General features: G+C 41.3%; 1 long non-coding RNA gene across 3 annotated transcripts; it reads right to left on the reverse strand.

Moving 5' to 3' along the window:
• Positions 1-58,433: 58,433 nt before the first annotated feature.
• Positions 58,434-114,262, reverse strand: LOC311584976. Of its 3 annotated transcripts, none has more exons than XR_014775068.1 (3): positions 114,081-114,262; positions 61,175-61,621; positions 58,434-58,771 (listed from the first exon to the last, which is right to left on the reverse strand). It is a non-coding gene; the product is annotated as an uncharacterized lncRNA (long non-coding RNA). The 3 variants fall into 3 exon arrangements; XR_014775069.1 differs by lacking the exon at positions 114,081-114,262 and adding an exon at positions 68,668-69,143; XR_014775070.1 differs by lacking the exon at positions 114,081-114,262 and adding an exon at positions 64,345-64,439.
• Positions 114,263-121,896: the final 7,634 nt, after the last annotated feature.

Consider the following 121,896-nt stretch of genomic DNA (forward strand, 5'->3'; position numbering starts at 1 on the left):
CTTTTACTATTTAAAGAGATGCAAGTAAAAAAGACAAGAGTCTTACAGTCTTATATATTTCTAAGCTGTTGCTTCATTCCTTTGTACATATCTACCATTGCATCTGCTGCTTGTGGGACTTCCTGTTTACTGTTGGGCAAGTCGGCTGGTGAAAAATTTGGTTCAGACTTGACAAGCCTGAAGACGTCACTATCTTGTTTTCATCTTTAAAGGTATTTTCTGAGTATGGAATTCCATGTTGAGTTTTCCCACATTGTTTTGATTGCTCCTGCGCCTTCTCACTTGCATGCTCTCTAATGACAGTTCTGCTGCACTTCTTGTCTTTGTCCCTTTAGGGGTGATGTATCTGGTGTTTGCTGGCTGGATTTCTCTTCATCACTTGTTATTATGTGCAATTTGATCGTGGATTATCTTTGTAGAGTTGCCTTAGTTTCTCAAGCTTGGAGTTCTTTAAGCCTCTCTGATTTATCAGTTTACCGCTTTCCTAAAATTTGACGATGTTTTGACTCTTTCCTCTTTAAATTGTTTCTTGCCACACTCCACGTTTGGTTTTTTTGTTTGTTTGTTCATTTGTTTGTTTTGATGGTTACTAAATTTCTTATTTACATTCTCATTTCTGTGATAAAATATTCTAACAAAGGCGAATTAACAGTGAAAAGGTTTATTTTGACTTACTGTTTCAGAGGGATACAATTGTCAGGATAAAGAAAACCAGATTATCAGAAGGCATGGTGGGCCAGGAGCAGGAGACTGCCTGGCAATCCACTCTCAGGAAGCAGAGAGTAAACAGGAAATGGGGATACACTTTAGAGCCTCAAGGTCTTCCGGTGACCTACTCTGTCCAGTAAGGCTTCCCTTCCTAACGATTGCACAACATTCTGAAACAGTATCAGCAGGTGGAGATGCAGTGCTCAGCCATGTGAACCCAGGGAGGCCATTTCATAATCAAACTACCCCAGCAGACACTGAACAACCTCATGCTGCCTCATGAATCAGTTGTACTCTTCCATTTCTTTTCTTGTTTCATTTTGGATAATTTCTATCTATTTTTGTGTCAGATTCATTGAGGAGGAGGACCATGTGATAGCAGGGACTGTCGTTCAGTGATAAATTCGTCACTTAGTTTCTGCAAGGCCCTTCGTTTGAATCGCATCACTACAAATGATGTGTGTGTCTAAACAAACACAGAAGTACACATCCTCCCCCATTATGTTCACACTCTACTCTGCACACACTCCTTCTTTTAAATGCTCAGAACCTTATTGCCGGTCTCTGCCAGCCTACCCCAGCCTTGCCCATTACCCAACCCCCACCTTGGGGCATCCACACTGTTTTCAGCACCCAATAGTTTGCCTTCTCTGAGCTTCAGTGCCCTGTCCCTGATAGGATCTGGGAGGCCTTTCTAGCTGGAGGGATGCAGACAGACTTGCACAGTCCATCAGCGCCCCTCCCAGCTGCCCTGGCCCAGGTGGACATACAGGTGTCCAGGGTCTGCCCTTTCTTCACCACTGTGTCTGGATGGACCAAACTGAGCAGCAGGCTCAGAGACAGTGCCCGAGCCCCCAGATGACAGTGATGCATTGAGCCAGAGGCAACTCGGTCCTGGCTTAGAGAGACAGGGAAAGCCAGACACCAAGGGCCTGAGGAGGCTAGATACACTGGAACCCTTGAAGGCCTCTTCCCCCTGGGTTCCTCCTATTCAGCTACTTAACATACAGCCTAGCTTGGTGTAGCAAACACTAGTGCAATCACAGCACTCAAAAGCAGACACAAGAGGACTCAGTCTGAGGCTGCCCGGGGTATATGATTTCTGTTTGAAATTTTAAAGAGTCTGTCAGCAGGTACACTAGAATATATGCATATATGATGTGACATAATAGATATTGATTTACATTCAGAATTGTAGATGCACCAAGATAGGAAAGATGTTTTCTTCAAGGCTGTCAAATACAAATAGCAAAAACGCTAAGAATGTAGCATTTATATAATTCCTGATTGTGTCATTGTTCTTCTTGCTACAGGTAGCTTATAGTATATATGTGTAATAATATAAATACATATGTAAAATATAAAAATGTTTACTAAAAAAGACAAAAAATAATTATATCATCTCAAACAACAGCAGTATATATACATATATGTACTATATATTATATTATACATATATACATATATATATATATAATTTTAGGACAAGCATGCTATGACTATAACTGAACACATATACAGATGACAATGTCATATTGCAATATCAAAATGGTTGGCCACCTCTCTAAACCTAGCAGGTTAAGTCTAAGGGTGTCCTAGGAAGGTTGGGTTCAAATCCCAGAAGAGCATCCACTCCTATATTAGCTCTGGAACTTGGGTAGGTGTTTGATTTTCCAATGACTCTATTTCCATATCTATACCATAGAGATGACGAGAGTACCTCATCTGCAAGTTATAGTACATGAATTAATACATGCAAAATGCCTGGTGCCTATCATGTAATAAGAACTACTTATAATGACAGGGTCTCTTGGGCCCTTCATCATCACATCCTCTTTCAAAACAATCTACTAATCAAATATTTCTTATGAATTTTTCTATTTTTCTATTTGTAAAAAAAAACATAAACAATACCCTCTGAGAAAATCTCTAACATATGGCGAGCCATCTACCTAACTTTGCTCTTCTCTGAGCATCCACTGTAAGCAATGATAGACAAAGGATTTAATATCCTTGGTGTTTGCTGACTGGGTAAACAGAACTTTGAGGTGGAGTCTGTTTTGGAAAAGTAAATAGATTAGAATGGCTGTGCCACAGGTTGCACATGGGGAAAGAAGGAAGCAGCACCGGAGACTATACACAGGCTTTAGCATGTCAAATGCCGTTTTCTGTCTTTATCCTCATTGGGTTAGTGCACAAGTGCAACACAGTGTTTCTGAGGTCATCATCGTTCTGCACACTCAATTTTAAATTGGACTGGCCTGTCAGTGGCATTTCAACAATCTTTATTACCACCTTGAGACAAAGATCTGCGGGAAGAACATTCTAGAGCTTAGATGCTCTCTCTCTGATATTTCATAAGTATTTTGAGATCTATACAATCTATAGTCCTTCTATGCAAAGATGCTGCCTGTAACATAGTGCTTTGCTTGATATTTTCTTATGTATATATTCATAACTCACATAGTTCATGACCTAGTTTTCACTGACTATAAATGCCTTGGTGATGGGGAAAGTGTACTGTTCATGTTATTCTTCATTGCAAGTGAGCACACCCAAGTAACGGCATTTATATTACTCTTTACACTGTAGGGAACCCTTAATTAATCATTTCACTCCCACAGAAGTGATGCATGATAAGTATTATGGACATTTCACTCATGAAAATGAGACTCAGAGAAGTAAAGTAACTTGCTCAGCATCACACAGCAATGAGCAAAAGATCTTCACCTGCAATGTCCTTAGGCAGCGCACTGCCCTACTTCTCAGAGTCTCCTTCTACTGGACTAAACTCCTAGATTATAATCCAGTATCCAAGAATCACTGATTTAGTCAAAGTACTTATTGCTCGGGAGAAAAAAAATCAGAGACAAGGGGGCGCGGAGAGTATCGAGTTCAAGGTGACATAGCTTCTTATTGAGTTAACACTGACAGTAAAATAGGGATAAGCATGTTCCTTGTATGAATATTAGAAAAAAAAGAGAACCACACAGAGCTCAGGATAGTAGTCTTCCTCCAGGAACTCTCTCCTTCAAGCAAGCATGCCAGAAAAGGAGAAGTCAAGTGGGGGTTCCAAGGGACAACTGGGGCTAGCAACAGGAGAGACTTACAGAAGGTAAAATGAAAACAGCCAATAGATCTCTGAAAAAGCACTGGTGAGGGGTTGCCACTATGAGCGAGAAAGACTGCCAAGGTGTTTGTTCCAGAGAGAGAGAGAGAGCTCTTCTTCAGTGGAAAAAGAAATTTATATCTCTACAGATAAACATAATTTCTAGATGAGAATGGCATAGAAGGAGTGGGAATGGGATAGCACAGAAAAAAACTGATGACCTTGAATTGAATAGAATTAAAGAATCAAACAACCCCCCCATCCTGAGCTGAGGAAGCAGAAATGAATGTTTACCTAGCCGCACAGTCTCTGTGTGTGTGTGTGTGTGTGTGTGTGTGTGTGTGTGTGTGCGTGCGTGCGCCTGTGTGTGATTTATTCCCATGTCCATCCCAGGCGGTAGGTTTTCAGTCTCAGTGAATTTGTACTTTCTGATTATTTCCTATCAAATGGAAGCATATTAACTGTATTCCTTGCTTTTCTCTTTCACTCACAAGAGGTGTTGCAACATATGCCAAGATTTTGTTGCTTTTTATACTTTTTAATTTATTATAATTTATTCAAATTGCATCCCCTCACTAGCATCTTCCTGTTCCCACCCTTCCTCTTTTACCCTATTCCCCTCCCCTAGACCTCTGACAGAAGGGGACCTCCTCCCCCACCATATGACCACAGTCTATCAGGTCTCATCCAGATAGCCTGCTTTCCCTTCCTCTATGTGCCACAAGGCCTCCCCACCAAGAGGAAGTGATCAAATTGGGGACATCAGAGTTCAGGTCAGAAGCATTCTCCACTCTCCCCACAACCATGAAGAATTAGCTGTCCATTGGCTAGATCTGAACAAGGAGTCTAGGTTTACTGCACACATTGTCCTTAGTTGGTGCAACAGTTTGTGCAGGCCCATGGGTCCAGATCTGCTGGCCTTGATGGTCTCCTTGTGGGGTTCCTGAATCCTCTGGGTCCTTCTATCACCTCACACTTCCATACCTCTCTCAGGGCTCTTCCCAGAGTGCAACAGCAAGTCTCAGCATCCGTCCCAATCGCCCACTGGATGGAGTCTCTCAGAGTATATTCCACGCACGTCCTTCTGGTTCTGGGTTACCTCAATCAGGATGATAATTTCTATTTCCATCCATTTGCCTGCAAGTTTCAAGGCTTCCTTGTTTTTAATAGCTGAGCAGTAGTCCATTGTGCAAATGTATTACAGTTTCTTTATCCATTCTTCAGTTGAGGAACATCTAGGTTGTTTCTAGATTCTGGCTATTATGAATAAGGCTGCTATGAACATAGTTGAGCAAAATTTTTTGTGTGGTGGAGTATCTTTTGGGTATATGCCCAGGAGTGGTATAGCTTGGCCTTTAGGTAGCACTATTTCCAATTTTCTGAGAAAATGCCAAATTGATTTCTAAGATCTTCAGAAAGAATCTCCATTCCTGATCTCAAGCTGTGCTATAGAGAAACAGCAATAAAAATAGCATGCTACTGGCATAAAAATAAGCTGGTTGGCCCATGGAATTGAATTGAAGACCCAGAAATAAACCCACACACGAATGGACACTTGATTTTTGAAAAAGATGTCAAAACCATACAATGGAAAGAAAAACAGCATCTTCAACAAATGGTGCTGATCTAACTGGATGGCTACATGTAGAAAAATGCAAATAGATCCATATTTATCACCATGCACAAAACTGAATCAAAGTGGATTAAAGACCTCAACATAAAACCAGATACACTAAATCTGTTAGAAGAAAAAGTGGAGAAGAGCCTTGAACTCATTGGCACAGGAGACAGAACACCAATAGCTCAGGCTCTAAGGTCAATAATTAATAAATGGGACCTCATGAAACGGAAAAGCTTCTGTAAGGCAAAGGACACTGTCAACAGAACAAAATTACAGCCTACAGACTGGCAAAGGATCTTCACCAAACCTACATCTGACAAAAGGCTAATATCCAAAATATATAAAGAACTCAAGAAATTAAAACCACCAAGCCAAATAATCCAATTGAAAAAATGGGGTACAGAGATAAACAGAAAATTCTCCACAAAGGAATCTTGAATGGCTGGAGAACATATAAGAAATGCTCAGTGTCCTTAGTCATCAGGGTAATGCAAAACAAAATAACTCTGGCATTTCGTCTTACACCAGTCGGAATGGCTAAGATCAAAAACTCAAGTGACAGCACATGTTGGTGAAGATGTGGAGAAAGGGAAACACTCCCCCATTGCTGGTGGGAGTGCAAACCTATACAACCAGTCTCATTTCTTCCCCTTATGGCAATAAGTTTCAGGCAGTTGACAGCCACCTGTGACAAGAAATGGCACATATCATTTGAGACTCTAAAACTGATATCATAACTTACAGCATTTATGGTCATTTAGAAATTTATACTTAATCATATAGAAATTTATAGACATACTTAAATTTTAGGGCCTCTAGAATGCTTAAGATAACATGGAGGGCACACCTATAGCTAAAGAACAAGAAGTTCAAGCCTACTACACACACACACACACACACACACACACACACACACACACATGAATCCGAAGGGACTTAAGCCTTCAATCTGTTACCTCTGACCACCACACTAACATTACCACTGTAGTGTGCTACCAACATTCATACAACATCCTGACTACCTACTGAAAGCATCTGTTTTATATGTACATAAGATATTGCTTAATTAAAAAAATCAGACCAATGAGTATATGGTTAAAAGGGTCCAAGATAAACCCAATATGACCTGTGCAAGCATTTCTAACATACTGACTTCAAACTTCACAGCTTCTTCTTCATTTTCTTCTTCTTCTTCTTCTTCTTCTTCTTCTTCTTCTTCTTCTTCTTCTTCTTCTTCTTCTTCTTCTCCTTTTTATGAGTAAGAGTAATCTTAGGCAGGAAGCACATCTATATCAATACAGAGGGCGGCAGCCTGCCAGAATGCAATATTTGAGTCAATTGGAGAGTGCTTTGCCTCTGCTCCGGATCCTTGTGGCCACTCTGTCAAAATGTTTAAGCTACTTTGTGATTTGGAACATGCTTCTTCCCTCAGGAAAAAGCTGGCAGACATGAGCTTTAACCGCCTTTCTTCAACACACCCACATACCTATACACACACGCATGCGTGGATCCATTCATTTCCCAGTTTGATCTCCCACCTTACTTTGGAGCAGCAAGTTCTAAACAAGTCCTGTTCTGTTACTGTTTTCTCCAATTTGCCTACTTGTTAAACCTCGACATTAAAACATGGAAGGAAAATTCATTTTACATTCTTCCTATTCTGCTTCTTCAGATGGCAAGGGAAAAAATTAGCCCTTCAGATATTGCTGGAGCTACTAATCTTTGGCTTTAGATTGGTGATTCTCTGGGATGTGGTGGGTAATAGATATAAGACTAAGTATCTAGTAACATTTGCATCGTCCATTCATGATAGGTACACTCACTAGTGTTATTAGCGGCATGGCTTGTAGTCTTAGCTCCTATCTACAGATGAAAAACTGTTCTCATGTGAAGCTGATAACAGTGACCTTTGTGGAATTGAATGTGTATTAGATGAGGTACTTCCTTAGAGATATAGGAACCATTGAGAACAGCAGTTTTCAAGCTCTGATTAGCAACCCCTTTGGAGGTTGAACAAACCTTTCATAGGAGTCTCCTCTCAGAGATTCGCGTATCAGATATTTATACTAAATTCATAATAGAAGGAAAAATACAGTTATGAAGTAGCAAAAAAAATAATGTGGGGGTCACCACAACATGAGGAACTATATTAAAGGGTCGCAGCATTAGGAAGGTTGAGAACCAGCGATTTAGAGATAGTTTTTAGATCTAGATAGTCACAGATAAACCATTTACAAAACTAATGGTTCCCATTACAATGAAACTCAGGAAGCCTCTAATCTCCATGTTCATAAAGCTCTGAGCATCTCCAGTCCAGGGGTTTTTCTCCTCCTCATATCTTCCAACATGCCCCCAAGATTTTGGTATTTCTTCTCAGACATTTGAATGTAATCCATGGAGAAGTAGCATTATCTTGAAATAAATTGAAGTCTTGTCAACAAAAATCATGTCAAGAAAGTGTAAACATCCAAATAATACTGAAGGCAATGGGGAAATAGGAGCCTTTCAACACCTCTGCCAGATATCACCAGCCCAGTGTCTGCTTCGCACACACACTAGCATCTCCAGATGTCATGAAGAGTGTGCTTTGCTTCTTTTGCTTTCCACTGGCCCCATCTCTAACTGGAATCTCTAGCTCCTGTGACTCTAGGCCAGAGCCCTGGGATTCTATCCACTTTGGCAAAGCCTATAGAGGTAACTGGCACACACCAAAAAGACAGTAGTGGTTTTCAGCTGTAGCTGACTCATGGACCGACTCTTTATTACTAAATACAATTATACCTAGCCAACAGTAAAGAAAACAACAATAAAGCCAAATGAAGCACCTGGATACCTGCTCTTTAACAATCTTTCCATTAGATGCGAATCTTTTGTAATGGGTACCCATGAGAGATGAACACTTAGACACCCAACCCCACCCCAGTGACATATCCACGTGGTTTTTGAAGTAAGAAACCCTGTCTTGGCCTCTTACTCCACAGCTTCAGAGTGGCAGGGGCTTTGCAGAAATGATCACTTTAACAGAAACTCAGAAAATTGGTTAGCTGTAGGGGGTTTAGCACAAAGAGGCTAAAATGAGTTAGCTACGACATCCTGATCTTGAGTTCCTAGAATGGAGTTTGGTAATTTTCCATGGGATATTCCATCATAGAGATCAAATTCTAGTTAAAGCTGAAATGGCCTCAGCAAGAACACACAGTGGAGGAGACTTTGCATGCCCTGCCACACTCTGTCCTCTCATTTTAAATCTGTTTGTGATATACCTCTAATCCCAACAGACTGTGGGAGTCCAGAAGCTATTAGATTTCCGAGGTTCAGTTTACAAGAAGACACAGCTCCTCTTTTCCCCCCTGGAAACTCACTTTGGAATCTCTGAGGTACCAGGTACGCTGGATAGTTTTATGTTAACTTGACACAAACTAAAGTCATCTGAGAGAAAGGAACTTTAATTGAGAAAACGGCTCCATAAGGTTGGGCTATGAGCAAGCCTGTAGGGCTTAATTGATGATTGATGGAGGATTACCCATCCCGTTGTAGGCAGTGTCATCCCTGGGCTGGTGGTTCTGAGTTCTACAGGAAAGCAGTCCGAGCAAGCTATGAGGCAAGTCAGTTAAGCTTCACGCCTCCGTGATCTCTGCATCAACTCCTGTCTCCAGGTCCCAGCCGTTTCGGAGTTCCTATCCTGACTTCTTTTGATGATGACCAGCAATGTAGAAATATAAACTTAATAAACCCTTTCCTCCCTAACTTGATTTTGGTCATGGTGTTTCATCACAGCAATAGAAACACTAACTAAGACACCAGATAAGAAGCCTACTTCCCCTAAGGCCACCATGTTGTTGAAAAGACCATGACTCACAGAGAGACCACATGTAGGTATTCTGGTGAAAAGCACTAGGCAAAGTCCAAGGTGACAACAGACATACAGGTGGAGGTATCTTCCCACCCTCACTAGCAGGCGCTGAGGCAGGACCACCTCACTGTGTCTGGAATTCGGACCCACGGAGTCCATTGTGATTGCAGAACACTTGTTTTGAGTTTCTAGCTTTGGCACACTTTCCCAAGGAGCAGCCATGACTAGAACCAATGGTGAAAAGCACTACTTAAAGTCAAACAGGCCTACAATTAAATTTCAGCTCTACCCCTTGCACAGAGATAGCTAGCTACTTAACCTCTCTCGGTATGCTCAACTAGAGGCAATCAGATTTATAATGGCACATTCGTGAGAAGCCATATGGAAGCAAATTCCTCCCCTAAGTGTTCCCTTCCTCCCCTGCCACTCTTCCTTATCCTCAGTTCCACCGAACCAATTACTGTCAAAATGGTGCTAATGAAACAAATCTATTATCATTCATCTGAAACTGAATTCATTCATACAAATAGAGGCTGAAGGGAATTCTGTGCCCAAAGCAGACTAATGCAGAAACCAAAGCCTTGAGGATATCCTCATCCTGGTCAACTGACAAAGTCAAACACGGATATGTGTTGAGATCTAGAGTGTGGGTCTAAATGCCCCTACTAGATTGCAGTCCTAGCCAAATCAGCATAGGTGTAAGTCAGTTAAGATGCAATTTTTTTTTAATCTAGTAGATCCTGACAAAAGCTTGATCTCCTTCATTTAAGCTCGCAGATGATGTCTGTACTGTTGATCCACCAACAGTCGGTTGAGCAGCCAGCCCGAAAAGACTCTATAAAAGACTTGTGCTAATTACTCAATGAATAATTCAGCTTCAGTTTCCCCAATTTGCAGAACATGACTAATTCTTTCCACATTACTGCCTTCCTCACTTGGCTTCAGGCTGAATACAGTCATCTCCATCTGTAGCCTTTCTCTGTTAGGGTCCTCCAATTACCTAGCTTGTACTTATCTATTGTTTTCAATACAAAGTCCGCAGCAAGATATAATCTATGATCGGTGATCAGTTTGCTCTTTCATAGCAGGGGAAGTGAAAGAGGATTCTAAGAACGCAGATCTTCTAATTTCAAGCTATAGCCATTAACTTACTGACTCTGAGAGGACAATTGTTGGTGTCACCATGACACAGCCCCTGAGCTGGGCTGTAATGGAAGAGCTGTTGTTATTGATAGCCCTTTGGGAAAACAGATTTGAACAAGTCATTATGAGAGACCTCTTCCTTTTTTTTTTTTTTTTTTTTTTAAGTACAGCCTTAGATATTGGTTATGGTGGAATAGTGGGATAAGGAAAAATATATATTTAGCATTTATTGTGTGCTGTGGAGATTGTTCTGCATTATACATTGCAACACTCTTAAAGTTTTAGAGTCAGTGTTGCTTGGCTCATCTTAGAGGTAAGGAATCTGCCACACCCAGGAAAGGTAAGTAAACTGGCTCAAACTCTCCCAGGAAGGAGTGATAGAGCAGGATCCAAGGTGAATGCATCTGACTGTAAGTCCGTTGTTTCTCCCTTAGCATCTCTTATTTCAAGATGCTGTGTTTTATTGATGTGCTCTGTCAGTCAGTGAACTGGCACAGATTTAATAGATTAGCTGATTTATTGACAGATTGGTTGATAATGTTGGCAGGGATCAATGAGTCTTTTGGCCAAGTCAACCCAGAGCTGACTTTTATTGCTTCAATTTGGCCGATAATTGATGTGACTTTTGCTCTCCAGCCAGTTTGTGAAGCATAATAACTTGACTTGAGCTCATATTTCACTGGAATCTGTCACTCAAAGCTTTATTAAGAAGGCCTCACTTGTTGAGCTTGGCTTAAGCCTCGAATTCTAGGAGAGCAGTGGAAAACCTATTATCATCCTTGAGATACAAATGTGTTTGGGTCTTTCTGGTCAGTATATCCTGACTAAACATCAAGGCTGGATAGTAATATATGAACCAGCAAATGAGGAAGGAACAACTAGAGCTCAGGAACAAAGAGAAAACAAATCCGGATGCATGGAGGGCGGTAAGGTGGTAATGGAGGTTTGCTGTAATGCCTCCCAACGGCAAGAGGAAAGGGACAGCAGGTGTCCTTCCTTATATCAAGACACAGGAGAGGTCATTGTCTATGGTTTCCAGGATCAAGTTCCAAGTATTTGAAAACAGGCTGCATTGGTTATGAGAAATGGGTGTGCTGACCATAACCTTAGCGGAAAATACAGCTGGAGCTACGTAAGAACAAGAGTGGTGTGTTGGTAGAAAATGTAAAGCAGTGGTCTCGTTCTTTCTCCCTCCTCCTCTCTCCGCCTCTCTCCTTCCACCAACCTCACCTGAAATCTCATATCATCAATGGGCACACAGCTCTGTGTTGCCATGGTGCTCACTGTGCATCAATGTGCACAGAGCTCTGTGTTGCCGTGGTACACTCACTGTGGTTACAACTTCCCTGCCCATCACTGTCTCACAGCCTCTGGATCTCTAGGTTTCAAGTGTTGAGGAGAAAAACGTTGCGTTTGGCTCAGTATCCATTATGACTGAGAGTTATAAGCGTGCACACACTTATTCAAGGACTTGGAATCCAGGGTGGCAATGGGACTTGAGGAGGTATTTACAACAAAAAGAGCATGCCTGTAGCAAGCTCCCAAAATGTCTGCATCCCTCTAGGGATGAGAGTGGAAATAGCTAAGATATTCAGCAGCATAAACAGAACAGAAAATATAAAAATATAAATAAATAAATAACCCCGCAAGTGTTTCTGTTCTTTTTTTCCCCCTCTTTTAAACTCATTCACTCCACAACTGCCAGACTCAATCCTATGTTTCAGTGCCAGCTGAATGTTCCCAGGGCTTCCAGTCCTTTCTCAGTAAACGGAACAATAAAATCAGTACACGATAATCCTTCCCCCTTACTCTCTACAGTCATGAGGGCCTGCTGTGTGCTGGGCTCAAGAAACATGGTCTGTATCCAGCAAAGCCAGTATAATCATAAAGGAAACAGAGTGGTTCCAACAAATAATTATTCTACCACAGAAAATGCCAAAGGATGGTCATCTACTCCATGCCCTCCATAGCCTAGGATAGGCCATGGGCTTTTCATAAGAGGGTAGATAAGAACCCTCAGGGTTCTGCTTAGAATGCCCATTTCTACTCTAGTCTTCACCCTTAACAAGCTACCCCACAAGCTGTGTTTGTCGGCTTTATTTACAGACATAACCACTTGAAAGGAGGAAAGACTTCATTTTGATTTGTGGTTTCAGAGGTTATGTCCAGAACCAGCTGGCCACATTCCTTGGGGGTCTGTGGTAAGACAAAGGACAGATGGAGAGACATAACTGCTCACTTGATAGTCATCTGAAGAGAGAGGAAGGGGGAGAGAGAGGAGGAAAGAAGGGAATCCGTGACAAGGGTCTCAATGTATTCTTCAAGGAAAGGCTTCCAATGACCCACTTCCTTCAAGTCCTTCGCTCCCCCAGCATTGCTGCCACCTCCTAACAGCACCATCAGCTGGGGACCATGTTTCAACTCGTGAGTTTTGGAGATCCATTTGAAACCCAAACCACAACAGGAGCTCAGAAGTGAGAACCCTGAAAAGCTATTGGAAAACAGCAACTAAAGTACTCTGTTTTGTTTCGTTTCAGTAAAATATTTGCGAAGCATCCAAAGTGAAACCCTGCAGTAGCCGAGAGAAAAGTAACTAAAGAGTGACAGGAGACTTCCCCAAAGAGTGATAGTTGAGTTCGGTGTCAAACATATATACCAAGAAAAAAAAATATCCTGCTATAAGAATTCAGGACAGAGAGAAAAACAAAGGCCAGAAGCATGGTAACTTGACAAGCTCTGGGGCACAGAAAACAGACAACTGGTAAACTCTTAGACCTCTCTTATGAAGAGTGGAAAGCATTAAGCCTAAAGCCAGACTGGGAAGGGCCCTGTATGCAAACCTGAAAACATGAAAGGTGTGAAAAAGTCTGTTAAAACAACAGGCATGGTGGTTCATACCTGTAACCCTAATTAGAGGGTGAAAAAAGGATTGCCACTGCTCTGAGACCAGGCTGAGTTACAGTGTGAAATCCTGTCTCAGAAATAAAAAGCAAAGAAAATGAAAGAGAGGAGGAGGAAAGAGAAGGAGGGAGGCAGAGATGGAAGGCAGAGAAGGAGGAAGAAAAAAAATGGAAGGAAGAGGAAAGAAAAAATACACCCCCTACACCAAATTCTCAGACTTATAATATTTTTATCACTTCTCTGGTGTTCACATATCCTGGCCTATAAAAAGCCTCCAATTCTCATTCAATGAGTTGAAATGAAATAGAAACACAAGTTCTTGAGTTTCAACCTGAGCAATCTTTCACAAAGTTGGGGGGAAAAAATCTAAGAAAGAGTGCCGCTCTACCCTCTCTGCAAAGGCTAAGTAGATGGGTTGGCTTCCATCTGCCACAGTCAGTACTGCTGTGCAACTGTATGGCTCTAGAGCTGACCTGTTACACAGAAGGGACTAAGGGTCTCCTATGACCTCCCACCGAGGGCCTGAAATCTCAGCTGACCACAAGTCATGCCTCCCTTTATCTGTTTCTGTCCCAGGACTTGGTTTTCATAGCTAAAGTTCTCCAAAAAGCATGCAGAGTCAGGTTAGACTCTGGAGGTAGGGATGGGGCGCAGAGAGTAAAAGGCATGAAGACCAGAGTTCAAGGCCCCGTAATCTACATAAAGATGAACAGAGTGTGAACATCTGTAATCCCAGCTCTTTTACAGTGAGATGGAAGGCAAAGACAAGAATGTCTCTAAATTCATGGACTAGCTAGCCTGTCATAGTCACAGGTAAGCAAAAGACTCTTAGACAAGGTGGGGGTGAGGACTGACAACCCAAGTTGCCAAACACTGACTTCCATATGCATACAGAGGCACATGCATGCCCATTGTCACACACATGAGTACATTATCACAGGGGTTATGAGGAGGGATGGAGGGAAGGAGGGAAGGAGGAACAGAGGGAGGGAGGGGGAGACAAAGAGAGAGAGAGAGAGAGAGAGAGAGAGAGAGAGAGAGATCCATTTTTTCTAAGTACCGAAAAAAAGTTGACTCTATCCTTCCTTCTTTCCTTCCTTCTTTTTTTTTCCCCTTTTAATAGCAAACGGGCACAATTTGTGTTTAAAACAGTCACCTGAGGTGTGATTGAGAGGAAATCACTGCTTGTCGTTTCCGGCTCTGTGGGAAACATCATCCAGTCAAACTTAACTAAGCCTTTTATTTCCTACATTTGCTCCTCATCAATTGCAGCCTGTCAGCTTGCAGCATAAGAACCAGCAGAGAGCCCCTAGCCCTGGCACTCTCTGCATAGAGCAATTGCTCCTGCCTAACAGATCAAATTTCCAGGTCATTTTGTTCTCTCTCTATTAGAAGATGCCCCCTCCCAGGGTAGCATGTTTAGGAACTGTTTAGAACAAAGTAGGGCTTTAATTTCCTGCTTTTTCCTCTCTGTACCTTCCTTACCCACTTCTTCTACCCAGCAGCACCACAGGAAACCCCAGATTCTTAAGAGAAGCACACAATTTCCCATGTTTCTGACATTTTCTCTAACACTTAGAAGGTTTTCCAGAGCTGGCATTTAGGGCTACTGACATTAGCGACTCAAAACAGCAGGGAGATGAGCACATCCAAGAGCGTGCTGGATTCCAGAGCTCCCATGAAGGATGGGATGTCAAAATCTAAATAAAAGCAATTTCAGATCGAGACAGTGAAAGAATGCTGAAGCCACTTAGTTCCTTACAGTTCTGAAATAATATCATCTCTGCATTGAAGCCACTACTAATTGAGTTTTCTCTTTCTTGATACCAAATGAATTCCTGAGTATGTGTATATGATGCTTGCCAGGCATTTACAGCAGTCACTGGTGTTTCAAAATTAATTTCACCCCCCTCCTCTCATCCCCACGCAACTCTTCAAAATATATTAGGTCAGTCTTTTTGGGAAGGAAACCTCTAATGCTGTTCTTCAGATGTCAGCCACATTGGTTTTGTTGTTTGGTTGGTTGTTGGTTGGTTGGTGTTGGCTGGCTGTTTGGTTGGTTGGTTGGTTGGTTGGTTGGTTGGTTGGCTGGCTGGCTGGTTGGTTGGTTGGTTGGTTAGCTGGTTGGCTGGTTGGCTGGCTGTTTGGTTGGTTGGTTGGCTGGTTAGCTGGCTGGCTGGCTGGTTGGTTGGTTGGTTGGTTGGTTGGTTGGTTGGTTGGTTAGCTGGCTGGCTGGCTGGTTGGTTGGTTGGTTGGTTGGTTGGTTGGCTGGCTGGCTGGCTGGCTGGCTGGCTGGCTGGCTGGTTGTTTTAAACAGAGTATCTCACTGAGATGTGGGACTCACCAAATATTAGGTTGGTTGGATATATCTGTTCCTCTCCACCACCCACCTCAGTGCTGGGATCACATGTACACACTACCACACTTGGCTCTTCACACGGACTCTGAAGATGCAACTCAGATATTCATACTTGCATGGTGAGTATTTTCCTTTTATCGAGTGAACTATCTTGCCAACCCAAAATCTTAACCAAACATGAGTACCATACTACCCAACAATTCATAGTCAGGGTGTTTGAGACCTAAGTATGGATTCTTGGGCTTTGGGCAGCTAAAAGCTGCTTATTTTCCCTCTTGTACACTCTCATGCTCCCAGACCAGATTTCTATTAAATAAGAGTCAACCAACATCCCATGAATCATGACTGCTTTAGCCTCATGTACTATAGTCCCCACTTCCTGACTTCCCCTACTCTTTCAGCTGCCCGAGTGTCCTCTGTTCTTGCACTTCTAGCCATCCTGGGTAGCTAGACATTGGCAGATTTGAAAGTCTATGAAGCTAGAAACTTCTCCCTCCATACAATCAGCTTTGAACCACACTCTCGGTTCCCTAGTAACATGTGAATTTTAAAGGAGAAAATTATCACAAGTGTCCTTCCTTAAAATACCATCTAAAAGCGGGGAAAGTCAATGTGACAGGGATTTGCTGAGACCCATTAATGAAGCACTTTCCTCCAGGTAAAGCCTGACTATTTTACAGATTTATATTTTAGGCTTTAAAAAATTCTCTATAATCTACTCTGTTATGTAATTTTGAGCTAAAAGAATGGGAGATGAGGTCTAGCTGTAATCCTAGGAGAAGACATTACATTTTAAAAGATCATAAAACAAAGAAAAGAAAAATATTATACATGTACAAAGAAGCATCCTGTTCCCACCCATAAAAATATATCCAAATAGTCCCATCAGTCACTAGGACAGCAAAAACAGCCTGCTCAAAAAGATGTAACTTGAAAGTTGAAGAAGTATAGTGCACCAGAAGGCATGTTTAAAAGATGGTAGATCACCCCCTTAATGAAAGACATACTTGCATCCCACAGAACCTTCCTCAATGTAGTTATTTATAGAGCCTTGCTGCTAAATGTATCTGTTTTTTATTTCAAACTCAGAAAGTGTCACCTTTTCTTTTCTCTATTTCTATCTTCCTTTATAAACACACACCCAAACCATATGCTTCTTTGCACTGACACTGGGAAGTTCCTCTCCACTGACACCTTTCCCAAACCCACCCACAGCTAGCCATCCCCAGCCTTCCATTATAGAGCTTGTCTACTTTTTTGACCTCTAACTCAGAAGCATAGCTTTCCTCTATCCCTCTCTTTCCAGCAGTTTGCCAACATCTCCATCTTGACTGCCTTGATGTTTTCCCCTCAAGCTCTAAGAAAATTGTCCTTTTTTTTTTCTTTCTGGGGCAGTTTAAATTCTTTTATACATAAGACTAAGAGCCACAAAAGACATTCTGTGCTCCCTGGTGACAATTACAGCCCCACCATCACCCTGAGATACTTTGTGATGTGATTAACGATAGCCAGATGAGAAAAGACGACTGACCCTATTGGGCAATGATGATGGGCAGACAAAAAAGCATGACTCATCTTGGGGACTCTTAGAAAGGAGGGATAAAGCCTTTTACAGTGGACAATGAAAAAAAAAATAAAGCTATCTATGAAGGATGCAAGGCAGAAACAGGAACCTGGTAGTCATAAGAACAGAAAAAAGCCAGAAGCAAAGGTCAGCCAAAGGAGCAGTCTGCCTAAGAGTAGTGAAAAGAAGATGTAAGCAACAACGACACCACACTGCAGATGGTGACCCGGAAGCTTCAGAAGCCTCTAGTCAATGAGAGCTTAGCCTGTCTCTTCACAAAGGTGTAGACATCTTTATCATTATCTGCCACATACTTAAGTACAAGGGTAAGAAGAGATATTATCTGGAAGTTAAATGAGAAGTAATTAGAATGAAAAGACCATCTGCACTTGCCCTTGAGAACTCCTTGGAGAGTCAGCAGCTGTCCTACAGATGCATTGCGATCTTCTGGGTGAAGTGTGACACCTGCTGGCTTGTAATGGGGAAAACCTAGGCTTCACTTTGCTAAAAATATACCTGCAGATATTACAATACGAATAGTTTCTAGGTAGACATTGTTGTTTCTTAGTGAGACACTGGGCAACTTCAAAGTCTGGTAACTTTGTCCAGATTCAGGTCCTATGGCTATAATTGTTTCTAGATCCTGAAAGAACAATGGAAATACCCAGAGGACAGGTCACTATGATAGTAAGGTTCCACAGAAAGAAAGCTAGGCACTAACGGTCTGTCGGCAAGTCAGCATCTGTCTCTTTGTGGCCAGAGAACATTCAGCAGATTGCTTTTTCTGTTTCATTGTCATCATTGCTGTGAGCTATGTATTCTTTATCCTACCTTTCAGTTGTATGAAACCAGGAAGATAGAAATAAACCACTATACAGAAAAAGGAACCGGAAAATGCTAAGGAAGGGTGGACAGTAGAACACAAGTGATATGAAAGTAAAGGTGGGACTACCTAAATTGAGGAGGTTTGGGTGGGGAAAGACTTAGATGAGTGGGGTTCAGGAGTGGTGGAAAACCAGCACCAAGGACATAAAAAAAATATAATATAGGCTGGGCAGTGGTGGTACACACCTTTAATCCCAGCAATCAGGAGGTAGAGACAGGTGGATCTCTGAGTTCAGCCTGGTCTACAGAGTGAGCTCCAGGACAGTCAGAGCTAAAACAGAGAAACCCTGTCTCAAACAAACAAACAAACAACAACAAAAAAACAAATATAAAATGAAACTTGCTATTTTATAAGTTTATTAAAAAATTATAGTTAAAAGACAGTTTGAACAGAGATAACGTACATTAAGGAACAATGATCTTCCCAGAAGCCATAGATGTTGTTGCTGCTGCTGATGACAATGACTTATTGGGAATATTAGTAGTAGTAGTAAAATACCAGTTGATATGAGATACTTACCTGTGTGTAGTTGGTCAGGAAGAAACCTAAAGTTCCCAAAACAGTATAGGTTACTGCCTCTGCTTTTAGTTGCCCACCAGAACTTCTCAGCAAGGCCCACTGCTGTAAGGAGAAAAGTCATCAACACTCTTACCTGGCTGTAAAGTCTGTGAACTACTGTAATGTCTATCCCGGCAAGATGTACAACAGTGGCATGAATGTTACGAGTGTAACCAACTGTTTTCTGACTGGATTCTGGGCTCATTTTATAGGAAGGACCTCGTGCCTGGGGCTACAAATGTGGCACCAAGCACAAAGGGCTAGGGAGATCATAAGTGCTAGGGGAAACACATTGCTATCATTTTCTAAGTAGACACATGGTAAAATTGCCTTCCAATTATTCATGTTTATATTCATACACTAGTGTTACTCTTACTAGGAGAAGCTTCTTATTACAGCAGGTAGATATTAATGAAGAGATGCATAACTAGTTGAAGTGCTCCAAAGAAGGAATAATACAGTGGTTGGTCCCAAGTGGGTCATCTACTTTCTCCCTTCCAAGGTTCAGGGAATACCAGGAAAGAGGTGATGGAAAGAATGCAACAGCCAAAGGATCTGGAGGTGTGCTGCAAGACATCTACAGGCCATGACATGCCCATTGCAGTCATGAACTCACTGCAACTGTGGTTACCCACACAAGACTTGCACTATAGTAGGCCAATGTAAAGGGCTTTTAATTCCAGCAACGTAGCTGCTTTGGCAAGGGCTCACATCTAAAGATCTTATAGGTCTATGTCATCTGGCTAGAATACAGACATGCCCTTAGGACATGCCCGTAATCCCAAACAATGAAAGTGATATTAGTTTATAAAAGGAAGCAATAATGCTTGAAAATGACATCTAATTGAGGGGCAGCAAAATGATGAATCAGAGAAATATTTGACAGAGTGAGTCAGACATAAGATATGCCAACCTCTCACGAGAACAGCACAGGAAAGAGACGCTCCTTAAGATCAGCACTAGGAGAGAAAAGAGAAGCAGAGGAGGATGAGGAGGAGGAGTAATAGTGGTAGCAGTAGTAGTATTATGTAGTAGTAGTAGTGGTGGTGGTGATGCAGTGGTGTGGTAGTTTTACAGAAACAGGTTCCAGGAAGAACAAGCGAGTCATAGGTGAAGACAGAAAGAGCCAGAGACTAAGAAGGAGCTGGAAAATTAGAACATATTGCCAAAGTTAGTCTAAAGCCAAGCAGTAATTCAGCCAGGAGCTGAGAGACACCAGATTGAATCAGTCAGCTTGGAGAGGATTTTTTTTTTACCAGCCAGCCAGAGTTCAGAAAGTGCTAGACGGCATGAACTTGTTTAGCAGTAAGTCTTGAGGCTAGAATATTCTAGGCCTAAGTTAGCAGGTGGAGGTTGGAAGCAAAAGCTTTCAGGGTCTGGGTTTACAGAATATTAGATTATACTGAGGCTAGAAGCTTCCAGGCCTAGGCCTATGGATAGATAGAACAGAAAAAGAAATGCTCTGGGCTCAGTCCAAGCTGTGGATCTGTACAGCCTGGTACGGCTCTCATTTCACCTCCTGATCCAAGGTAGTAAAAACAACATTTACAGGTCAGTCAACATTTCATCATAGAAGAGGGAATGACTCGTGCAATTCTATCCCTCCATAACAGAGTATAAGGTGGGGGAAGGGATTCAATTTTCTACAGTTGTGTAGCCATGGATAAGTTAGCCATGACATTTACCCATTTACCATGTAAATAAAATCTCACCCACATATATGCAAATTATTTTAATTAAACTCAATGAAAGAGACAGACAGACAGACAGACAGACAGACAGAGACAGAGACAGAGACAGAGAGAGCGCTAAACTATAGTTGAAGTGACTATTTGACAGACACAGTAAGGGTGGTGAAAAGACAAATCTACCAAGAGTCCACTCTAGCAGAAAGCATATAGGTATACCAAAGGGCCTCCTGTTTTCTACCTGAAATTTCCCTGCTTCAGCACCTCTTTCAAGTTCCAGCTCTCTTGACATTGTTTTTGTGTTTTTTTTTTCCTTAAAGGGTATATCTTCCACCCTCACCTTTCTCATCTTTCTCTTATGATGTTCTGAAAACATATTCTTGCATTCTTCATAAGCACAGATGACACCAAAGAGGAGTCGGGTAATTGAAGGGTTCAGATCCCATCATTCTCTCACTGACTGGGATCTTGGGAAAGTCTCCAAACATCACAAAACTATAGTATGTCCTGTGGAGTGGAGAACGCCTACTCGTTTGTTTTTGTTTTTGTTTTACAAAGATTAAATTTTTAAAGATGATAGTATTAGAGGAAATTAAATCAATAGCTGTAATTAACAAATATAGGGAAACGTGTTTTGCTATTATTTCTGGAAGTGTTCATGTAAAGTATGTTTCTCTAGATTTTTAACTTTAAGAAAACCTTTTCATTCTTGTTCATGCCATATTCTATCTATACACAGCATGAGACCTTGAAATTTAAGTTTTTGTCTCTATAATATTCAAATAGCCACATTAATTACATCGTAGATGCCTTAGTCAACTTTGTGTGGATATATTTATAAAGCGAATATATTTGTTTGGTTCATAAACATGTTGGCTGGAAAATTCAAACAATATGGGTCCAGCATCATAAGGGGACCTGGCTATGTCACAAAGAGCTGAAGAACTGGGAACCATATTAAGAAAGAGGCCAAGTGTATGGGTTAGCCACACTTCATTACAATCCAATCACATGAAAACAATTCCAATCCTATGAGAATTAATAAATCCCTTTCAAGAGTGGTGTCCTATGACCTAGTCATGTACCACCAGGCTCCATAGAGGCCTATTATCTCTCAATATTCTTGCATAAAGGTGATAAATTTCAACATGTGTTTGGGCAAGAACAAATTATACCTTATACTGTTCCACAGTGACAGGCATAGTATAAAAACTAGAAGTGATATATCTCCAGTAATCAGTAAGGCTTTTAGCACATGGACAAGCACATAGGCAAATATTTAGCTGATGTTTCTATTGCTGTTATTAGCATTATAATTATTCATTGAGCCTTTCTGCTTCTGGGTTAACTCACTCATTATGATCATTTCTAGCTCAATCCATTTGTCCACAAATTTTGGGAATTCCTTGTTTTTAATAGCTGAGTAGTATTCCATAGTGTATATGTACCACAGTTTCTTTATCCATTCTTCTACTGAGGGACACTTAGGCTGTTTCCATGTTCCGGCTATTATGAATAAGGTTGCTATGAACATGGTTGAGCAAAGTTTCTTGTTGTGTGCTAGAGCATCTTCTGGGTATATTCCAAGGAGTGGAACAGCTGGGTCTTGAGGAAGCCCTATTCCCAGTTTTCTGAGATAGCACCAGGTAGATTTCCAAAGTGGCTGTACTAGTTTGCATTCCCACTCACTTATATCTGCATACTAGCCAAAGGGGCATGTCCCATAAAAGCCTTCACTTACCAGGAAACTGGGACAGAGGGGAGGACATCCTATTGGGACTCTAGATGAGAGAAGCATGGGAGAATGGCAAAGTAGAAGGATCCAGAGGGTCCTAGAAACCTACAAGAAGAACATTATGACAGGCAGATTTGGGCCCAGGGGTCCCGCTCAAACTAAGGCACCAGCCAAGGACAATATAGGCAGTAAACTTTAAACCCCTACCCAGATCTAGCCAATGGTCAGAACATTCTCCACAGTTGAGTGGAGAGTGGGGTCTGACTTTCACATGAACTCTGGTGCCTCATATTTGACCATGTCCCCTGGAGCGGGAGACCTGGTGGCACTCAGAGGAAGGATAGCAGGTTACCAAGAAGAGACTTGATACCCTCTGAGCAAATACAGGGGGAGTAAATCCCCCTCAGGAACAGTCATAGGGGAAGGGAATAAGGGGAAAATAGGAGGGAGGGAAGAATGGGAGGATACAAGGGATGGGATAACCATTGAGATATAACAAGAATAAATTAATAAAAAATTTAAAAATATATTCATTGATAATACTATATTCTATTATTATCACTACTGGTGTAAACAAAGTATTCAGTAGTAATCAAATTAATGTGATAAATGACCAAGAAGAGCTTCTATACCAACAGGGTAAATTGAGTCAGGGTGTAGATCCAGCAGCTCACTGGTTATCAGGCAGACTTTCTCTAAGGGAAACTTTCCAGGCCAGAACTGTTACCAGCCATGGCTTCCACTGATAGTGGAGAACTAAGGGGCCAGAATTAAATTGCTGGCAGCAGCCCAGTGCTGATAGCTTCTGGTCAGGGGCTTACAGCTACCATGTAAGCAAGGGCTTGAGCTCCTAGTGAGGGCCTACACTGATTATGGCAAGTGTCTAAAAAGCAAAGGAAAAGAAGAAAGAGAAAGGTCATAGACAAACACACACACACACACACACACACACACACACACACACACACACATACACACTTATACTTGATGATGAAGTAAGACAGACTCTAGTAAATAGGTTCCAACAAGCTTCTTCTTTCAAGCTTCTTTTACTTTACACATTCACAGACAGACAGACAGACTTGCATGCATATATACACACATATACAAACATTCACATATTGGGTGGATGGAAACAGATCCCAATACCCTTACACACATAAATATACACATACACACATCTTTGTGGATAGAAAAATGTTTCAACAACTTTATTCTTCTTCTGAAAGTTTCCATATCCCTGAAAAATTCTTCATGCAAATCATAAATCGCAAGGTGATTACATTCTATTTTTCTTTAAGTTAAGAATTAGAATGAGTATACATAAGAAAAAATGTTCCCCAATACTTTCACGTGAACAAATTTTTTATGTATTATGCATAAAAAATAAGAAAAACAAGTTTTTTCCAAGAACCTATCTACATTTATAAGTAAACAACTTGTTATATATTAACAGAGTATAAGCAAGCAAGATAATTTCTCAGCCAGCTTTTCTTTATCACCAGGCTGCAGTTTGTGGTTACAAAGAAAGAATCAATTATCTTAAAAAGTAATCCTATAAATATCTTTAAAGAATCACAAATCTAAACTTCTATATAAAAAACAATCAGCCATTTCTACTTTAAATCCTAAAGATGCTTATCTACTCATTAATATTTTTATTAAATAATATCAGGAAGCTGAGGGCAAAATTATAGTAAATTAGTCATCTAGCTTTACTATTAAGAGTATACTTCTCCTTAACTTCAAATTTTTCCCTATGATTTTCAAAGCCACTGGCAAAAACATCTTTACTTACCTTGCTGAACAATCTATTTTTTCCAAATTTTTTCTAAGGGTCATTGTTAGTAATGTACATTTCAAGGGTAGTGGTTGAATCATTAGTCTTCTCTAGCAGCCATATATGGGAGAGATCAAGGATTGTTATTGTGAGTGCTAGTGATACTGCACAGTGAGAGGCTGGAAGCCCCCTTATAGTACTTATACAATTCATATATTAGGAGGATTATGAGGATCATTAGATTTCCAAAGACCACCAGGAGTCCAAAGCCATATGCAAAAGCAAGGAGTCAAGTTCCAGCTCAGACTCTTAAACCTCACCAATGCTGAGTCCTTGATGAGAGCCCTGAATCCTCATTAGGCAAGGTTTTAATTGTAGTTACATCAAGGGATGGGAGTTTCTAGTTTGGCAGTTACAGGATTGGTTGATATTTACCAAGGTTGGGTTGGTACTAGGGGATTGGTCGAGCCTGACCTCAAAATGCTTAAGCAATCTATTTATAACATCTGGAAGCATTAGGTACTTGATTTGTTCTAGCCTAGGGGGGTTCCATCCTGGGACAGTTTGTGGTTTTCCAGCAACAGAAGGGTACTTAGAGACAGGCTCAAGATGGTGCCTGCTGACAAAATGGAGTCACATTAGCTAAGATTCTTCAAGGACTGCAAGGGTAACAAGCAGAACTACACTTAATAACAGCATGAAATCCTCAGGACATATGTCTCACCAAACACACCCATCGTGGCCATGCTAACTGGTAGGGTGCATTCCTTGAGTTCTAGAGCCCTTTGTTGTTCCTCTTGCTCAGATCCCAGCAGATAAGAAAGAATATCTTGCCTTGCCCAGAGAATGATGCCTGAACAGAGCTCTAATGAAGGGAAAAGGTAAAACACACTGAACATTCACTGATGCACCCTCAGTCATTCCCTAATAAAGTGGAAAGCTATGTGCTCAATCATGGGTCTATATAAATAAATATAACCCAAACATCAAAGAAGTTTGAATACCTAGGAAAGGAGAGTATAATCCAGACCGTCAAATCAGAGAAGAGCCTGGGAGTGATGTGGAACAGGGATGGGGGAGTGAGCTGGGAGGAGGTGATGTGGAGCAGGGATGGAGGAGTGAGCTGGGAGGAGGTGATGTGGAGCAGGGATGGGAGGAGTGAGCTGGGAGGAGGTGATGTGGAGCAGGGATGGGGGAGTGAACTGGGAGGAGCTGATGTGGAGTAGGGATGGGGGAGTGAGCTGGGAGGAGGTGATGTGGAGCAGGGATGGGGGAGTGAGCTGGGAGGAGGTGATGTGGAGCAGGGATGGGAGGAGTGAGTTGGGAGGAGGTGATGTGGAGCAGGGATTGGAGGAGTGAGCTGGGAGGAGGTGATGTGGAGCAGGGATGGGGGAGTGAGCTGGGAGGAGGTGATGTGGAGCAGGGATGGGGGAGTGAGCTGGGAGGAGCTGATGTGGAGCAGGGATGGGGGAGTGAGCTGGGAGGAGGTGATGTGGAGCAGGGATGGGGGAGTGAGCTGGGAGGAGGTGATGTGGAGCAGGGATGGGAGGAGTGAGTTGGGAGGAGGTGATGTGGAGCAGGGATTGGAGGAGTGAGCTGGGAGGAGGTGATGTGGAGCAGGGATGGGAGGAGTGAGCTGGGAGGAGGTGATGTGGAGCAGGGATTGGAGGAGTGAGCTGGGAGGAGGTGATGTGGAGCAGGGATGGGGGAGTGAGCTGGGAGGAGGTGATGTGGAGCAGGGATTGGAGGAGTGAGCTGGGAGGAGGTGATGTGGAGCAGGGATGGGGGAGTGAGCTGGGAGGAGGTGATGTGGAGCAGGGATGGGGGAGTGAGCTGGGAGGAGCTGATGTGGAGCAGGGATGGGAGGAGTGAGCTGGGAGGAGCTGATGTGGAACAGGGATGGGGGAGTGAGCTGGGAGGAGGTGATGTGGAGCAGGGATGGGGGAGTGAGCTGGGAGGAGCTGATGTAGAGTAGGGATGGGGGAGTGAGCTGGGAGGAGGTGATGTGGAGCAGGGATGGGGGGCAGTTAGCAGGGCTGTGAAGCCAAATCAGCCTTTCAAAAGCAGGAGCAGGTGGAACAGAAATGCTAAAGAACTTCATGGTGGTGTATTCAGTTCAGGCTTTGAATGTATGGGCAGGACTGGAAAAGCAAAGCTGGGAAGAAGTCAGGTGACAGAGAATGAAGAGCATTGCAAGCCTTATTAAGCAATTGAATTTCATCCAGCAGGCCTTAGAAATAGTTGAAAGGTTTCAAAAAAAAAAAAAAAAGGTGGAAAGGAGTAATATTATCCCATTTGCATTTTAGATGGGCCATTCTGGGACAGCTGGGGAGTAGCTGGAAAATTAATTAAGAGGCTTTTGAAAGATCCCAGACAGGCTATGGTCACAGCCTTACTGAGTGCAGTAGAAGTGATGGGAGAAGCCCCAATGAAATGAAAACATAATCCACAGGATTTAAAGATTATTTGACGTAGAAGCAATAAGAGCAGACAAGGCCATAATTTCATTTGAGTACCAAATTAGTTATGGTTCCTCTTCTCTTACACAAGGATAAGAACAGGAAGTTGGCCAAAGGAAACAGGTCAGCATGGACTTCTGCAAATTTCACTTGGAGATTCTGTGGAACCCCTGTTAGCCCTCCTCCTTCATATTAGATAACGTATAATTCATCATGCACAGGCTCCTTTCAGCGTTGTAGTTCTCCAAAATTATTGTCTTCGCATTTTGCCAAATTACATATAACTCCAGCCCTGCCACTGGTTCCCGCTCAGTTCCTAAAGATTTCCCATGGCCAAGTGACCTAGCTTTTCTAGCTTTTTTTTTTTTAACCTTTAGATCAGATCATTAGGAAAGCAGGTCTCTAGCCAGCAGTTTCATGATGGAGCTGAAGGTCAGGGAAGAGAGTGGAGTCAGAAGACAACACTGGAGAGTGATCAGCATAGAGTGTGCATGAGGACAGCCCTGAAAACAGAGGAGCCCACCCAAGGGCACCCTGCAGCCCTAGATAATCTGGGCACACATGGAAGCCTGGGAGATAGGAATTATTGAGAAGAAATCAAGGCAGGGAAAAAAAGAATTGGCTATCACAAATAAGAAGTAGCCAGGGACGTGGTGAGAAATGTGTGAGAAACTGAATGGAGGAAGGGAATTGAATAAGGAGTAGTCAAGAAGACAGGAGCCACAGAGATGTAAAGAGAAACCAGGTCTGCGATCCGATTTTCTGGCACCTATTACTTGCCTCCTCTAGAGACTCTAAAACAGTATGATGAAGTAGTCACAAATGCTTTACTATTCCATCCACTGAGAGAAGGGCAAGCTGTTTTTTCCTTCTACATGAATCTGAACTAGGTGTATTGATTAGCTTGACCAATAGGATATGGTGTCAGTGCTGATATGAGGCTACAGAATCTGGCCATAAGAAGGAAGGTTTATAGCTTCCATGGGACAGCTAGAAATACTTCGCTCTTCAAACCCTTATCTGCCACATGAGAAGCACAGCTATTCTGAAGCCATCTATGCTGAGGGGACCAGTAAAAAGGCCCAAGGAGAGAAGGTCCCTGCATAGCTTCCCGACATTTTAGGCTGCTCACTTAAACAATCTCAGTTCACGCCTCAGATGTCATAAATAGACATGTCCAACCTGTGACCTGTCGGTCACCTACATCAGAATAGCTAAGCACTTAGCTCAACACATTTGTCCAGTGCAAGTCCTATGGAGCTGAAGATGAAAGTGGAACTCACTGGTGTCAGGAGGGCTATGTGATAAAAGATGTTTTGGACAGAATCCTGTTAGAATGTTCAAATACAGTAAGAGGATGGTTTTAGTCTCAGCACCATAGAAACATCTATTTTTGTTTGAACACACTTATTAGGTACCTGACTGTGCAAAGGAACATACTCATCCATTACTTAAATCTGGAGTGTACTGTTGCCCTAGGTGACTGCTCTAGACACTTGGAGGCGTAAATTGCTTTTCTGTAAATGGTATTATTAAATATAGATGTCCTGTTACTCAACTACCTCTACCACCTCCCCCTCAACTCCCATGTGTGACCACATATAGTCTTGTTTTTTCCCTCCTGTAATGAAAAACAAACAGTCATGGTTGTCAAGTGAGCATATGCTGCGTGCCAGGCTTTGCGTCAAGTGCTGGACTCAAATTTCTTTTAGTCAAATTGTGTCCCACCTCTTGGGTTTCCAGTGGAGAAATCCAGCAAGCACATAATGTTGTCCAGGCTTTCTACTGTGCACTTTACACACCTCATTTCATTTAAACAGCAGTAGCAAGTAGGTAATGGTTCCATTAAGAGTCAGTAAGAATGACAGAAGATGGTAGAGACAGATAGGATTGGTTGAAAAGACTGGATGTGGCACAAGTGTGGATGTTGGTTGTTGTTATATCTGATGCTGGAGTCTAATTCTCAGATGAGGTTGTCATGAAGGGAAGACGAATGCGAAGTGAGGAAGGCAAGATCAAACTGGAATCCACAAGGATGGGTCAGTTCTTATACCAGGTTTTCAAATTCTGATTTTGGTAGGATGAGACTCCATCATAGAACAATGATTCTTCATCTTTGAGTTAAAGAAACACATCCAGCCCAGGAGTCAGAGAAGCTAAGGAAAGTTTCAAGGAAGGGTAGATCAGTTGCAGAGCCGGTCTCTACTTTGACCAACCAGGTGAGCCAAAAGATAGCAACCATACGTGAGCTGTAAAGTAGCGGATTTATTTGTAGTTTGTAAATCTCACTTGGCTTTGCAGCTCTGGTACATACACTCTATCAGGAATGCTGGAACGTGTATGTAGTTCTGCCTAGTCCAGCTGAAACACAGCAAATCCCCTGCAGCTATTCAAACAGTAGTCACGAACATGTATTGTTATCGTCAAACTAAGGCTGTACTCACACAGGCACCAGTCACACCGCAGCCTACGCTGAGTTGTCATACAGCAACAATTTTGACTCCACTTCAGCAAATTCCAAAATGATCAGGAAACAATAAAACACTGATCTTCTCATCCCCCAGCTAAGCCAACCTATGACCAATGTAACCTGTCAGCTATTTTAGACACAGCATCAAGGTCTATAAGCTTTTCTAAGACTTAGAAGAAGTCGTATAAAGGGACAGGAGTAGTACTTCTCAATCTACAGGTCTTGACCCCCACTGGAGTTGCATATCTGACAGATATTCACATTATGATTCATAACAGTAACAAAACTGCAGTTCTGAAGTAGCAAAAAATAAAAATAAAAATAAGCTTCTGGTTGGATGTCACCCCAAGACAAAGAATTGTGTTAAAGTGTTGCAACATTAGGAATGTTGGGAACCACTGGACTAGAGAGAGATGGTTCAGCATCTGCTGCTTTTGCAGGGAACTGGAGTTTGATCCCCATCTCCCCTATCAAGCAGCTCACAACTACAATTAACTCCAGCTCCAGAAGATCCTCGGCCCTTGCCTGGCCTACATGGACTCATGTGCACTCATGTGCACATATACACAAATGCAAGCATGTACACATAAAGATAGGATAAATCTTTTTTTAAGAGAGAGTGATGAGGACTGACAATGAAAAATACAAAAATGATTTCTTAAGAGCAAAATTGTATGAACCTAATTATGTGTCTACACATCTGTGACTTAACTATAACATAAAATGTAAATTTTGTGACACATTTTTATTATGCAAAATCCAGGCAGATTTGTGTGATATAAAATTACAGCTCCAAAACTGACAGTTCTCAGAGGCTACAAATTCTCCTTCAAACCAAAAGTATTTGGGGGAGACCTGATATTGCTAAATCTTTTTCAAAAGTGGGAACTTGGGTCAGATGTTACAGCCTTGTTCTTCTTGCATAATGAACTAAGACAGATATAAAAAAGGGGGGGATAAGGTATGGTCTGATATACACGTGAATCTACATAAAATAAAAAGAAAATGGGTAGCCTTGGTCTTGCCAGGCTGCCTACCTTGTTGACATGTCAGGAGCATTTTAAACATAGCCCTGCAGGTGGTGAATGGGAATAGAAACCAGAAATGTACAGATTAAATTTAGCAGCAGATTGGATCGCATTCACCAAGACGTTTGCCTCGCCGCCCGCTCTCCTCCTCCTCCCCACTCAGGCTGCAGGACACCTAATCAGAGAAGGCAGCCTCCTAGCGAATTCAATTAGCCATGGAGCACCTCGTGTGGGTTAATGGATGAGAGAAATGGAAACAGACATGACTTCTGCACAGAAGTGCCCCTGGGCGGTGTGGGAAGGATTCGGTGCCAAAGCAGGCAGCTCTTCTCCTTCTCTAGGGATCACATATTCCTTCAGTGTGGCTGCTGAGAACTAACTTCCCTCCCTCCCAGGCTGGAAAAGCAGAAGTAGATGCCTCTGCAGGGGCTCCTGACACTGTTAGGGCTTCAGTCCAAAAGAACGTGTAGGCACGAGGGTCCTGATCCATGTGAACACACAGAAACACAGTCTGCTCGGGATAGAGATGCCAGGCATTGTGCTCAGCCAAGCTACTTTTCCTTACAGTGTGTTTCTCAAGCCACTCATAAACTGGCTTCGTGTAACCTAGGACTGTCACCACCAATAACACTAGGTATTCACTGCTTCCTCATAAAAGGGAGCCCCCTTTTGAGTCAGAACTCCTGTGTCAGTGGAAAAACTCGTTGTCTCTCTTCCTCCTTCCAGACACCCACACTCTGAGACATGGTCCCTAACTATTTCTCCTATCTATGGCTGTCTCACCCCTTTTCTAAAATGACTTGAGTCTCTTGTTAATCTCAGACTGAATTAACAGAATTAAGATTAGTATCGGATTAAAAGCACAGTTCTATAGCTCTGTTCCCTGCCTATACGCTTTGTTGTATGACTTTTCCTGGGGAGACATGAGCAAATCTATATTCACTCCAGGCAGATCATCAATGGCTGAGCAAAGATATGCTTCCATCCAAGTCCAGATGGGTGAGTCAGTAGGTTTACTGAGACTACTAAGAAGAAGACGTAAGTGAGAGGCCAGCTATAGGAGCACAGGGGACACAAAGGCAGTTGTAACTACCAATGTCTACTCCAGTGTGGGTGACAGCTCACCAAAACTTCATCCCTGGAGCTCACTGCCAAGTCTCGGGCAGCTGCATTAGAGTGTCTGTACCCTCTCTAGCAGTTTGGGAGGGAACCATGTGAGTTTTGTAATTGTCTGAACTACCTGAACTTCGCAAGTTTCCTTATCTTCCTGAGTCCTATGAGCATCTCTCTTCTCCATCAAAAGGGGGAATGTTTCAACTAAGAGGAAATAGCTACACAACAGTCTTGTAAGTATGGACTTTAGTGGGTACAAAAAAATCATTGTTATCCTCGGTCTTTAAAATGGATATACTAATAGTACCTATCACCTTTGTTGCTGCTGGAATTCCAAGTTGCATGTAAAATACTTAGTATATCTACCACACAGTCAACACTCAAATAATTATTAGCAAAATTACATTTAAATGGGTTTTAGAAAATGTGCTAGGAAGTGAATAAGTTATTAACCTTATTAATTAACCTTAGTAAGTGAATTAGTCTTAACCCTTAGTGGTTACAGTGCAATGGAGGAAGCAGATAAGAAAATTTTAACAGTAAAATCACAAGATGAATGCTGGGTGTAAAGACCATACAGTGAAATGGAGCCTTCTTTCTGTAATAGAGAATGATTATCAACAGGAGCCAATCTCACTGTAAGCAAGGCACAATTTAGATGGTGCCCAAAAGACAAAAGAAAAGAAAAGCCACCATGACTCATTTTCCACTTTGCAGCAAACTCAAAGGACATTTGTGATTCTGATGACATGAAACAAGACCATAGTCCATTGCTTTGTTTGAAAATGTTTTAAACTCAAACATACAAGATTCTCTTTTGGGGCTGGAGAAATGGCTCAAAGATTAAGAGCACTGACTGCTCTTCCAGAGGTCCTGAGTTCAATTCCCAGCAACCACATGGTGGCTCACAACCATCTATAATGTGATCTGACTACCTCTTCTGGCCTGCAGGTAGAATACTGTATACAAAATAATAAATAAATAAATCTTTTAAAAAAGACTCTCTTTAGACAACAGTGTTCTTAAAGTCTAGGCAGGCAAATATTTAACAAAGAACTACAAGTGTACTGTCCATTAGAAAGTGAAAATATTGATGCCTCAAAATGGTAAATTTCATGAATAGCATAAGATGAAGTAGGACTTAGGTAACAGAAGGAAGTGAGGAGCCTCACAACCCATAATCATCATTATATGTATTATATATGTAAATTTATAATATATGTACATATATACATTTATTATATAGTACAATAAATATACATTTATTATATATGTAATAAATATTACAGTACTTATTACCTTTAAAATCATTATGTATAAATGGATTTAAAACCCTATAAAATGCAGACTGGGGATCAAATTACAGTTCATTCTTACAAGTAAAAAAAATTGTACAAGTAAAATTAACAGATGAATTTCTGGTGGCTAGTCTTTTGTTTTTAATCTTTAGTGTGCATTGTTAAAATAGCAGACAGTTTCCTAGGTATGGTACAATTGTAGGCACACTGGGAATAACTTGAATCATTCATAAGAATATAAAGTCTACACGCAAGTACGCACACTCACTATACTTAAGCTCCTTTCATTCTTTTCCTAGAGTTTCTCCTGTCTTTGGCAATGTGCACCTCCATTATGAATTACCAAATTACATCATTGCATATTCACTGTATACATCAAATCAAGAAACTATATAAAGCTACCAGTTTGCTTTTCCTCCCATCCTGAGTAACACACTGAAACTTAAATTCCAGTCGTGTCCTCCTCACTTTCTTTTACTGTCTCTAAGAGTTGTAGTCTGGGGTAGTCACATCCTCCCTCAGAGCCTGGGAGATTAATGGACCCATTACAAGGTGGCTTAGAGGCAGCCTAGGGAGGCAGCTCTTCATGGTTCCTGACTTAGAAAGGGCTTGAAGAACTTATTATTAAAATATATGAATAAACTTTAATTAGACAAAATGGGAGCTTAATATTCAAGGGTTCTCCCACCCTTCCTTCTGTAAGGATTGGTGGCAAGGCATCCAGAAGAAAGAAAGCACATCCAGTGCTACACAATTTGTCATGTAGGAATGTCAAGGCCATGAGCAGATCCCAAGTCACATGTCAGTAGAGGTAATGAGCCAGCAGAGGATTTAGAATTAGTTATTGCTAAAACTAATTTGAAGCCCAGATTTTCCATTTTCCCATGTATCCAGACATGGGCCATTTAGCATCGCTGAACCTGGATTTTTCATCTGGGAAGGGGGGAAGGAGCAATACTTCATAGTGTGGTGTTAAATATCACAAGATTCTACATCCCTTGGTGCAGATTCACCTTGGCTCTCCCACTGACCCTTGCAGCTTTCTCTTCTAGCTCATCTCCATTCCTTGTGTCAATTGCAAATCCAAAGAAACATTTTTCTACAAGGGACCCCCAGAATGGCCAAGATCAATAAAACAAATGATATCTCATGCTGGCAACGATGTGAGGAAAGAGGAAAGCTGTTGGGAATGCAAACTTGGACAGCCATCAGTAATTAGTGCAGTAATTAATCAGTGTGAAAGCTTCTCAAGAAGCTGGGGATTGATCTACCACAAGATCTAGCTCTACCACTCTTGAGCATATACCGAAAGAGCTCTACATCCTACTACATAGATACTTGCTCAAACATGCTCATTGATTCTCTATTTATAGTAGCCAGAAATTAGGAATATCTTAGAAGGCCATCAACTGATGAGTATCTAAGAAAATATGGTATTTTTATATAATGGAATATTATTCACTGTTGCAAAATTTGCAGGCAAACAAATGGGGCTTGATAAAATATAAGCATCCTGAGTTAGGTAACCCAGACTCCGAACGAGAAATGTTGTATGGTCTCTCTTAATTGTGGATGTTAGCTTTTAAGCCTTCAATATGTATAATTTGAATGACCACAAAGGTTAATTACATAGTAAGGGACCAAGAGAACACAAGAGGGTCTCTAAAGAAAGGGGAAATAGAATACATTGTTATGGAAACAGAAGAGGAACCTGGAATAGGAGGGCTAAGTAAGGCAAGGAATTGGAGAGAAGGATAAACAAAGGGATATGGGAAAGAACCATCAGCAATCAGGCCCGTTGAAAAACCATATGGAAAGTTACTGCTGTGGAAGGTTCATAAGATATACACGTATAAGAAAGGAATCCAAATAGAGTGGATATAAGAAAGGAACCCAAATAATGTGACAATGTGCCATCTAGACATCTTATGCCACCAAGTAAAACATCCAGTGCAAGAAATGGGCTACATCTTGCTCAGTCATTGGCCAAAGAGACCCTAGGGATGCACCGTCTCCCTCCAAAAAAAAAGTATAGATTATTGCCAAGAATATTATTGGTTTCTCCGGAATCTGATAGTAAGGGCCTTTTGATGAAGATAGCACTTACTTATGTTATTGAACAGAGAGAAGTTGAGCTGGTACCTAAGTAGAAGCTTCACTGCTACTGTTCATGGTCCTGGGAGGTACTTTGTACTCCACTAGGGGGATAAAAGTCATCAACAATATTATCCAGCTGTTATGGCTTACAAGACACACCTGCCGCAAGATGTACTATAGCAATAGAGGCACAAATGATACAGGGGTAAACAATCACTTTTTGATTGGATTTAAAGCTCAATCCATAAGATGAGATCCATTTCTGGCACTGCTGAAGTGGCCAAGAACATCAAACTAGAGAGTTAATGGATCTAGAAGAAAGCATACTACCTAAAGAACACAGAAACAGAATGACTCCTAATGATACAGTACTATACCCATAGATCAGTGCCTTACTTAACCCACATCAGAAAAGCTTTGTGAAATTAACACAGAGACCCACAACTGGACAATGTAAAAAGAGTGGGAGACTTTGAAGCACTTAGTTCTAAATAGGATATTTTCATTTTCATCAAACCTTCTCCTAAAATCTCAAGAATCTATGTAAAAGAGAAGGTGGAAATGGTGTAAGAGCCTGAAGGATTGGATGATTCCAAGGAAACTGTATCTTCTATACACAATAGGACTGATACATATATGAGCTCACAGAGACTGTGACAACATATGCAACTCTGTAACAGATTCAAACCAGACAATGTCTCAGCATTCAGAAGGGAAAGTGGACACTCCTTAACCAAAAAGTTATCTGTAATTGATACCTGTTGGCAAAAGAAAAATCTGTATTTTTATAATAGAATCTCAGTACCTCAACTACACTTTCAAACAAGCCCCATTGCCCAGGAGTAATTGAACAATATAAAATGAACTTGGTGGAAATTTTGTAGACTTTTTCTTTCATTTTATTTTGTTTGAGGGGTTGGGTTTGTTTGTTTGTTTGTTTGTTTGTTTTGTTTGTCTTATTGGTCTTTTTGTTTGGTTGTTTTTATTTTTGTTTTTGTGTTTTATGGGATTTTTTGTTTTATTTCTTGCTTTTGTTTTGTGTTTGTTTTTGCTTCTTGGTTTTACTTGTTTTGAAAGAGAGAAAGAAAATAAACATAGAGTTATATGGGTGGTGAGGTGGTGAAGATCTGGGAAGAACTGGATGAGAAAAACAATAATCAAAACACATTGTATAAAAAAAAACTTTCAAGTGTCTGACAAAACTCCAGATTGATTTCCAAAGTGCTTGTACAAGTTTGCACTCCCACCAGCAATGGAGAAGTATTCCCCTTTCTTTCTCCACATTCTTGACAGCATGCGCTGTGACTTGAGTTTTTGATCTTAGCCATTCTGACAGGTGTGAGAAGGAATATCAGAGTCATTTTGATTTGCATTTCTCTGATGATTAATGACATTGAACATTTCCACTTCTGGGCATATACCCAAAAGATGCCCCTCAACCAAAGAATAGATAAAAACACTGTGGTACATTTACACAATGGAATACAACTCCACTATTAAAAATAAGGAAATCATTTAATTAGCAGGTAAATGGATGGAACTAGAAAAGATCATCCTGAGTGAGGTAACTCAGACTTAGAAAGACACTCATGCTATGTACTCACTTATACACAAATATTCGCCATATGGTACAGGATAACCATACTACAATACACGGACCTAAAGAAGCTAAGCAACAAGGAGGGCGCAAGGGAGGATGCATGAATTTCGTTGCGAAGGGGAAATAGAATAGATAGAGGAAGTGCTCAAATACAGGGAACAGGATAGGATAGAGGGTGTTGAGGGAAATGAGAGTAGAAATCTGAAGTGAGGAGAGTGTGGAGCCATGGGGAGGACAGAGGACTTGCAGAGAGAACAGAAATTGCGGCCTGGGGCATCTCTGAGACAGACTGGAGACCTACAACAGGGTAGGCTCCTCGGAGGATACAGGAGTGACTCTTGCTGAGACGCTTACTACCCTACTAGCTGCGGAAAGGGAAGCTGAAGGGTCCAGGACTAACAAGACAGGACTCCTAGTAGAGGGAGGGGAACACCAACCCACCCACAAAAATGTTGACCCAAAATTGACCCTGCCTACAAGATGTGCAGGGATACAGAAAGAGCAGAGATGGAAAGAATGTCCAATTAATGCCTGGCCACACCGTTCAAGAGAGCGAACTCCTGACATGACTAAGGATATTCTGCTATGCTTGCAGACTGGAGCCTAGCATAGCTGTCCTCTGAGAGGCCCCATCCAGCAACCTATCAAAAACAGATGCTGAGCCAGGCATGGTGGCACATGTCGTTAATCCTTGCACTCAGGAAACAGAGACAAATGGATCTCTGTGAGTTCTAGGCCAGCCTGGTCTACAAAGTGAGTCCAGAATAGTCACAGCTACACAGAGAAATTCTGTCTTGAAAAAGCAACAAAACAAAATAAAATGCTGAGGCTTACAGACAAACTTTGGGCAGAGCACAGAGAGCCTTAAGGAAGAGTGGGAGGAAGGGTAGAAGGACCAAGAGGGAACAGGAGCTTCACAAGAAGACCAACAGAGTCAATTATCCTTGGCCCAGGGAGGCTTGTGGCAACTGTAACACCAACCAAGGACCATGTATGGACTGGACCTACACCCACTACACATGTTTACGTGATGGGCAGCTAGATCTTCACATGGGTCTCCTAGTAAGGGGAACAGGACTGCCTCTGACAAGGACTTTCTTGCATGCTTTTAGATCACTGCACCCTGGCTGGGCTACCTTCCCAGGCCACCATGGTAGAGGGAGGTGCTCAGTCCTGACGAAACTTTGTGTACTGGGTCGGTATGTGGAAGGGAGGCTCGCTCCCCTTTCCTGAGGGGTAGAGGAGACGGCATGCAGGGAAGATGGAGGGAAGTGGGACTGGGAGGAGAGGAGAGAGAGGGCTATGATTGGGATGTAAAGTGAATTAATCAATTAATTAATCATTTAAATTATAAACAACTTCCAGTAAAATAAAGTAAACAAATATCATAAGACATGAGTTCAATTCAGTGAGTACTAAATTTTTTGATGTATAAATAATCTAAAGAGGCAGTTCAAGGAAAGAATCAGAAATTCTGATGTGGTGAGACGGTTGGTTGCTGTGTTGGCCCACTGCAGATAGGATTTCCTTCAGGGGCCACAAAAAGAAGAGGGGAATGACTGTGAGCCACTAAATCATCCCCCAACCCAAAGGTAGAGCCTCTCTAACCAAGCCTCCACATGCAGGGCTCCAAAATAGCAATCTGTCAGCTCAGCGAAGTACTGTGCTCACTCTCGCAAGGGTCACTGTGGTCAGGAGTACAGGATGCTTGGATGAGCTCATCAGAGTTTCAAGCACACCCTAGGGTGAGGGGTAGGTGTCTTGTATTCCAACCAGCACAATCCAGGAGCCCTCTAACTTCTTTTTTTTCTTAGTTATATTTTTGAACTTCTTATGTAAGTACTATATTTACATAATTTTTACCCTTCTCTCTTCCCATTGTGACTCCTCCTATGGTCCCCTTACTCCCTTTCAAATTTGTATTGTCTTCTTTAATTATTGTTACATATATAAGCATCTATATTGGAGAAGACTGATTCCTCCTCTCTCAACAGTTATTATTTACCAGCAGTTTTTTTATCTAGGAATTGGATCATATGGGCATCTTTCATCCATACTAGCATGGTAACTAGTATTGTCATTGTTCAAGTGACCATTATGTTGTCATTTCCTGGGTATAACTTTCCTGATCTATATAGAAGACACCATCTCACAACTGACAACCTGGTCCTCTGGCTCTTTCAGTATCTCAGTGCTCTCTTCATAGCGTTCCCTGAGCCTTAGGTGTGGAGTTGGTATTACAGATGTATCAGTTGTGGCTGTGATCCCACAGCCAGTTGTTCCCAGCATTTCTGACCAGCTGTGACTTTCTGCAATAATTCCTGTTTCAAAAATGTGCTCCTTTAATGTGGTAAGAGGTACACTTACTGGTGAGTATGAGGGACAAGGAGAAGTATTTAGGATGCGGTTAGAAATTATACTGATCAAGGAAAGTGCCAGCAGTTGGTTCTGCTCTAGGGTCCATTGCCTCACCAGCCACAGACAGCTGCTTTGGTTTATAGTATCAGATGTGATTTCCTCTTATTGAGTCAGCCCTAGGTCCAACAGTGGTCCCAATATGCCGCCACTGTATGCTTGAGTATATCTTGCCATGCTGGCCATTGTTGTGTGCCTTACATCTTGACAGGACTGTTGATTGCCTTTCCTCCTCGGCAGTTTGTGTGGCACCTTCAAATACCATGAGAGAGTCCTCAAGGAGAAGACTTCCAAGCTAGTTCCGGCTCAGTTCCTGCAAGCTGTGTCAAGAGAACATGCTGTCTTCAACAATAGGGTCTTCCCTTCAAATTCTGAAGGCAAGCAAGAAAAGCAGCAAAGGCCTAATTTTGAAATATCTTAGGCTCCACTGACCCACAACTTGAAGGAAAGTTATATATGTCTGGCACTGTGGGGAGGGGAGTGAGTCTATGCATCTTAGGGAGATCATTATTACATTATCACTGTAAGTGGTATAATTTTATTCAGACTGTGTGTGTGTGTGCGTGTGTGTGTGTGTGTGTGTGTGTGTGTGTGTGTGTGTGTGTGTGTGTGTAAGAGCCTGTGGAAGCCAGAAGAGGGTGAAGGACTTTTCTGGAATGGAGTTAAAGGCAATTGCAAGCCACTGTGTGGGTTCTGGGAACTAACTCTGTTCCTTTGCAAACATAATATGCATTTTTGGTCACTGAGCCATTTTTCTAGACCATTAATGGAGTTTTTCAATATTTTGTCTATCTCAGATTTGCTCAGGAAACTACCAAGAGGTATTGATCTAAGCACGGCCACCTGGACTCCTGTCCTAGGACTGGCACGCAGAGAATGGTAAGTTAGCCCATCCTATCTTTGCCCATGTGGGAAAGGGACTCTGAAGTAAGAGAGGCTAGTGCTGCCATTCTGAGAGAAGGAGAATAAACAGAGATGAGCAATGGAAAGTCCTGGAAATACTTGGTTCTCACCCCTACTGTGATTCTTGAGTGTCACCTTTTTGCTTTTGTTAACTATAGAAGCCAGTAACTTGTACTAAAGGAAAGAAAAAGAAGAAATACAGACAGGGAGATAGACAGACAGACAGGCAATGCTTGTGTGCATCCCTAGCTCTCGCCACACTCCCCATTATCTTGGGAGCGAAATGTCAGTTCCTGAGCCTGAAAATGTTAGCCCGGACTTTGTGCCTTCTATCCGGCATATGCCTTATGTCACCATGCTCCCTCACTACATTCAAAATTCAAAGCAGCATACTGTAGTGCCACGGCATATGTTGTTACTGTTGCAATGATTTTAATATGCTCTGCTTAGCGCTAGGCCTAAGCACTGCACAGACCTCTAGCCCTCTTCCCTGTGCATACTTAGCCTCTAAATACAGCTCAACTGGAGCAAATGAACAAACTGCTTTATAATCCACCTTGACTTTCTGCCTTCCTCTACCCAGTTAAGGCGAGGAAGAGCCACCCCTGTGGGCTGGGCACAATGAGCACAGGAACCAGGAATGCTCAGTGGGAAGCCACAGACAATCACTAAATGAACAAATGGGCGAATAGCCCGAGAGAGAACAGTTTGAAGATCTTGGAAATTAGACTCTATGACCTTGTTTGAAAAGATCCCCAATGCAAACAGAACAGGAATGTTCCTTCCTGCAGGAAGAGTGCAATATACAGACACTTGACTTACAGGTTAAATTTTCTTATGATTGAGCTGATCCCCTTCAAGAGTTTAATATTAGCTTTTAATTGCATTCCCAACCAACTAGTGCTGTAATAAATTCAAGGGAATAATAAAGCCTCTTTGCATATCAACAGAGGTGAATTCAATTCAATATTTCTATTTAATTAAGCATTTTGTGCTCTAATAGTCAAATTGCTGGAGGAGATGTCATTTCCATGAGCTTGCAAACCAAAGAAGCTGAGCAGTTTACTTTAGTAACTTTTAAGAACTTCCCGCTCCAACTATAGACAGTTTCCTGGCACCTTCCTGAAAGTCCCCACATTGCACATCACCCCTCATGCCTCTAAAAGACAGTGGCTCGCAGGTGCAAACCTTTATCATCTTTGTCCTACCCCTCATCTTCCAGCCTCTTGTGTAGAGAGGGTCTCCTTCTTCCAGAGTTCGTGTCAGATATCCTGTCTTCCATCAAGCCTGCCAAGAACCAAGAAATACTCATCTGAATTTATCAAAATATGTTCATAGTCAAGCCTTAGCAAAAGTAACTTACTTACTGAAAATAAGAGGCCTTTGTCTTATAATCAGAGAAACCTGTGAGAAACTCTTAGACGTGCTGAATGGCATGGACATGTAGCTTCTGTTAGTAGAACAGAGATGACTTTACCTTCTCAGCCTGATACATGTAAAGTTTAGCCTCTGCCCAAACCAATGTTTAGTGATGCTTAGCACTAGAAAGCCATCATACTGTCGTACTAAAAAGGATAACTGATAGACACAATTGTCTTTGGGCCAAGTGTGAATCAGTGGTCCACAGCCAGGCTCTTTATACAAATCAAAGTGAAAAGGATTTTCAAACAGATTCTGAGTGCTGTGGAATCTGATTCTCCCCAGTCAGATCTGGCATACGTTAGCAGTTTACCCATTAATGTCTATAAGCAGCCAGCATTGAGAACCTTCAAGCAGTGAGGGCAGAAGCACCCCCCCAAGTCAATCAGATGGCCAGATAGGAAGAATTTTAAAAATACACACTCCCAGGCTACATAAATTGCAATGCACTTAAGGGAGCAACTAGTGAGGAAAGGGTGCACGCACCAAATTGCAAGCAGCTGGCAAAGTAGGTCTGTCAGAATCAACCAAGAAAAACTGCCTTTCTGGCTTTCTGGTTCAAAGCAATTGCCCTCGCTTGAAAATGATGAAAAAGTGTGGGTCTCTGACCTCCAACAGCCAGTGCACAGCACACTGGCAGTCTCAGAGTGCAGAGGGGCTGGGAAGAGGTGAGTACAGTGGGTGTGGACAACCAGGGAGATTGTTTCAGAGAACATCTTGTACAAACAATAATGAAATGGGGGAATCTATCTTACAGTCAGCAGGGAAGGGGAGGACAAAGGAACAAGGAAGGAAAGGGAGGAAATGCACATAATATGCATATGCGGACCAGATGGAAGACAGGGAACCCTTAATGATGCACCAGTTCAAATACCAAAGCAAGCAAGAGGAAGTGCTGCTGCAGCAGAGGCAAGGACTGTATAAGTCTATCAGTCTGATTAGCAGACTGCAGGTCACAGGATTTCCGAGAAGCCAGTTCTCTGACAGGAAACAGAATCTTAACTGCCTCTAATATGATGTAGCCTTTGTCTCTACGGAGTTGAGTAGGCCTGAGCCTGATTTAAGTTGGGAAGAGGCCCCACTCCTGCGGTGCTCTCTGAGAGAAGTCTGGGGTATGGGCAATTCCCTACTGTCTCGATCTGGCCTGGGAACCCAGTGGAAGCATGGACTCTGTTGCTTGCTTTTGGATCATTTTCCCCAAGCTGGATTGCCTTGTTGGGCTTCGATGGAAGAGGATGCCCGTAATCCTAAAGCAACTTGATGTGCCAGGGTATGTTGGTGGGGAAGGGCTCCCTTTTCTCAGGAGAAAGGGAAGTAGAAAGTGGGAAGAGGGTGGAAGTGTGGGACTGGGAGGAGAGAAGGGAGGGGCTTGCCATGAGGATGTAAAGGGAATAAGTAAATAAATTTTTAAAAAAGAAAGAAGGAAAGACTAAAGTCCTTGGTGGATGCATCTAGGGATTTGTATATTAGTTACCTTTTTATTGCTGTGATAAAGCATTATGAAGAAAGTATCTTTTAAAATAAGATATATAATTGAGTTTGTGGTTTCAGAGGTCTAAAGTCCATAACGGTGAAGCAAAGACATGGTAGAAGTACCACTTAGGAGTTCACTTCTCAAATTACAAGTAGGAGGCAAAGAGCACACTAGAGATGGTGGGTGTCTTTTAAAACCTCAAAACTTGACTCTATGGCTTACCTCCTCTAACAATGCCGCACCTTCTAATACCAACGGCTCTATCAACTAGGGATCAAATAGTCAATGAATGGCTTATTGGAGCCATTCTCACGCAAACAACCACAACTAGCCTACCAGAACCCATACAACCAGTAGCAAAAGGGACAAAAAGCTGTGGAGAAGAGGATCAGGCCATGATGGTCTTGCTTTTCCTTCCCCTGTAGTACTGTAAGGTAAGGAGTGTTATGTCCACTTTGCAGAGAAAGAACTGAAGCATAAGAATTTCAATGGTTTTGCTAGTAGTATGCATCAAACCTGGGTGTCAGCAGAGCACTGCCCGACTCTAATCTCTGTCCTCAAAGCCTGAGGGACGCATGACATTTTATCCTTCGAGCTTCCATCTCCTCATTTAGAATACTAGGAAATTCACTATTGTAAAGAAGGATGTGGGCGATTGAATAGAACCTAGCCATTAATGTGTGATAGTTGTTGGTGGTGTTTAATATTGCCAAATGACCTCTCTGAAACTGTGGTGTTATGAGACATTCTCAGACATTTGAAAGCCAACTGTAACACTTTATCCTGATGGCCTGCTTGAGAGAGAATCACACCTTGAATTGTTTATCTTTTTGACAATACACTTTGATTTTTCTCCTCTCCCTCTTTTTTTCTTTTTAACAGTGCTTAAAAAAAAATAAGATGTGTTCTAGGTCTATAAAGTAATGAGGGATGTCTAGTCTATGTCAAGTTGCGAACATAGGAAATGTAATGTCCATACTCGAAAACTGTCATCTCTCAACAAAACCAAACCTGAGCATTTGCTCACAAAGCCAGCTTGTCGATGCCGTCCCCGAGCAGCAGGAAAGACACCAACACTGGGAACTCTTCTCGCCGCAGTTTATTCAGGATCCTGGACTACCGGAGTGATCCTGGGAAAAGCTCCCACAGAACCTTTATAGTGTGCCTGGTCCTATCAGAGACTGCCACGTTGTCGCTCCTGGTTGGTGCGTTCGAATCACGCCACCTCACGCCATGCCTTCAGGCATGCGCATAAGGGGGGGTGGAACTTGCTCACTGTGCATGCGCATAAGGTTTACCCACTGCGCATGTGCAAAAAGAGATGCACTGCGCATGCGCAAAAGGGGCGCATTGTGCTGGGGAAGCAGCAGGGGGCGCTGCTATCTGTGGCTCTCCACACTAGCTGCTCACCCTACCTGTAGAATCTTTTTCTCTGTGGAGATATGATTACGGAAGCATCTAGTGAAAGAAGGGGCATGCCACAAATTGGCATCAGCCGGCAAGGCAGTTTGTTCAATCAGGTCCATTGGACTCAAACAGGAAAACCTGCCTCAGGTTGAAAGCAACCACCTTAGCCAGGGCACAAACAAAAGGACAAATCAATGTGATACCCAGGGTGTTTTCTGCCAAATGCCCAAGAAGTGGCCTGTTGGGCTATTGATACTCTCCTGTTCTCCTTCTGCCTTCACCTGGCAGTTTTGTAGACTTCCATGGGATTATAGGCAATTCTGTATAATGCGGAGGGCACATTCTACATTGGCTTATCCCTCAAAAAAGCAAACTAGTGTGCTGAGGCAGAGGGTCAGAAATTGAGACCAGCTTGGGCTTCATAATGAGGTTCTATCTTATTTTTTTTCTTCTTTGAAGCAAACAGCAGCTTGGAGCGCAGATCTTCTGATTTCTGATATGTGATCATTCCTGTCTTGGAGTCATTTTCTAATTCTAGAAACAGTTGCAGAGCTCAGCAAAGAGAAGGAAAACTGGACCTGGGGGTCAGACTCTTGCCTCAGAATAAAAATTGAGGAAAAGTAGATTGTAGAAAAAGTGTAAAGTAATTTATTAATATTGATAGAGCACCCTCCTTATACCAGACAGAGTATCAGGCACCAAGGATACCAAGTCCAAATGCTGCAGGGTCCTCTTCCCAATGCAGATGAATGCCAGTAGAGGAGAAAGACAGAGAGACTTGCTGAGAGTAAAGTTCAGAGCGATAGAATGAAAATTCTGACTGCTTGTTGGGAAAATTGAGACAGAACTCCTAGCGTACACCTGGAATGGCAGACCAGAGTTTGCCATGAAGAACAAAGTATGCATAAGACATGGATTGGGATGGTGTTTCACGGAAAGTTCAAGTCAGAGAGACTCCCATTGAAAAATAATAATGGGTGAGATGTTGTTTCCAAATAAGCACTGAATTCCACCTGCCACCTGGGGTCATTCTGTTTCTTCCCACTCATTTATTAAGGCAACATTTCTTTCCAGCATCAGTTCTGAGGTTTCTGTTACTTTTGCCTCTTGTAACTTACTGAAGAGTGGAGATTAATATACTTCAATCCCACATCTCCAATTACATGGAAAAATGTGATGACCAGAGCTGTGAAGAATTTTTTTCTGAAAAAGACAACTACCAAGGAACTTGGCAGAACATATTTCATCATCTTGTGTTATTAGTAGAAAAAGGAAGTGTGGTCTCTACCCTCTGGGTCCTTTCCTCCACTTCTAGTTAGCCATTTGTAATCAATCAAGGAGATAGTGTTGGATCCTGGATAGACACTCTGGTTTCCTCCCTATATGAATAAAAAGAGTCTGTTCATGGCAGGGCTATTTATTGAGAGTGTGACTTCAGTACCCTTTCTATAAAAAAGCAGCCAGCGTCTGCCCTGGGCCCATTTTGTTATCATGATATCCTAACTTCTCAGAGCTCACCACAGAGACCTACATCAACAAACCTATTTATCTAAAGAAGGTATCGTCATCAAAGTCCCCTCCTTTGGGTTATCTTCATTCTTTCATCTCTCCTTTCTCTTTTGAGCCCTTAATTTGAATTCAGCTTTTTTCTTGGTCACAAGCATTACTGTTTCTATAGCCAACACTGAATTCCCTGCTAGAAATCAATAATGTTTAAAATAATGTCTTACCATTAACCAATTCTTTCTTATTTATAAAAACTTTTTACATGCACTACTTGGTCTCCAAATGGATGGCCCATCAGTATTTCTTGATTTTTTTCACATATTCAATAATCATAGTAAACATAGACCCTCACTTTTAGAACTTTTTTTATAGTTAATTACCTTTGTCTACCAGTCATCTTTTTTTCTTACAAGCCAATGTGATTACAAGTAACTCATAAACTTGGTAGCATGTAACAAAAGTTTATTTCCCTAATGCCTTACATGTTGATATAGGTTGGCTGCAATCACTCTATGTATCTTGTTTTTTTAATCCAAACTCAAAAAATACCTATATGGTACATGCTATTCTAATATAGTTTTAAAAATAGCAGCAACAGATCCAATAATATTTCTTAATGCTTCCTCTTAGCTTACATGCCTTCTACCATCTTTTATTGGCCAAAGTAACACATAGAGTCCAACCAATGGGGCATAAGCATAAATGCTTGATCATTCAAAAAAAAAAGGCTAGGAGTAACTGGGAACAATAACACAATATACTAAACATAGATCATTCTCCTAACATTCACTGCCAGGAAGTCTGCTGTGCTGTTCAATATTCTGTTCTGTGGTGGTCTGAATGAGAAATGTTCCCCATAGGCTCAGGTTGTTTGAACAGATGTTCCCCCAATTGATGGTGCTGTTTGATGATGGAATGAAACCGTTAAAAGGTGTAGCCTTGCTAGAATAAGCACATATCAGAGGGTGGGCTTGGAGAGTGGATGGCCTCCCACCACATCCATTTTGCTTTGTACTTCCTGTTGTGGTTAGATATATGATCTCTAGCTTCCTGCTTCAATCACCTGGCATGCCTCCCTGGCCATTATAGATTCCCACCTGGAACCATAAGCCAAAATAAGCATTATTTCATAAGTTACTTTTGGTCATGATCTTCATCATAGCAAGAGAAAAGTAGCTAATACATTTGGGATTCTTTTTCCCTGTATGTGTTCTCTGCACTATAAACTGTACCTGTACCTTCCTCTTCTTCCTGTGTTTCTCACCCATTCCTATGTCCTGGTCTCAGGGAATCCAAAAGTGATCTACAAACAGAAGTGATGATCACTGTTAGCTGCAAGGGCTGCAGAAACACTAATAAATGGCAGGAGTATCATGTTGGAGTAGATTAACAGGATAAGGTTTGTTTTGGTTTTTTTTAGAAGTTTTCAATTATAGAGTCTTATTTATTTTTATTATCTTGATCTGTAAACTGGAAAAGAAAAACTTTGATTCATAGAGAGGTATATTTATTTCTCAGCCCCCAGAATGCTGCAAAATTGTAAAGCAAACAAGAAATTTCACATTAAAAAAAGATGAGATATTTGCATGCCTAAGAATATGCTTTACCTTCATCTCTCAGAATGGGATGTAAATAAGATGCTAACGTGAGACAGGAGACACAAGTAGAGTTGTTCCTTACTAAAAGAATCTACCCCATAGAGTGTTGATTAATGTATCTATGCCCATCTTAAAACTCTCCTGGAATGCACTATAGACATACTACCTGGGTCTTTGTTTTATGTGGCAAATGTTTTCTATTAACTATCATGTCAGTATCATAAAGATTATACTGTGATTGTCTCTGGAACAGTTCATAAAAGATCTAACTACATGATAGAATTATAATTTCTAACCTCCATGTAGTTGGCAAGGACGTAAAATTATTTCAGCTAATGAGGTGTATTCATTACTTTTCTGTTCCTGAGATAAATTACCACGATGAGAAGGAACTTAAAGAAGAGTGTGCACTGTGGCTTACAGTCGCCAAGGACTGTAGTTCATAACAGTGGGGTCAATATGGCAAAAGGAATGGGAATCTTGACTGATAGATCACATTTGCCTTTACACAAGAAGCAGAAAGTGAGCTGGGAGTGGGGCAAGGCTAGCACCAATCAAAACATGGCCCCAGGATGTACTTCCTTCAGCCAGACTCCATGTCCTGAAAGTTCTTCCAACTTCTGAAATAGCGCCACCAACTGGGGACCTGGTGTTAAATAAATGAGCCTATGTAGCACATTTCTCATTTACACCACAACATTCCACCCCGTTCCCCTAGGCTATAGTGGTATGTCTTACTTCTAATTACTGAGTCTGAAATCCCCCAGAATCAGTTTTCTTTCCTCTCTGTTAACTGTCTTCACTGGAAGTGAAGGTTTTACTCAGCCTGATTCCCAAGGAAGCAAGAAACAGAGACCCAACCAATACCCAATGGACATGTAGCACAAGGCACAAAACTCTTTATAAGCCTCTTTGATTAAGAAATTATTTCTCCTTCAATATACCTGATCTTATCCTAACTCTCAGACTAACAAAATCTATTAAGATAGAACAATGATCGGTATAATGATAGGATGATTGATTTGTGACAGAACGTATACAACCGATTGGGATTAGGGGATGAATGAGTCTAACAAGATAGATCCTACAATTAGACATGTTAATTTCCTATGTTTGTGGTTCAGAAATCAATAGCAATTCACAAAAGGAAAGGTTGTGGTTTATACGCTCAATAAGTATCACAATTATACACTGGTCGTCAGACATGCCAAATGTACTGACTGTTCATACTCATAAAAGAAAAGCTTTTATAGATCTAGAAAAGTAATAGTCTTATAATCTAGGAAGAAAAAAAGCACCCAAATTACCAGGCTTCAATTAAGAAGATCAAAATCAATGCAGAAACAATGTTGAGGGAGACTGAAACATTGCACGCTATGGAAATGTAAAGGGATAGGAGAGGGGTGGCCCAGGAAGGGGAGACTTGAGAGACACAGCCTGCTCATTGACTACATGGAGAGCTGAGGTGGCTGATAGAGCTCTGTTCCACTTCCCATCAAGGCCCAAAGTAAGGAAAGCTGTAAGGAAGAGGCAAGCACTGGGAAGCTTCCTTGAACCTCCAGACATCACACTTGTGCCCAGAAATAAGCTTGCCCTTTCTTAAACTGGAGATCAAACTGAATTTGTCTGTATGAAGATGTCAGAAAGTTATAAAGTTCCGCATGGAAAGGGGAGTACATTATTTATTTGTACTACAATATTCAGGATGCATTCAACATTCAGAAACTGGAGCTTGATCAGAAGGAATTTTAAAACAAGCAGCATTACACAAAAGTAGGAGAAGCACAAATTACCAGTCTATAGCGACTTCATTTAGGAAGTAAGCACTCAAAAGAAATGACTCTCTAACATTTGTTCCCACTCTTCTTCTAGTCTTCTGCAACTTAGAAAAGGCCACCCTGGAGTCTGACATTTAAAACTTCCCTCTAACTCACATATTCTTGACATACAGATAATACAACTGCTTTTTAAAAATGACAGTAAGAGACGGGGAGACAGAACACAAGATAACAGACCACATTGCATGCCTTGGTTTATTGATTATTTTCTGTAATATACTTTGTGCAAAAGTTAAATGCTACCATCTTCTCAGATGTGTTTCTAAGTGTGTGTGTGTGTGTGTGTGTGTGTGTGTGTGTGTGTGTGTGTGTCTGTCTGTCTGTCTGTCTGTCTGTCTGTCTGTCTGTGTGTTCTACTTTGTTACTACTCAGTCTATCTGGTATAAACACAACTCATGAGGTAATTATAAAATGCATTTGCTTAATCAAGAAATAAATATTAAGTATCTAGTAGGCTCCTCACATTCTACCAAGCTGTAGAAATACAAAGATTTGATAGATCAGTTGTTCTTTACAAGAGAGTGATAGTTTAGAGAGAATATAAGTCATTATTCTTTGCAGTTCTACTAATTACAATAAGAAGCATGGGCTGGGGGCCTTGAGCAGAGGGCAAACAGTAGTTGGAGACTTTCTTGATTTTTAAAACCTCTTACCAAATCTAGAATGACATCCTACTAACCAGGGGAAGAATGGACGAGCAGGGTTTTCCCATAAGGGGTCTCCTGAGTTGGAACTGTTACAAAATGGTTCTTCATGAGCAGATGCTGGGAACCACATGGGGCCTGAATGTGTCTCTAGTGCAGGCAATTGTAGCCACAGTTAAACCCCAAGCTTCTGAAGCAAGCCATGGACAACAATGAGTGCATCTTCATTGGTACCCAGCCTGAAGGAGTCCAGCTGGGGTCTTGTGGCAGAATTCATGAAGAGTTTTGAACCAAAGGCATTCCACCTTTTTGGTTTGAAATTTCTCAGGCTCAGGAACCTCTGTTCTTTACTCTCTGGTGAAATACATGCATGCTCTCAGGGCAATGGTTGCTATGGTCTGAGAAGGACTAACACTGTGAAGATAAGCCACGTGATGAGGGAAGACCAACCCTTCTGACTCTAAGCCTGTGACCATCCTCGGAGAGCTTAGCATCCAAGCTGTCAGGAACGTCTTTCAGAGCAGTGATTCTGTGGAGAGTGCATAGGGGATGAGCTTTCAGTTCCATCCTGAGGAATCAGTGGATTACAAAAGCTGTGCACATGGCTGGACCTATGAATGGCAGGGCAGGCCATCACGCCTTTCCTGGCTACTTCCCTCAGTTCTCACAGGCAGGACCAGACTGCAGTAAATCTAATTATTTCTAGAACTTTCTTTTACTTGGAGGGAAGCTCTAGGAGGTGTGGGTGCTCCCTGAGCAGTGGTAAGCGCTACTGTCAGATTAAAATGTTTCATCTTGAAAAAAGAAAGAATATTACATTTTTAAATGAATATTTTATTTTTATATTATTAATTCTCTGGTGTATAGAAAAGACACTTTAAAAATGAAATATTTTATCAATAAGCTTTCATTTTAGAATATATTTAGGACCAGAGGAAGTTTCAGGAACAAAGGTTTCCGTGTACCTCTTTTGTCCATACACACATTCTCTCCTCTATAGAAACCCTATATCAGACATAACATTTGGTACAATGGAAGAATCCACACTAGCATGTTAGCATCACTCAAACTACAGGGACTAAAGTTTGTGTTTCATGCTATTGAATAAAGACATATATCCAGCATTCCAGTATCAGATTGCATAGTTTTATTGCCTCTTGGGCCTCTGTTCTTCATCAGTTCAGCTTTCTTTCCCTCAAAGCCCCAGAAAACTATGGACCTTTTTGATTGATTAAAGAAACAGAATAAGCTAATCAGCAACAAGGCTATAATATATAAATGAAGGTTTTTTTGGAAGAGGCACGGGGGGGGGCAGTGGAAGGGAGAGTATGTGCTGGGGATTGGGAGGGAGGGAAAGAGAAAGGGTAGGGAGGTAGGAAAAGGGCAAGAGCAGGGGCAGGCAAAGGGCAAAAGGGGGTGGGCGTGGAATCCAAACGTCTGGTTTGGACGGTGAGTCTCTGGGAGAGGGGAAGCCCCATCCCTAGGTAGAGGGTAGGCCGTGCCAGCCATGCCCTGCAGCAGGACCTAACACTTTTTTTGACATCTGGATACTTTGCCTTTTCCAGGATACCATCCAGTAGGAATCTATGCAATGCGCGTTTTCTAACTTGCTTCTTTCACTTAACTGTAGTACTGAGGTTTCTCTTTGTATTTTAGTGTCTTTTTTATTTTTATTTTATTAATTTATTCAGATTACAACTCACTTGTTATCCCATCACTTCTATCCTCCCATTCCTTCCTCCCTCCCACTTTTAACCTATTCCCCTCCCCTCGGTCTAAGACCGAAGGAGATCTCCTCCCCCACTATATGGTCATAGGCTATCAAGTCTCATCTTGGTAGCCTGCTTATTCTTTCTTTGAGTGCTATCAGGCCTCCCCACCAAGGGGAGGTGGTCAAATATGGAGCACCAGAGTTCATGTCCGAGTCAGTCCCCATTCTCCACATAACTGTGGAGAATGACCTGTCCATTGGGTAGATCAGAGTAGTGATTTGATGTTTACAACTTGTATTGTCCTTGGTTAGTGCAATGGTTTGAGCAGACCCCCCTGGGCCCCGATCCACCCATCAAGATGTTCTTCTTGTAGATTTCTAGGACCCTCTGGGTCCTTCTATTTCCACAGCTCCTATATTTCTCTTACCTAGAATCTCAGTAGAATGTCCTCACATCTATCTCAATCTCCTGGTAAGTGAAAACTTTTGCAGGACATGGCTTTTGGGCTAGTGCCCAATTATAAGTGAGTATATGCCATGAGAGTCTTTCTGCTTCTGGGTTAACTGACTCATTAGTGTCTTGATAGCTCAGTTATGTTTTCAGTACCAAGTAGGAGTGTATTATTTGGGTGCCCTGAACTCATTCCACTCACCCCCAAAAGGATCTCTTGATTGGTCCCAAGTTTATGTACTTTTGATTAGAGTTACAGTACACACCTGTGGCTTTTCTGTGGATATGGGTTTTGGTATCAAATCATTTTGCTAACTAGCAAGGATGATATGCCACAAATATCTTGAGTTTTTTAACTAAACCATCAAATTCTCTTCCAAAACAGATGTTCTATTTTAGATTCCCACCAGCAATGAATAAGAAATCCTGTTTCTCTCCTCTTTACCAGAATGTTCTTGTCAGTGTTTGGGGCTGTAGATATTCAACATTATAGCTTTGAGTTCCTGCTTCATGTTCCAATCCACTGCCAGACCTTCCTCTCTGGTCCTTCTTTTTACTGTACCTCGAAGTTTTGATAAATTGTATTTTCAAGATATTTTCAGGAGACATCTTTGATTTGCATTTTTTAATATTCCATTTAATCTGCAACTGTTTGGGGATTCTGCAAATACCTTTTTGCTACTGAATTCTAATGTAAGATCCCTGTGGTCTGGGGCATGCTGTCTTTGGCCATGTTTTCCCTGCAAATTCCTTCTTAAAGTAGAGTCCCACCCTGACCCCCACCCTACCCTCTCTCTCTCTGTCTCTCTCTTTGGCTTTCCTGGACTCGCTTTATAGACCAGACTGGCCTCCAACTCACAGAGCCCGCCTACCTCTGCCTCCCTGAGAGCTAAGACAACCAGGCATGCGCCACCGTGCCTGTCTTAGAGTCTGACCCTTGAAGCCTGCTCTGCTTCAATTATTTTCTTGGAGTCTGTTAATAAGGTGCTAAAATATTAGAAACTTGAAGTCTCCTATATCAGTGCAATTAAGTGTCAGGGTTTTGTTGGCCTCATCACTGGCCCATGACCTCTGAAAGTGTTTACTGGACTTGTAGAAGTATTTCTAGATAGAAAAGGTATACTTCGGCCCCAAATCAAAGAAGACTCCTTTGGAATGCAGCCCTTTGGTCTGAATAGTTCATAACTCTTCCATTCTCCTTTTAACTTGAGATAGTGCACCCCCGGCCCCCATCCACCCACCCTCAAATCTTCACCGAAAGAAAGCAGCGGTGTTCCTGAAGTTTAAAACCTGTTAAGGTTTGGGGATCCACAAGCTACTGAGTCTGTAGGAGTTTTGAGTTCCAGGCTAGTCCACACTAAGCCTCCAGGAATTTGTTAAGGCTACCATGTAAATGTTCTTATCCATCACTTTCCTTAGCAGCTCTGGCTCTGGCCCAAGTGACAACCCTCACCCTAAAGTGCTCTAGCCACCCCTAAGCAAGAAATGGGACCTTGGGACCCTCGATCTCAAGGTCCCTCCAGTCTCATCTGGAAGCAAGCAGCTCCTGGATCGACCTGCCAGATGCTTAATGACACACATGCATATATTTTTGTTTTTGTTTTTTCCTGTGACTCAATGAGTTTAACTAAAGCCAGATATGTAAAAATACATACTTGTCAACCTCAGGGTTGAATGTTCAGCCATAAATAGGACAAATTCATATTTTTTAGTTAGGTCTAAAAATACATTTCATGACAAGAAAATGTTTAGTGCCATGGCCTGGAGACATGGCTCAGTGATTAAAAGTGTTTCCTGCTCATCCGGGAGACCTGAGTACAGATCCCAGCACCCATATTGGTTTATTCACAGCCACTTGTGACACAAGTTCCTTGGCATCCAATACCCACTTCTCACTCTATGGGAACCTGCAAACTAGTGGAAATCACACAGACAAGCAAACACTTGTAAATAAAAAATAAACATAACTTTTGAGAGAAAACGTTTAACACAGTATCAAGTTAAAAGGCAGCAGCGTGTCACAAATAATATTCCAATAAAGAGCTGACTTATAAAATATATTGACATTAGTGTGCTTGCATGTGTATAGGGAAAAAGTACTCTCACAACTGTATAGCATCTAAGCACTTTTCATGGTATTCTTGTGACTTTTTTAAAAAAAAGTTTTTCAAATATGTTATATAACCATGTATTTTATAATAGGAGAGAAATAATAAATGTCATCATTACAAGAAAAAGAGAAATTTTCAAAAGTGAAGAATACCAGATGGTGAAATGTAAGGTTTTCCGGGTACTGAGGGATCATATATGGAATACTCTATGCTCAGAAGAGGTGGAGAAGTTCAGAAACATCCATGCCTTAGGATATTTGGAAGCTCTCACCAGATGGGGAGATGTTCCTGAACTCTGGAAGCAAAGCGGAGGCCAATTGGGCCAAGGCAATGGGACGAATCTTGGGTATAAACCTTCTTCTTCTTCCCACCTGAAGGGCCTCCTCCTCCAGGAAGCCAAGCCACCTTCATGGCAGCATTTCCCTGAGCACCATCTTCTGTGCCTACAGCAGCTGTGGCCGTGTCTCCAGCAAGCAATTGACAGTCAGCTTCCTGAGAACTCTCCCAGGGAGTTTTCTTCTAAAGGACAAAAAAGCAAAACCAGAACAGAGACGTCCAAGCCCATTCCCACATGTGAAGATTCGATATGAACTGTGTTTACACAGGCTCCCCAGGAGACTCTACTGTCCAGCCAAGATAGGGAATCGTTACGCTGCACCATGCCTTAGCATAAACCACATAAAGTTATGCCTATTTTCTAAGGAGATGTTAATACTATTTTTTTTTCTTACCTCAGAATCATTTTTATCCTGAAACTGACAGCAATTTCCTGTCACATTCACTGTCAACCATGATTCTGGTACAATGCTGTCCTGAAATAGACATTCAGTAAATATTTTAAGTCAAAAATAATAAATATGCACCAGATCAAAAAGAATAGAAAAAGACAGACATTTTCCCCTAGAGACTAAAATGTGTAGCATGTCATTGAATAATTATGATATGTGACATTTATCTTACAGATTTTTTTAGATTATAATTACAACTTTACTTCCTTTCCTCCCTCCAAATTCTCCCATGTACCATTCCCACTCTCCTTCAAATTCATGGATATTTGACATTTATTAGTGTCTTACAGTTTACAAACTGATTTCTTAGTTGGTACTGAGGTTGATACAAACACACAACAGAAATTATGGTTGTTGTTGTTGTTGTTGTTGTTGTTACTACTATTACTATTACTACTACTACTACTACTATACTACTGTGATTTAAATTGTCAAGTCTAATTAATTAGACTAATTACCAAACCTAGAATCTTTGTCTTATCCAAGTACATGAGATCAAAGTCAAGTCTTAAAAAATAAAAAAGGAAGAAAGAAAGAATGAAAAAGAAAAGATACTATTTTTTCTTACCACTTTTCAAAGTATTTTCTGAGCAGAGGAAAAGTATTGTTCTTTTACTTCAGACAGAGGGCAAAAAATACTAAGAGTGGAAATAAATTTCGTATAAATAATACACTTTTCCACTGAGCTGGCCAGTGATAAATCTTAAAGTCTGGAGAATCATTCCAGGCTGGTCACACAAGATAAATGTTTGTATTTGGTGGGGGGGGGGGAGGGGGAGAAGAAAAGGGCACTGATAGCAGTGTCTCCAGAAGATGTTGTCACTGTCTTCTGTGCCTTGATCTCTGTGGTGATTAATTGAAACTCTTTACACAGTGATATTCAATCTGTGAGTTTGGGAAATAAAATGTAAAAATACAAACAATAGATGAAATTTCTCATCAAAGACAAGATGGTTGTTGGTGGCTTCAGTCCACAGAGTAAATGGAAAGGATTTGAAATCACAATAAAGTGACAAAAAAATGTAGACAGCCACCCCTCAGTTTATCCCCAAGCACTAATTCTTATTAGACTTTCAGGAAAAAAAATGAGTCAAATAGTCAATAGTATTCTTCCCTGAAAGGTGATGTAATCAGGGATTAGACAGAGTTTACAGGTCATGGGGGAATGCATACTGGGAAGGGGGTTCTTTCCACAGCAGCCTGAGGTTCAGCCATCCCTTTCATATGACACCATTTGATGATGTAAGTCTATCAAAGTCTAGAAGACTCAACTCTTCAGTCTAGTTAAGCATCTAATTCACAACATTGGGCCTCTTCACTTCTACCCTTTTCCTACTCAGCATCAATTGAACAGTGAATTTTGTCAGCCAATCCCTCTGTAGCCCTAGTTTTCACTTGGACTTTCTTTGTAACTGGAGGGGGATGAGATGAAAATGGAAACTAGTGTAAACCTCGCAGTGGTTTCTTCCTTTCAATTTTATCTCCATTTCTGCCTGTACCTCCTTCAAAGAAGGGGTAATCAAACTGGTTCCCAGCTGAAAGCCCTTCAGAAGTTTCCTGTTATCTTGAAAATGTAAAAAAGAATATCAAGCTGCTTTCAGCCTCTCAAATTTTTTTAAACTAAGTCCAACCTGCCTGACACATCTTACATACCATGTGTGCCTTGCATCCTCTTACTCAAAGCTTCCTGGATCCTGTTGGCTCTTAGTCCTTGTCACTAACTGCCTGTTTCCATCATTCTATTTTATACTCCAGATCCTGTTCTCAGTGCAAAGTCTCAAGGTCTACTGATGTACTGATTACATATATTCAGGTATAGCTTTAGGAATATGAGTGAGGAGGACCATGTGACATTTTCAGGACCAATCCATACAAGAGCATCCATATGTAAATTTCCCCTTAAGTCCCTGTCTGTGAAAACAGAGTTTTGATAAAGCTAAGTATGTAAAAGTTTATAAATAGAAAGATATTTTGAGCAACAGCAATCTATTTCTGCTCACCTGAAGTTTTCAAATAAATAGCTCAGGCTCATTTCCTTACCGAACAATAATTATGTCTGCTCCATCATTATGAGATTATACAATATATAAAGCTATTTTTTAAAGGACTGCATACATATCACCTTTAAAAACTTTTAGCAAAATCTCTTCTGTCAGGCACTGAGTTTGGTATTAGAATAACAATTTGATTATGACCCTGGCCCTGCCATCAGGATCATCAAGTGATCAGTAGAAGAGATAAAATGTAATCCTCTCAATGCAACTGAGAGTGTGCACTTTCATAAAAGTAGATTTGTGCTAATTGAAGTTCTCTAGATAAACACAACCAGTGGAAGGAATACATAGTTCTCGTTTATGATTAAAACAAAACAAAACACAAAACACTGACTATAAGTAGTTGGGGAGAAAAGGATTTATTTGTATTCCAAGTTACAATCCACTGAAGGAAGCCAAGGCATTAACTCTGCACAGGAATCTGAAGTATGAATAGAGGTCAAAACTGGAGTAGGAACTAAGGAAGGAGTCATAGAGGAATGCTGTTTACTGGCTCGTTCCTTGTGGCTAGCTCAGCCTATTTTCTTATATACCCAGGAGCACAGAACTAGCCATTCAAGAGTGACACTTCCAACATCAATCACTAATCAAGAAAATGCCCTACAAGTATGATTATAGGCAATCTGGTGAGCCTTCTCTTCCCAGATATCTCTAGCTTGTGACGAGTTGACAACAACTAACTAGAACACACACACATACACACGCACACACACACATACACATACACACAAGGATTTATTACATTGACTTAAAGGATTGGAGGCCAGCTAGTTCAATAACAGCAGACTGAATGTTGTAAAGTTAGAGAACCTAATAGCTGCTCAGTCTAAGAGCTGAAAGTGAAAGAGCAAGGATAAACAATAATTAAGGTCTAGTCTGAGGGTAAAGGCCTAGAATCTCCTGGAAGAATCACCAATATAAGTCCATATCGAAACGCCTAAGAATCAAGAGCCATATCTCTACAGTGCACAGAAGCAAAAGACATACTTGATCAGAAAGAAAGGGGCTTGCACATTCTAGATGGCTAACACTTCCACCTCGGCTGCCTTCAGGCCTCAAGCTATTAGACAGTACTGCTCACCTCCAAGTCACTCCTATCCACTCAGTTACAGTCTCCTAGAGAGTTGTCTCTGGAAATGCCTCCACAGACTTACACACCAGTGTACTTTACCAGCCTCCTGGGCACCTTCAAGTTGACAATCAGAATTGACTGTCACGAGAAGGCAAAAAGCATCGGAGCCAGCACCTTTCTTTTTTTTTTTTCTTTCTTTCTTTTTTTTTTTAGTTTATTTTTTAAAATTTTTTATTAATTTATTCTTGTTACATCTCAATGGTTATCCCATCCCTTGTATCCTCCCATTCTTCCCTCCCTCCCATTTTCCCTCTATTCCCCTCCCCTATGACTGTTCCTGTGGGGGATTTCCTCACCCTGTATATGCTCATAGAGTATCAAGTCTCTTCTTGGTAACCTGCTGTCCTTCCTCTAAGTGCCACCAGGTCTCCCCCTCCAGGGGACATGGTCAAATATGAGGCATCTTTCATCTTGCACTTCAACCATCATCGTGAGGATGGTGAGGAGGATGAGGAGTGTAAATGGGAAGGCAAAAAGCTTGAAAGATGCTGGTGCAGGACTATGAAAATGATAAAGTATATAAGAAAACTACCTGAAATTAGCCATGCAAAATAAGCCCCAGCCTGAGGGGAAAAGCAGAGTAGTAAGACCACAAGACAACCAAGTGTATAAAGACCTAGGTGAGGAAGGGCATGTTACAGAAGCAGAGAGTTCCTGTAGACCTTTGCTTAATGTACAGTTGCTCCTTGAGGCCTTCAGCTGATGATGTGCATGCTCCATAGACTGACAAAGAACCTTCACACTAAGACGCTTCAACACACCACACTGGTAGGTTAGTCTCTAGTGACAAACAAACAAAGCCAGATGCTACTTAAAGTAATGACAGACTTTAGCTAGCCATAATTATTATAGTAGGTGGAAGAGTATAGCATGAACTTAATTTTACTTTATGGAGAAGTGACAGAGAATGTTTAAATTTTATTTATTTATTCACTTTACATCCTTATTATAGCTCCCCTCCTCCCCTCCCAGTTCCCCCTTGAACATCCCTCCCACCCCCCCCATTCTCCTTTCACCTTCTCCTCAGAGAAGGGAGAGGTCCCCCATGAGTATCACCTCATCCTGACACATTAAGTCACTACAGAACTATGTATGTCCTCTCCTACTGAGGCAGACAATGCTGCCCAGTTAGGAGAACAGGATCCAAAGGGAGGCATCCAAGTCAAAGAGGGCCTCCATCCCAGTTGTTGGAAGATCCAGATGAAGATGAAGCTGTGCATCTGCTCCAGATGTGCAGGGGTCCTAGGGCCAGTCTATTCATGCTCTTTTGTTGGTGGCTCAGTCTCTGTGAGTCCCCATGGGCCCAGGGCAATTGACTCTGTAGGTCTTCTTGTGGAGTCCATCATCCCTCTGAGTCAAGGGGATAAGGAAGGGGTGAGTGTGGTCTCAATATATTCAAAGACAAGAAAAACTAAAAGGGTTAGTCAACACAAATGCACTTAGGTCATCTGCACCTGCAGTACAGAGCCAGTTACAGCTGTTGGACATGGGTTCTGGGACCTGGACGTGGGTCCTGTACAAGAACAATGTGCAGCTGGCCACATTATGGCCTCAGTCAGGAAACACAGAGCAATGAAAAGTCATGCTAAGATAGATATTTTCTTTTTACTCAATCCAGAACTCAGGTCCATGGATTGTACTATCCACATTCAGGTTGGATTTTTGCATCTGAGTAAACAGAAAGTAGATAATCCCTCACAGATAACCATAGAAGCTAACCTTATCTAAATAACCACACACACACAGGCCTGCCCACAGGCTTCTATTTTAGGTGATTCTATTGTCTAATTGACAATAAATTTTAACCATTACAACCTTAGGAATCCTATGAACAACACTAGATTATATACCCAATTTTATAGATCAGCAGGATTGCAGAGATTAATGACACAGATTGGCTGATTTCCAAACCCAGGCTTACCAACTTCAAGTCATAGTATTCCTTTGTCCTGACATCACAGTGTTGGCATGTGAAGGATGCTATTTTCAGTCATATGATAAATCTCTGTTCTTTGTTTCTTGTGTTGCCAAAATTCACTAAGCCCTAAGGCTTGATAACTGGGTTCAAAGTGTCTTCTCTTCACTCTCCATCTCTTCTCCAGCATCTAGGACTCATATCCCACCATCTAGCAAGGGAATCTAAGAGCTTTCAAACATGAAAGGACCATATGGCATCCTGCCTCAAGAAAACCCTATCCAAAGAAGAATAGGTTTGATACCATTTATCCTGTTAACTCTGACCTCTTTAGTATTGACTTGTCAGTGTCTGGGAGCTTCCTTCACTCAGAAGCAGTTAATAAAACAGGGTCTTCAAGACCCCACATTCAGCAAGGGGCACCCTCTTATCTTGAAGTCATACAAATCTTATGCTCTATCCATGAGATTTACACCAATAAAAGCCTGGTACTCTGACAGCCACAAAGATCATGCTAGGATCATGCAGAGCACTGAAACCACAGTCTATCCTCCCCATAGTCCAACCTGACAGGATGGGATTAAAGAACACAGTCCTAGTTAATATTTTATTGCAGTGAAGAGACACCATGACCAAGGCAACTCTTTAAAGGAAAGCATTTAATTGGGGCTGGCTTATAGTTTCAGAGGCTTAGTCCAGTAACATCAGTGCAGAGGCGTACACAGTGCTGAAGAAGGAGGCAAGAGTTCTACATCTATATCCACAAGCAGGAGAGAGAGAGGGGGGGAGGGAGGGAGGGAGGGAGAGGGAGAGGGAGAGGGAGAGAGTCTAGACCTAGCTTGAGCATTTGAACCCTCAAAGTCCATGCCTAGTGTCATCCCTCCAACAAGGCCAAATCTGCTCCTAGAAGGCAATATGGTCCCAATCCTTTCAAATAATGCCACTCCTACCAGCCTATGGGTGCATATTTATTAAAGCCACCACAGATAAAAACAAAAACAAAAACAGGAATCATAAAATAATGTCACAGTGAGTGAGAGCCTGAGAGACACCAACAATGAACTCCAATCACATTGTTTAGCTCCTAGATGGCTCCCACTACTTCCTACTGGATGAAAAATCTAACCTTTTTTTCTTCACTCGGAAAGTCTTCCACAATTCCTACCCGATCAGGATGGGATCTCTTCATGGGCAAGCTTGTTGTCTCCATGCCCCCACTGCTCTGCCTTCCTGTTCATATATATGACAACTTCCTCTGCACACTTGATGTCCCTTGCTGGTTCTGTCACAGTGTGCAGTTCTATCACCAAGGATCTGATTTTGAAAGGCACCTCATGGCCACTAGCTGAACAGTTGGGTTGAAACATGCACAACAGGTCTCAGCAGGAGCATGAGACTCGGGAGATGAAACTACATCTGTCTTCTTCCTTGTTCAGCCTTAGGGGCTCTGGAAACCCCTCCACCACAAACCAGAGTCCTCATGGACTCTACATCTGCTAGAGCCCCCAAGATGTAGACATACAGTCCTTGCTAGAGCCTCTGTTCCTCCCCAGGCATCCCCCTCCTTCTCTGCATCCCAGAGATGACCCTAGGCCCAGTAATCACGGTCTCACCGAGAACACACTTAGAATGAATCTTCCAGGCGCTCTAATGCTGTTAGCAATAAGAGTGTTGTCCTCTGGGACTGTTACCATCAAGGAGAAATTATGGAGCTATGACATGTTTCTTCCATCAATCTCCTTATTCTACTCAGATTTTCCGCCTTTGCCATCATTCATGACCGCTATGGTTTTTTTTTTTTTTAAGTTTATTCATTGGCTCCGTGAATTTATGCTTACCAGATACTTCCTTGTGATTGTATTTGGAATGCACTTCCTTTGTTGTTGCTGTTCTGTTGTTGTTGTTGTTGTTGTTGTTGTTGTTCCAGAAATACCACAGAAACAGTATCTTTCTTCCCAGGAGATTATTCTGTGAGTTCCAGAATGCTGGCAGGCGTTTGTGCATGTGCTTCTCATGACATGTTTTCCTGTCACTTCATGCCAGGCAGGGTGACAGGTTGTATGCTGTATGGTTCTGCCACAGCATTAGGTTGCCTGAGGCAATGTCAGTACCTTGTCAATATTTAGTGAGAAAGAGGCTAGTTTCATCTGCTTTGAGCACAGGTCACTGAGAAAATAAAACCCAGATGATGAATGATGTGTCTTGATTTGTATTTATCCAGACTTGATAAGAAACCTTACAGATAGACAGGCCAGGAGTTCATCACCACTTTTCAGACACTTTTCCTAAAATAGCCAAAAACAGAAATATGAGACTGGGTATATTGAGGTGGGGAGGAAACTATAAATTATCTATGCACTTGACAAAGTGTTCACTCGTGGGTGAGGGAAATGCTTTTTAACTTCATCCTTACCAATGCCAGTTTTCATGGGTGGATCTCATGAACAACAAAAGCAACTTTTATGTCTTTGGTATAAACAGGCTTTTAACAAAATGTATGCTTTTAATTAAAATGAAAAATGTTAAGTGAGTTGCCAAGAAAAAAAACGTATCTGGTCCCTGTAGGAGCTTATACCAGTAACAACTGGTTGTAGATAGTTTTCCTTGGAAACAATTCCTAGACATCCTTAAGTATCCATGCTGGTAAAGAACAAGAGGATCATGTGAAAAAAAACTGTGATAATTGTAAAAGAACTTCCACCTGAGGAAACAGAGCAACTGTGAGTATAGGACACACCTGTGAACAGGGTCATCTAAGGATGCCTTCCCTGTGTGGTCTCTGTTTCTGTTCTGTTTCCTTACATAAAAGTAGCAGATATTCTTGGGGAAAGTAATTCAAATAGTCAAGAAGACAATCAAGTTAGAAGTAGGTTTGCCATATTCCACTTCCATGCTTTTGGCTTTTCCTCACAATCAGCCAGTAACTACGAAAAGCTTTCTAGATTGACACAAGAGTGACTTATCTTTATTTTACATAAATAAAAGTTACATACTCCAGTCTCAGACTTACTACACATTTGCCATAATGTCTTAGAGACTGTTTTAGACACCTGTACTCCATATTGGACAGAACCTGACAGATCTCCTTTTTCATTAATGTATATGAAACATACATAATAATGGGTAGCGTTATTAAAGACAATATCCTTAATCCATTATCTAAATTGCCTTATAGCATTTTCATTCCTCACTTATGGAAGTGACACTTCAGTGACCATGTCTGCATACCTTTTTGCAAACTTGTGTGCTTTACATTTAGGATAAACTCCCAAAATAAAATTGCCAAGTCAAATTGAACATGTATATTTTTACTATCCTTGCCAAAATTACTCTTTAAATAAATTGCACTACTTTATTCTCCCAGTAGCAGTATAGAGGGCTTCCTATTTCTGGCTCTTCCTCATGTCCCCAAGAAACACTGGGCACCATGGAACCTACAAGTCTTCGAAATATTTTCTCTTTTACTCTGAATTTCTTTCACTTTGGAGTGCAGCTGGGCATTTAATTTATAACATTCACTTTCCTCTTTTAATAGATACTCTATTTATGGCCTTTGTCCACTTCTCTATGGAGTTGTTATTTTCTTAGTAACACTTAACACTCTTTACTTACTAAGGAAATTAGCTTCTTACATTTAGAAATATTTCCTTGCTTAGAAATGCTATTCATGTCATCAACACAGGATTCCTTTCATTCTTGATCCATTGGTATATATGAAAATATATTTATTGATACAAAAATCTTAATTTGTATATTTTATATGTTGCTTTCTTATTTACCAAAATAAGGAATCTAGCAAAAGAGATGCATGCTTTGTATCTACAAATATGAGCTCAAATCTTTATAGTCACTACTCACAGTACAATGTTATAATGACCTTAAATACTAGCCCTTTGAGCATTTGATTACCCCCCACTTTGTCTCTGGTCATAGCAATGTGGCTTACTTTGGCCAGTCAGACAAGGGATTACAAAAAAGCTCCCGTATTTCTGATCCCTCAGATGTTGCTACAGGAATATGTTCAAATTACACTAAGAAGACCACACAGCAAAGCTGGATTATCTCTGTCAATTCATATGCAAGAAACCAGCCAAGGCCGATAAAACTACTCTGCTACCTATAACCTTATGAACAGTAATAAGTCACTGAGTGAAGGATGGGTCATTGCAGCAATTCTATTATACTATTTTTATGATTAATCTCACTGCATCGCAGTTTTCAAATATAAATGTTGGGGATTTGTGCTGGATAGTTTTATGACAACTTAACACAGCTAATGTCATATGAGAGGAGGGAACCTCAATTAAGAAAATGCTTCCATAAGATCTGGCTGTAAGCAAGCCTAGCGGACATTTTCTTTTTTTAATACTTTATTTATTTATTCATATTGCATCTCAATTGTTAGCCCATCCCTTGTATCCTCCCATTCCTCCCTCCCTCCTGCTTTCCCCCTACTCCCCTCCCCTATGTCTGTGACTGAGTGGGACCTCCATCCTCTGTATATGCTCATATGGTATCAAGTCTCTTCTTGGTAGTCTGCTATCCTTCCTCTGAGTGTCACCAGGCCTCCCCATCAAGGGGATGTGGTCAAAAATGGGGCACCAGAGTTCGCATGAAAGTCAGACCCCACTCTCCACTCAACTGTGGAGAATGTCCTGTCCATCTGCTATCATTGATTGGGGAGGGCCCAGGCCATTGTGGGTGGTCCTATCCCTGGGCTGGTGATCCTGGGTTCTATAAGAAAGCAGGCTGAGCAATCCACAGGAAGCAAGCCAGGAAATAGCACCTCTCCCTGGCCTCTGCATCAGCTCCCAACTCTAGATTCCTGCCCTGTTTGAGTTCCTGTCCTGACTTCCTTCAATGGTGAACAGTGTTGTGGATGTGTAAGCCAAACAAACACTTTCTTCCCCAAGTTTCTTTGTTAACATTACAATAATAGAAAGTCTAACTAAGACAGAATTACACCAATTATTGTGATCATTTCAAGAAGTAAAATAATACTCATCACAGTAACAGGGGCTGCCCAGATCCTGCCATCTGTAAGGACATCTCCATGGGAGGTGGTCTTTGGAAATTTCAGCAGTTGATTCTGCAATGCTAAAGAAATAAAGCATTTGCTACTTTATGGACACCATTATCTTTAAGACCATCTGCCAAGTTCTTAGGAATCCCTAGAGTTGCCATGCATCCTTGAACAGCTTGTTTAACCCTTCTGGGTTCCCCGTGGTTCACTCCATCTGCTTTTCCACCTTATATTTTTCACTCAGCTCTTGAACTTACTCGGGCTTCCAAAAGATGTTTTTACGCCTTTGCTAAGCCTAAATCACCCCAGGTCCTGCCCCTGTACCCAATGGATCCCTCATTTCTAGAGTCGTATTTCTAAGTCCTAGATTTGCTAAGCAATAAACCTCTAACTTTCTGGTGCCTCATCCTGGCCTTGAGGAAGAAGTCCAGCATCTGGTGCCAGCAGAGCAAATCCTACTTAACTTCACTGGCTTCTTCCCGTTCCACATGTGTGAGGCTTATATGTAGCTCACCAGATATGCCAGCTAGGGTCTCTAGTCTTTAAGAAGTGCTGTTTCTTTGCATTAGAATAAGCTTCCCATCACCAGCTCTCTACTTTGCTTGGTCAGGGTCAACCCCTAAGACATTTTCTTCTAACCTGTGATTTCTGACTATAATCTTCATGTTCATTGCCATTTGCTCTATACTAAAGGATGTTTATTTATCAGGGCATCTCTCTGGCTTCTACCTGCAGATTGTAGAAGGACTCCTCCCCAACTAGGGACAAATGAAAATATCCATAAGCATTACCAAATGTCTTGGAGGCAAAATTATTCCCATTGAGAACCAATCCCAGCCCAGTCTAAAAGCAGATATACTGTTGTCAGCCCTACTAGGTTTAATTCTATGCAAACCAGTCAGCATGTTATCAGTTTGGTCAGTTTGATTTTTCCATAAAAGCAGGCTTCTGAGGACAAAAAGCATGCCTTTGATGTCTGTGTGTTTCATGTTTGCCCATTTACATGTGTTATGTAATATAATGTAAATGTAGTATAACTTGTTTTATATATTATATATTTGTTATGATATATAAAAACAATGTAGATGTTTGTCTCCACGGTACAATCATACAAGGATTTTTAAAATGTAAATACCTAGATACACACCCAGACACATACTGAATCATTATCTCAGGAGGTAGAGATCAGGCATGTTTCCTGTTTAAACCACAAGGTGAGTATGAGTTTACTAGCCAAAGGGAACATAGTACAAAATAACAGTTAATAACTGATAAGACCTTTACAGGCCATCTGGCAAGACGCATCTTTGTAGCTGAAAAAAATACTCATTCCTCCAGAGCTATGTTTCTACCCCTCCCCAAATGTAAAGTGTTTTATTATAAGGTGTCTGAGGCAGTCCCCAAGACAAGTTTAGTAAAATTTATAAAGCCCTAAACCCAGTCAAGATAACCCCAGCCAGTCAAAACCAATCAGTCAGCATCGTGAACCATTCCTTTCCCAGCCAGGACATTTGAATCTGCTCTGTTTTCCTATTCCTCCCATGGCCACCCATGCATGCCAGCATAGCCTTTTCCTCCACTTAACACAGATGGTTGCTTCCACAAGCAGCCTGCTGATTGACAATAGCCTTTGCTTCCAGCAAAACTCAGAGGAATTCTACGTAGAATATGTAGATAGCCCACTTGCCCCTAAAGGAAGTAGACAGTGGCCAAATAAGGCAATAATATTTATATTTTCAAAAGTATGCACCAATACTAAGTAAAGCATGCATTTAACATTAGTGAAGATGTATATAACAAAAATCTCTTTATAATAGGGCTAAAGAGATCAGGCCAGAAACAGTGGTCTACAAGCAGATAGGAAGCTGAACAGTGGAAAAGGACATGGGCTAGAAATGTGACAGACTTGCAAAAAATACTTCACTGTCCCTGCCATGACAGTTGGTATGCATATATCAATGGTGGAGTCTCAATCTAGGCAGCAGGGGATCTTCTCACTCCCAAAGGCACATCTTCAATGATACTGCCATATCCACGGCTCTGTCAGAGTGCTTTTATCCCAGAACATCTGTAAGTGTTTCCTAGGATCATGGCTGGGTGGCTTGGCCAACAGACTTTATATTGTCTCACAATTCTGAAGGCTGAAATTCCAAGACTGAGGTGTAATCAGGCTTGGTTCTTATGAGGGTAGTGATGGATGGGCGGGTCCTAGGCTTTTCCTTTGCCTACAGATGGTCATCAGCCTCCATATTTTCCCAGCATCTTCCCTTTGAGTTTCTGCCTCCAATTTGCCCCCCTTTAATAAAGACGCAAGGCATATTGGATAAGAGAGCATCCATAATCTCATTTTAATCTGAGCACCCCTAAGACGTGTCTTCCAAGAGCATTACCTTCAGAAGTGCTCAGAGTTAGGAATTCCCCATATGAGGCAGGGTGAAGACATACTTCACCCTTAAGGGTTTTAAGGCAATTTCTACCTGTCAGTTCACACTTATTTCCACACACACAGAGGGTGTATAATTGTCTTCCCTTCTCCCTCACCCAGTTCCCACAGTTCTATCTGACAAGACGACATAGTATAGCTTGCAGCACCTTGGGAATAAGCCTCGTCACAGCAAGATAACCGTGGTCTTGGAAAGACGATGACCTCTTGGAGGAAACAGACCTGGTCTTAAGTCTATTCTGAGCTGTGCTGTGTGTCTTCAACTCTTTCTGATCCAGTTCCACAAGCTTATGATAAAAGCTACCTGTCGGAGTTGTATATTTTAAGTGCTACTAGTTATTTCCATATCATAAAGTGAAAGCTAGGAATTACCAAGGAGCAAATTGTGTTGTTGATGGGGAAAATACTCACTGTGTGACCTGAGTTTGCAAGTAAAAAGTGACCCCCACAGCAAGAGTGTCTGAGTCAGCCTGTGGCCTTTCACAAGAGCTGATGATGTGGTCCTTAAGAAGGATGAACCCTTACCATAAAGCCCTAAAATCATCTTTAAAAAGATAAAGCAAGACTTCCTAAAAAAAAAAAACTATTGGTCAACAGTTTTTTTATTTCTATTTACAGACTCATATTACAAATATTGTTAATCAATAGAACAAAATTAAAACCACTGGGATTTTATTCTTAGATTTTAAATATATAAAAATAACTATAAAGTACTTCTGATGATTTTAAAGATTTAATATCAATTTTTAATTTATATTTTTGTAGGCTGATAACAAAACAGTGGCTCATTCCTTGTCCAGGCATGACACTTTAGTGGATAGCAGAGGTCTTAGGCAGTGGCACCTGTCTTGTAGGTGGTCTGGGTGAACTATAAAAACATAACATTCATCTTCTGACATTCACGAGATTTTCCCATCCACAGCAAGAAAAGAAACTTGAAAGTCAAGCTTTATCAAGAGAAAGGCAGAGAAGCTAAAGTCACTCCTTTGCATCTTTGAAATACCATGATAGAAACCAAGCGTGGAAGACAAGACCACAATACTGCTTGATGCCTAGAGGACTGGTGAGCTTCATTATCAATATGTAATTTCAATGCATTATATAAAGGACATCATCCATATCTACTAACAACTTAGAAAGGGTTTCACGTCTATAATGAACACTCAAGAGTCACTCTACCTAAAGTTATGTTTTTATTTCAAATTTACAGATAAGAAAACTGAGATGACAGTATAAGTCAAAGAACTGTCCTCTTGCCTACACTTTGAGAGAGTCCCTAATGGGAAGGGCTTTTTGTGTACTGTGTCTCGAGGCAGCATAAAGGAGTAAATGGTGAAGTAAAGAACTCCTTTTTCTGAAGTCATTGTCATCATGACCCTCTCATCACTAGCAACCAACAATCACACAGCCTCATTATTTCTGAGGTTCTGTATCTGGCAAATATAAGCAACAGGAAGCAGAACAAAGTCTTGAGCTCAAACACTTTGCATACGGCTGTGCGATTTGGGGAAGGTACTGAGCCTGTTTACATGAGCACACATCTACCTTAGAGTATTGTTATAATAAATAATAAAGTACTTAGCAAAGCACAAGGCTCAGAAGGCCCAGAAAATACTTCAAATGCTTCATAAGTACTTGAGATAGCTGTTACATAAATTATCATATGTGTGTATGTTAATTACAATGAATAAGAAAAAAAATTGCATTTTATCACTTTCCCCAAGCCTTCATTTATCTTTGAAATAACTGCCTTTTCAAGGACATTTTTTAAAAAGCACCAAACAAAATTAAGACTTTTAAACTATAAAATAAATACTCAGAAACAAATTGCAGTAAAGGACTCTAGACAGAAAACAAGATCATACCTCCGGAGCATCGTTTCCCTGCCGGCACTTTGGATGACAGTAAGCTGTCTCCAGTCTCTGGAGGCAATAGACAGATGTTTCCTACCTGTTCCAGCCACAGTAGAGTTTGAGATTGTCTGCTGGGAAGCAGAAGCTGGGGAATTTGTTTCAAAAGAAATCGGTGGAAAAGCCAGTAAGCAAAGCATCTATGCTCAGAGGAAGAATACATTTGGAAAGCTAGAATCAAAGAGTAAAGCTGCCTGGACTTTTCAGGAGACCTCGATCTCCATTCCATACAGCTCAGAGGTGCCTGGAGACTACTCTACCAGGGCATCTCTAGGTGGTACTCTTCTAGGGCATCTCTAGGTGGCACTCCACACAGAGGGTGGGCTAACACAGACAGAATCTCATGACAGATGCTCTGGGGGATGTCTTAGCAGCATCTCTCCCAGTACCCTCTCCTTATACAAGGTCCCAGTCCCTTTCTATTGTAGTTAACATTTATTGTCAACCTGTGTGGATCAAGAAGCAGCTAGACTAGTGAAGCACACAGCTGACTGCTTCTGTGAGGACTTTTCTTGATTAATAAATTGGGGAGAATGAGGAAGTCACCACCTCTCAGGCTGGGGATGAATATATCTGGAACATTTTTAAAGGGAGGGAGAAGAGTTGAGGAACACAAAATCAATCTCTCTCTCTCTCTCTCTCTCTCTCTCTCTCTCTCTCTCTCTCTCTCTCCCTAGCCCCCCACCTCTCTCTCTCTTTCCCTCCCTCCCTCCATCTCCCTTCCTCCCTCTCTCACTCCATCCCCCACTTTGTGTATGTCTGGCTGCACATGAATATGTTTCATATTGACTTCAAAATGAGAGCTTCTGTCAATATTGTCATGTCAATATTTTCTTCTTCCTCAACACAAGACCCAAGTCAACATACACACCTCCTGCCTTTGGTTATTTCTGCAGGTATTTAGGCACAAGCTTTCTTTTATGTGGTAGGAGACCATTTCTACAGGAGTCCAAGGTTTTGAACAGTCTTTCCACTGCTTCTCTTACTGAGAATCAGCTGTAGCACACTGCTAGTGTGAACTGTGCAGTTGGTCCTTCAGATGAGGAAACCGATGTTTGTGCTTGACTCTGGATACAGATGAAGCATCCAGGTGTGGAGCATCTTGGAGGTGAGGGAAACATCTCTAGTGGGCTCTGTCCATCTGTGTTTCTGCTCTCTGGGCGGAGAAGATACAACCCTCTCCAACACATCCTAAGATTCTTTTTACATCATTCAGGGATCCTGTCTAGTTACTTTCCTTTTCACTTCAGAACACTCTAACCCCCATCAATGTCTATCAGGAGTCAAAGACCTGTGAAAAAGGAAGGGCTACTTTCTAAGAAGCAGGAATCTGGCTTCTGGTCCTTGCTCAGTGATGAGTTTGCCATGCTCCCTTTGGACTCATTCTGTCCTCCTCTAGAATCAGGGACACCTGATGATTGTGCTCTCAATATTACCTAGTCTGGTCCTGTGGCCCTGTCAAAAAATCAAGTTGGAATTCTTTTTGGCCTCTCCTCTTCATCCTCCTCCTCCTCTTCTTCCTTCTATTTTTTCTTGTTCATGTTCTATGTTTTCTTGTTCATATTTATAATAATTGTATAAAAATATAATTTGACAAGAAATACCTCCACCTTCCAACAAACAGCTAAGGGTATTGTTAGCAAAAGCATAATAATTGTGTTGTCCAATACTCACCACGTGTCCAGCAGAACAAAGAGGTTCTATGGGAGCCAGCAGCAGCACACAATCTGCTGCAGATGTCCAATGGTGTCACCACAGTCATAAAAGCCTAAGCCAAATACATCTTGGGGTGGGTGGGGTGGAACTGGATTTTTCTACCACTAGGTGTCACTGTTCTACACTAAATACCCTTCAAGTTCTCCACTAGATTAAAAAGGATTCTTTGCCCCTCATGTAGTTTGCATGTGCCGATTTTCCTCTGATCAAAGATGCAACACTATATTTAAAGATATCCAAAATCTAACCAATAGACAGGGCATTCTTCACAGATATAGGGGAGGGGAGTAATAGGAAAATGGGAGGGAGGGAGGAATGGGAGGATACAACGGATGGGATAACAATTTAGATGTAATATGAATAAATTAATAAGATATATTTTAAAAGCGATATTTGCTCTTTCACATCTCTTCTTTCTTTTCTGGTCTTTATAAATTACCAGTGATATCAAAAGTGAAGTGTATCCCTGGCCCCAGTAATATCTGTAGCTACTTCCATTCATGATGATGATAATAATAATAATAATAATAATAATAATGATGATGATGATGATGATGATGATGATGATGATGATGGTGATGATGATGATAGGAAGAGGAGGAAGAGGAAGAAGAAGAAGAAGAAGAAGAAGAAGAAGAAGAAGAAGAAGAAGAAGAAGAAGAAGAAGCTTCTGTGAACTAAGTTCTATGCTAGGATTTGAAGACTCGAGGAAGAAAGTGCTTTGCAAGTCCTCAAGCACTCACAGAAGCTATGTCACTATAATTCAGTGAGAAATTGTTTAATCAAAGGAACCTATACAGTGAATGGACAGAAGCAGCCTTCTGGCCTGGCCTGGCTAGACAGAGAAGCTTTACCAAAATAGGCAGAATTTGAACTTTGTATCAAGTCGATATGCAAACTATTGGCACATGGTATCCCAGAACTATGGGACTCCATTCACAACCAGTACAGTGGAACCCAGTCCTACCTTTCTAGGTTTCATTCCTCTTACTTTCCATACTTGTGTCTCATCCTAGAAAAAAGGGGCCACACTCTCCAGAAGGGCCCTCTGGTATTCACCTAACCTCAAGTTCATCTCCTAGAGACTGTTCCCATAAGCATGCCTTGCCACACATTCATATCTCTAGTGGTAGATGGAACATCATAACATGATCTCATGGACTATGCTGTCTCTTTAACTTTGAGGCTCATTTAATCTCTAGAAAACACTGGAAGTCTCCCATGACATTCCCATATCTTGGCTAGAAAACCATTATCTCACACACTTTATAGTACAGTCTCTTATGATTTGGTTAGTGATTAATGGCTTGTTTGCCTCTGTACTCTGGGACTATCTCTGAAGGGAAAGTATAATGCTTCTCATCTGTTGGAGCATCAGCTCAGAAGAAAGCTGAATGCATACTAGATACGTAACACTAGACAGAGTTCTCAAACCCAGAACCCAAATGTTAATCATCTTTATGTGACTAATCTCTTGACCAGCAAATGATATGAAAAAAAATCCCATATCAACACATACTTTTTAAATAAATGCATAGAAAGATAATGACATAGTACAAAATGAAATTTTCTTGGTTGGGTTGATGCACACATTTTACTGTAATTATATATTTATTTTCTCATTCTGATTTGTTAGTTAAAAGGATTACCCACTTTCTGCATTTCTTCTTTTACCATCTAGCTACTGACAAACACTGAAAGGGAATCTTATATGCCCCTACTCATATCGCCAACACAACATTACTCTTTTGCAATAGAGGAGTCATGAAGAGAAAATAATTCAAAAGGCATTTAGTGTCTACTGTCTGTGAGTCATTATGTTATCACCAGCAGCATAACAGTGAAGTAAGCAATCTCAACCTTTGCCTTTTGCAACATACAGTCTGCAGAACATGCTCAGTAGGTGGCCAAGAAGTCTCCCCCACATTTCCAACAAAGAGTTAAGTTCATTGCTAACAACAAGCACAATAGTTAAGTTTTCATGTAGTTACCACCTATCCTGAAGACCAGCATAATGTCAGGAAGTACAGGTATGGAGTACGTGTTGAAGGAAAAGTAGAAGAATGCCAAACAGAGAGCCTCATCTAGACTTGTGGGATGCTGGGAGGGTCACGTAAGAAACATAGAAGTGTAATCCAGGATGAAATGAGTAGACATTAGGAAGCCTTATAGAAGAGGAAAATATGAAGATTAAAAATTTAGGACTGTGGTACTCATGATCTTGCAGCAGCTGTGTTTCCCAGCATAAGACCTGCACAAGACCAGGCCAGTCAACACTCCACCATGAAGAGAAGATGGGCTTATGCACCTTCACTCCCTGCTTATGAGCTATGGACAGTTGGTGGCTGATGAGGCAAGGTGAGCCAGTTTTCTTCAAGTGTGGGAGCACTGATAGGCTGACCACACTCTGCTCCAGTGGGTAGCCCCGTGAGTATAAGGCCAGAACAAACAAGACTCAGTGGGTATTTAAAAAAAAAAAACCCTAGAAGGAATAAAAAGGTGAGGGATAACCCTGGAAGATTTGAGCGGAGAAGTTATGAAAGTTGATGTGCTCAAAATACATCATATGAATGTGTTAATTTTCAAAGAACTAATAAAAATATTTTTAAATAAATTAAACAGGCTGTGTATGGTGGCACAAGCCTGTCCTAATTTCAGTACTTACAAGGCTAAGGCAGGAGGATCTCAAGTTTAAGAAATAAAGATAAGGGGAGCAGGGGAGAAAGAAGAAAAGTAGAGGGGAAAAATTATCCCAGCTCACTAAGCTGAGTGGATGCCCTTTCCACAGCCATCTTCTGACTTTAGATAAATGAAGGACACTGTCCTTCTAACTGAGAAGATGACAAGAGATTTCACTGAAAGGAAACCTCATGGTTTGCATTGGAACCAGGAACCTGACTCTAGACCAGAATACCACTGTAGAATTTTTTTTTGAAGAGTCAGTAAATTCAGGGGAACATGAAAACCTTGTAAAGCGCAAAGTACAGGGCTATTGTTAGCATCTGGGCTCCACAAGACTGTGAGCTCAACCAGAGTCTCATTAACTCCATTATAATTGTTTCATGTTTTTCACAGAGCGCAACTTCTGTTTCTGGCTTGATTACAGGAAACCAAGCGTTCTCTACAATCTTCCTTCCAAATACTTGGGAGAAGTGTAGGAATAATCCCTAGGAATGCTTTGAATTCTTCAGATTCTGTGAGGCAGGCCAGCGTGACCCCAGATCCTGACTGCTCCATTGAGAATCTGTGACAACACTGAATCAGTGTCCAAAATGCCACATCTGGTAAGGAACAGAACCACAGCTCCTAGAATCCAGGCAGAAACTGTGCTTCCCATGGAAGGCTTAGCTCTTAGGGAGGGTTCATACAGCACGAATGCATAAGTCCGAAGCATAATAGTCAGTAGTGACCTAAGGCCTGTCTTCCAGTGTTCATCAAAGCTGGTGGGGAGCACAGGATAGGGAAGATGCTGACATCTGTGTTCTTGTATCCAGCACTAGGTCTAACATTTCAGCTGCCCTGGAAACTCCTTGACACATCTTCCTGGGGCAGTCATTCTCTACTGCTGAAATCTCCAGCACCAGTCTGTGCTTTTGGCCATATCTGGAGAAATTTTTTATCATCTCAACTAGAAGAAGTGTGCTTCTGGAATTTAACTGCTGGAATCTAGGGTTCAGTGCATAGGAAAGCTCTTATTTCAGTAGTGTTGGTATTCTTAAACCCCAACATCCCCAATAAAGAGGTCAGTTTGTAAATGATGTGGCATCTGTTGAATCTATTCTTGTAAATAAAGCATGCATGCTTCATCATGCTTAAACTCCAACATGGATAGAACTTAAGTCTAAAATAGAGTTACATGGGCTTTCTCCTAACTCTCTTACATGACACATCTGAGCCCTCACTTGTGCCCCAACACAAGGTTACCCATAATTGTAAAAGAAACATTACCAAAGCTTAAATCACACATCAACCCTCACACAGTAATAGTGGGAAACTTCAATACCTCACTCTCACCAATGGACAAGTCATCCAGACAAAAACTAAACAGATAAATAATGGATCTTAGAGACGTTATGAGTCAAACAGGCCTAACAGATATCTACAAAACATTTCAACAAAGCACAAGAGAATATACCTTCTGGAGATATCCAAGATGGCAACGAGCAGTGTGGATGGTGTTTGGAAGCTCCAGTGAACAATTCAGGGAATTGCACAGATTTCTGAGCCAGGAACACCAAGGTCGCCACACCACGACAGCAGGAGTGCTCCACGGTTCAAAGGGACCAGGATACAGAGGACCTGCATGCCCCTGCACATGGGAAGAGTGTGGATTTTCTCGGATCAGAGCAGCAGCGGCAGAGACAGCAGTGGCACCAGTGGCACCAGTGACACCAGCGGCACCAGCAGTGGTGGCTGAGGTTTGCAGCTCAGAGCCTTCTGGTGGAGGTGATTGGTGTGGTGAACAGTGGGAGTTGCTGTGGGAGAGGGGACTCTGGACAGGATTTGGGTAGCGTGGTGCTTTGAGACCCAAACTGGACTCGGCAGACAGTTCAACCTCAGAGTCCTGGGTTCACTCAGTGCGCTGTGCCGTGGAGACATTAGCTCACCTAAGCAAGCAATTCTGCCCTAGACACTACCTCAGCGCAGCCACAGCTCCCCTGCTGTGGCAAAGGCTGGGCGGAGTGCTCAGTTCCACCCTAGGCGCTAACTCAGCGCAGCCGCAGTTCTCCTGCTGTGACGCAGGCTAGGCTGAGCACTCGGTTCCACCGGAGGTGCTTGCTCAGTGCAACCGCAGTTCTCCTGCTGTGACTCAGGCAGGGCGGAGAGCTTAGCTCCACCCTAGGCACCAGCTCAGTGCAGCCGCAGTTCTCTTGCTGTGTCGCAGGCGGGGCAGAGCGCTCAGTTCCACTGGAGACACTTGCTCAGCACAGCCGCAGTTCTCCTGCTATGACACAGGCTGAGCAGAGTGCTCAGTTCCACCCTAGGCACCAGCTCAGCGCAGCTGCAGTTCTCCTGCTGTGACACAAGTTGGGTGGAGTGCTCAGTTCTACCAGAGGCGCTAACTCAGCACAGCCACAGTTCTCCTGCTGTGATGCAGGCTGGGGAGAGCACTCAGTTCTACCAGAGGCACGAGCTCAGTGCAGCCGCAGTTCTCCTGCTGTGGCAGACGGGCCAGGCCCTGAGAATCTAGCTGAGCTCAATGAGTGGTTCGGGCCCAGTGTCCCTGGCTGGACTTGGCAGAGGACGCGGAAGGCTGTGGAAACCTTGGCCTGACACAACGCTCATTCAGAGACCCAGAACGATTGCAGGACCCACAGCAAAGGGGAGCTGAGGATCACTGGCTGTGAGAGCCCAAAACAACAGGACTAACCTCCTGCCATCCACACCAGTGAAGCATCAGAGCTTCCAGCCTATGGAAATCATGAGAAAACAAGTGAATCTATCATCAGACTCCCTCCATCCAACTCTGGAAGGTACCCAACAAAAATAGAGACGGCAAGATGTCTAAAGGATAGCATAAAAGCATATGCAAAAAAAAACCCCAAAACAACATGGCGTCTGCGGTTTCCAACTATCCCAAAAAAAAACAACCCAGAGAACTCAAATACAACAGAAACACAAGAAAATGACCTCAAATCCTTGGTAATGAGGATGATAATGGAGGAAAGAAATAAAATTCAAAATCAAATGCAGGAAGACAGCCAAACAGGTGAGAGACATAAAAGAAGCACATAGAGTGGAACTGGAAAATTTTCAGGAAAATGTAAACAACTGGATGAAAGAAATACATAAAACGGTTCAACATCAGAAGACCTATAAAGCGACAATGGAAGAAACTCAGGAATATACAAAAAATCAGATGAAAGAAATCAAAAAATCTGTTCAAGATATGAAGATGAAATGGATTCAATGATAAACACACAGACAGAAGAAAAACGAGAACGTGAGACCTCAGAGAAGAAGGCAAATGACACAGTGCTGAGCTTTTCTAACAGAATACAAGAGATGGAAGAACGAATCTCAAGTCTAGAAGATACAATCATGGATCTTGAAGAAACGATTAAAGAAAATGCCAAATCTGGAAAACTCCTGACACAAAACATCCAAGAAATTAAGGACACCATGAAAAGAAGAAATCTGAGGATAATAGGCATTGAAGAAAGAGAAGATATCAGACTCCAAGGCCCAGAAACTATTCTCAACAAAATCATAGAAGAAAATTTCCCAATCTAAAGAAAGAGATGCCTATAAACATACAAGAGGCATACAGAACACCAAATAGAATTGACCAGAAAAGAAAAACTGCCCGTCACATAATAATCAAAACACAAAACATACAGAACAAAGAAAAAATATTAAAAGCTGCAAGGGGAAAGGGCCAAATAACATTTAATGGCAAACCTATCAGAATTACACCCGACTTCTCAGCAGAGACCATCAAAGCCAGAAGGGCCTGGACAGAGATCCTGCAAACCCTAAGAGACCACAGATGCCAGGCCAGACTACTTTACCCAGCAAAACTATCAATAACCATTGATGGAGAAAACAAAATATTTCATGACAAAAACAAATTCAAACAGTACCTATCCACAAATCCAGCTTTACAGAAGGTACTAGAAGGAAAACTCCATCCCAAAGGGTCAAGCTACAACCAAAACTACTCAGGAAATATATAACTATACCATGGCAAAAACACAACTACACAAACGCTCAACTGGAACCAACATCAAAATTAAGACTCTTAATAGTAACTGGTCATTAATATCTCTAAACATCAATGGTCTCAATTCTCAAATAAAAAGACACAGACTAACTGAATGGGTGCATAAACAGGATCCAACCTTCTTCTGCATTCAAGAAACACATCTCACCCATAATGATAGGCATTACCTCAGGATAAAAGGTTGAAAAAAAATATTCCAAGCAAATGGTCACAAGAAGCAAGCAGGCGTAGCCATTTTAATATCGAACAAAATAGACTTTCAACCAAGATTAATCAAAAGGGATGAGGATGGACACTTCATACTAATCAAAGGTAAAGTCAACCAAGATGACATCACAATTCTGAACATCTATGCTCCCAATTCAAGGGCACCCACATTTGTAAAAGATCTGCTAAAAAGGCTTAAACCATACATCGATCCCCACACAATAACAGTGGGAGACTTCAACACCGCACTCTCACTGAAGGACAAGTCATTGAAACAGAAACTAAGCCGAAAAATAACATCATTAACCAATTCCATTGGTCAAATGGATCTAACAGAAATCTATAGAAACTTTCACCCAAACAAGAAAGAATATACCTTCGTCTCTGCACCCCATGGAACCTTCTCCAAAATTGATTACATCATAGTTCACAAAGAAAGCCTCAACAGATACAAGAGGATTGAAATAATGCCTTGGATCCTATCAGATCACCATGGGTGTAGGCTGCAATTCAACAACAACAGAAATAATAAAAAGCTTACACGTATGTGGAAACTAAACAACTCTCTGCTAAATGACACCTGGGTCAGGGAAGAAATAAAGAAAAAATCAAGGGGTGTCTGAAGTTCAATGAAAATGAAGAAACAACATACCCAAATTTGTGGGATACATTGAAAGCAGTGCTAAGAGGAAAATTCATAGCACTAAGTGCCTTTAAAAATAAATTGGAAGGATCACACATAAGCACCTTAACAAAACAACTGGAAGCCCTGGTAAAAAAAAAAAAAAAAGAAGTAGAAACACCCAAAAGGACTAGATGTCTGAAAATAATCAAACTCAGGGGTGAAATTAACAAACTAGAAACTAAGAAAACAGTCCAAAGAATCAACAAAACCAAGAGCTGGTTCTTTGAGAAAATCAACAAGATAGACCATTAGCCAAACTAACTAAAAGGCAGAGAGACAGTATTGAAATCAACAAAATCAGTAATGAAAAGGGAGACATAACAACAGACACTGAAGAAATACAAAGAATCATAAGATCCTACTTAGAAGGCATATATGCCACAAAATTTGAAAATCTAAGGGAAATGGATGATTTTCTTGATCAATTTCACTTGCCAAAGTTGAGTGAAGAACAGATAAACAAGCTAAATTGTCCCATTTCCCCTACAGAAATAGAAGCAATCATTGATAGTCTCCCAACCAAAAAAAGCCCAGGGCTAGATGGTTTCAGTGCAGAATTCTACCAGACCTTCAAGGCGAGCTAACCCCGATACTCTTCAAGCTACTCCAAAAGATAGAAAGGGATGGAACATTACCAAATTCATTCTATGAGGCCATAGTCTCATTGATACCTAAACCTCACAAAGACTCAACAAAGAAAGAGAATTTCAGACCAATTTCTCTGATGAACATCGATGCAAAAATACTAAATAAAATACTTGCAAAATAAATACAAGAACACATCAAAGATATCATTCATCATGAACAAGTGGGCTTCATTCCAGGCATGCAGGGATGGTTTAATATACGGAAATCCATCAATGTACTCCACCATATAAACAAACTGAAAATAAAAACCACATAATCATCTCTTTAGATGCAGAGAAAGCATTTGATAAAATCCAACACCCATTCATATTTAAAGTTTTAGAGAGATCGGGGATACAAGGCACTTTCCTCAACATAATAAAGGCTATATATAGCAAGCCAATAGCCAAAATCAAAGTAAAAGATGAGATACTCAAGGAAATTCCTCTAAAATCTGGAACAAGGCAAGGCTGCCGACTCTCTCCATATCTCTTCAATATACTACTTGAAGTTCTAGCCAGAGCAATAAGACAACAAAAGGAGATCAAGGGTATCCAAATGGGAAAGGAGAAAGTCAAATTATCCCTATTTGCAGATGATATGATAGTCTACATAAGTGACCCTCAAAATTCCACCAGAGAACTCCTACAGCTGATAAACACTTTCAGCAAATTGGCTGGATACAAAATTAACTCAAAAAAGTCTGTAGCCTTCCTATAAACAAATGACAAGCTTGCAGAGGAAGAAATTAGGAAAGACACACCCTTCACATTAGCCACAAGCAATATAAAGTACTTAGGAGTTACTCTAAGCAAGTGAAAGACTTGTTTGAAAAAAAATTCAAAACTCTGAAGAAAGAGATTAAAGATGACATGAGAAGATGGAATGATCTTCCTTGCTCATGGATCAGGAGAATTAACATAGTAAAAATGGCCATCCTACCAAAAGCAATCTACAGATTCAGTGCAATCCCTATCAAAATACCTACACAATTTTTAAAGCCATTGAAAGTATAATTCTGAACTTCATATGGAAAAACAAAAAACCCAGAATAGCTAAAACAATCTTGTACAATAAAAGGTGCTCCAGAGGAGTCTCCATACCTGATCTCAAAGTGTACTATAAAGCATAGTAATTAAAATAGCATGGTACTGGCACAGCAACAGGCTGGTTGATCAGTGGAATCGAATCGAAGACCCAGATATGAATCCACACACATATGGTCACTTGATTTTCGACAAAGAAGCCAAATCCATTCAATGGAAAAAGGATAGCATCTTCAACAAATGGTGCTGGTCTAACTGGATGTCTATGTGTAAAAAAAATGCAACTGGATCGATATTTGTCACCTTGCACAAAACTCAAATCCAAGTGGATTAAAGACCTCAACATAAAACCAGAGACACTAAGTCACTTAGAAGAAAAAGTGGGAAAGAGCCTGGAACATATTGGCACAGGAGACAACTTCCTGAACAGAACACCAACAGCCCAGGCATTAATGTCAATAATTAATAAATGGGACCTCATGAGGCTGAGAAGCTTCTGTAAGGCAGGAGACACTGTCAAGAGAACAAAGTGACAGCCTACAGACTGGGAAAAGATCTTCACTAACCGTACATCTGACAAAGGTCTAATATCCAAAATATATAAAGAACTCAAGAAATTAAACACCACCAAACCAAATAACCCAATTGAGAAAAGGGGCTTGGAACTATACAGAGAATTCTCAACAGAGGAATATCAAATGGCTGAGAAACACTTAAAGAAATGCTCAACCTCCTTAATCATCAGGGAAATGCAAATCAAAACAACTCTGAGATTCCATCTTACACCCATCAGAATGGCTAAGATCAAAAATTCAAGCGACACCACATGCTGGCGAGGATGTGGGGAGAGAGGAACACTCCTTCATTGCTGGTGGGAATGCAAACTAGTACAACCACTTTGGAAATCTATCTGGTGCTATCTCAGAAAAATGGGACTAGAGCTTCCTCAAGACCCAGCTATTCCACTCCTTGGAATATACCCAGATGATGCTCCAGCACACAACAAGAAAATTTGCTCAACCATGTTCATAGAAGCCTTAATCATAATAGCCAGAACATGGAAACAGCCTAAGTGTCCATCAGTAGAAGAATGGATAAAGAAACTGTGGTACATATACACTATGGAATACTATTCAGCTATTAAAAACAAGGAATTCCCGAAATTTGTGGATAAATGGATTGAGCTAGAAATGATCATAATGAGTGAGTTAACCCAGAAACAGAAAGACGCAAATGGTATACACTCACTTATATCTGCATATTAGCCCAAGGGGCATGTCCCACGAAAGCCTTCACTTACCAGGAAACTGAGACAGAGGGCAGGACATCCTATTGGGACTCTAGATGAGAGAAGCATGGGAGAATGGCAAAGTAGAAGGATCCAGAGGGTCCTAGAAGCCTACAAGTAGAACATTATGATAGGCAGATTTGGGCCCAGGGGTCCCACTCAAACTAAGGCACCAGCCAAGGACAATATAGGCGGTAAACATTAAACACCTACCCAGATCTAGCCAAGGGTGAGAACATTCTCCACAGTAAAGTGGAGAGTGGGATATGACTTTCTCACGTACTCTGGTGCCTCACCTTTGACCATGTCCCCTGGAGGGGGAGACCTGGTGGCACTGAGAGGAAGGACAGCAGGTTACCAAGAAGAGACTTGATACCCTATGAGCATATACAAGGGAGGTAATCCACCTCAGGAATAGTCATAGGGAAGGGGAAAATAGGAGGGAGGGAAGAATGGGAGGATACAAGGGATGGGATAACTATTGAGATGTAATAAGAATAAATTAATAAAAAATTTTAAAAAATAAAAATAAAAAAATAAAAATAAATTTAAAAAAAGAATATATCTTTTTCTCAGCACCTCAAGGAACATTCTCAAATATGACCACATACTTGGTCACAAAGTAAGTCTCAACAGGTACAAAAAAGAAAGAAAGGAAGTAAGAAAGAGAGAAAGAGAGAGAAAGAAAGAAATAAAATTACCCCTAGTGTCTTATCTTATCAGACCCACAGATTAAAGCTGGATTTCAACAACAACAGAAACAGCAGAAATCCTACATACTCACAGAAACTGAACAACTCTCTACTGAATGACTACTGGGTCAATGAAGAAATAATGAAATTAAAGATTTCCTAGAACTAAATGAAAATGAAGGCACAACATAACCAAACTTATGGAGCAACAAGAAAGTGGTACTAAGATGAAAGTTCATAGCAGTAAGTGCTTAATAAAGAAATTAGGTAGATCTCATACTAGCAACTTAACAATACACTGGGAAGCTCTAGAACAGAAAAAAGAAAACACACTCAAGAGGCAGAAATTAATCAAACTTAAGGATGAAATCAATAAAATAGGAACAAAGAGAGTGATGCAAAGAATCTGTGAAACAAAGAACTGGTTCTTTGATAAAATAAACAAGGTAGAAAAAATCTTCATCCAAACTAAAAGCCAAAGAGAGAATACACAAATCATCACAGTCAAAACCAAAGACAATAAAAAAAACTTCCAGAGGTATTACCAGCTTTAATTTCAAGCCTTACACAGAGCGGTGGCGGGAAAAAAAAATCTCAAAGAGTATTGTCATAAAAACAACATGGTGATCAATAGAATTGAATGGAAGTCCCAGATATAAATCCACATACCTATAGACACCTAATTTTTTATAAAGATGCGAGAAACAGAGAATTCTCAACAGAGAAATCTCAAATAGCCAAGACACACTTAAAGAAATTTTCAACAACCTTAGCCATCAGTGAAATGCAAATCAAAATGACTTTCAGATTCCATCTTACATCTGTCCAAAACACAGTGACAACTTATGCTGTCAAGGATATGGAACAAGGGGAACACTTTTCCATTGCTGATGAAAGTGCAAACTTGTACAGCCTCTTTAGAAATCAATATGGCAGTTTCTCAGAAAAGTGGGACTATATCTTCCCCCCAAAACCCAGATATACCATTTCTGGGCGTATATGCAAAAGATGTTCCAGCCTACAAGGACCCTTGCTCAACTATATTCACAGCAGCTTTCTTTGCAATAGCTGGAAACAGGAAACAACCTAGATAGATGTCCCTCAGCCAAAGAATAAATAAAGAAAATGTGGCGTTTACACAGTTGCATATTTCTGAGCTGTTAAAAACAATGACTACATGAAATTTGCAGGCAAATGGATGGAAGTAAAAAAAAATTATCTAGAGTGCGGTAATCCAGACCTAGAAACACAAACATGGTTTGTGCTCATTTATACGTGGATATTAACTCTAAAATAAAGGATAACCATGCTACAGTCCACAGACCAAGAAAGGCTAAGTACCAAGGAGGACTTAAGGAGAGATTCAAGGATCTGAAAGGAGAAACAGATTTCACAGGTGTGCTGAAGGCAGGTCGGTTTGGGAACAAAAGGGATCTGGGTAGCTGGGAGAGACAATACTGGGAGATATGGCTGAATTTGAAGGCATTTCTGGGGCAAGGTAGAAACCTAATACAATGGAAACCCCATGGAATTTACCAGAGTAGCACTAGAAAAGACTCCTAGTATGGGCGACACAGAACTTGAACGGCCATCTTCTGTAGGCAGTCAAGGCCTCAAGTGGAGGGATTGGGACACCAATCCAGCCACAAAACCTTCAATCTACAGTTTGTCCTGTCTGCAGAGTGTTGTGAGACCAGTGCCTAGCATAATTACCATCAGAGGGACCAGAGAAATCCATCAGCCAACTAAAAGGATCAGATTTGGAATCCCAGAACCAAATGTTAGTCAGAGCTTGGGGAGTTCTGTGGAGAAGGAGGAGGAAGGATCAGATCAGAGGAGCCAGGGGATTTGTAGAGATTGTGGAGTCTGTAGGGGTCTGACATAGGAAAAAGGGAGAGAGAGAGAGAGAGAGAGAGAGAGAGAGAGAGAGAGAGAGAGAGAGAGAGAGAGAGAGAGAGAAATGTTGATATAGATGTTATGTCTGAGTAGCATGGTGTTCTTGTGGGGTTTCTAACAGTGGGAGTGGAGGCAGTATCTGACACTTTTACCTGCTTGTGGAACCCTGTTCCTCAAATGGAGTTGCATCAGCCAGCCTTGATGTGATGGTATGTACCTCATCTTATTGTAGCTTGTTAGGGCGTGTTTGGTTGATGTCCCTAGGAGGCCTTCTCTTTTCTGAGGGTAAGGTCATGGGTGACAGATCTGTGAAAGAGGGGAGAAAGGGGCCTGGGAGGAGTGGAGGGAGGGAAAAACTGTATGTAAGATATGAGAGAATAATAAAAAATTTAAAAAGAAAGATCCTGTCTCAAAACAAAACAAATGAAAGTCTGAAAAATATTATAGATATATTTCAGGTAATTAAAGAATAAATACAGTATAATATTTTCTAAATTATATGATTTTGTTTTTAATGTAGGTCATGGTGATATCTTTCTTATCTTCATGTTAGTTTTTTTGCATAATTTTATACTTCTAATTCTGTATTTGTTTTATTGAAGAAGACTACAATTATTTAATTTTCAGTCTCAGAAAGCTTAGACCTTGGACCAGTGAAATGGCTCAGCAAGCAAAAGTTCTTGTAACACAAACCTGGAAATCTGAGTTCAATCCCCAGATCCCATGGTGAAAGGAGAGGACTAGAATGTCATCCTCTGATGTTCACAAGTGTATTGTGATATACGCATACTCCATTCACAATACATGTACACATCAACAACAGAAACCACACACACACATTATAAATACACGATAATAAATACATGGTTTAAAGTAAACCTGTGTCTTTCTCAAATTCATTTGAGGGCAGAAAAACAAACTCAAAGGAAAATATTTCCCACAGTTACATTGTAAGAGAGTAACAGAGCCAGGACTCAAAGCCAGGGTTTGTATTTTTCCACATTCATCTCTCTGCTTTTGGGATCTTAACACATGAGAGAGAACTCACACATTTCCTTCAAGGATACAAAAATAAAGCAAGATAGACTATTTTAAAAACTGAGTGTACTTGCTCATGTTTCTAAAGAGGAATTAGAGAAGACTGATAGAAAGCGCCTGCATCTTCCCTCCAGGACTCCGTATAAAGGTGAAGATGCAATAAGCACCCACCTTCCACAGTACAACACCAGACTCGAGAGCAGCCATAGGAAGGGAAGATGAGTCACAGCAAGATCAATCTGGACATGCAGGTAAAGTTGTCCTGAAAGGCTACTACATGCTCCACACTAGCATCTGCATTCGCCTTTATCCACAGGAGCAGTTATACTTTTTCCAAGAACAAGGAGACAAACTCAGAAGTAACTTATCTGGTTTCCCAGAGATACTAAGAGACAGCTACAAACTTCCAATCCAAGTCTGCTCTGCCTCATAACCATCTCCACATCTCCAGGGAGAGTGTTTCCAGTGGAACAAGTGTGAGATTCTTAGATACATCACGTCCTGTCAGGTGAATTCTGACCATGCTAGGACTCCTCTTTTCTTTGTTCATGAATATCCACCTGACTAGGTGGCCCTGCTGCCAGCCAAGGTGAGTAGATGGAAACAAATGCTTTCCATGTCCATCACTGGCTCACAGATATGAGTTGATTGCTCCCAATCTCGTTTGAGACCAAAACACAGGCACAGCAAATAACACTGGAAATACTGAGGACAAGGATAGCCCTCATATCCAGGATCCATGTGACTGTGAGCAGTAAGTGAGGTCTCTCCCCAAGTGTAGTAGCTCTTTGCTTTTGCTCTCAGCTACTGGGAGTGCAGGCTTCCTTCAAAAATTTGCTAGCAAATTGTCTGGCATTACTCTGAGAAGCTCAGGGTTTCTCAACCTCCCTAATGTTATGAACTTTTACTACAGTTCATAACTATAATTTTTCTACTGTATGAATTGTAATGTAAATATTTTTGTTTTCCAATGGCCTTAGGCAACCCCTGTGAAAGGGTCTTTTTACTCGCAAAGGGGCCATGACCCACAGATTGAGAACCACTGCTTTATTTTTTTTAATTAATTTATTCATATTACATCTTGATTGTTAGCCTTCCCCTGTTTCCTCCCATTCCTCCCTCCCTCCCACTTCCCCCCTTCTCCCCTCCCCTATGTCTGTGATTGAGGGAGACTTCTTCCCTCTATGTATGCTCTAAGATTATCGAGTCTCTTCTTGGTAACTTGCTATCCTTCTTCTGAGTGCCACCAGGCCTCCCCATCCAGGGGACATGGTCAGAAAAGGGGCACCAGAGTTCACGTGAGAATCAGATCTCACTCTCCACTCAACAGTGGAGAATATCGTGTTCGTCGGCTAGGTCTTGGTAGGGGTTCGAAGTTTACTGCCTATTTCTCCTTGGCTGGTGCCTTAGTTTGAGGAGGACCCCAGGACCCAGATCTGCCTGTCATAAAGTTCTTCTTGTAGGTTTCCAGGACCCTGTGGGTCCTATTATTTCCCCATTCTTGCATGCTACTCTCGCCTAAAGTCTCAATAGGATGTCCTCTCCTCTGACCCACTTTCTTGGTAAGTAAGGTTTTTCATGGGATGTATCCCTTGGACTAGTGTTTTGATATAAGTGAGTATATACCGTTTGTCTCTTTTTGCTTCTGGGTGAACTCACTCATTATGATAATTTCTAGGTCAATCCATTTGTCCACAAATTTCGGGAATTCCTCGTTTTTAATAGCTGAGTAATACTCCATAGTGTAAATGTACCATAGTTTCTTAGTCCATTCTTCTACTGAGGGACATTTAGGCTGTTTCCATGTTCTGGCTATTGTGTATAAAGCAGCTATGAACGACAGCCTACTGACTGGGAAAAGATCTTCACCAACCCTTCATCTGACAAAGGTTTAATATCCAAAATATATAAAGAACTCAAGAAATTAAACACCACAAAACCAAACAACCCAATTGCAAAATGGGGCTTAGAACTAAACAGAGAATTCTCAACAGAGGAATATCAAATGGCTGAGAAACACTTAAAGAAATGCTCATCCTCGTTAGGCATCAGAGAAATGCAAATCAAAACGACACTGAGATTCCATCTTACACCTATCAGAATGGCTAAGATCAAAAACTCAAATGACACCACATGTTGGCGAGGATGTGGAGAGAGAGGAACACTCCTTCACTGCTGGTGGGAATGCAAACTAGTACAACCACTTTGGAAAGCTATCTGGCGTTTTCTCAGAAAAATGGGAATAGGGCTTCCTCAAGACCCAGCTATCCCACTCCTTGGAATATACCCAGAAAATGCCCTAACACACAACAGGGACATATGCTCAACCGAGAACCACTGCTTTAAAGACTATTCAGTGGTGTGCTTTTTTAAGTTTGTTCCTTCCTAGCTCTGTAGTTCTCTTGTGATAGAAAAGGTTATGTACAAAGATTCTGTGTCAGTTCAGTTGTCTTCCACAAGCTCCAGGATCCACCTGCCTCTATCTTACCACTATTGGGATTACAAGCATACACCATTGTGCTTACATTTTTCCCCATTAGTACAAGTAAACTGTACTCAGATCTTTATCTGGCAGACTCCTTAAAGACTATTGGGACTCTAGATGAGAGAAGCATGGGAGAATAGCAAAGTAGAAGGATCCAGAGGGTTGTAGAAACCTACAAGAAGAACATTGTGATAGGCAGATTTGGGCCCAGGGGTCCCTCTCAAACTATGGAACCAGCCAAGGACAATACAGGCGGTAAACTTCAAACCCCTACCCAAATCTAGCCAATGGACAGAACATTCTCCACAGTTGAGTGGAGAGTGAGATATTATTTTGTCACGTACTCTGGTGCCTCACCTTTGACCATGTCCCCTGGAGGGGGAGACCTGGTGGCACTCAGAGGAAGGACAGCAGGTTACCAAGAAGAGACTTGATACCCTATGAGCATATACAGGGGGAGGTAATCCCCCTCAGGAACAGTCATAGGGAAGGGGAATAAGGGGAAAATAGGAGGGAGGGAAGAATGGGAGGATACAAGGGATGGGATAACCATTGAGATGTAACAAGGATAAATTAATAAAAAAAATAAAGCCAAAGGGATGAAAGTATTGTCTTTTGTCTACCTACCATACCAATGCTAAGACATGGTACATTTGTGTTTGTGCTGACACATGGACACATTATTGAAAGCACCATAACAGTGATTCAGTTATGTAACATGGTCCTAAAGTGTACCACCATCCTTTACCCTCAAACACTGAAAACCCTGTTCCTTCACCACTGAAGATCTGAGTGGCTAATCCCATTCCCTCTACTCTGCCCTGGTCAAGTTAAGTCAATTTACAACTGTTTGTAATAAACTTTCTATTAAATTATTTTAATGTGTGAGCCAGGACAGTGACATTTGATTATAATCCCAGAACTCAGAAAGCTGAGAGGCAAGAAGGTCTCCATGAGCTTGATGTTAACATGAGCTACATGGCCAGACTCTGTCTCGAAGTCAGAAAGCAATCATCTAAGAGGCCGAGGCAGGAGAATCCCGAGTCTGAGGCCAGATCTTGTTTCAAGGAGAGTAGCTTTGTTAGTGTATACTTGATTTTCCAAGCAAATTTTGTGGTGGAGTCTCTCATGCTTTGCAAGCAAAGTGCATGACCCAAAGGCCTACTTTCAGCATGCTTACTAAGAAGGGCACAGTCGAATACCTTCATTATCTCAACAGATTACTGTTATCTTCAAATCATTTGGTTTACAGTACATTCACTGATTAACTCAATTTCAAACAAAATAAATATTCAGACAAGGAATAACCTAGTCAGTCTATAAACACTGTCCCAAAGATTAGAACTAAATTTCACCTTCTCCACCCCCCCCCCCCGCCTACCTTTTAACCTATGTGGTGGGTGTTATTGTACCAGTTACATTTCAAAATGCAAGAATTTTGAGACTTGAACAAGTCTTCAAAATTATGGATGTTATTGATCAGAAAAGAATGAATCTGGAACTCAAATTCAGAGCTGCATCCCTCAAGAGTTTTGTGGGAGCCAGGCCTGGAGGATCAAGTTAATGCTAAATATCACTGACTCTAATGGGAAGTCACAGCAGTCATAGAGTCCTGTTCCCTCCAAGAAGTTAAACCCTGCTTCTGAGGATCCTGCATATTTTCACTTGGGTGATATCCAGCTGATGTTCAGTGGTACTCTCCTGCCTAAGAGCAGGCCTCTACTTCTGAAGTTATCAAATGGCACATAGGATTCACATGAAAATGCCTATAACACATTAGAAGTTCTGGGTCTTCTTCTCAGAAGCTCAGTGAATACCACAAGTCATTTAGACATTTATGCTAAATGCTTTTACTACCTTGAGGTAAAACAGGGTAAGGAATAAATGGATAAGAGCTGTGAAGTAATAGCCATGAATAAGTGATTACAATGAGAGAGAAAAATCCTTCATCATGGTACTCTATCTTCATAACTCCTGAGACCCAGTTTTTATTAGCCTCTATTTTAGTTACGCATACAAAAATATATGTACCAAGTTAGTATGTGGTAAGTGGACTAACATGTATGTCTTTCTGGTTAACCAGTTTCCAATCAATTATTTTCCCACTCCAGTGAGTATGAAACATATGTAGTATCTATAATGTAAATGCTAGATACAAAAGGTTTGGCAAACCATTTATTATTGACCAAAATTTTAACCAAAGATTGAAGTAAGCCTAGCAGTGTATATAGCCTTCAAACTGGCACAGGAGCGAGATGGAGTGTGAGAATGTTTAGTAGGAATCATTCTGTGCCAGAAGGATTACTTGAGCTGAAGCCAGAAGTAATTCAACAATAAGTTTCTGAGAAACTATATCAAGGTTCAAGTTCAAGTGCAAAGCAGGACATCCAGAGATGGGATGAGAAACAAGTTGGGAAGTTTCTTCACAACTTCACTTTCAGAGAATCAGCATCCAATGAATGTCCACTAATTTAGGAGAAGCTCAGCAATTTAAAAACCATGTTTCCATGGAAAATGGGAAAGAGGAGGATGCTTTTTCTCAGGCCCAATCTTGTGAAGCATCATCAAGAGGGCTATACCTTAGCCTCGTTCTCACTGTAACTCATTAGAGGTAGACACCAGGAAGGTCACGTCAGGACAACACCATGGATCATTTCTCCAAAGAGTCCCACAGCTAAAATAAACATGTGATGCTCAAATCTCCATAAAATTTGACAGCAACTCTATGGTGATTTTTTGCTTGTTTTTTCCAATGCTTAGTCCTGTTCCTATGGTGTTGCTGATGATGCAAATCCCAGTGGACACCATGGCCTTAGTATTACTCCTGGACTGGCTTGAGTCTAATACAACTATTTGCAAAGTTGAAGTGAGAGACATTTGGGAGGCAAGGAATTGTGACTTCCAAGAGTCTTAGTTGACACACAGCCCTTGGATTCTAGACAAGAAAAGCCTACAGGGAGGCTTTGCTCTGTATGGGGAAATGGAAAAATGCCTGGGAGCCTCTCCAAGCCTAGGGGAACTTGAATAGATCCAGAAGATGATGAAAAGTTGTTCTTTCCCAGCCCCTGCTCAAGCCCCAAGACAGCATAACAGACAGATACAAGGTCAGCAAAGCAAGAGCTTGTCCCACTGACAGAGTCAAGCAGGAGTGGCTGCTTTTACAGAGAATAATGTTTTCTGATCTTTACCCATGAATTCAAGATAACATTCTCTTTTATTTACTTGTAGTCTTATGGAGCAAAGGGTCTGGTCTGATGGACCCAAATCACTTGAAGGAGAAGGCATATATGTATGATATGTAACACGTATAGTCATGAGATCCATTGGTGGTTAAGAAACAAGATACCACTGTAGGAGAAATCTCAGATATGTGGAACATTTCCCGCACCCTCACTGAAATCTTGTGACTTTGTTCTTTGTGTATTCTCCTTTGTTATCTAAGGAAAGCATAAAAATACAAATGATTTCTATTTTCCCAATTTATAATGAAAAGAGTGATAGGAAATAGTGACCAAGAAATACAACACTGAGACTGACAATAGAGAAAACTCTAAATTCCAAAGTGTGGTGTGGGTAAGAACTAACTGAAGAATCAGACAGTGTTAGTACAATGTAAAAACTGCCAAGGAAATTAGATATGAGGAAAAGTCTGCTTAAAAGTGCTCAGGGTTAGTTATCCATCCCACGGTACACTGTTTGTCTAGCGCATCCTAGGTCATGCTCAGTCCTTATTGCCAGAAAAAAAATGAGGTTGGTTTGTTTGTTTTTCAAAAAGAAGTAACAGCAACAAAACTGTCGTTGGTTAAGGGCCACTCCCAAGAAACAACTAACAAACAAACGAAATATTTAAAAATGAATCATTAAAACACACTATCTGAACATTTGACTTTAATAACTATTAAGACTAAAGCAGGGAATGAAATAAAAATTGATCAGTAGAACTTGACAAAAAAGAAAGACAGTAAGTAATACACTTTCATATCTAAGTGTTCTTCATGTGATGCACAAAAAGAATTGACCCAGGTTAATATCAGAAAATAGAAGTAAGTTAGGGCTAGTTTTTAATCCAGAACTGTACTGGATTAAGCATTGGTCAATAAATTTTGGTGGATTCATATTGAACCCTGCAAAATAAGAAGTGCTTTTTTGATGGAAATTTCCTCACTAGGGTTTTAATTATGTTTTATAATTGTCTTATAAAATGTGGACAGTCCATAGGCTCAAAACCAAATGGTTATATCAAAACATCCATGGAGTATCAACAAGAGGCAACATTAAGGGATCAAAATGTAGTGTCTTCACTCCCAAGGACTGAATTGTGGCAAAGACACATGACTTTGATGTCAGTAGACTTGGCAGTTTCCTCATCTGTGAAACGACCACGTTAATTATGTAATATTTCCTTTCATGTCTAAACTGCACAAGGCAACCCTGAGAAGCCTTGTGCACATCTTCCTCCTGAGAACCTCCTTACTGCTATACAACCATACCTCCTATTACATAACCTCAGATTCTCACCAGGCCGTCTAGAACTACATGTGAGTACTTGATCCAATGTTGAGATAGGTGATCAGCTTGTCAAAAATTATCAAAAAAATATATTTTGTGGTTTCTGGATAAACCTATTCAGAGAATTTTTAAATCTGTTGGGCAGGAGCAGAGGAAAAAAAACAGAGCAGTGAAAAAAAACAGAAAAAAATAGACATTGAACTTTTGAGTTAATAAATAGCCATGAGTAAGAGAAAAGTAAAGGATCAAGAAGATAATGCATCTGGAATATAATAGCAGTGGATGGAAAAAGAAACATTGCCTTCGTCAGGATTCTCCAGAGGAAAAGACCCAACAGAAGCTATGTAGAGATGTAAGAGAAGGCATGTTATACGAATTGTTCATGTGATTAAGGTGACTGGGAAGTCCCATGATATGTTATCTTCACACCAGAGAAGGAAGAATGTCAGTGCTACAACACAGTTCATATCAGAAGACTCAAGAACCAAGAGCTCCAGAGAAGAAAATGGGCTTTCCAGCTCAGAGAGGGGGGATTCACTTTCTGACATTTCATCCCACGTGAGCAAAACTTCAGGAGTCTGCATGCCCACACACACTGGCAAAGGTGGAGTGTGCCCTTGCCCAGTCTGAAGATTCCAGTGCCTACCTCGGGTAGAGATACCTCCCACCGCACATCCAGACACAAGGGTTGACCAGCTCTGTGAGTATTGTTGGGGGGGTGAAAATCCTATTGATACATAAAAGAACTGTCCAGATCATGAGCTCAGAAGACTTCAAATTATTACTGGAGCCAGATTTATGAATAAACTTGTGTTAAGCAGTTTTTAAACACATAAAGATATAGTTATGTTCTTTCATAAATAGAAAAGTTTAAAACCAAACTGAGATTTTTATTTCCCACATATCATACTGTCAAACATTCGAAAGTTTGATATGAGATCTTTTCATTATGAGAAATGGGAGAACAAAATAGAACAAGCCTAGGAAGAAGAATTTGGCAACATCTAATGAGGTACTATCTATATGTTGAGCTTAGTAATGTTACCTATAGGAAAACTCAAAGTACACAATGACAAAATATAAAAACGTATCTTCATGGATAAGGAAAAAAAATGTAAGGAGGTTTGAAGTAAAATAAATTGCAACTGAAAATTAAATGTGTACTAATAAGGTGATCAACTGAAAAACTGGCACATCCACCTAACTGTGTACAGGCGACTAAAGGTCAAGGGATATTCTGTAAGCTGGCTGTGAAATGATTTCTAGGATTTAATATTAACTGGAAACAAAAAGCCAAGACAAAGAAGAATATGCATAGTGCACTATTGCTTACATGAAGAGGGGCACTGAGCACACACCTGTGCACACATACTCTGTAGGCAGTTGTGGTTCTCGTTACTTGTAGTATTTAGTAGTTATAAAATAACTATGAACACTGAATTAACAAATACCACACTGTTACCCTCAGAGAAAATAGAGGGTCATTTTTCTATTGTTTAAAAACTCAGCGTGGTATTCTATGCAGGCAGCGTTCACAAACCCAAACACTACTGTCACCAAGAGAGAGGCCAGAGGCTATTGCTTCCCAATGAAAACAGGCACTGCCTATAGAGTAACCTTATTTAAAAAAAAAAATAGGAATCTGAATCACATGCCAAGGTTTAGTTCTAACTACTGAAGAAAGGCCATGGAGATGGAAGACCATGTTCCATGACTTATTGGAATTCAACCTGAAAAATTAATTAGTTTCCCCAGGGCAAATGAATAAATATTCAATAAACATTTTTCTTTTGATTGGTTCTTATTTTTTTATTATTATTGCATGTGTACAGGTGTCTGATGCATATATTTGTGTGAGAGAGTGCAGGTACATGTGTGTGGGACTCTGCTCTCTCCTTCTACCCTGGGACCAGGACACCAAACTCAGGTTCTCAGGTTTGAACAAAAGTGCTACTACCACCTGAACCATTTTGATGGCCACAGTAAATAAATTAAGAAAGAAAGGAAACCCATAGATTAAAGGACACTCAAGAGATACATCAGTCTGAATGCAATTATTTAAACATGCTTGATATGCCCATTCAATCAAACTGTGTGTATGTGCTCAAATGCATGTGTGTGCAAGTGTGTTAAGAGAGAGATGATGACAGAGAAATTGGAAACCCAAGTGGATATTTTAATTTTCCTGAGACTCACTATAGTTGTAGAGTAAGAAGAATGATGGGGCAGCTGTGAATGTACCTGGGATTCTCAGATGGTGATAAATGCCAGGACTTCACTGTTCTGGTATTTCTAAGGTTAACATAAGCTTGGCACCTTTCAGACTAAATTTTGCATTTAAATTTTAATTTTTAATTTAATTTAAATTTTAATAGGAAAATGAATATATTCCTCTTACTCATATTTTAAAACAATTCAGTCAGCATAGTATTTCTTTCAAATTTATATTAAGCAAACTTTGAAGAACAAGGTTGTCCAGTCATTGACTAACAAAAGGAGCTGCAAACCGATGACTAGACTGTGATGGTTTCTGTTTATATGTCCTTTAGCATTACATTCATCATCTTTGGACTTCACATTGTTTGTGCTTAGTGGGGAAGTCTTCCACCACCCTGCACTCAGACCATCTTGGACAGGAAAAAAAATCTTAAATGCTGTTTCTGATGTACAATTTTAAAATATGAAATTTGAATCTTTAATCTTTTGTAACAAAAACTAATCATGCTGGCTTAAATGCTGACTTGAAATGCTGTTTTGCAAGGTTTGTATGTAAGTAATTGAGGTCATTTGCTTGTATATGTGTGTGTCATAGCTTCTTTCACTGTCATTTGTTTAAACTTGAGGTACTTCCTGTGTGCTTTTATGCTAGAGTTGTTCTCCCTTATCCATCCCCCAGCACCTGTCACCTTTGTTTTAAATAAACTGTCCTTTAGACCAAAAGAAAAAAATGAATATGATGCTTCAGGTTTTATCCAACTTCAAGCCATTCTGTATAATTCAATGAATTCCCAGGGTTATTCCTTGTAAATTATACACACAAAGGAATTCTCACAGATCTTGTCAATATTTGGAAACAGAATCTCATATACTACATCTTTGTTTCAATGTAGTATTTGTTTTCCTGGCTGGTCTCTATCCCAAAATTGCTTCTTAGTCATTGTATACCCTGCATTCCTGTGCTGGAAAACCCTAAGTTTTTGGCACTATTGATATTATTACTTCTTTCCCTAAACATTAAACACGTACTCATTGGCTTTCTCAATCCTGATTCTTTTCCCAACCATAACCTTGTCTCCTCTCAGGGAAAATTTCCCAAAGAGGTATGTCTCCTCAGAACAGTTCCTCTAACTTTTAAACCATGGCAGCTCCAACTCTACCTTCAGCCCAACTTCCCACAGCATGACTTTATCCACCTCCAACGTTCCTCCCAGTTGTCTGGGCTCCCTACCTTTGCCATCTTACTAACCAACTTAGAAAGGGTCAGGATCTGTAACCTCCCCTTCAGCGTCTCTCAAGCCCTCTATGCTGAGACTTTGCTTCCATTTTACGATATGCTTTGCCCCTATTCTATAATTAGTAAGAGGTTTGGGACGAGAATAATAGTCTCATGCAGCCACTGAAAGATTGATATCATGCTGTTGCTGGTCCAGTTATTACATTTAACGGTTACCAAAAATCAAGTGAATAGATAATTTGGAAAGCATTTTGATTACTTTTCTCTAAATAGGACAAATTTGTACAACTCAATTGGTTATTCCCCAGAGTTGGCCTAAAAGTTGGCAATCTTAACACTTATGTAATTTCTAAGAAGTCAGGATTCCATATTCCATATTCCCTTAAAAGTTAAGAAAGTAAAACTCTAATTTTCCACCGTCTCTACTCCAATTGGGTCAAAGTATTTGAAAGGATTTAGCATCCCAAAAGAACAGTTATTCGATGTGAAAATAAAAACTTAACATTAAGTCTTTGATTGAAACCCACTCCCCTTTCTAGGCTTCAGTCCCACTGCCATATAAGAGATTTATGGGGTTGCTTATTTACTTTTATACTCCAAAACCATGAATGCTTCTAATACACCAGAGACTCTCACAATCCGTGAAACGATGACCTCTACAGAAGTAAGCAAAATCTCTGACACCACGAACAACTCTATTATGACAATGCTTTATGGGTGACAAACATGTATGGGGCATATCGAAAGCCATAGCCAGTTCTCAGGCACTGTGCTGGAGAGGTGACGAAGAACCGTGAAAGCATCATAGAGGCCGCTTCAGGTTAAGCACTAATTGATCTGCAGTATGTTGTACAAGCCACCAGATAGGAACCCAGAGGATTCAAACATGAAGTAGATTTCATCACTCTCCCATTTAAGAATCTTTGGGTATAGCAGCACTTACTTAGTAACTTTAGTAACTGTCAGCAACACATTTGTTTTCCTGGTTTGGTTGGTTTTAAGACGTATCAGTAGGAATCAAGCAGATGGTGCAGACAGAGCCCAGGAAAACCTAATGTTAGCTGAAAACACACTCTAAACCAGACAGCAGATCAACACCGGGTTCCTCCCTCTGTGGAAGCACAAGGTCTCTCATCCTTTCTTCCCTCTGTACATCTCTTTGCAAAGAAACTTTACACTCAGCTTGAAAACCATCTAGCTATGGCCATACTCTGGGAAAAATGAAACCTCCATGAGCTGCCAAAAGTATAAATAAGTAACGGAGAAAAGAAAATGTTACTCCTAAAAAAATTACAGTTGGGCAAACCAAAGAAAACAGACTCATAGGATTTATATTCGGATGTTAAAAGTCAGATGATGTTTCAGTCCGCAGAGGCTGCTGCGGCACAACACAGTGGAGTGGTTTATGAGGAACAGAAGTTTATTTCCTAGTTTTAGAGACTCTGAAACGCAAGATCAAAGTGCTGATAGACACAGTGTCTGGTGATGGTGTTTCCTGGTTCAAAATGATTATCTTCTCACTGTAGCCTCACACAGTAGAAGGGGTAAATACATAAATGCCATTCCTAATAGATCTGCCCTTAGAACCTACCAAACTGCTTCCTAGAGGCCCTTCCTCCAAATACTCCTTTTCCTTATTTATTTCCTTATGTATTTATTTATGTATTTAACCACTTTTACAGTCTGATCCCAGCCCTCTCCTTCCTCTCCTCCCAGTCCCACCTTCACAGCTCCCTTCCTCCATTCCTGTTTCTCCTTGTCAGAGAAGGGAAGGCTCCCAAGGGGTCTCAACCAACTCTAGCTCCTCAACTCAAAACAGGAAAAGCACATGTTCTCCCACTGAGGCCAGAAAAGGTAGCCCAGCTAGAGGAAAGGGACCCAAAGGCAGGCCATAAGGTCAGAGACAGCCTCTAGTCCCATTGTTAGGGGACCCACATGGTGACCAACCTACACATCTGCTACATACATGTAGGGTGTCTATGTCCAGGCCCTGCATGCTCTTTGGTTGGTGGTTCAGTCTCTGTGAGGTCCCCACCATGGGCCCAGGTTAGTTTACTCTGTGAGTCTTCTTGTGGTGTCCTTAACCCTCCAGCTCCTTCTATCCTTCCATCCACTCTTCTACAAAACTCCCTGAGTTCAGGCTATTGTTTGGCTATTGGTCTCTGCATCTGTTTCCATCATCTGCTGGATGAAGATCTCATAACACAGTTATGCTAGGCTCTTTTCTTCAAGCATAGTAGAGTATTATTAATAGTGTCAAGGGTTAGCTCTCTGCAATGGGATAATCTCAAGTAGGGCCAGTCATTGATTTGTCATTCCTTCAATCTCTGCTCCATCTTTATGCCTACACTTCTGGTAGGCCCAACAAATTTTGGACCAAAGATTCTGGGGGGGGGGGTTGGTGTTCCCTCCCTACACTGGAAGCCCCACCTCACTGCAGGAGGTGGATACTTTAGGCTTCACAACCTCTCCTTCTAGGAGTCTCAGCCAGGGTCACCTCCATAGACTCCCGTGAAGCCTCCCCTACCCCAGAGATGCCTCCCGATGATTATTGTACTCTCTCCCAGTCCTCCCTCACCCCTGCTGTGTTCTCCACACACCTGATCCCCATCTCCTGTTACCCTTCCCACTCCCTCTCTAACCCAGCTCCCTCCTTCCAGCTACTCTAAATGTCTATTTTATTTCGCCTTCTGAGTGGGAGTCCAGCACCCTTCCCTCAAGCCCTCCTTGGCTTCTTTGGGTCTGTGGATTGTAGCAAGGCTATCCTGTAATTTATGGTTAATATCCACTTATAAGTGAGCATGCCAGGCATGTATTTCTATGTCTAGCTTACCTCACTCAGGATGATACTTTATAGTTCTAGCCATTTTCCTGCAAATTGCATGATGTCATTGGTTTTTGTTTTGGTTTTGTTGTTGTTGTTGTTGGTGGTGGTGGTGGTAGTGGTAGTAGTGGTTAGTTGGTTGGCTTTTTGGGGGGGGGCTTGATTGCAGAATATGGGTGAGGGGTTGCTTACAGCAACATGGGTGACTACAAAGCAGCCTCACAATAAAAGTCTCACTCCAGTGTACATGACAGCTTCCACATAGCTGCTCAGTTAACTTTACAGTCTCTTTATATCCTAGCATCTCAAGACCTATAGATCATGAGGCAGCTTGCCATAGGGGGAGAAATACACACAAATGGTGAAAAGGTACAGGAAAGATTAGCCAAAATATCAGATAAGGGTTTAATGACCCTCCCACTCTATTTTTAAAATGTATTTATTTAAATATTTATTCACTTTACATTCCAATTATAGGCCCCTTCCTCTTCTCCTCCTGATCCCTCCCTCCCTCCCTCCTCCCCTTATCTGCCTCCTCCTACTCCATAGAAGATAGAAACCCCATCACACTTACCCATCCCATCATATCAAGTCACATCAGGGCTGATTGCATCTTCTCCCGTGGCATGGTAAGGTAGGCCAGCTAAAGGAAAGTGGTCAAAAAGCAGGCAGCAGAGTCCATTTCAGAGACAGACCCTACTCCCCTTACTAAAGGACCCACATGAAGATCAATCTGCAGATATACATATGTGCAGGGGGCCTAGGTCCAGTCCATATATTGTCCTTGGTTGGTGTTTCAATCCCCCCAACCCCCCTGGACCCAGGTGAGTTGGCTCTGTTGGTCTTCTTGTAGAGCTCCTGTTCTCCCCCATGCACGCTCCGTCCTTCTATTCTTCCTCCGGCTCTTCCACAGGGTTCTTTGCTGCTATCTGCTCAACATTTGGCTGTAAGTCTCAGCATCTGTTTTGATCCATTTCTGAGTGCTATGCTAGGCTCCCTTCTGAAAGCATACCAGAGTGTCTTTACATTCAATGTAATTCCTATCAAAATTGCAACATAATTCTTTAAAGACCTTGAAAGAAAATTCTCAACTTCATATGGAAAAAACAGAAAACTCAGAATAGCTAAAAACAAATCTGTACAATAAAAGAACTTCTGGAGGTATCTCCAGCCCTGATTTCAAGCTGTACTACAAAGCCAACAGTTATAAAAACTGCCTGATTATGCTTTGAAATAGACTAGTGGATCAATGGAGTCAAATTGAAGCCACAGAAATAAAGCCACACACCTACGAACACTTGATTTTTGACAAAGAAGCTAAAACCATATAATGGAAAAATGATAGTATCTTTAGTACTAGATGTCTTCATGTAGAAAAATGCAAATATATCCATATTTATCAAGTCCAAGTGGATCAAGAACCTTAACATAAAACCAGACACATTAAATCTGTTAGAAGAGAAAGTAGGAAAGAGCCTTGAATTCATAGTCACAGCTTCCTGAACAGAACACCAAGAGCTCGGTCTTGAAGATTAATAATTAATAAACTGAAAAGCTTCTCTAAGGCAAAGGACAGTGTCAACAGAACAAAACAGCAGCCCACATATTGGGAAAAGATATTTACCAACCCTACATCTGACAAAGAGCTAATATCCAAATTACATTTTAAAAACTCAAGAAGTTAAACACCAAAACCCAAGTAATCTAATTTAAAAATGGGGTACAGAGCTAAACAGAGAATTCTAAACAGAGGAATCTTGAATGGCCAAGAAGCACTTAAAGAAATGCTTAACATTCTTAGTCCCCCGGGAAAGGCAAATCAAATCCATCAGAATGGCTAAGAACAAAAACTCAAATGACAGTACATGCTGGTGAGGATGTGGAGAAAGGAGAACACTCCTCCATTGCTGGTGAGAGTGCAAACTTGTACAACTACTATGGAAATCAATCTGGTGGTGTCTCAGAAAATTAGGAATAGCCCTACCTCAAGACCCAGCTATATCACTTCTGGGTATATGCCCAACAAGATGCTTCACCCTACCACAAGGACATTTGCTCAACCATGATCACAGCAGCTTTATTCATAATAACCAGAAACTAGAAACAATCTAGATATCCCTCAACCAAAGAACAGATAAAGAAAATATGGTACATTTACACAATAGAATACCACTCAGCTACTAAAAACAAGGAAACCATGACATTTGCAGGCAAATGGATGGAACTAGACAAGATCATCCTGAGTGAAGACCCAAAGAATCTAAGTAATAAGCAGGGCCCAAGGCAGGCCCTCCTTGAATCTTACTCAGATGGTGAAATAGAATAGACAGCGGAAGTGGAAGTAGAGAAGGAACTAAATAAAAGAGATTGTGGAGAAGGAAACAAGAGAAGATCAGATGTGGGAAGAGTAGGATGGGTGGTTAGAGATCTTGGAGAGAAAAAGGAAACCAAGGACGAGATATCACTGAGACAAGCTGGAGACCTGGGACAGAGTAGGCTTCAGGGAGGATATGAGGATGTCTCTAGCTGAGCATCCTAGCAATGGGGGGCGGGCAACATGGAGACTGAGGAGGCCACTTTCTAGCCAGGCAAGATTTATAGTGATGGGAAGGGAACACCAATCCACCTGCAAAACCTTCAAACCAAAATTTATCCTACCTACAAGATGTGCAGCGATAAGAGAAAGATAGAGACTGGGGGAATGACCAACCAATGCCTGGCTCAACCTGAGACCTACCTAATGGGAGAAAGCCAACCCCTGACACCACTAGGGATATTCTGCTATGTTTACAGACAGGAGCCTAACTTAACTGTCCTCTGAGAGATCCCACCCAGTAGCTTATTGAATCAGATGCCGAGACTCAGAGCCAAGCATTAGGTGGAGCTTGGGAGTCCTGGAGAAAAGTGGGGGATGGAGCTAGGGGACAGAAGGATGCTGAGGGGTCAAGAAAGCCAAAAGTAGAGCAGAAGAGTCAACTAACCTAGACACATGAGGGTTTACAGAGACAGAAGCAATAACCAAAGAGCATGCATGAACTAGTCTTAGGTCCCCTACACATATGTAACCTATAGGCAGTTTGATCTTCATGTGGGTCTCCTAGTAAGATGAATGTGTGCTGTCTATGACATGGATTCTGTTGCCTGCTTTTCGATCACGTCCCCGTAACATGGCTGGCTTGCTTGGGCTCAGTGGGTGAGGATGACCTCAGTCTTGATGTGACTTGATGTGCTGGGGTAGGTTGTGGTGGGGAGCCTCCCTTTTCTGAGGACAAGGAGCGGAGAGATAGAGGGAAGAGTGTGGAAGTGAAAGACTGAGAGGAGAAGAGGAAGGGAGCTCCAATCAAGATGAAAAGTGAATATTTAAATTTTAAAGAGTTTTAAAAAGGAATTGTGTTGGGATTTTAATGGTAAGTGCATTTAATCAGTAGATTGCTTATGCTAAGATGGTCATTTTCACTATGTTAATCCTACTGATCCATGAGCATAGGAGATCTTTCCATCTTCTGATATCTTCTCCAATTTCTTTTTTTTTTTTCAAAGACTTGGAGTTCTTGTCATATAAGTCTTTCACTTGCTTGGTTAGAGATACATAGTAGTCATTGAGTAGAGAGTTGTTCAGTTTCCATGAGTCTGTAGGCTTTCTGTTGTTGTTGAAATCTAGCTTACATCCATGGTGATGTGATAAAACACAAAGAGTTATTTCAACTTCCTTGTGTCTGTTGAGTCTTGCTTTGTGAACAACTGTGTGGTCAGTTTTGGAGAAGGTTCCGTAAAGTGCGGAAAAAGTATATTCTTTTTGTGTTTGGGTGGAATATTCTGTAGATAACTGTTAGGTCCATTTGATTTATAGTATCTGTTAGTTTCATTATCTGTTCAGTTTCTATCTCGATGACCTGACCATTGTTGTGAGATGGGTGTTGATGTCTCCTACTATGAATGTGTGGGTTTCAATGTGTGATTTAAGGTTTAGAAATGTTTCTTTTACAAATGTGGGTGCCCTTGCATTTAGGGCATAGATGTTCAAAATTGAGATGCCATCTTGGTGGATTTTCCTTTATGAGTATACAGTGTCCTTTCCTGTCCCTTTTGACTAATTCTGGTTAAAACTCTACTTTGTTAGATATTAGAATGGCTACTCTATCTTGCTTCTTGGGACCACTTGGTTGGAAAACCTTTTTCTAGACCTTTACTCTGAAGTAATGTCTAATCTTTGTTGCTTAGGTGTGTTTTTGGAATGCAGCAGAATGATGGATCCTGTTTTCTTATCCATTCTTTTAGCCCATGTCTTTTCTTTGGGGAATTGAGTTCAATGATATTGAGAGCTATTAGTGCCCAATGATTGTTAATTCCTGTTATTTTGATGTTGGTGGTGTTAGTGTGTTTGTGTTTATGTATACTTCCCTTCTTTTTATTTAATTAGTGTGGGATTATTTGCTTCCTGTGTTTTCTTGGATGTAGTTAACTCCTTGTGTTGAAGTTTTCCTTTTATTATTTTCTGTAGGGCTGGTTTAAGGATAGATATTGTTTAAATTTGGTTTTGTCTTGGAGTATCTTCTTTTCCCCATCTATGGTGATTGAGAGTTTTGCTGGGTATAGTAGTCTAGATTGGCATCTGTGGTCTCCTAGAAGCTACATCTGTCCAGGCCCTAGCTTTTACAATCTGTTGAGAAGTTGTGTGTAATTCTGATAGGTCTGCCTTTGTATGTTACTTGGCCTTTTCCCCTTGCAGCTTTTAATATTCTTTCTTTGTTCTCTAGGATTAGTGTTTTGATTATTATATGGTGGGAGGATTTTTTTTCTGGTCCAGTCTAACTGGTATACAGTATTCTTCTTGTATATTTCTAGGTATCTCTTTCTTTAGGTTAGGAAACTTTTCTTCTATTATTTTGTTGAAAATATGTTCTGGTTGTTGGATCTGGGACTCTTCACCTTCTTCTCTTTCTATTACTCTTAAGTTAGGTCTTTTCATAGTACCCCACATTTCCTGGATGTCTTTTGTCAGGAATTTTTCTAGATTTAACATTATCTTTGGTGTATTGATTTCTTCTATCATATCTTCTATGCCTGAGATTCTCTCTTCTATCTCTTGAATTGTGTTGGTGATATTTCAGGATTCCCTTGCTTTGTGTTTCCTTTATTGACTCTACTACCATTTTCAGGTCTTGAACAGTTTTATTCATTTATTTCGCCTGTTTAATTGTGTTTCCCTGTATTTCTTTAAGAGATTTACTCATTTCCTTTTTAAAGGCACCTACCCTCTTTATAACATGGTATTTAAATTCATTTTGTTGTGGTTTGGTTGTGTTAGGATATAGAGGGCTCGTTGTAGTAGGGTAGCTGTTCTCTGAAGGTGCTGTATTGCCTTGGCTCCTATTGATGTGATCTTACACTGGCTTTTAGCCATCTGGTTATCCAGGATGTTCCTGGAAGGCAAATCTGGATGTCCCTGGTGCACTGGCCTGGTGAGGTGGCCAGACAATGGAGCTACATAGTCCTGAGACCCTGTAGTCTCCTTGGGAATGAAGGAAATGGGGCTCTAAGGACAGCATGCAGCTCACCTCTGCTCATTGAGCTACAGTTGGACCAGACTGGGAGAGGACTTGTGTGGCAGAGTAGGGTCTAACCTGGATGTTCCTGGGGCCCTACATGTCTCCTTGGGGATATGGGTGATAGGTGTCAGAGGATAGCTCACCTCTGCTGGCTGTGCCCCAGGTGGATCCTGTGGGGAGGAGACACTCTTCAAACAATTTTATACTGGCAAGTAAGTTTCTGCCTATAGATTGGGGATGCTCAGAAGAGGATGCACCAAAATATACCCATCCTCATTTTCTTTCTTTCTTAAGTCATATTACACCAAGATGGAGAAAATAGGAAGTGTGGAAAAACTGCTTTTCTAAAACCTTGAAAATGAGGTGCAAAACACAAGGAGGTACAAGATAAACAGCATCAGTGACAAGGGTGTGTGTGTGTGTGTGTGTGTGTGTGTGTGTGTGTGTGTGTGTGATGCTGAATATATGATCCAAACATCTCTTCAGGATTTAAGAGAAGTTCCAGAGAAAATGATGTCTCAAAGGGGGGTATTTGTAAAAAGCTCCGAGATGTGCGCCCTGGGGGAGGGAAGACAGTAGCATTCTCACATTTACAAATCCTCTCTCAACACCATTATTCTATATCCTCCTTCCAGTCTCGCATTCTTTCTGATGATGCCGCCTTTTCTTATGACTTCATGGGTTTCCATATATTGTTTTCTGAATGAACTCTGATTGTCTTAATGAGCTCTGACAGGCCTTTTCAGATAGAATTCACACATCTTCACTGGGAAGTTTACCTGATTACCGTCTTCAAGTGATGCAAAGGCTTTTTCACTTGTACTCACAGACTTGTCAGGTGCTCATGGGTTTGAGCATCCTCTGGCTCCTCGGCAAAGAAGAAGTGCCCTGAAGCATGCAAACTACCCCTGGGTCATAGTATCTTACTGATAAGCATCCTAATAATATTCAAAGAATTAATAAAACAGTAAGGATATTTTTGGTGCTATAAAAGCTTTGAAATGGGGAAGAAGAAAATCACAGGCTCTTTGTGTGCTGAGAAGGATGAAAGGGCTGAAGTCTGAGGAGAATCTGAAACTTTCTAGAACAACTAGTGCTGGGAAAGTAGTTGGAGGTGACAGGAGGATTTAGAGGCTGAGTAAGTATCTGACTGCAGCTTACATGCCAGTGGCATCAATTAGTAAACAGAAATCCAGAAAATTGAAACTCGTGACCTCCCTGCAAAGTTAAAAGCAGCCCTTCCCACTCCTGCAGTCAATAGCTTTGTCTGTGAAGTAAATTAAGAGTGATCAAATCAGAGCTCTGGGGCAGAACGCCTGAGACAGCTGGGGCTTCCCTAAGGGCATGAAAATACTAATATTCTGCCCAAGTCCATGATCAAAGGCTTGCCGGACTCACTCAGGAAGAAGAAAATGCACTTAACAGGATTATAGAAACCTTTGATTCTTAATCTGTTGCTGTGAGAAAACAGGAATTTTTGGTCTACCAAATAGAATTTTGCATCAACTATCATGTTTTTGACAAATCTGTATTGTAATCACTATTAAGCAATAACTGGTATATGCAGCCACATAAGAAATCATCAGATATAAACCTAACATAGAATTGAGCACCTTATCTCAATTCACTGAATATTTTCCTAGACTTCTGCAATCTCAGAGCATCTCAGGCAGAATGATGGAGCTGTGAGGGACCCTGAAGAACATCTGACATTAAACCACGTTTTCTTAGACAGCAGAGTAAAGCTAAAACTTCTCAGGGTTCCTACCTCATTAGTGAGTGGTAGAACCGAAGTTAAAAAAAATATTTTTCTCATCTTTCTATGGAATGAATTTCCCCCTGTGGCGTGTTACAAAATGAGGTTAAATTGCACTTAATATTCACTTTTTAATTATTCAGTGAATTATTCAGTATCTTTCTAAGGAGTTTTGTCCTAGGAAATTAAGCTAAATAGCATTTCCGTCTTAAAAATTTCAACCCCACAGATCGAGAGAAAATAATTTTTCTGGAATACTTCCTTTTTTTTTTAAAGAGTTTTAGAAAGTGGAAATTTTCCTGAATAGACACTAAATACTGTAAGAACTGTGAAGAGCAAGACTGATTGATCAAAGAGATGGTGGGTTGATTACAGGAGATAGGAATAGAAAGAATAAAGGAATGGACCTTCTTACACGGAAGGGGTACAAGGAAAGGAATAAGATTGCTGGCTAGAATAAATACAGCCTATTAAAATACAGCAAATATTTCAAAAGAACCAGATTGCCAAATCTGGAATGAAATTAATTCTATAGAAAAAAAAAGCTTCTGGGAGGATACATGGGATGGGCTAACAACTGAGATGTAATATGTATAATAAAAAAAAAAAAAAAAAAGCTTCAGGGCATATTCCATAATACACCAATTCCCAAATATGCTTCATAAAAATAAAGAAAATGAGAATTCTGTTCAAACAAGATGGAGAAATACTCCATGCCCACTTAGAGATTATCAGAGCATGCTGGCATGTTAAATGTGCCAAGTCTTCATGTACATGAAAATGCTAATTTTTCAAGCTTCTGATTAAATATGATGCACATAACAATACTGCTTAATTGCCTGTCACAACTGCATACACCCAGCATCTGGACCGTGCAACAGCATTGCAGATGTACTTAGCCCTTTTCAACACTGTCCGAGATTCACTCAACCCTAGAGCAGAGAGCACCGAAGTCACTCTCTAAAAGGAGAAATGGCAGCTAGTTTATGCTTTGCTGGCTATGAATAAGCTCTTTTGCTGGTCTGCCTATGTTTTTTCCAGATAACTTTTTAATTTTAAGATGAAGTCTTAGGTTGTGGGACATAAAGAAAGAGACCACTAAAAAAAATGTTAGGTTTGTGCCTCCTGCCTACCATAGACATTCCTTCCTTTCATGTCACACCCACAGAGAGGGGAGGAGTTCTGCTAAGGACAGAGAATGCATTTCAGAGAACGACTCAGAAACATAAATCCTGATCATCAGCTTAGAGGCTGGTTTAAATGGCTTTGTGAGTTTCCTCCACATATCCCTGAAACTGACATCTCACTTTCCTCAAAGACCACAGATAATTCGCACACAGGCAGCATTACACACAGAAGAGAAATCTGATAATAATGAAGAACAAGAGTGATGATAACGTAGGGATTAAGGAAGGGGCTGTGGGAGATGCACAGAAATATGAGCTCATTATCTCAGATGTTTTCAAAGATTCTTTAGGGAAAACCTCCCATCTCCCTTAGGTTATCAGAGCTAACAATGGAAAAGGCTTTTGGAGACAGGAGAGGCAGCCATTAGCCCTTCATAGAGTCTGTCCTCCTAGGCATGCCTCATCACTACTAGTGGTGCTGGCTGAGAGGAAGATTTGCACTTTACCTGAATCCCTCCTGGTTATAAAAGATATTCACCCAGGGCTGCAGTAAAGACTGGGAGGAGAAAACAACAAAGAAATAAGGAAAAGAAATAAAGGAGAGGAGATCAACACCTGACTAACACTAAGGTTTATCCAGCTCAATAATCCGGCACTTCAGCTTGCATCCCACAGAAGCATCTGGCTTGTTTCTATGATACCAACGACTCCATTCTAAAGGGCAGTGGCAACCAGCTCAAACCAGCTTCAGCTTCATGCCTCCCCAAGTCCTTATTGGGTTAAACGCTTCAATTTCAGTAACTTGAACTTGGTCATGGTAAAAACACTTACACCACAGAAAGCTGTAGGAAGAAACTTTACCTGTGTAGTACTTATTGAGAACTGACAATGAAACAGTTTCTAGCACACCACGGTGTCAAACCAGGACTCAGAATGCATGAATAGTACAGTTTTTCTCCCAATATAATATTCTTATTGACTGGGAATTTTATACAATGCACCCCGATCACACTGGATTTCCATTCCTCCTAGGTCCACCCTCCCACTCTTGTACCCCATGCCCCAAAACATTTCTTTGGATTAAAAAAAAAAACCACCAGGTACAATATGCGTTGTTCATTTACTCATTACAGCATGGTCAAACTCTCAGTGGCCAGTCTCTTAAAGATAACTGGGTCCTTTCCCAGCTCCCAGCCCCCTACCCAGCATACCAGAAGCCACCAACTGTGAAAAGCTAAGCTTCCTGTGGTCTGTAGGAAGCCTTGATAGGAACTCTATGGCCCCTTGAGTTTTTGGTAGCTGTAAATTACTAAAAGGAGCACATTAAGAATAGCTAGCACAGGCTAAGTATTCATAGGTCAACTAGGCCTCTTAACATCCTGGAAATAATCAGAAGTCTCGAGAGAGGCGGGATTTAACCGTCCCTCTCACCTAAAGTCCTCCACGATCCCATTTCCTGCCCAAGAACATGACCTCTGCAACTACATCTTCAGAATCATGGCTATACATATAGGATTTTTCTCTATGGGGGAAAGTTACTCCTTTTTCATTTCCTTTATTGGAAAATGGTCACACACACACACACACACACACACACACACACACACACACACACGCATGCACGCGCACACACACACACACACACACACACACACACACACACACACATCAAAAAAGAAACATGTATGTAGCACCAGGCAGGTTATATTGTATTGCATCTACAAATCCATAGCTACGCCTGATTCTGGAAGCTTCCTACCCATGCTGCAGCCTCAGGCTGGGACACACGCTGCCTGCTTCCTGTGTCTATATATCATTCTTGCAAGATGCACTGATATAGAGCAAGTGATGTGGAAATTGGCAAGAGAAGTATGTAACATCATCACAAATATAGATTTAATTTCCTGCTTAACTATGTATTCTTCACCTAATCAAGCCACCCCTTGATGTCTGAGGACATGAGACCTCTGGGAACTTATCAGTTCAGTTCCCTTGACCTAAGGATAGAACTGGAATGGAAGAAAACTTCACAGGCATTGCATCAGCCAAGTGACAGCTGTGAGAAGCTGATTGCTTAAACTAAAGCCCTGACGGCTTCTTGTTTCTTGTCTCTCCCAAGGACTAAGAGCCATAGCAGACTGTATGCTGAAATTCCACAGTGCTAAGTTGTTAATGGTGCAATGACTCCATCTGCCCCATCTGCCTGTCCGCAGGCGATGACTGCAGAAGACAGAGCTGAAGAGAGGTGCAGGCTCCTGCCCATGTCTCCGCAAGAGCCCAGTTCTCTCCTATAATTCCTCAAGCATTTTTCCTACATCTGCTCTCAAGGAGTGAAGCACTTTCCCCATTAAAGGTCAAATGATTTAGAACAAAAAATCAGCATGCAATATGCAACCATGGATATACGAGCTTTGAGAGAGCTCAACACGCCACTGGCTACATTCAACTACAATTCAATTACAAACAAAAAGTCTTTACGGTCTCTCTTTGTTGTTAAGAGGATACCGAGAACTTCATCAGGATAAGGGAAAGTTTCCAACAATAGCTAGAAAATGAAGCACAGGCGAATCAGATGCCTGAGAGAAAAAGCACAAATTGTCAATCCTCTTCTTGGTTCTTCAATTCTTGAGAACCTTTATTAAAGAATATATCCCATCTTTTAAGTGTGCACTATCTTGATTGGGGGTCATCTTCATTTTGAGAAAAATATATTACTTCACCCACGTTTAGTTAATTATTCATTCATATCTACCTCATAAAAGCTATTAGACATTTTTAAACATTTTTAATTGTTGTTGTTTTGAGGAAGGGCTTAGGTATCTCAGGCTAATCTCAAACTCTGAATGCACCCAAGGCTTAAGTTCATTATCCTCTTCCCTATACCTTCCGTTTATGAGTATATGCTACCACACTTGGTCATGTTTTCAGCTTTTATTTGCACTTATTAACTATAAAATAGTGAATCGCTACAATGTCTCACACACATGAAATGCATGTTAATAATATTTGCCTCTCCATTACCTTCTCTTATGACCCCGTCACCTCCTTCCTGATACCTTCCTCCTTTCTAACAGTTTTCACATCTTATCTTTATCTAGGTGTCACATAGGAGAGGAAGCATGCCGTATCTGTCTGATCATAGCTTATTTCACTTAACATGGTAGTCTCTAGTTCCATCCATCTCCTACAAACATTATCCTATTCTTTTTGCAACTAAATAATACTCCATTGTACACATCTGCCAAGTTTTCCTTATTTGTCAATTAATGGAAACATGGATTAGTTCCATATCTTGGCTATTGTGAATAACAATGAAATACATATGGAAATATCGGTATCTCCATTGTGTCCTGACTTTTATTCCCTTGAGTTTGTATGTAGGGAGGGAACAACTGTATTACCAGTAGTTATATTTTTAATTTTTTAAGGAACCTTCATTCTGATGTCCATATTGTCTACACTAGTTTACATTTTCTTCTGCATCCTACTTAAATAGCAGCATCTTTTGAAAATCTAAAAATAAATTATTCTACCTGTATATTTGGGAGGGGCACTCTAGTCAACTGCAGCTTCAAAAGCTACTGGTGAGAAGCTGAAGTGTCTGTCTTACCATAGCCAAAGACTCCCTGACAGAGATTTCAGGAGTGTGAGGCGGAGTTTGCAGAGTCTTCTTTCTAGGGCTTTCGTAACCAATGACAGCTGTTTCAAGTGGTTCCTTTTGGGTCATCATTACATCATGATGAACACAACACTGCCTTGGAGTGAGTGAAGAAACACCAATCTGTGGAGTAAGACCCATGCCACAGTTAAGTCGTATGCTAGTCTTTTGACCTTATGATAGCTACATAAGGTCTTACGTCACAGTTTCTTCATTTTAGTGAGAGGTAGGGAGAATATTCTGCCTCATAAGGTTCTGTGAGGGTCCATTTAAATGTGTGCTAATATACTTATGCTGGTTAATTTTAACTGTCAATTTAACACAAGCCAGAACCACCTGAGAAGGAAATCTAAATTGAGGAATTGTCTAAGTCAGGATGGCCTTTGGGCGTTTGTGGGAGGTTGTCTTGACTGTTAGCCGATGTGGGAAACAGTGTTTCCTGGTAGGGATGCTGACCTGAGTGAAGAAAGTTATCTGAGCATATGTAGGAAGCAAGCCAGCAGTGGAGTCTATTTGTTTCACTTTGCTCTTGAGAGTGAATGTAAAGACGCTAGCTGCTCAAATTCTCAAACTGACCTCCTCCCTTCAGTGATGGATTGGAACCTGAAACTGTAAGCACCCTCCTCTTCCCCTGAATTGCCTTATGTCAAGGCATTTGTCACAGTAACAGGAGCAGGAGTACTATGTAAAACAGTATTTAGGTAAGAACCTAGCCTGAGAAATCAGTGTTGTGAACTACCAAGGACACAGACTCGTGTTTGACCCTCGCTGCTTCTTTTACGCCTTGTGACATTTAGTTATTGTTCTTTGGACAGCTTGATAAATATCTTTCTCACTGTTCAAATGTGAATAAAATCTACCTGACAAGACAACCACAGAGGATCTTCTTGTTCCTACATCCTCTTCCACGCAGCAGGGTGTACCAGGAAATGTCTTTGTTTAAAGCAAGACACAAGGGCAGAGGGAGCTGGACCATAAGGACTGAATGGAGAGCATCCTCAGAGGACTTTAGAGGTGTTCAAATAACACTCATTACATGGTGAAGGTGGAGATCATTCAGAGTGAAGCTGGATCCTTCTACCATATCCCAGAGGAAAAGCTCTTATTAACATTTCAAGAGATGCTAGCAATGGGTATCACTGATAAGGCAAAACCCTGGAACCATGCACTCAACATGTGCATCCTGTGCTGCACAGAGAGAAAGGAAGTGTCTGCAAGTCACTTTCCTGTTTTTCAATCAAAAAAAAAAAAAGGTGGACTTGTGCTTATTCTGCCAACTCAAGACATATAAGTGAAAAACAAGCTTGCCCCCGGCAATGCACTTTCATTTGCTTATTCCAGCAACGTGGTACACCTACCATGTGCTGTAGATGAGTGGCACACAATGTTTGCCAAAGGGAATCCAGAAGCCCAGACAGCATGAAGCAGCACTATAAAGACCTTTGTATTCCATCTACAGAGCTACAGCAGCCATTTCATAAGGCAGGCACCTTAGAGTAGGCCTGTGCTCCATCTTATGATAGGAAGAAAGCAAAATAGGCATAAGGAGGGTGACATCATCAGCACAAACATCTGACAACATAAACATCATCTCAGAGTTGGGAAGGAAGGCATCACGGGAGGAGTAGGTATAAATGACACAGGTAGAGCCAGGGAGGTGGAGGAGGAGACTACTACACTGAACTGAGTCACAAATCACTTGCAGGAAGAGTCAGCACACGTGGCGAATGACATGGGAGGTCCTCGGAAGAGAGCATGTTAGGAGGGAGAGGCATGTGAAGAAGCAGAGCTGGAGACACCGAGTGAATCAGACAAACCAGAGCACAGAGAGATGAGGTCACATTCGCCTTGTGTCACAGAAGCTAAATGCCAAAGCAAGGCCTGGAAACCTTGCTCTTGTCACTCAGGACTGGATCCCCTTTTCTGGGCTGAAGCAAGAACATACTGGGTCGGAGCAAACATTTCCAGGCTGACAAAAAAAAGCTGAGAGTGGTTTTCCGTACTAACAGTACCTTCCAGACCTCTTGTGCATATCAAGGACAGGAAGAGGGGAAAACCCCAAACATCCTCAGAAGCCAGGCTAACAGCCAACTTCCAAAGGAAAGAGAACAATTAAAAAATAACAAATACCAGAGACAATATAAGCATCCAACACCAAAACAGTGATTAAATAAATAATAACAAATCCATTCATGTGAGTATTCTTCAACTATTACAAATGTATAAATATAATTGTATTCAAATGTCTATTAAATAATATTTATAAAAGTAATATAAAAATCATACTTATAAAAGATAAGATTAAAAAAACAGTAAAGATAAGCTGAACATGTTAGTAAGTTGTTTTATCAAAACAATTATAAGTTATTTTTAATACTAAGAATATATAGCATATACATAAATATCCATCAGTATAGACAAAGATATATACTTTATTTCTTTCTTCACTTTTTTTCATGGAAAACTATAAGCAGCTATGTTGACAGGTAATCAGGGTACAGCTATGTATGTGTCCAGAATTGCACCGCAAGTGGTAGAAGACAGAAAATAGTTAAAAGTCCTGTGCTCAAAAGTTGTAGAAAAAAAAAGATTGGGGCAACTGAAGATGCTGGTACAGAGCTGCAACTCAGTAATTGTGGATGGATGGATGGATGGATGGATGGATGGATGGATGGATGGATGGATAGGTAAAATTGACTTATGTGCAAGATTATCTGTTCAGCAGGATCTGGATATTGTCCAGAAAGATGAATATTCTGCAATCTCTTTTCCCAGGATCCCTTTCTAGTATGGGTCTTCACTAGTTCTGTTGAAGAAAGACTTGAGTTCTGAAAGAAGTTTGATTTCACCATAATTTATAGGCACTTGAGCACAAGCAGAAGGGAGATACTGGGAGTATCACCCTAAGAATCAGGCTATTAAACTTTTTCATCATAACCACAGTCTAGAATACATTGTCAGAAACTCTTGCTTTGGAGTGACAGTTGCTGAGGGAAGAGGGACACTCCTAACACCTGAGCACTTTGTTATTATCCGCTAAAAGGAGGAATCCCCTTTCTAGGGCTGTTCAATCTTTAATCTCCTCTGTCAGTCCTTTTTGTATTTGAATCACCTAGAGTAGCTTCTGTCCAAAGGAAACCATAATTAACATGGACTTCATACAATAAAGTGCAGGACTGAGGGGTCCCTAAGATGCCACAAGCACACAGGATGCTATCCAAGTTAGACTCAGGGTATCTTGTCCAAGCCAGATGTACTAAGCAGGCGTATAACCTCTTTGTATGTGAATAAATACCTCTTCTTGCTTACTTCAGGTTTTTCCTCACTCCTTCAAGCTTCTCTTTCTTCTTTATCGTCAAAACAAATGTGACTTTTTTTCTTTAAATGCTGAATCAATATTGGCCTTCACCAGCCCAATCTCATTTACAAAATTAATGGTTCAGTTTCCTGACAGTAATGGCAACTCTCCTGACATACGTGTAAAGAAATCTTCACAAAAAGTATTGAGAAATCTTCTGCCAAGGCCACTCCTTCCAGAAATGACTTCCAGATGCATCTAACTTCGTGTTCAGAGGAGCCATGGAGAAGTGAGTGGCTTTTGAGCCACTCCATTAAATAACACTTTTGGCCAATTCATTCATAGCCTTCACTTAGCCACTCAACAGAGGTATCACATATCTAATAGGTACCAGGCACTGGGGCTAGGTAAGAGGTAGGATGACAGCAAGGTGTGGTCCCTTCATAAGACATTGAAGATAGGCACAGGTAGCTACAAATGCTAAAACTGTAATACAAGAAAAATACTTCTTTTAAAAATGTATTTCTCTATTCACTTTACATCCTGGGTGTAGCCCCCGCCCTCCCCTCCTCCCAGTCCTGTCCTCCCATCTCTCCTCCCCTATTCCTCAGAAATAGGGAGCACACCCCTCTATCCACCTACCCCAGCTCATCAAGTTGTATCAGGACCGAGTTCATCCTTGTCCCCAGTGACCTGTTTGAGGCAGTCCCGTCAGGGAGAAGTGATCAAAAAGCAGGCAACAGAGTCCATGTCAGAGACAGCACCCATTCCTCTTGCTAGTGGACTCACCTGAAGCCTGAGTTACCCATTGGCTACATATCTGTAGAGGACCTAGGTCCAGTCCATGCATGGTCCTCCAGACTGCACAGGTCCCTCTGGCCCCTGGTTAGTTGGCTCTGTTGGTATTCTTGTGGAGCTCTCATCACTTCTAGGTCCTTTTATCCTTCACCTCACTTTTCCACTAGACTCCCTATGCTTTGCCCAGTATTTGGCTGTGAGTCTCAGCATCTGTTTCAAACTCCTGCTGGGTGGAGCCTCTCAGAGGACAGCTCTGATAGGCTTCTGTCTGCAAGCATAGAAGATTATCATTAATAAAGTCAGAGGTTGGCTCTCTTCCATGCGGTGGGTCTTGGGTTGGGCCAGGCATTTGCTGGACATTGTCTCAATCTCTGCTCTATCTTTAGTCCTGTGTGCCTTGTAGGCAAGGTAAGTTTTGAGTCAAAGTTTTTGTGGGAGGGTTGATGTTTCCCATGTCCTCTATGAGTCTTGTCTAGGTAGAGGGCGTCCTCTTCAGTCTCCATGGCCCCTGCTACTAGGAGTCTCAGTTAGTGTCCCTCTCACACCTTCCCAGAAGCATATTTTGACTTAAGTCTCCAGGCTGTTACAGAGATTCCCCTGCAGTTTCTCTTTTCTCTGCAGGCGTCTGTCCTCTGGAACCCGCTGTCCCCTAGTCTGATTTTTCACCCTTATTTCTCTCTGCAATGGTGCTTCTTTTATAGTCAAACAAGCAGTGCTTCTATCTAAGTGCTGTTACACAGAGGAAAAAAAAAAACCAAGAGATGAAAGGTTGACAAGCTGCTGACTGGATACAATTTTACTCCCTGGCAGGAAGTGTGCAAACAGACTGCTGAGCTTCTAGGAGGAGCAGACACTTGGATGAGAGGAAACGGAGTCAGTCTTTTCAATCCAAGAAGTGCTACTGGAAACTCTGGTGCTAAGCACTTGGTAAATGGAAGTAGGAGGGTCAGGGGTTCAAGTCCATCCTCCGTTATACAATGAGTTTGGGACCAATCAGACTACATGAGGTCCTGTATCAATCCATCAATAAACAAGTGAACAAACACAAAGAACCGTAAGTCTCTCCTTCCCATTTACCAAGCAAAACCTCTGCCTGCCGTTGATGGCCAGCAATATTCACACTTGCCCCCTAGATGTACGTAAGTGCGAGAATGCCTATAGTGGTTGTTATGCACACCTACCTTGGATGATGGCTTTCAGAGTCCCAAGACAGCATTTCTGCTCTGCCTGAACGGTTCAATTTGGGAATAAGATTCCCAGCTGTCATTTTACCAGAAGTCAGGTCTTCGCTGTTGGCAATAAGCTAGATGGCACACCAGGGCTCATTAGGAGGGTAACAGTGTAATTTATCAACCCAACCAGGACGCCAATTTACATAAAAGAGTGCAATGAGAATAATTACAGTAGGAGGCCACAGCAACTCCAACTAGGACTTCCCTGAAGAGAACCACAGCTTACCTAAAGTGGAAACAAAGGTGACGTGACATTTGCTGAGCTTCTTTGCAATCTTCTGCCAGCTGTGGTGTTCATAGGCTTTCTCTCACGTTAATCTACACAACAATTTTATGAAGTAAACATTATTGATCTCATTTTGCAAATAAAGATCCAAGGCTCAGATAATTAATGAAATTTCCTGGGGCTGAAAAAGAAATAGTGATAGGTGAGTCTATTACATGAACCCAGAATACCATACTTCTAATATCTGTCCTCAAGACAGCTGTGGCACGGGCTCTGAAGCAGGAAGTTTTGTCTCAGGTGACCATGGCTGAGAATAAACATACAGGTATTTATTAACAAGTGCAATGTGGCTGCATTTCAATACTTGGTTGAAATCCAAGCACCATAAGCTCCAGAACAGAGGAACCTCCTACGTCACATGCAATCACCACAGGGAGGCTCTCACTGAACAGGACATAAAACAAAATGCTAAGAATGGGCTAGGAAAAGAGTCAGGAATAAAGCCTAAGAAAGATCATATGCACTTAGCACATATAGCAATATAAAAAGTCCTTCAAGGAAAAGGCAGGAATCTGTTCAGCATAAGTGAAGGGTTGGCAACCCTCATCTGGACAAAAGGCAACAATATCGTGCTTCCTCGTTTCCTCATTCCAAGCCTATAAGATAACGTAGGTAATTACCATCCAGGGATTAAAGCTCAATCAGGACTAAAGGCCATTTGTGTTTCTACCCTTCTTGATTTTTACCTTTTCTTCTCACATTGATGAGTCCCCTTTTGACCATCTCTTGTCTTAATTTTCGTGTGACCTCTGACTTTTCTATTCCCTGATACCTCAGTTCTACCTTTCCTGTGTTAGTAATTACTACAGAAACTTCTTTAAAATTTAAATTAACTCCTAGTAATTTAGTGATTTCTAGCTATCACGGTTTAAATATGTAGAGCACTGCCACAGGTTCATGTACTGGGATTCAGTCGCCATCTGATGGGCTTCATGGAGGTGATTAGATCCTGAAATCTGCACCATTACTCATGGATCAATCCAGTGTTGAATTCAAATTTTAAAAATTCTGTGAGGTTATGGAACTCTCAAAGGTCGATCCTGAATAGAGGAAAGAGGTCTCTGAAGTAGGCTTTGTCTCCTCCTCTTCTTCCTCCTCCTCCTCCTCTTCCTCCTCCTCCTCCTCCTCCTCCTCCTTCTTCTTCTTCTTCTTTCTCTCTCTCTCTCTCTCTCTCTCTCTCTCTCTCTCTCTCTCTCTCTCTCTCTCTCTCCTTCCTCCAGTGAGGCCTCTCATGAGTTGAAAAGCATCTGCCACCATACTCCTACTACTGGCTATCATGCACTGCCTCAGTACAGACTCAGAAACACAGACCCACGCGATCATAGACTAGAACATCTGTAACCAACAGTGAAAACACATCTTCCTTTCTGAAAACTGTCAGCTTTTTTGTTAGAAGAAAGATAAGTTTAACATACTGGGTAACCCCTTAAATCTGAGTTTCTTTGGAATCCTAGGCTCATCTCTTACTATATACTATTCTTGTGCCAAACTATTCATTTACTGGCCATCTACTGTCATGACCCCTCCTATATCTTTTGAGTTCCCCAAAATTGCACCTGTAGGATGACAGTTGCTAGAGATGATCAATCCAAGGATGGAATCTGTATGTTAACCATGGCCACAGAGGAGTATGAACACAGAACGCCATAGAGAAGGGATAACTGATTACAGAACAGTCTATAGATGTGCACTCTATGAACTAAGACACCCAACTGAGGGGCAAGTGGGGGTAAAATCAAGCCTGTACTAGGGTACATGGATGCATCATGCCCTAACTAATGGGACAGTATGGGCTGCTTACCAAAGCCACACACCAGCAAGGTTGCCTTGCTGCAACCACTAGAGAATTGCTGTCAACTAGTTTACATGAAAGTGAACTGTAGAACAACAGTAGCTCTGTTAGCCTGAGAAATAACAAATGAGGGATGTCCTTTCAGAAAGCAGAACAGGGACAATGGATAAAATAACAAGGAATTGACTCTTCTGCCATAGGAGGAAGTCTTCAGATATTCTGTCCGTGAAGACAGATGGATAGCTTCTGATCAGCAGCCATGCTAACACGTCATCAGTTCAAGATATATCTTTATCCAAGCAGGTAGACTACTAAAGCCAACCATCACAGGTATCTACCATTCTGAGTCTACGTAGAGAGAGCAGAGATTTAACTTAACCCAGGCTATCCAGTAACCATCTTCTGGAGAACTCATTGATGGTGGGGAGAAGTCCCCATAAATGTTGGTGACCAGTGGTGACATGTTTATATTACCAACACCTAGATATATTTCAGTATGAGACAATTCTATGCAGGAAATTACATAACAAAAATACTGGACCAGAGAGATAGACATGTCCCTTGGTCCCTAAAATGTACACAAATTCAATGCAATATCCCTTAATGCTATGTACAATAAATTTTCATCTTGCTTAAGCCTGTGTTTCATCCAGTCTTTAATCCTAGTAATTAAATATAAGTCCTAACAATAAATTGTAAACATACACAAGCTTTCCAAAGTCATAAGTGATAGTTGAGATTCCTCCCATTAGCTCCACAGGTTCCCCCCAAGCAGGATATACTATCTGTCATAAACTCAACATATTCAAAATCAGTTTCATCACCACTTTGCTTGCCTCATTCCCCACTGAGTCTGTTCTTCGTCTTGGATGGAGGTAAGTATATGAGGAACTGAAGGTGCTGTGTAGAGTGGGTTGTGTGGAGTGGGAGTATTTATGGAGGATGTGCATGCAGAGAGGGGGGGGAATACAAATGTGCATGTGCATTCAGGGGGTGGTTTATGAAATAAGGTTGAGTGTCAGTAGACTGTGGTGATGGGAGAGGGGAAGATATAGGCAGGGGAGAGAAAATAGAGCAGAGTAAATGTGAGAGAACGGAGAATGGAGAAGGAGTGTGGGAAGTATGAGTGCGGAAGGTTGAGTGTGGGGAAGGATTTCTAGGGAAGCAAACTAAAGGGAGGAAGAGTCAGGGGACTGTGAGTGGGAAGGAAGGATGCATGCTAGGGAGGGCGAGCGGCAGGGGAAGGAAGAATGTGAAAGTAGACAAGTATGAGAGGAGGATGAGATAGGGAAGTGTGGGGAGGGGAAGCTAGAAGAGCAGCTAAGTGAAAGAGTGTGGAGGAGGGGTGCCAGAAAGTGGGGAGAAGAGATATCGAAGCAAAGGAGGAAGATGCTCTCCCCTCTTCCCACAGTGCAGTTCCTATGTGGGAAGGCCTCGACTTTCACAAAGCACCCACTCTATGTGCCCTTTGGAGCCTCATGAAAATTCGTAAGAAAGTCAAGGTCTTATATGTGCTAGATAAGGACTCTACCTTGGAAATAGACCTTGCTCCTATTTTCTGACTGAAAGCCTACAGAACATAGAAAGCTGCACTTAAAAAAAAACAAAAACAAAAAAAACCTCTGCTTTTCCAGGTGCAGCTGTGTGAATATCATCATCATTGAAGGGAAGGGATGGAAGATAACAGGTTAGGTAGGCAAGTACTACCTATTTGTCTGTTAGATCTCTAATCTCCCAGACCTCCCAGTTATGCGCCTATCCATCCTGTATTAATCCTTCATTTGTTCATTCTCAAACTTGAACTCAATCTCTTCTGCATGTCAGGCCCACTGATTTCTGTCATTTGAGGGAGAAACATGTGGCAATAATTATGATGTCCGTAGTGGCACTAATAGGACAAAAATGGCACTGGTGGGGAGTCAGAGAAGACAGGGAGATCTTTACATCCAGGTTATATTTGATTGACCTCAGAACCCTAGGCTACAAACTCAAGAGTCTGAAATTAGCAAGCATAGCCCTGCGGTTTCACATCATTAAATGCACCCACCCTTCTCAGGCTCTGCTTCTGCTGCCATAACTCTCTCAGTAGCAGGATGGGGTCGTGGAGTGGGAGTTACCATTCCTGCTTCTATAATAACCACAACTCTGTGTGGAGAGGGCTGGGTGGAGGAGACTCACTCTGTGCTTACCTATTTATCCCAAATAAACTTAGCAGGAACATGAAGCTGCTATTTCTGGCATTTGGGGGAAAGCACAAAGACCACATTGGTGTCCAGCATTGTACACAGATTGGTACTAGGCCTGTGAACCTCTGATCTGATCCTGGCTCCTTATCCTGTTGACTTTCCTTTGGCCTCCTGTTTTGATTTGTTTTATTAAGTCTTTATCTTCCCTTTAAGATGGGCATCTATTCCCATTCCGTTCAGAAAATGAAGTTTTATAGAAGGTTCCAGCTTGCCATAGCTTGCAGTCCAGTCACTGGAGACTCAGTCATTGCTTCCTTTCTTCTTTTTTACTGCAATGACTGCAAACATTAACTGCCTCCCGATTCTGGCTTCCCCACCATGCTTGTTGCTTGCTTGCTTCTTGTAGCTTCATCCATGAAGAAGTTAACAAATATCTAGTCACCTCAAAGAAGGTACCAAAGAGATGCTTCCATCTAAGTCTAGCTTGGTGAACCAATGAGTTCACTGGAACTACTTACAGAAGCCTGGGTGAATAGTTACCATAGAAGCAGAATGGAAAAAAAAGAAGAAGATGCATCCCCAAGAAGCCCTGTCCCAGCATTAAACCTCAAGAAAGCTTCATTATGGAGGCCGCTTTTGCTAAGTTTCCACATCCTATATACTCAAGCACTCTCCAATACTATATACAACTGGAGAGCCTGCATGCAGCTGCTGGAGAGGACAGGCAGGAATAAGTGGTTACAATCTCAAGTTGGGGCCAAATGACCTCTCCCTGCCCCTCGCCAATGAGAGCATCAACAGGGCTGATGACTGCAGGCAGTCACATCTGCTATTGTTTTGAGATGGCAGAGAACCCAAAGTCCCTGAACACCAGGATGAGCCCCAACTTCTCTCTATATAGGAACCTTTGCCTGTGGTTCAGCTGCAGAATGCCTCTCACCACCAGGCCCTGAGTGTAAAGAAAGCTTGGGTGTTAAATTGTGTGTGTGTGTGTGTGTGTGTGTGTGTGTGTGTGTGTGTGTGTGTGTTTCTCATTTAGACTGAGCTATTAAAAAGAGCCACTTAGATTCTTAGGGAATTCTGTCCCCTTCTTTCTAGGTCATTCTGAATTTTCTTTATAACTGTATCTGTAACTACGTTGATTTTTTTTCTCTAATTCAAAAATGCCGCCCCACACACACACACATCAAAGCTATTGGAAGCATTTTTGGAATCTGTTATGATGAGAAATGTTACGAGGTGAAAATGTTATCTCAACTGCTGGCCTCAGAGCTCTAAAGGGGAAAGAAAACTGCCTTTGTTCGGGGAAGTGCCTTGACAAGCCCCTTAGGGTAGAGGTGAGAGTGACTGACAAGAAGACAAAGCCGCCAGCTGCTGTGGACCTTTGAAAAGAGCAATTTGTTTTGAGCTGGAGAGAAAGGGGTCTAAAACACATGGGTGGAGACTGCAAAGAGAGAACGGAAAGGAGGAGAGTAAAGGAGAGTGAAGCTGCTGACCCTGGAGCTAGTCCGTAAGCAGCAAATTGGGAGAACACTATACCTCATATTTTGAGTGAAGTTTAAGTCGACTTCATTGCTGTGGTACAAACTCATCGCCTCAACCCACTGGCAAATTGCTTCATGCTTGTGCATGTCTTGTGAGTGTGATTCTGCTTAAAGCCCTTGAAGAAGGCGCTGGGTTTCATTGTCTCAGTCAACATCTGGAAGCAGAAATCTTTGTCCTGAAGCAAAGGAGGATGAGCTCCTATCGGTTTCTGTGGAACTCTGTGGGACAGCTTTGAACTTGTGCAGAAGAGAAGAGGGCTAGATAGAGTATGGGGATGCCCAAAGCAACATGTGACTGAGGGTATCAGTTTACTTCTGCCACAGAAGAGCACCAGTGACTGGAGCTTTGCAAAGCGCTTTCTCACGTGTGGTTTCATTTGGCCACATATCCCCAAGGAGCTGTCCGGGCAGAAGGTGCAGCCTCCTTCATGAGTGCAAAAGGCACCCCCCTTTCTTAGGCACCTTGGGCCCTATTCTTCCAAAGAGGTGCCATGCAACCTCAAAAGCCCACTAGACAGTTTTATTGAGCTATGAAAATCATGAAACCCCAAACGTCGGCATTGTCTCAGGGATGGGCATGCGAGACAAGTGATTTGTCTAACGATTTAATGACCCTTTGTTCTGACTGTGGTTTGGAAGGAAACACTGTCAATAACAGACTCTGTTTTTCCAAACTACATTCTAGAGTAGGATCTACTCAGCTCAAAAATAAACAGTAGGTCCCGAGAACAGCTTTCAGCTCTCCACCAAGGACTAGTCCCCAAATA

Source organism: Acomys minous (genome assembly GCF_964271855.1).
Source record: "Acomys minous genome assembly, chromosome: 2".
Lineage (NCBI taxonomy): Eukaryota > Metazoa > Chordata > Mammalia > Rodentia > Muridae > Acomys > Acomys minous.